The sequence below is a fragment of the Ictidomys tridecemlineatus genome, chromosome 1 (assembly GCF_052094955.1).
Source record: "Ictidomys tridecemlineatus isolate mIctTri1 chromosome 1, mIctTri1.hap1, whole genome shotgun sequence".
NCBI lineage: Eukaryota > Metazoa > Chordata > Mammalia > Rodentia > Sciuridae > Ictidomys > Ictidomys tridecemlineatus.
Window position 1 is genome coordinate 108,959,446 of NC_135477.1, and position 140,930 is coordinate 109,100,375.

The following is a 140,930-nucleotide window of genomic DNA, read 5'->3' on the forward strand; positions in this document are numbered from 1 at the left end:
GAAATTTACTAAATCTGGGACAGAAATCCAAGAGTCTGTGACACTTAAGTCACAATGCATTCCCTCCCTTTCGCATACCTAAGCTCTGTGTAATAGAAGCTCAAATCAAGGTAGTATGGCCAAGAAAATGGGACCTCTTCTCTCCTAAATTCACAGCCAAGGAATACCATATCTTGAGGGTTTGTGTGAACCAGGAACATTTCCTGCTGCCTCAGCTCCAAGTTGCAAAGCTCACACTGTTAGTGATTATAGCAAAGAGTCAAGGGCCCCCTTCCTCCACCCCGTCCTAATTCATAGAGGAATGGCAATAGATTGGTGGTTTAATCTATAAACATTTATTTTCACAATTCTGAAGGCTAGGACATCCAAGATTACAGGGCTGAGACTGTGGCTCAGTGGTAGAGCACTTGCCTAGCATGTTTGAGGCACTGGGCTCAAGCTTAGAACCACATAAAAATAAGGTATTATGTTCATCTATAACTAAAAAAAATAAAAATAAAGAATGTAGCACACTGAATTCCAACATAAAGTATACCCACAAGACACTATTTCAAAAAACTATAAATAAATTGCAGAAAGATCAGTAAAGAGACGAGAGTAGAGAGAGAGAAGAAGTGCTGGGGACTGAATTAGAGCAAATTATATTTCATGCTTTTGTGATTATGTCAAAATGTATCTTAATGTTTCATATAACTAAAAAGAATTAATAAATTTTAAAAATGCTTTTAAAAAAGAAGATTTGACTATAAATGCATTAAGAGATGAATGGTAACTCCTTAAAAACAATATGAGGGGCTGAGGTTGTGGCTCAGTAGTAGAGCGTTTGCCTCTACCACTGTGAGGCACTGGATTCAATCCTCAGCACCACATAAAAATAAACAAAATAAAGGTATTGTGTCCATCTACAACTAAAAAAAATTTTTAAAAATATGAATTCCAGGAAGCAAGTTTACTGGAGAGAACTGGGTAAAGAGACAGCTAAGAAGAGCCCTCAAAGTGTTATATCAAACCTTAAAATTTCATAAAAGTCCTAAAAAATTACCCCTTAAAGGAACACAAATGACTATAGAGCAATTAATGTCTGGAGCATTGTCAAAAATAGAGTGAGGTGCTGCCACTGAGTGGAGGCTGACAGCTGGATCTGAGATCCACAAAAAAGATTTCACTTTATGTATAGAGTGGTGAAAGATAAACTCAAATAGAAATTTGCTACAGCTATGATTAGGCCCATGCCCAATGCTGTCCGTCTAAAGGGCTGACGCAGAGGCTTCAACATGTGAGAGAAATAAAAATTCTTACTCTTCTCACATATATAAATGTTATGGATATAATTATATAAATACATCCATAGCATGAGTGTATCTCACTTACATCATAGTTACCCATAGTATTGTGAGAATTAAGCAAGACTATTCATATAAAATACCCACTCTAAAGTTTTAGCTAACATGGATTAGCATTGTCTTTGCATTTCCAAAACAGAACTTTGGGTAAAAAAAAATTATCTGTGGCTTTACAACAGAGCTAAAATAATTTGTTCCCATAAAAATTGTCAACGCAGTACCAACTATGAGCATGACACAAACAACAATAACAATATTTACAATGGCATTTGTTGTTGGTGTCTATGGGCCAAGGACTATACTAAATGTTTTACACAAATAATTTCCTTCATCTTTTCAAACTTTCTCTTCACTAGTTGCTTTATAAACATAAATTCTAGATAATAAGGAAGCAATCATGCCCTAGACTTATTAAAAAAATAAGCATACACCTGCATATTTCAAACTGCATTGGTCCTGAAACAGGCTAAACATTTTTGTATAATGAATTATTCTATCTTCTACAACACTGATGCAAGTACTAAGTAATAAAAGGTTTATAATGTAAAGTTAATCATACATTCACCCACTGAGTGAAACAATAAACTTTGAAGGAATTGTTAAATGACTTATCTGTAAACAAATAGGATTTATTGCCCTCTAAAATTCCTAACTTCTTGGTAGGAATTTACTCAGTCTATCTGTATGTCACAGGAAGAAAAATAAAATCAAAGTGTCTGCCTTTGTCCTCTAGTGCCAGTCAATGTCATTTGAAACCTTCTCATTACTGTGCAAAGGCAAAATTCAGAGACCTGCATCAACCATTGTACTGGAGCACTTCAGAGGAGAAAAGAAGGCAAGAAGTGAGGTTATATTTTGCCCCAGCCTGAATCACTCTGACGGGAGGTCACCCATCTCCTGAACCTCAACACAAATATTAATACATTGTGGGATACAGTTCCTTGTTCAGGTAAAGTATTTGCCTAAAGTGCATTGTTCCTTCTATAAGTCTTCTTAACTAAATAAAACAAAGCTTTCTAACCACTGATTTTATTCAAATTGTCACATTGCCATCTTGTGGCTGCATTTGGTAGGAGAGGAAACCAATAATCATTGTGAGGCCCACACACATTCTCTTCCTGCCCTCCACAATGTCATCTCAACGCCCTGACTAACTCACAGGAGGCTAAAAATGCTCTGCTGTTCTCATAGGCAGCTATGGAATCTCATGCAAGTAGAACTTCTATAAATTATAGGAGTGTGATTATTGCACAGGCAAAGATATCTTCTCAATAAAGTATAAAGTAAGAAACTAAGCTGAAATCTCAAAACATCATTTTATGAAGCACTACACAGAACTCTAAAGAAGAACCATGAGGCCAAAATTTGCTTATGAGCCTTTACCATTTTCTCTAACTCCAACACTGGCAGAATGAAGGTTTCCAGCAGTATCATAAATTTTCTGACCTCCAGCTCAGGTAGCTACATATCAAGCTGAAAGCTGTGGCCACTCTAAATAAGGCAAACTCTCCTTACTTGTCTATTACAGGGGTACACAAAGACCTGCCTCAAGACCAGTATAGTTGCCATGCCCACTTTGTTGCCTTAAATTCCAAGCCCTATGTCATTTTAAGATATTATTTCTATGAAATATTCATCTGACGCATAAATAGCATGCCTTAGTATAGCTTCATACTAACATCAACTTATATTTGCCTATGGAATCAACAATTCATCAAAATCGTCAGTTTTAGTATTGAGATCTAATCATGAAAGAATGAATTTTGTAAAGTGGAAGTGAGTTGGTGTTCCAGAATATTCCAGAGCAGGAAAATTTTCAAGAGAAAGATGGTATAGTTACAAAGAAAGTAAGTAACTCCTGTTAGGTTAGCTGGGGAGGAAGAAAGGGTAGTTAACAATTCAGGGAACCCAAGAGGAAGAAAGAGGGAACAATTGAGAGAGAAGGGCACTTAAGGAATAGTTACAAAGTTTGGAAGACTGCATCTTAGTGCTTTAATTTGAGACTGATTTATAATCTATTACCCATACTGGCTCTATGATATTCGGAGAAAAGAGGGTTGTAACAGCAAGCAACAGTTTCTAACGAAAACCTCAACAGCCCAACAGGCTGAAGAGACACAAGTACCTCCAGGTTATTTCGTGGAGCACTGCTGTGAGTTCTCCAACAAATAGACATGTCCACATTCATCATATTTATTTCAAAAACTCTGTTCATTGTGGGTGCTTTCAACTGAATAATAACCTCAAGAAATAGTTCTTGCTACTCTTCAACTTACCCCAGCTAGTCTTGAAGCTGTGGAAAAGACTTAAACTGCTTATTATGTTTAAAGTACCATTTTCCATTTCTTTTAAATCCCTAAATTTCCATTAATCTTAAAACGTTTTATGTTAGTAGTTATGTGGATTTTTATAAACAACAGAAACATATCTCTATGTCCATTTCACAAAATGTTTTATATTCCCTGTATTTATGCCCTACTGTTAATAGACACACAGTTAAGACTATACTTTGGGGAACCTCACGGTACTTGTACACAAGGATATTCACTTCAGAAGTTAACAGACCTAACACTCCACTTCAGATAATGACTCACAGTTTGATGGCAATGGCAATTTCTTAACAAGGGTCAATATAGTAGTAGTCACTGGAACCATTTACTAATAAAATTACAAAATTGTCGTGCTTTTGAAATTGAAGGAAGCAATGAAAAGAAATAATTTTAATAGAAACAGGCATTCTCATCTCAAATATCAATCTTTTGAAGAACATTTGTGCTAGATAATTCTTAAAAAGTATCATTACAGGAATTTCTGACTTAAGGAAAAGGAAAATAATCAATAATAATAAGCTAGTGTTCTGGCTCCACTCACTTCAATCTTAATTGACATCTTTATTTGAGTACAGTAGTTTGCCAAAGGAACAAACTGGAAAATAAGAACAGTGAATACTTCCATTGAAACATTTACAAAATACCAGCTTGAGCTAAACTTGGAGATGTACTTGTGCTTATATCTGTTATTGTGTACCAGAGGTCCCAGCTTGCACTTACGTCATGGTCTTACTGAAAATTAAAATTAGTCAGGCATGTCTGATATCTGCTGGAGGAGATGAACAAGAAAGTGGTTTTTTGTGGCCTGAACTGATCTTCATGAGGGGAGGTGGATGATTGAAGTCGCAGTCTGTTCCCAGAATGGAAATTGAGCCTAGTGGTAAGGGTGGCTGCAGACAAATGTAATTAAACTGTATTTATGACATATTAGACTTAGTTCTAATCCTTGCACAAGAAGATATAAGCTCAAGTCAGAAAAGCAACATTGTCTCCAATTCTACTAAATACACAGCAAAACTCTGAGGACTGTCCAATTAGCCACTTTGAATCTCAGCTTTATGAGTGCTAGAATCCTGGTTCTGACACTGATAGTGGCATTGCCAAATTAGTCATCAACAGTCATGACAGACATATAGTCATGGCTTTCACACCCAAGCCATCCTGGGGAGGTCTGGAGCTGCAGAGAAAGGATGTAGTAGGTATTTATAGGGTAGCTGTATTAACATGAACAGCACGATGAAAAGCAAGACTGCTGAGATAAAACAGCACAAAGGTGAAGAGCAGTATGGGTGCAGGTTACTCACATGCCTTGCCTTTCCAAAAAAAAAAAAGAGTTGGTATTGCAAAGCAAGACTAATTTTTTTGTTTTGTTTTGGTTTTTAATTTTCCTCATTTATCGAGATAATTGCAAATTTCAGATTTCAGGATTTTTATTGTTGGTGATATGCATTAATTTGAAAGCAGATAGCTTAATTTTATGATGATCAGTTGAGTTCACAGTGCTGGCTCTGAAAAATTATGAATTTGGTCTGATAATGTAACTGATATGAAAATCATCATTGGTTAATGAATATAGAACACTTGGATAACATTCATTATGCTGATTACTTTCATGTCTTTTCTTCAATTAGTTTCACCATTATCACATATTACTTTTTATTTTTAATTACCATTTTATCAAAATAGAAGAGATGACTACCAATCTGAATAAATCCTAGAACAGGAGTATATATATATCTGCTGCCCTAGCAACTGTGGGCGTGAGGCTGCTGGTGTTCTGGCTTCACTCCGAACCTTGGTAGTAAGATCTAATGCTCTTTTAAGCCATTAGAACTCTAGCTTGAAAATGATTTGTTTCTGATATTGGATTGATTTTTAACAATCAAATTGGAGACTTCCTTATAATTAAACAACAAAATTTGTACAACTACTCTCATTGCTATAATTATTATTTTAGGTTTGATTCCAGTTTTCCTATTTTCTGCTTTCACTTCCATGTTCGCTTGACACACTTAAAAAAAAAAATTCTTAATGCCAGGTGTGATGGTGCAGCCTATAATCCCAGCAGTTTAGGAGGCTGAGACAGGAGGACACCTAGTTTGAGGACATTTAGAGTCTCCAAACAACTTAGCAAGGTGCTGTCTCCCCCCCCAAAAAAAAAAAAAAACATCTGGGGATGTGTCTCAATGATTAAGCACCCCTGGTGATATCCCCAGTAACAATAAATAGATAGATAAACAAATAAGTAAATGAATAAATAAAAATTATCCTCGATGTATGCACTATATTTGTATTTGTCTTATTGTTATTTAGAAAGCAAGCATCCTGAATTTTTTTAACTAGAAATTATAATAAGACATAATTCATAGATATCCTTAATAAATTCTGTATTTGTGATTATCTAAACAAGACAAAAAAATTTAATTTACTTTAGTAGAAAGATACTTAATCCTTCTATTGAGTATTGTTACAAAGAATTAAATCATTTCATCACATATTACAAAAAAAAAAAAAAGATACCATGAGAAATACCATGTGGAATTCAATGTAAATTTAAGATTGTGCAGTTGGTCTTTATCCTTAAAAAATAATTTCATTGTGATAAAAGAGTATGAGCATTATCCATTGTAAAGAAATCCATCTTGTTTCTTTTCTTGTGTGTACCAGGGCTCTGATGTGCAAGTCCATTCATGAATCCATGATGTTGGACACAGATCTATTGCTTCATCTCAATTCCCCATTTACATTCTGTTTCTCTCTTGTAACAAAGAGTGTCATGTTCCCTTTACTGCTCTATCTCTATCTTGATTAGGCAGCTGTTGCTAAATTATTTAATTCTTACATTCATCATACACAAAGGAAATCAAACGTGCTTTGAGACTTTTTCAAACAGTTTATACCATTTTTAGTTTTATTATTTAGATCCCTACCTTTTCAAAAAATACAAAGAATCTTTTACTCTTCCAAAATTTGTGTTTTAAAAATATTATCATTAGGGTTCCACCTCTAGCTTTATAGGATTAAATTGCATCTGACAGAGAATGGGAATAGGAAAGACAGTAGAATGAATTGGACATCACTTTCCTGTGTTCATACACAAATACATGACCAGTGTAACTCCACATCATGCACAACCACAAGGATGGGACATTATACTCATGTATGAAAATATTCTACTGGGCTAGGATTGTAACTCAGTGGTATAAGTGCTTGCCTGGCATGTGTGAGACACTAGGTTTGATTCTCAGCACCGCATATAAATAAATAAAATAAAAGGTCCATTGAGAACTAAAAAAAATTAAAAAATACATTCTTCTGTCACATTTAACTAAAAAAAAATAAAATTTAAAAATAAGTAAATAAATTGCATCTGACATAACTTCCCATTAGGAAAAAATAGGATATAAATATGAACAAAATATTTGTAAAATATCCTTGACAATACAAATGGAATACAAAGACAGGCATGGTTGAAAATTTAAGAACTTACAGACAAATTTTTGAATGTCACCAGTTGCCCACCTTGGTCTTTTGTATCCACTGCCATTTCAATGCAGTTTTGTAGGTCTTGAAACTAAAAGATACACAGCACTTTTATGTGTAATAGTCACAAGTGAAAACAACCTAAAAGTCCTATGATTGGTGAATGGTTAAATAAAGGGTTGCAGAATACTACACATGGAGTATTGTTCAGCAGTAAAATGTAGTGAACTATTAATGTGCCCAACAACTTGTATGAATATCAAGGCAATTGGCTGAATGGAAAAAGTCAATCTCAAAAGGCCACATACTGCATGATTCCATTTGCATAAGACTCTTTAAATGACAAAAAAAAATATTGAAGATGAAGAACATATTGATTGGAAGGTTATGCACTGGTATGGGGATGAAAAGGGCCTGGTTCTAAAATGTAGACAAGATATTTTGTGTAGTAATGCAAAGTCTTGTATTAACACTGGTGGTAAATATTTAACTGTGTACATGTATTAAATGTCATGGAATTAAACACATGCACACACATACAAATAAACAAAGTAACAAAATTGGTGAAATCCTAGTAAGATTGGTGGATTATATCTATGTCAATATATTGATTGTGGTATTTTGTTAACACTGGGGGAGGCTAGGTAACAAGGGCACAGGATAATAGGATATATTTATACTATTTCATATAATATCATATGATTCTACAATTATCTTAAAAGAAAGTTTAATTTAAAATATCACATAAAAGTTTATATTTTCAGACAAAAAGAAGCTGAATATTTCTCCTTTATTAAATACTGAATGAGTTTTTCCAACTAAAGATAAATGATCCTAATTAAAGCAAAGTGCTTTCGGACAGAATAAACAATACAAGAAATAGCAAATAATTCTATAAAAATGTTGATTTTCTAAATTGACATTAATATCTATATATTAAATTCATAAATATGTGAAAATAAGATATATTACAACAAACACTACAAAGAGCAGGAAGAGAAAAATAAATTCCATTCTTCTAAGTTTCTTATATTGCTAAAAAGTGATAAAAATTCTAATTTGTCACCAAAGCAATATTGAAGGGCTTTTCTTTTATAATTCCTTCTAGTAGCTTTATAATTTTAGTTTCTACATTCAATCTTCGTCTGGTATAAAATAAGGGTCCAGTTTTAATATTTTGCACGTGGATATACAATTTTCCCAGTACCATTTAATGAGGACTCCTTTCACCATTATTTCTTCTTGGAGATCTTGGAAATAATTAGATCACTGTATATGTATAAATTACGTATAAATCCCCTGAGTTTACTTCTGAGAAGAGGAGAAAACGGGCAAGTGTAGCCTAAGGAGAAAAAAATTGCAATTATATAGAATGAATAAATCTAGAGATCTAATATACAACAGAACAATAGCTAATATTATTGTACACTGAAAATTTGCTGAGAGTAGATTTTATGTACTCTTACCACATAGTCACAAAAATAGAGAACTACAGAAGAAAATGAATATGTTAATTTGCTTCCTGTAGTAAACATTTTGCTATTTATATAGATATCAAAATAAATATCTTAAACCTAAACAATATTAAATAAACAAATTGCTAATATGAAAAGATTTTAATAAATGAGGGCTGCATATTTTAATCCATAAAACAAATACTTAAAACCCTAATAAAAGAAGGGCTAATGATTTAGCTCAGTGGTAGAGAGCTTGCCTAGCTTGTGCAACGCCCTGATTTAGGTCCTCTGCTTTGTCTCAAAGTAAAAATAAAAAAAGAGCTGAGAATGTATCTTAGTGGTTAAGCATCCCTGGGTTCAATCCCTGGTTCCCCAAAAACAAAAACTAATAGAATAGATAAGGGGGTAAAAAAAATCTGATCAGTCAAAAAGAAAAAACTAAATAAAAGTGAAATCAACAAGCAAAAAACAAATGTTATACATATAAAACAAATTTCCCAGGAATGGGATTGTGACTCAGCAGTAGAGCGCTCGCCTGGCACAGGTGGGACCAGGTTCCATTCTCAGCACCACATAAAAATAAAGGCATTGTGTTGTGTCCATCTATAAAAAAGATTCTCTCTCTCTCAAAAAAAAAAAAAAAATTCCCAAGAGTTCAACCAAATTCTATACCATTCTTAAGTAGCATTGTACTTAATGTGATTAGACTAAATGTTCCTAAAGAAGAAAAGTATTGTTATATTGCATTAAAAACATGATGAAATTCCATGGTTTTAAAGTTGCATATTAAGATTAAAAGTAAATGAAAGAGTGCAGTGGCACACATCTATAATCCGAGCAGTTCAGGAGGCTGAGGCAAGAGGATATCGAGTTCAAAGCCATGCTCAGCAAAGTTGAAGCACTAAGCAACTCAGTAAGACCCTGTCTCAAAATAAAATACACAATAAGGCTGGGGATGTGGGTCAGTGGTCAATCTTCAGTATACCCTGCCACCAAAAAAAAAGTAATTAAAAGAGAGAAATATACTATTTGAATTGCATTACTGAAAACTGTTGTGGTCACGATAATGCCAAAGGAGACTTTTTAAAAGATATATTCTAAGGGCTGGGGTTGTGGCCCAAGTGGTAGAGTGCTTGCCTAGCATGTGTGAGGCACTGGGTTTGTTCCTTAGTACAACATAAAAATAAAATACTGTGTCCATCTAAAACTAACTAAATAAATATTTTTTAAAAAGATATATTCTGTGGACAATGACAAAAGATTGTTCCCAGTAGGATAATATAACATTTCAAAGTGTATATATACCTTCTTTCTTGCTTCAAGACATTCAAAGCAAAAGGAAAAGAAATAAATGGAGATAGATATAAATCTTTAATCATAGTTAGAAATTTTAATGCAGCTTTCTTAACAGCTTTGATATAACCAGAAAATTAAAACAAAAATCAGCTAGGATATACAACATGGAACAAAATGTTATCATCTCTCTCACAAACATAACTAAAAAGATCTATAAAAATATGTTAAGAAAAGTCAGGTATGGTGGCACACACCTGTAATTCCAGCAACTCAGAAGGCTGAGGCAGGAGGATCTCAAGTTCAAAGCCAGCCTCAGCGAAGGCAACGTGCTAAGGAGCTCAGTGAGACCCTGTCTCTAAATAAAATACAAAATAGGGCTGGGGGTGTGGTTCCATGGTCGAGTGCCCCTGAGTTCAATCTCCAGTATCCCTCCCCCACAAAAAAATGTTAGGAAAGCACTGATCTAGCAATTTTACTCCTCGGTATATATCCAAAGGAAATGAGTTCATATGTCAAAGAAACATCTGAATTCACATGTGTTTTTTTTTTTTCTTGTTTGTTTTATGGAACTGGGGAAGGGCTTCAGAGGCATATTTACCACTGGGTTACATCTTCAGCCTTTTTTTATTTTTATTTATTTTATTTATGTATTTTTTTATTTAAATAGGGGCTGGCTGAGGCAGGCCTCAAACTTGCAATCCTCCTGCATCAATCTCCCTAATTGCTAGCATTGCAGGCATGCACACCACATACGATCACTCCAATGTTTATTGGAGTACTAGTCACAATAGCTTTGAAATTAGTGTATCAACTGATGAATAGATAGAGAAAACAGTGAGTACATACAATGGAAGACTACTTGGCCATAAAAAAGGTAAAATATTGTCATTTATGACAACACGAACTAACTTAGAGTAAATTACATTATAATGAAGTAATCCATAAAAGGAAAGACAAATACTGCATGATTTCATACATATATGGAATCTTGAAAAGTTAATCTCTTGACAACTGCCACTAGAAGAGTGGTTATCAAAGTCTAGGAAGAGTAGAGGTAGGAAAGGGATAGGATGGGGTTGATCAACAGGTACTAAGTTATAATTAGAGAAGAGAAATAAGTTGTGTATAAATGTACATTAGCATAACTATAAGTAATTATATTTGAATAAAGCTAGAAAAAAAAGCATTTTGAATATTTTCACCACAAAAGAATGATAGATGTCTAAGGAGAACCTAATTTAATTCTTGCAAAGCATGCACACGTATCAAAATATCACATGGCACTTCATAAATATGTATAATTTTTATGTGTTAATTAAAATAAATAAATACATGAAAGGTTAACAGAGCGAAACTAATGAATATCTCACCTTGTACTGAATATTATTCCAGTGTTGAGTAGTTCATAATTATAATGACAATTTGATTTACCACTTTTTAAAGTATACAAAAATAATTTCACAAACTGTTTTAGTCAGCTTTTTTGCCACTGCAACCAAAAGACCTAACAAGAATAATTAGAGAAAAAAAAAAGTCTATTTGGGGGGCTCATGATGTCAGAGAATGCAGTCATAGATAACCAGTTCCAAACCTCAGGGCTTGAGATGAGAAAGAACAGAGTGAGAGTGTGTGGTGAAGGAAAGCAGCTGGGGACATGGCACCAGGGAGAAGAGAGGAAGCTCCACTCAACAAGAAAATACATATCCCAAAGGCATAGCTCAAGGGTGCCACCTCCCCCAGCCACACCCTACTTGCCTGCAGTTATCAACCAGTTAATCCTATAAGGGGATTGACTGGGTTAAGGCTCTTTGAACCTAACCGTTTCACCTCTAAACCTTCTTGCATTGTCTCAACACAAGCTTTGGAGAGGCATCTAATATCTAAACCCTAACACAAACAATGTAAAAATATTTTATAAAATTCAATATCCATTCATGTTTTCATATTATTAACAAAAATATGGACAGGAATATACTCCCTTTATACGATAGGAAATATCTATGAAATCCTAGCGGTAGGTAACTTCATATTTGCTGATTTAATGATGAAATTTGAGAGCTTGCTTCTTGAAATTGTGAATGAGACAACTAAGAGCATCATTATCCCTTTAGCTCAACTCGACATTATGCTAGATGACATAACCTATATAATAATGTAGAAACCAAGCAAACAATACATTGTCATTGATTGTACACACCTAGAGTATCCAATACTCTATACTTAAAATTTTAAATGATATAACTTAACATGTTAATCAAAATATCAAATATCTAATATTAGGCAGCATACAAAATGTATGAAACCCAAGTAAAAGTAAGATGCAATCACTCCATTACTATAAACATAGCATGTCTCTCTTAATCAAATTGACTCAATGCCACTCAATCAATATCCAAGTAGATCGTTTCATGAAAATTGACATGATGATTGAAAAATTTCTACAAAAAGACTAGGATAGAGTATATTCATGGGAATACAGTGATTAAGACTAAGTGGTACCAGTTCACACACAGTAACAGAACAAAATATTGTCGGAGACCAGCTCCAACAGGGGGTCTCAGGAGACGAACGGATGGTGAGGAGTCGGCGAAAGAGGGGGTGGAGAAACAACACAGACACCAAAGTGAAGGTGTTGATCCCAATCTTTACTTGTGAAGTTGATCATATATACTTTTAATTTTGGCAGGCTTACAGTACTTTGTGGTTACAAAACAGGAATCATTATTCAAACAAAACAAAATATTACATAGCTACAATTAGAATAGAATAATGTATCTTGGCTTATGCATAAGCAAGCATGTGTACTTTCAGTTCGAGTTTTGCTTTGAGCAGTTTCTGCTTAGTTAACTTTTAATAATAGTTACAAATGTCCCAAACTATTGGCCTATACCTTGACTATTCTTTCTTGACTTACTGACTGGAACCGGTGCCATGGTTACGGCAAGGGGTTGACTTGTTATTACTTTTAATCAAACAGAAGTAAGAGCACAAACCATTGTGCACAGGAACAAGAACAAGTTGCCCAGTACTAAGCACTAATCTATCTTCTTAACATTAATTTTTCTTCTCTAGATTTTAATTTAATTTCTCCAAAACTTCCTTGACAGGAATACAGGGAGTTTTTCTTTAGACATTAACAATTTACACTCCACAGCTGAATCATTGCATTTAGAGCAAACAGATCTATGCTTTAGAAGTAGTTACACTAATTGGGAAAGTCATGATTTTTCCTTTATACTTAATGGTCATATGAGAAATCAAAACTATACTTATTAAAGGAATACAAAAACAAATCAGCCCATTCCCAGAAACATACTGCGCTCCTCCAGAGGATGGACGCCTTGCGCCATCCACCTCAGTAGGACCTTGCCATTGCCTGAGTCAGGGGAGGGGCGCAGCATTTCCCCCTTTTTTATTTTTTAATTTGAGATGTTCGATTTGGACGGAGATGCTTCTGATTGATTTCCAGACAAGTCTGAAGAGGACTGGAAGAATGAGACAAACAAGAACAATGAATAAAAAGCCAAAACCAATATTAATCATATATGACCACCAAGTACTATTGGAAATAGTTTTTTGTACATTTTTGTATAAGTCTGCAGCAAGGTCAGCTGTAGAGTCAGTAGATAAATAAGCCTTACTTATATATTTTACTTGTTGTTGTAAATCTTGTATATTGGGGCCTATTTCAGTTTTATTCCAAATCCCTAATAAATGAGTTTGTACTTGATTCCATCCATATTTAGTTTGATTATATTTTAAGGGAGTAACACAGATCCATTTGAAATTAGCATGACATTTGGTTGTCATTTGAGTTTTTATATTTTGAATCTGGTTTCCTACATATAATAAAGCTTCCTCTAAGGCATTAATTCGGGCCTCCAATTTCTTATCTATTTTTTCTTGAATAGCCAATGCTAATGAAACATTATGAGATAAATCATTAACATGATGAGCAGTATGAATTTCTTTAACTAAAGCTGTAGTAGATAAAGCTAAAGAAGTAATAATTCCTATTAATGCTGTAATTCCTAAAATTAATGTTGCAACAAATCGCTTAGGTCTAATTAATTCATTAAATTTTTTAAGAATTTGTGACCCTTCATCATCATACCAATCATCATTAAGAAGGACAGGAATCATTACATAGGAAGGCTGATGTATAATTATAAAAGTAGTATAGTTTTTTGGAAGATTAGCATGTATACAATTAGTTAACATACATTGATTACAGGAAATAGAATAAACACTATTGTTACGATTAATTGTCAAGGTGTTATTATTACCTACTAAAATAGCATGAGGAGCATTAATGCAAGCACGAATATTGAAAGGTTCTGGAGTTTTACCAGGTCTGGTTAAAAGAACCATATTAGTAGCTGCAATTAATCTAAAGAGATCTGGGAAGTATGAAACCTTTCCATTAGGGAGCTCACTCTGAAATATGGGAGTGACCCAACCAGGTGAGAACCACCTATGAATAGGAAAACTTGTATACATTCCTTCAGTATGATTAAATTTTTGAAACTTAGTCTTAAAATAATTTTTATAATCAAAATGAGGGGCAGAAGCAGACCAATCATAGATCTTAACATCTGAAGACTTAGGCTGAAAGACTTGTGCCCTTTGCATAAATCCACATTGAAACCAATGAGGAAACTCTTCCCAAGGATCAATCATATTATTCCAATAAAAATCTTTTTTGTTATTCTTTAATTCACATGGATCAATGGCTTCAGGTAATGTCTTATTAACATAGGTTTCATTAACTATATAATATCCTAAAGAAACCATTTCGAGGAGCCAAAGGCTCCTCTTTTTATTATCCATGTTTGGGAAGCCAGGAGGGCAATCAGTAAAATATTGCCTATAATTAATAGGCATACATCCTTGAGGGATGAATTTATTATCAGTAGCAAAGCAAATAGGAGTCTCTTCTATTAAACCCTTGAAATTAATATTATAGGACATCTTATGAGGAATAAGGGAATCAGAAATCCCTCCTAACAAATCAGGATTATCAGTAAACACCTTAATATTAAGTTTTCCCCAATCAGTAACTCTTAAAAGAGGAGGATCAGGAAAATAAGCCCAATAAGATTGATTAGCAGAAATCAGTGATACCTGACAGGATAAGAGTGCTAGCATAGCAAGAAACACTTTTTCAGGAGAGGCAGAGGCACCTTGGCTAACAACCAAGTTTTGTGCCTGACTGGTCAGATGTTTGATTTGACCCCAGGAAGGTAATTTTGATGTCAATGTTGTTCGTGCCTGTCGAGGGGAATGAAGGTGAAGATTAGTCATGTCCTCGGCAAGTTCTTCATCCTGGGTCGATGGCATCCTTGGGTATGGCTTGGGGAGGAACCTCCGCCTGCGATATGGGTGAGTCATAATGTCTGATGAGTCGATCTGGAATCCACAAAGGTGAAGTAGCGTCCTGTGGAAACACACAAGCATATCCTCTCCCCGATGTTAAGAGAATATCAGGTCCTTTCCACTGTCCAGTAAGAAGATCTTTCCATTTAACTAAAGGTTTTTGAGTTACTATTTGCTCAGACCAATGACGTTGCATTGGAGTTAATTTAGAATCATTTACATTTAAATGATTAATGACAAATAGAGCATGTTGAAGAATTTGATGAGGAGAGCTATAATGTAGTTCTCCCTCTTTTAATTTATTAATTTGAGATTTTAAGGTCTGATGAGCTCTTTCCACTATGGCTTGTCCTTGTGGGTTATAGGGGATGCCTGTGGAATGAACTATGTTAAGTGTCTGACACAGGTGTTTAAAGGATTTTGAAATATAAGCAGGAGCATTGTCTGTCTTAATATGAAGAGGTAATCCCATATATGCAAAGGAGGCAAAAAGATGTTGGGCAATATCCTTATAAGCTTCTCCAGTACGGGCTGTAGCAAAAATAACATGTGAGAAAGTATCCACACAAACATGAACAAATGATAACTTTCCAAACTCTTGAATATGAGTAACATCCATCTGCCACAATTTGTTGGGTAATAAACCCCTAGGGTTGACACCCATCTGTGGAGAAGGAAAGTGAGTAGGACAGATTTGACATTGTTTAACAATTTGTCTAGCTTGTTCTTTAGTTATATGAAACTGTGCTCTAAGAGCAGCAGAATTTTGATGATGTAATTGATGATCTTTAGTAGCTTGTTCAATAACGTTATAAACAGTCCTAGTTAATAAGTCAGCTTTAGCATTTCCTGCCACTAAAGGTCCAGGTAAGTTAGAATGTCCTCTAATATGTCCAATAAAAAATTTATAGGATCTCTGTAATATTAATTTTTATAACTTTTGTAATATATTAACAATTGATGAATGAGAGGACAAAGAAGATGTTTCTATGGCTGGAAAGAGATTAACTATATATTGGGAATCAGTATAAAGATTAAAAGGCTGTGTAACCTTTTCAAAAGCAGTTATAATAGCAATTAATTCTGTCCTTTGAGCAGAGGTTTCAGTTGTTTGTTGGACTATTGGCTCTTGGTCATCTATAATAGTAACAGCTATTCCATTAGAGGATCCATCTGTAAAAATTAGGGAAGCCTGATCGAGGGGCACATGAGAAAAGTTTTTAGGAAAAATAGTATTTACCTTAGTTATAAAATGTAGTAATGGGTGGTTAGGCAAATGAAACAATATTTCTCCATAGAATCCCTGTAATGCTATAGGCCATTCATCATTAACATTTAATAAGAAATCTAATTGTTCCTTTTTATATGGAATAATAATGGAGGATGGATCTCGTCCAAAGAGCTCTCTACTTCGAAGTCTACCTTTACAAATTAATGATGACACCTGGGTGGGATATGAAATATTAATCTTTTTTGGAGTAGAAGGCAAATGAATCCATTCTAAAGGATCATCTTGCCATAGGCATCCAGTAGGAGTGTGTGAAGTCTGTAAGATTATTAACATCCAGGGCTTATTATAGTCTATTTGTTGTAAATAATGATCTGAAATAGCCTTCTCCACATTAAATAAAGCCTTCTTTCCCTCAGGAGATAATTGTCTAGGTGAATTTGGATTTGAATCTCCCTGTAAAATTTCAAATAAAGGTTTAAGGTCAGCAGTGGTTAATTTTAAGTAAGGCCTTATCCAATTAATATCCCCAAGAAGTTTTTGAAAATCATTTAAAGTATGCAAAGAATCAACCCTAATCTGTATTTTTTGAGAAGTTATATTGTTGGAATTAATCAATCTTCCAAGGTAAGAAAAAGGAGCCTGAGTTTGAATTTTATCAGGAGCAATTTTTAATCCCCAGTCTTGTAAACTTGTAATCATAAAATTAAGCATTTGTTGGAGTATCAAATAATCAGCATGAGCTAATAAAATATCATCCATATAATGAATTATGTATCCAGATGGAAACTTATTTCTCGTGGAGACTAAGGCTGCATCAACAAACTTTTGACTTAAGGTGGGGCTATTTTTCATTCCCCGAGGCAAAACTTTCCATTGAAATCTTTGATAAGGTCTTTGTAAATTTGGGAAAGGCAGACTAAAAGCAAAACCTTTACAATCCTGTTTGGATAAAGGAACTGCAAGAAGCAATCTTATAAGTCTCACCACTATGTTACTATCTTTAGGTATAGCAGTAGGAGATGGGAGACCCAGTTGTAAGGCTCCCATAGTTTCCATAGTTTTATTTAAAGCTCTAAGGAGGCTCTGGAGACACAGAAACTAACAAATTGGGTGGCCAATCAGAGTTATGGTATCGAGCTGCAGCCTCCTCTAAGTCCTCCTGATCTTGAGGAGAAAGTTGTTTGTCCTCCTCTTCATCCCCTTGTTCATTATCAGATTGAGACTGTTTTTGAGGGGATGTAGTTTTATAAAATCTAGATGTAGCAGCAGCCTCAATTAAGGGGGTCTGTTCAGACTCAGTCACTTGACGAGCCAAACAAACTGCCTCATGGGTCGGATCCAAAGCATCTTTAAAAACATTCCATAATGCAAAAGCATCTACAGGAATCTTTTCTGGCCCATGATGATCATAATAAACCTTCATCTCTTTACCTAGTTTTTTCCATGTTTCTAAATTCAAGGTTCCTTCCTCAGGGAACCAAGGAGAGCATTCTTGAATAAAATTAAAAAAATGTCTTAACTGCTTAGAAGAAACTGAAATGCCCCGTTTATGGAGCATATGCTTAGCTATATCAATAAAGAGTCCTCTTTCTTTAGACTCTTTATGGCCCATGACTTCTCAAAATAAGTTCTCTGATTACTTACCCTTCACTTACTTAGCACCTTGCTAAGGGGTCTGCAGTACCCTAGGTAAGATCCTATCCTCACCCGAAAACTTCTTAATGAAATGAATGCATCAGACTTACGGATTACCGATCGTCCCTGTTCGGGGGGCGCCAGATGTCGGAGACCAGCTCCAACAGGGGGTCTCAGGAGACGAACGGATGGTGAGGAGTCGGCGAAAGAGGGGGTGGAGAAACAACACAGACACCAAAGTGAAGGTGTTGATCCCAATCTTTACTTGTGAAGTTGATCATATATACTTTTAATTTTGGCAGGCTTACAGTACTTTGTGGTTACAAAACAGGAATCATTATTCAAACAAAACAAAATATTACATAGCTACAATTAGAATAGAATAATGTATCTTGGCTTATGCATAAGCAAGCATGTGTACTTTCAGTTCGAGTTTTGCTTTGAGCAGTTTCTGCTTAGTTAACTTTTAATAATAGTTACAAATGTCCCAAACTATTGGCCTATACCTTGACTATTCTTTCTTGACTTACTGACTGGAACCGGTGCCATGGTTACGGCAAGGGGTTGACTTGTTATTACTTTTAATCAAACAGAAGTAAGAGCACAAACCATTGTGCACAGGAACAAGAACAAGTTGCCCAGTACTAAGCACTAATCTATCTTCTTAACATTAATTTTTCTTCTCTAGATTTTAATTTAATTTCTCCAAAACTTCCTTGACAGGAATACAGGGAGTTTTTCTTTAGACATTAACAATTTACACTCCACAGCTGAATCATTGCATTTAGAGCAAACAGATCTATGCTTTAGAAGTAGTTACACTAATTGGGAAAGTCATGATTTTTCCTTTATACTTAATGGTCATATGAGAAATCAAAACTATACTTATTAAAGGAATACAAAAACAAATCAGCCCATTCCCAGAAACATACTGCGCTCCTCCAGAGGATGGACGCCTTGCGCCATCCACCTCAGTAGGGCCTTGCCATTGCCTGAGTCAGGGGAGGGGCGCAGCAAAATATAGTGTGAGAAACAACCAATGATAGAACCCAATTTGTGGCATAGTTGATATAGGTAGCCGTAAAAAACAGACATCTTTCTATTTGGTGTGGAAAGATTTATTGATATAGGTTAAAAATAACTAGTTGATTGCTGCCCTCGCTCACATATATGAATGTTCAGCTTGGGGAAAAATTTTTGACATTCAGGATTTCACTCTTTTCTGCATGTACATTATGTAAATATGTAAATCTTTACATAAATATTTTAGTAGCAAATACTATATATTATGTAGTATATATTTAGTGTTGAATTATAAAATACACTAAAATATATTCTAAAAGAACCTTGCAGATTTCTTCTGTGGATCAGTGGCACTAATGTCCTGTCTATACCCATACCTTTTGCTCAGAACTTTTCCGAGACCCCCTGTAGTCTGTTAGGGCTGCCATAGCTAAGTGTTAGAGGCTGGGGGGCTTAAATAACAGAAATGTTTTTCTTAGTTATGGGGGCTATAAGCCCCAAATTAAGGTGTCAGCAAGATCTCCTGAGGTCTCTCTCTCTCTCTCTGACGTACAAATAATCATCTTATCACTGTGTTCTCACAAGATCTATTCTCTGCCTCTCTTTTTTTGGTGTCTTTCATCTTGCCCATACTGTATAAGGGGTCCACCCTTATGACTTCATTAAAGTGTAAATATCCTCTTAAAGTGTCCATTTGCAGAGAGCCATAGCCCAGTCAGAATGACACACATAAGCTATACCAGAGGAAATAGTAGGACTGCCACACACACACACAAAAAAAATTTAGCAAAAGGGAAACTAAATGAGCAAATAACTTCTTTTTCTACAATTCTTATTGGTTCATTATAATTTTACATAATAGTGAGATTTGTTGTTACATATTCACATATGCATACCATATAAGTATAATCTGGTCAATTGCATAGCTTCTGTCTCCTTCCCTCCTCCCTGCCTTTACCCAGTCTCCTTCCTTTTCAGGCCTCCCTGAGGAAAGAACTTCTTATCTACTTTTGGCTGTCATATACCCAAATCCTGCATTTTGTGAACCACAGATAAAATGTGCTGGCCATTTATTTTATAAAAATGTCAAGATTTTAGTAAGGATTTGATTTCAAGTAAATCTGAATTTTTTTTTAGACAAATGAGTATCTTTAGCTATTCTGTTCTGATATTTAAATTCAATTGTTCTTCTCCTGCCTGAGGTTAGACTCAAAGTAACCTTGAATTCAATTTTGTAGTGACCTTAGAAATAAGTCTCTTTGACCAATAGAGTAGAGGAAGTAGACAGAGGGAGATAGGAGAAGAAGGCATGGGAATTATTAGGGAATGAAACCTACCAGATTATGTGATATCTATGAATCAATATACTGCGATGAATCCTACTTGTATATATAATTGTAATCACTAATTAAAATAATAACAATAATAATTATGAAAGGGAGGTGATTAGAGTAGAGCATTTGAATGAGGGGATTGGGAGAGGTGGAAAGGGGAGATACTAGGAAGTGAGATTGATCAAATTATATTATGTGCATGTATGGATATGACATAATGAATCTCATTTTTATGTATAATTACAATGTGCCAATAAAAAATAAATAAAAGAAATAAGTCCCTTATATTGGGGAACAAAACAAACAAACAAACAAAAAAAGAATGACGCATGGCATTTTTGCCAGAATGGAGTGGTTGAGAGGTGACACCAGCAAGCCATTGAGCTGAAAATGGTTATGTTCAGCTGTGTATTCAGTTGTAATATTAGACCCCTGCTGTCTGCCTCTGCCTGCTACTTTGGAGTTCTCATGGGGATACCCGGAGAGTTCCCATTGGTTGGGGAAGTGCCGGAGGAGAGATTTTTGGTTGGTGGTTCCTGGAGGAGCCGCATGGCGTTCAGGGGAGTTCCGGGAAGCGCGTGTGGAGTGTGCTAGTGGAGTTCAGAAATAAAGTTTGTTCCTGATTCAGTGGCTCGTGATTTGTGCCCAGCCAGACTGCGGCACCTATCTCCAAATATGGTCACACTAAAGATCAGGACTTCAAAATATAAATTTGGAGAGGGAGGCACAGTTCAGTCTATACAGTTTTACCCGTTCTGATTTTAGGCCCAACCATGTGATTAGTTTTGCTAAATTGAATGTGAGATAACATGAAGCAGAGTCATAACCTGGATTCAGGATTAAAGAGACAACGATAAGGATGTATCAAGCCATGGTCCCATCTTTCCAAGAATATGATGAGAAGATTCAGTGATACAGACAGTTACAGAAAAAAAAAAAAACAGATATCACAAAATAAAGCCCTATTGCATTAAAAAAAAAAACACAACAGAAAGTGACAGACATATTCTTTCACTCTCCTTTAGTCTCACTCAGATTGGGCTCAGGGACAGTATGTTGGATAGTTTGAAAGAAAGCCAAAGACAGAGGATCTTAGGAATCTGAAAATTTAGAAAGAAATCCCACTGTAGGCCAACCTATCCCATCTTGTATTCAGCCATGTTAAAAAAATAAATAAATATGTATCAAGTACACATCCTATGCTTAGAACTGTGCAAGACTTTTTTTTGGGGGGGGGGGGGTATTAGGAATTGAATCCAGGGGTACTTAACTACTGAGCCACATTCCCAGCAGCCCTTTATTTACTTATTTATTTATTTATTTTTAAATTTTGAGACAAGATCTCACTAAGTTGCAGAGGTCCTCACTAAATTGCTGAGTCTATCTTTGAACTTGCAACCCTCCTGCCTCAGCCTCCAGAGCTGCTGGAATTTTAGGCGTGCACAACCCTACCTGGATCTGCAAGACATTTTAAAAGAATATGGAAGATAAACTATTCTCCCTGATCTCAAGAAATATACAATCACTATTGGAGAGAGAAGACTTCACCCATCACAGAGCAGTATTACAATAATGGGCACTCATCAGTCAGATTTAAATGATACAATCAGCCTTAGGGAAACAATACCTATGTTTTGCTGCAGATTATTATGATACACACCTTGTTTTAAGATAAATTTGATACTCAGAAAGGAAAGTCTTATGCATTATGTGTTTCAAAGTACATTTGTGCATAAATATTTCATATCACATTATATCAATAAAGCCAAATGCCACATGAATTCCCAATCTTCTATAAGATAACACATTTATATTTATGGAAGCTGAGTTTACATTAATCACCAAATAATCATGTGTCTACTCACTTCTTAAGGGAACCCACTGACAGGTGATAATGAAGTCAATTACATGATGTCTGATCTCAACCCCTTTGGGTAGTTCCATTGATTTCATAATTGATTTAAGTAAGAAAGATGAATGGTTTATGTGTTGTCATATGTCCTCATGGCCTTAGGCAAAGAATTCAGATCTTCAAGACAGTTCCTCCCCTTCCTATTTAGTTTTAAATCAGTGTATAAAATGTACTTGCTGCTTTGCTCTTCAGAACTAAGAGATGCACAGACTATGCTGACAGGATTGAGTTCGGAGCTCATTTTACTACACATTGTAAAACACTGATAAGATAATAACCATTTTCAATTATATCCAGTCAGGCAGCAACACTCAAAAGTGATTTTAGTAAAATCTTATTCCTACCCTCCCAAATAGGAATCCAAAGACATGGTTTTAAAAGCATAGTCAAAATGTTCCATGGACATACAAGATTTTGCCAAAGTGCAGAGCTCTGAGGCAGGATTATACCCTCCATTTGTTAACCATTCTTATTCTCTTTCTTTCTTTGCTGCCATCAAGACCCTCATTTAGTCTGATTCCTCCCTTTGCATTGCTTTACTGTGTCCAGTTTCTTTTTCTCTCTCCTTCATTAATTGGTGTAGACTGTCTTTTCTCTCTCCTGTTTTCTCCTTTTGTTTCTTTCTTCTTCCTGCATTTTTTTCACATATGACAACAAGCAATTTGTCTTCCCCTCTCTAGAACCACATTTTAAGTTTTTGCATCAGCCACATGGTATGAATTCAGGAGGTAGGTGGAAACTACTCATGAACAAATAATGACCCCCCCCCCGTGGAGGCAGTAGTTCCTATTAATCAGGCAATCTGTGATAGCTAGCTGACCAATAGCAGCACCTCATATTTCAGTCCACATGTACTTGCCAACTGAATGTATCAGGCTATATAGAATCCTTCTCTGATGAATTTTCTATTGCTATTGATAGAAAAGATCGTCTTCTCTCTTAGGATGTGTTCTAAAAGACATGTTTTCAGGAATGCTCAGAACCATGCCCCTTATCCAGGGACAAAGCTGAAGGTGACTCTCTGAGAGGCAAAAATGAGAAGCTGAGCAAATCTTTGCTACATAAATTGCCCAAGTCGACTCTCTGAAGACAAGGCTTCCCTCTACTCCACATTCACGCCTTCAAGCCTTCTCTACACTTTTCAAACAATTTTCTTTTGTTGACTTGAATATTGTGGTGTGTTCGTTAGAGTTCATTCTGTGTTTCAGTTACTTGAAAGTAAGTCCTAATAATTTTTCTTCGGTCTCATTCCTTGACAAGGCTTTCAGGGAACAATCTGTCAATATTCATAGAATGTAAACCTTCCCCAATCTTTGACTTGGAACTTCCACTTTTAGTAATTCCTCCTAAAGATATATACACTCTGAGCTGGAATAACACAGTATTATTTATACATAGTGAAATATTAAAATGGCCTAATCAAACTGAAATATTGGCACAAGAATGGATTGTATGACTTCGTTTTATCATTAGTGTGGAAAATAGCACAATATTTAAAAGCATAATGTATAGCATATATAAAGTGATATGGAATAATATCCAAAATAATAGGAATAAATTAATTAAAGACATAAGAGACCTGTATGACATGCACACAAAAAATATTGATGCAAAAAATTAAGAACCAAGTGGAAATTATTCATATTAATAATTAATTAATAGAGTAATTAATTAATAGAGTAATTAACTTGTTAAAATGTTCATGTTACCAAATAGATCTACAGATTCATTGAGTTCAACATTAAAGATCCAATGGAATTATTAACATAGAAAAATAATTCTAAAATTTATATGCAACCACAGATATCCTGAACAGAGAGGTTTTGACCAAGAAGAACAAAGCTGGAAATGTTATACTTCCTAATTTTGAAAATTAATTGCAAAGTTACAGTAATAAAAACAGTGGCATTGGCATAGGAACAGATAAATATATGAGGTGTTGGATAAACTTGATATTCAAAGGCAAAAGAATAAAATTGAATCCTTGTCATACCATGCACAAAAATCAACTAATAATGGACTAAATACTTATTTAAATGTAAAACCTGAAATATTAAACTCCTCAAAGAAAACAGAGGGCAACCCCTGTTGTTTATTATTGGTGTGAACAATGATTTCTTTGGGATAAGATATCAAAAGCAGTGACATTCAAAACAAAAATAAACAAATGAGATAGCATCAAACAAAAATTCTTCTTTACAGGAAAGAAGGATTCCTTTCAAAAATGAAAGGAATCTATGGAATAGAAGAAGATAACTGAAAACCTTATGCCCAATAAAGGATTAGTATCCAAAATATGTAAGGAATACACAGTGTCAACAACAACCAAATAGGTTTTTCATACTCCATTGATCTTATACCCTCCCAATGTCCTACCTCCTAATAACCTGACCTTGGGGTTAGGATTTCAACCTATGCTAAGGATGGAAGACAAGAAGATAGAGGGAGTCAGGACAACTGAAGGTCACACCAAGACCAAAACAGTTTCCTATAGACAAAAAAAAAAAAAAAAAAGAAAGAAAGAAAGAAAGAAATATATCTCTCTTTTGCTTAATCCACTTCAGCTGATTTCTTCTTCTGGCAGCTGAATGTCATTACTAACTGCTACTGGAGGGAGTTTCAAGGAACTTGAAGAAAAAAAAAATCATTGTGTGCTTTTAGGGATGGGGCATAAAAATAAACTGCTAAAACTCATTTTAAAATAGATAGCTGCTCAGGTCATTAAAAGCATAATGACCATTTTTTAAATGTTGAAGAATAGTGAACAATCGCAGGTTTTTGTATTTTTTTCATCATTTTGTGTAAAAATTGACCATTTTAAAAATGTTAAAGAATAGTGAACAATTTCAGGTTTTTGTATTTTATCATTTTGTTTTTTGAGTTGTGTACAAATTGAAATATCATATATGTGGTTATGATGCTCTTCATAATTCTCAATGAGGCCTTGATCTTACACAGTGCAAACAGGGAAATGTTAAGACTGAAAAACTACAAAAGAAATTGAGAGTGGCCCATATGAATTAATTGATAAAAACCATGAAAACCTTCAATAAAATAAAGAAAAAGACAACTATACGAAAATTAACATTATACTTTCATTTTACAGATGAGTTAATAATTGATATCCTTTCATGGTCTTTACCAATATATTAAAATCCAAATGATAAAATCTGAATTTTTCAAATAAACTCATTTATATTTTCTAAATACTTTCTAAAGACTTTTCAAGACAGATACCATTATTAGGATAATTAAATTTTCTTATGTTGAATGATGTTAAATGATAAGTATTCCAATGATGAATATATTTAAGTGAGACAAAATAATTTTTTTCTTTTCTTCCTTCCTTTCTTTCTTTCTTGGTGGTGATTGAACCCAAGGCCTTGCTCTTGCAAGGCAAGCTCTCTACCAACTGAGCTATATCCACAGCCCATAAGTTGTTTCTTAATGGGAAATAATATTTGCTGGTAGCAGGCCTTCCCTGGCCCCCGGGGCCCAGCCCCCAATTCCTTGTTCTGCATGTCAAAGTGGCCAGCTCACAAGGCCATGATGCAGACTTGCAGTTCTCCTGTTTATCCGCCTGAGACATATGTGCTCCATGGGAATCTTGACCTTTATCTAACAATGGCAGATGTCACAACCGAATTTCTCCCCTCTCCCTCCCTCTTTTGGGTAACTTTCCACTTCTGCTGCTTGGGGTATAAAAGGAGATGATGTGAGTAATAAAGTGCTGACTACGGCTGACTCCAGCTGACTCCTGGATGAAGAACCTTGGTGTCCTGTGATTTTTTTTTTTTTTTTTTTAACCTCGACGTCCTTCCCCAGACTCGGTTCCTGAGGCCGGACGCGGCAAATATTAATAGATGAGGGTAAAGATTTAGTTTCTTCTCATTACAGAGATAATAATGACCATTGACATGAACTATTTCAATAAAATTAAAAACTCCAGTTTTTATATTAAAATACGTCATTGTTTTTCACTATATTAGAGACATGATTATGTTACCTGAAATTCCAATTTTATCTCATAATTGATTTCTCAGTTTTGTGTCTTTTATTATTGCTTGTACCTCACTTTTTAGTTTAAGAAGTCAAGTAGAAACACATGAGAAATGAAGCACTTTTAAATGTGACACATCGTTTAAGATGACAGGAGGAAATAAAGTTAAGAAAGGAGGTCATAGTTATCTATGTGGGGCTCTCCTAGCAGAGCACACACCTAGAAGGAACTGAAAGCAATCAGGACATTTTCAGAAGCTCCCCTTCATTGACTTTGTCACCATTGCCTAGGGCCAGACTTCAGATTCACCTCACTAATCTGAAACTTCATCACAGCCTGCATGCAGTGGTGCACACCTGTAATCCTAGCTCAGGAGGCTGAGGCAGAAGAATTACAAATTAAAAATAAGTCTTTTAGTGGTACATATACACAATAGAATATTACTCAGCTACAAGGAATAATAAAATTATGACATTTTCAGGTAAATGAATAGAACTGGAGGCAACCATTGTAAGTAAAATAAGCCAATATCCCCCAAAACAAAGGCCGAATGAATATTTTCTCTCTGATATGCAGATGCTGGCCTGGGGGTAGCGACACAGGTGTAGGTTCAACAGATTATACAGAGGGGAATGAGGGAAGGGGGAATGGAAAAGACAGTAGAATGAATCGGACATAAATTTTTTATGTTCATACATGAATACATGACCAATGTAATCCCATATCATGCACAAACACAAGAATGGGAGGTTATACTCCATGTATGAATGATGGGTCAAAATATATTCTACTGCCATGTATGACTAAAAATTAAAAAAATAATAATAAATAAAAGTTTAAAAAAGTTAAAAAAAAAACAAGGTTGTATTTATTTTTATTATTTGGTACTGGGGATTGAACCCAGGGCACTTAACCATGAAGCCACATCTCCAGCCCTTTTTTATATTTTATTTAAAGACAAGGTCGTGTTGAGTTGTTTAGGGCCTGGCTAAATTGCTGAGGCTGGCTTTCAGGTTCCCAATCCACTGGGATTACAGGTGTGTACTACTGCACCCCACTAAATTGTAAATTTTTAAAGTGTTGATTCTACACAAGACTCCTAAGAGTCCCATTCTTATGGTTGATAGTGCTTAGCTGAAGAGGTTAATTTAGAAAACTCTGACTTGGACTGAAAACCTATAGATGTTAGTTGAGATGCTTACTGTGCCATAAATTTATAGTGAAAATTTAGTGCATTATTATAGTTACTAGAAGAACCTCATTCAGGTGTTTCATAGATGTTCAGACTCAAACAATATGAATAAAAATGTTTACTATCCTCTCAGTAATGAGATCTAATACAGCATTGCAAAATACCTAAATGCAATTGAATGTCCATTCCCAAATATACAATTTAGAACTAATAGAAATAAAGATAGAATAAACATGTATCTAGATACACCTGACCAGGTATGAAAGAAAGAAGTTGATTTGCCATGTGTGATTTACAAGAAGAACATTCCACATAGTTGCTGTGTCACAATGCTATTCTTTATTTTATTGGTTTATTTGTATGTGGTACCAGGGATCGAACCCAGTGCCTCACACATGCTAGGCAGGTGCTCTACCACTGAGCCACAACCCTGGCCCCACAATGTTATTCTTTTTGACTTGGTCTTCATTTACCTAGATATTCATAATCATGATTTTTACTTAATTTATTTCAGAAAAATAGAAAGATTTTATCTGGATATTTAGCATTACTTGACAAAACAAAATAATAATCTATTCCCTTTCACGAACTTATATATTGGCATTCAATCACACTAGTAGGAAATTTAAAATAGGTCATATGAAACAAGTACATTTGTTAAAATATTTCTGTTTGTATTCTAATGTTTTTATAAACTTGTTTCTCCCTCCATACTCCCCACCTGTCATTAGGATCTCAAGAAAGGACACAGGGTGAATACCATTCTACAAAAAAGACACTTATTAAAGGGAATTGCAGGCAGAAAATAACAGAGTGGCCAGATACTTTTGAGGCCTCATAGATGTTGAGGAAAAGAGTAAGGAAGGTGGTGAGAAAGGTTGGCCACATCCACATCTTTTTCCTTTGGGGGAAAAAGAAAAATCCTACTGGGAATGGTGGATCTTGAGAAGAGGTGTGGGAGACAAAAGGTAGTTATATTTACCCAGGATACACCACGAAGGCTGCAAGTCTTGAACATAGGTACAGTCAGTAAATGTCATCTATAAAGGTCTGGGTAATAAATATTTTAGGTTTTGTAGCCCATGTGGTTTCTATCACATCGACTCAATTCTTCCCTCAAGAACATGAAGACAGCCGGAAATAAGTTAATAAAGGGGCTGTATTCCAATAAAACATTCTTAGAACATCAGGTGGCAGGTGGATCTTGCTTACAAATTGCTGTTTGCATCCACTGGCCTAAGGGAAGCCATGCATGTGGCCTTGATCAATATAGCAAGTCAGGAATCACATAGTGCTGGCAAAGGAAAGCAGCTAGAGATACCCTAAGGTGATACTTTCCCCTTGCTTCCTCTCCAATTGTAGGGACCATACAGGGGAGTCAATGGTATTCACGTTCCTTTATAAAGATAATGCAATGGAAATTAAGAAGCACAAAGGACTATGATAAAGAGAATGCTCTGTGTAGGGACCTTATGACTAGTGATCAAAGATGAGAACCAAGCTTTCCATTAATAGATGTCATGATGTGTAACGGCCAAACATCCATTGATCAATGTGATCACTAATTCAAGAAATGCATGGGATGACTCACTCTACAGCACTGACCAGAGAAAATCACTTGATTCCACAGACTTTGCCTCTTGACACTACCATAAGATCCCTATGAGCTCCAGATCATATTATCAGAAAGGATACTGGCAAAAAGCTGAGAATGAGAGACACGATCTTGAGAATTCAAATCATCTCAAATAGAACAAGTTAACAAGTTACCCAGAGAAATTGCTTAAATTTCTGAATATGAATTAATTTACAGTATTTTAAATTAATGTATTGAGGTAAAAGTAGGACAATAGGGAGCTTTATTCTACCTTACAGAGTTGAAGCATTGTAAGGAAGAACAGATAAATCATAGGAAAGAGAGAAACATGTTCATTTTATTTATTTTCTAGGAATACTTATTCCTAGAAAATTCATTTTGTGAAGAAATGATGTTATTCCAGTGGCAATCATCACAATTCTGCATTCTTTCTACATATTGAGATAGAAAAAAAATCTCAATGCAGTTTTTCACCTTTAGATTAAGGCTTAGATTCACACAAGAAGATGAAACATCAAAAGGAATCACAACTAACATCTATAGATTTCAAGTCAAAGTCAGTGGGATAATGCACTCCCACTGAAAATAAAAAATAAATAAATGTTTTTTATGAAAAGTTAGAAATTTGCTTCACTTTTAACATGACCTTCTTCAACCTCAAAAATTTTAAATTATGAAATTATGACTATTTTGGAAAGGCTAAAAGAGGTTTTAGAATGTGACTTCTGTCCAAGCTAGATGATATGTTAAACTGAGACAGAAAGTTTGACTTGATTAAAATAGTTTTCCATCTTCAGTAGATTTGTCCTTGCCTTAGACCAAGAAATTTTGATGACCACCTATGCCAATATAATATGGTGTATCTCTGTAATATAGTGGTGATGATATATAGAGATATATCTATATATATGAGGCCAGGGACACTATACCACTTAGTTACATCCCTGGTCCTTTTTATTTTTAATTTTGAGACAGGGTCTCACCAAGTTGCCCATATGGCTTCAAACTTGTGATCCTCCTGCCCCAGCCTCCAGAGTAAGTGAAGGCAATCCAAATTATTTCAAAGGCAATCTTTCTCTAACTGTTCAATGCAGTCATATGCTAGTTTCTATAACTAAAATTAGAAATTAAGATCCATTTTCCCAGATGACTCTTAAAGAATATTAATAACAGAAATAAATACAAGAATTTGAAAATACAGCAGTTCTTTATAGCTAGAAATTTGTTTTTTTTAAATTTGCTCCAAACTTTTATATTATGATATTTCTTGAAAAGTCTGAGTCAATGATATAAAAACTTTCCAAAGGAAGTCCCAGAGCAAAATGGAGTCTGGTCATTGCCCATATAGTCTGGCCCATAACACTGCTAAATATAGTGTCTAATCATGACACTATATAAATGATTTAAAGATAAATCATCAGATATTTCATCTTATGTTTTTAATTTGAAATTTTCAAGCAACTTTTATTCTGAGATAAGAAAAGATGGGTCAATAATTTATCTTTTTCTAGTTTCATAGTGATAGCTAGATATTTAGTACTTCCTTGCTAAGAGAGATTTTTAGGGAAGGAAAACAAAATCTCCTTGAATCTTTTTCTGCCCTTTGAAAAGTGAAGTATAATGAGGACATTATTTGAAGTGAGATAAAAGGAAAGAGAAATAGGCAAATGTTTCAGAAGATTTTAACCCTTGCTATTAGGTAATAAACTATTGGAAAGTGAACTGAACAGAGATGGGGCATGAATGCAGCGTGAATAATGAATTTTTTTTTCTCTGAGAAGCTAACAACCCTTGCAAAGTGTCTTTAGCATTTTTTAAAATTCCCCAGCTCTTCAAATTTGGCAGCATGATGAAAAGCCAAAAGGATGGATTTGGAAGGTGGGGAAAATCAATTTGTGAATTACAAAAAGGTGGAGAGGCATCTAGCAGGGAAAGTAACATTCCCATTTCCACTCTGAATGGCTCAACAGTGGCAATGCTGGACTACACGTCTTCAATGCTAACACCACTTCATTTCTGACTTATTTTGTGAAGACAAGTTAAAGTAATAAAAAGTGAACAGTGATGATAATTAATGTATTTCATACTGTTGTTTCTTTCAGTATATTTATCCAACAAAAGTAAAAGTCAAGAACTGTTTTCAAATATTCCACATGATTTCTTATGGTTTTCTACATACCAAAGGTTTACAGAAAATTTGTCACAAATGCTATTATTTCTGAGTACTAAAATAATGTCCCCCAAATATCCTCATAGAGTTACTGAAAACAACTACTTTCTAGATTTAAGACAGACCTAAAGACTACCTTTTGTGTGTGTTAGGAGCTGGGAAGAGGAAATGAGGTCATGATGTAACGGTGCCAACACAGCTGTAAATTCTTTCATTCATTTTATAGGAATCAGCTTGAATACCAAACAGTAATTTAACCTTCTCAAACCATCATTTCCTCATCTGTCAATATACCACAAAAGTTTATGTAGACTAGCCAGGTGTGGTGGCACATGCCTGTAATCCTAGTGGCTCCAGAGGCAGGCAGCAGGATTGTGAGTTCAAAACCTGCCTCAGCAATTTAGTGAGGTCCTAAGCCACTTAGTGAAATCCTGACACAAAATAAAAAATAAAAAAGCCTGGGGATATGGCTCAGTGTTTAAGCACTCCTGGATTTAATCCCTGGTGTCCAGAAAGAAAGAAAGGAAGGAAGAAAAGAAGAGATAAGATTATGCAGATTAAAGTAGTTAGCATACATGAAGACATTTGTATTGATTTCAGGAAATGTAGGTTCTGAATCTATGTGACCTTTGTTGATTCATTAATTGCTCCATATGAGGGAGATGATTTGAATATATGCAAGGGTGTTAGGTAGTAGCTAGCAATGAGCAATGAAATGCAAGCAAGGTCACAAATATTCTTTAAATTACTTTAGGGTATTCTTTAATCTACTTCTAAAGTAGACAAGAAAACAAAGAGTGGAGTGGTTGTTAATTTGTAGAACATATACAGAAGCAAGGGAGATAGTTGGAAATCACGTCAAGCGAAAAGAATTAATAGGACTAACTCTTGCCTGGGTCAACTGAGGTTGATGTGAAGTTAGGAATTATGGCTAAAAGTGTCTCCAATTGTGTGGGAAGAAAGATTCCTTCAGTAGCACAGGTGACTAAGGTAATTTCTGACCAGTTACTGACTCTAGTGCCCACATTAACATGGAATTGACTTGTACAGGAAACCTCCCTCCAAAATATGATGACCACCATGACAGTTCCAGAGAGGGTCAACTAAAGTCAAAAATTCCGCCACCTGACGTGAAGGAGGAGTTAAACCCCTCATTGGCAAAGAGTACGGAAGGTGGTTCCTAGCTCTCCTGGTAAATATCAAACACTAATAAATTTGGAGACAGAGTTGTTTCCTTTGTCATTCTTTGCTTAGAGATGGCCCACTTTCTCTCTTGAGGATGCTCTCTGCTTGAGCCTCACTTTGCTTTTACTTTACTTTCACCTCATTTTCACTTATAATAAAGTTCTCTTGCCTGACTTTTGGTGTGTTTTAATTTTCTTGCATTGGAACACAACAACCAAGGTTTAGAGTTTCAGATGCCTGCTTTTCTGTGACAAGATTATAAATTGCATATTCCATATAGTCATTTTCTAAGGCACATTTGAGATTAGATCAATAGCAAAATTTGAAGCATGGCACAATAAACTTATTAAATACACAATAAACTTATTAAATACTAGAATTCTCTCCCTGAGAAGGGTTTGCCTTACATAATTTCTGCCTCAGCCTGGGGGGACCTTATAGCAGGAACTTGGAACTGATGAGCACTTAAGTCAGATACACCAGCATGTTTTACACTTATATAAAATCTCAAATTTACTTGGGCTTTCTCTACCATGGTTCTTTCCCTGTTGTGGTTTAGATAAGAAGTGTCCCCCAAAAGCTTATCTGTGAGACAATGGAAGAATACTGAGGAGTGAAATGATCAGATTATGAGAACTTTAGCCAAATCCGTGGATCAGTCCACTGATATGGACTAATGGGTGGTAACTGTAGGCAGATTGGGTATGACTGGAGGAAGTAGGTCACTGGGAGTGTGACTTTGAGGTTTATATTTTGTCCCTGGTGAGTACAGCTTGCTCTCTGCTTGCTGACTGCTTGAGTTGATTTCCTCTTCCATGCTCTTCTAACTACCTCACCTCAGGCCCAGAGCTCTGGAGTTGGCCATGAACTGAAACTCTGAAGCCATGAGCCAAAACAAACTTTTCCTCTTCTATGTTTTTTGTCTCGGGTCTTTTAGTCACTGCAAAAAACAAAAATAAACATATATATGCTATGGAACAAATGATCAACAGATACTTTACCTTAGGAGCCTGACAGATAGGGCACTCATTTGCTGTATTTGTGTGACAAAAAATATAAATTTTATGATTCATTTAATCATATAGATTTCCGCATCTTCTTTAATAGAATGGGTAATACAATAAAATAAATATATGTGTTATGCTAACACTGTGAGAACAACTTGATTTTTTTTTCTGACAGGTGTTTTATAAATTTCTCTGATGTTTCCATAAGTCATTAACTTATGATATAAAATTATGATTCTATGCCTTTGTAAAATCACACAAAAAAGGCCTTCTCTAGGTGATTAACTTTAATACTACCTATTTTAATATACTAACGATGTCAGTTTGAAATGTTAGTTTTAATTTTAATCAATTAACCTCCTTGCATTTCCATTCTGAGTAAAGCATGCTCCTATGAACAGGGAATTTCCTTGGCATGTCAAGGAGTATGGTAATTACATACCATACTCAGTTCCTGGGAGAGACTGAGTGGTATGACTGGGAATTGACAGCATCTTGGTGCTAAGAGCCACAGCCAAGTAATATGATACATGGCATTTTTGGTTGAAAGGTGACACAGGCAAGCCATTGAGATGATATGATTATGTTAAGATCTGCATTCATACAGATATTGGACTCCTGCTGTCCACCTTGGCCTGCTACAGACTCCTGGAGAGTTCCCATTGGTTGGGGAAGTGCGGTAGGAGGGAATTCCAGAGGAGGGACTTCCTGTGGGGGTCCGAGAGAATGCCATCGCGGGTCCGTTGGCAATCGTCCCCGGTGCGTACGGGGCATTGGCAGCAGTTTAAAAAATAAAGTTTGCTCCTGCTTGAGTGGCTTGTGATTTTGTGCCCAGCCAGACTGCGGCATCTTGGTATGGCTAGAATGCTAAAGAGCCAAAAGGATTTGACATTATTTGAATCTATGTGAATCAGAGGTATCACATTTTTACTTAAAATGTATTCCAAACTACAGTAATAAAAACTGTATGGCAATGACTTAAAACAGACATATAGACAAATGAAACAGAATAGAGAACCCAACAAACTTAATGATCTGAAACTGCTACAGCAATTATGGAAAACAGTTCAAAAATCAAAACTAGAGCTTCCATCGGATCCAGGAATCCAATCTCTCCTGTATATATCCAAACAAAATAAAATTAGTATGCTGAGGAGGTATTTGCACTCCATGTTCATTGCAGCACTATTCATGATTGCCAACACGTCTAACCATGTGTGCTTTTACCCCCACATCCTCACCAACACTAAGTTGCTTGTATTATTGATAACTGCCATTCTGATTGGAGCGAGATGAAATCTAAGAGTAGTTTAGATTTGCATTTCTCTAATTGCTAGAGATGTTGAACATTTTTTCACATATTTATTGGCCAAATGTATTTCTTCTTCTGAGAAGTGTCTGTTCAATTCCTTGATTGGATTATTTGTTTTGGGTGTTAAGTTTTTTTGACTTCTTCATATATCCTAGAGATTAGTGCTGTAGCTGATGTGTGGAGCAAATAATTCTTTAAGACACACTTGGATCTAAATATTCCCCATATGATTGAACCACAGAACATGTCTTTCTGACCAACTTCTGTTTATTCCCTTGCCACAAGCTACTAGTATTTTTAAATGAAATTAAAGTTGTGCTTCTGGGCATAAAAATAAAGTATTCTGCTACCTTTCTTAAAGGTAGCAGAATACAACAGTTACTAATATGGCATTATGTAAAAATGTGGATGTGTAACCGATGTGATTCTGCAATCTGTATTTGGGGTAAAAATGGGAGTTCATAACCCACTTGAATCGAATGTATGAAATATGATATGTCAAAAGTTTTGTAATGTTTTGAATAACCAATAAAAAAGTAAAAATAAATAAAAATAAATAAATAAAATAAAGTATTTTTTTGCACAAATTTCAATTTCTGTGGCTAAGAAAACTTTTAAAACATCTCAGAAATTTACTCCTATAGAAAAAAATTACTTATAGGTGTGTTTGTGTGCGCACACATATGTACACCCAGCCAAGACTGAAGTTATGTTTAGCCATTCCATAACCAATTTGTTTCCAAAACTTTCGTGTTGGTGCTGGAATGTACCAACTTTGGGTGTACAAGACATAAAAGAACCTGACAATGAGTGCAGACTTTGATTCTTCCCTTTGGAGCTGATTATTTGGCATCATGTGGAGAGTAGACAGTGTTAGTGTTAGTATCTATTCCAAAATTTCAGACAAATCATAAATCTCACATTGGCACTTGGGAAAAAGTCTTTAAATTGTGTGCTTCACTTTGAAATCCATCAATTTCTGAGCATCCTTTTCATAAGTACAAGGAAGAGGTAGAAAGAAAGAGGATACGCTTGTGCAAGGTACATCAAAGTGTGGAAAATCATAACTGAAAGAAAATTTTAGACATTCCTCTGAAAATGTTTCCCCCTAGAAATAATTTTCCTGTATGAATCAATAGGTTTCTAACTTTAATCTTTATATAAATATAATATTTGAAGAGTTCAAAATAAATATTTTTTGAAAGCTTGGCAAACACAAAAGAGTATCACCAATGCCTGCCTCTTCACCCCGCCCTCATACTCAATAGCCTACAGGGCAGAAGTAATTGTTTTCCTGTTAGTCATTTTTTTATATATTTACTTTCCATTACTCAATAAAGTTTTTTGTCAAATATTTGCTGTTATCTTTCCACTCCCTGTTGTAATAAATGAAAATATTAAGGCTCTTACAATCTAGCTTGCCCTACACTTTGTCCACCGACTATAATAAATTCTTTTCCAATCTCCATTTATTTATGATTTGTATTATCAAATATTTCTAAGCCATGGAATATATTACATTTCCATTACTTTTCCTGGCATTCTCTGTGGTGATGTTTTTCTGACAATTTTTCAAATTTGAACCTCATTTATTTTTTAACCTCAAGCTGTTATCCCTAAAACAGTCATCTTCTCAAAGCAAATATGAAAATAACTATTGGTGAAATGTTAATAAAAACAAAAATCTTCCCCCAACCCAAAAATATCACCACAAAGGGAGAAGGGAAAGAAAACAATTATATTATTGAATATTCATTAAAACCCGAGCCTTATGTGCATCAATTCACTAAAGAAGCAGCAAGAACAGAAGGAATCCCTACACTTCCATGTAGCCAAATAGATGCATCCTGTTATGTGCATATTCTCAAGATACAGAATAACTGATCCCCAGGTAAGAAGACCTGGCAGCGTCATTTGTCACATGTAGGATGAAGACTTGCTTTCTTAGGTTTACATGGCAACCAGAGAGACCATCTGAATTAGCTAATTGGCTTTATCCAAAAGATAAATATCTCATGTCATTATAATAGGAGGTAGTTTGGAGACAAGGAACCTGCCTGTGTTAGGCTTCCACCTTCCAAGAAATTGGGAGGTAAAGGCTGTCTTTCTTGTTCATTTCATTACAAAGGATGGTTCCAGGTCTTTGAGAAAGACATACATGGGTCACTAACTGGAAAAGGGGCCATTTGGCTTTTGAAAAGACTTACTTATCTTTCAAAGAGACAATTACATGTTTTGTGAAAGGGAAAAGGAGAAAAATCTGTTCTTATTTTTATCAGGAAAGAATGCTATTTTGTACTTTTAATTAATCCTGCTATTTTAAATTTGTATTTTTCCTTATGTACCCCAGAGTTCAGTAACAAACTCACAGGGGACCTGTGAGATATTGAAAATTGTTTGGAAAAGCACCAAACTACTTGATATCTGCCAGGCTCTGTTTAAACTGCTAGCTTGAGGAATTCAGAGACTTGATTGCTCAGTTCTTTTAGGTGATGCCATTTCTCTGCCAAAGCTGGGTCTTCAGCAATTGCTAAGATAAAGAGCAATTACTTGCAAAAGAATGTGAGATAGGAAAGGAAGGTGACAGCATTCCGTGAGACCAAGGTTTGAGAAGTTATACAGTATCTAACAGGTGCAAACATTACTAATTGGGCTTAAGAATAGAATACAAATTTTTTAAAAATTTCAATTTATGTTTTTTTCAAGTAACCATTAAACTTCAGGGAATAAATATTATTAATTTTGACCTATTAGGTTAATAAACATAATTGTTATCCCTTTGAGTCTATGTTTCATGAAAAAATGAATGAGACAAAAAAATTGCTGAAAACTGAGAAAATCTGGAATCCCCCGGACTAATACCTAATCTCTGCAAAAGTACTATACCAAGTAAAAGAAATACAGTAAACTCACCTCAGTCTGGGCCTCTTTTCCTCATAATTTCATTAATAAATATTTTCCCTTCCATCCTCTGAGACTTTATTAGATTAGGATGTGTCTTAGACAATGATTTTATCTAGGCAGAAAGAACACAGATCTGAGGTGGAGCCTAACTTAGGTTTCATTCCTTTTACCAGCTCCAGAGGCCACTGCTATATGGTCATAGGAATAATGAAGCTTACTATTCATAGTTATATATGGTGATAATTAATTAATGAATAAACATCTTTCGACCCAAACAGAAACATCCACCCAACCACGGAGCTCAAATCCTGGGTCAAAACATTCACTGCAAATTGATAAATTCTCTGACAATGCAGCACTCCATTAACTACACAGCTATTGATGTATAAATCTGGCAGTTTTGTGACTAGCAAAGAGGATATGACATTGGAAAATTCTTCAGGTAGGTAAGCACAGCCTGTTCAACTTCCACCGTTTGAGACTTCATGTGCACAATTGCATATCGTCAATGTAGCTAATTACCCAAGTCATAATAAAGGAGATAGAACAGAAAGGAAACAGGAAAAAAAAAAAACACAAAAAGAGTTAATCTGTATGTTATCATCAATGGATTCATGAACCATTGCCAGTGAAGGTCATTCACTTTAACTGGAATAAAACACAATAGCAATGTGAATTTATTAATCTCCCATAAGAATTTCCTTCCATGCATTACATTTCCATCCCTCATTTCTTTTGTCTCATTTCATGCCTTCTATTATATTGACCTTAATAAGCTTACTCCCCAATCTCTTATTGGCCTACATGCAAGCCACTTACTGTAGGTAATTAGCTTTAGTGTGCCTGGGCCTTGTTATCTCAACCTGTGCTGTTTGCAGCCACGTTTTATGATTACTCTTCTTATATCAGAATTTAAAAGCATAAAAATAGGATCAATGTCTGTTGAGGACACTGTGGCTAACTTTTTTCAGTCTCTAGTAACTAATTGCTTTGTCATACTCATACTCGTTTGCTTAAAACCATAAATCCAGACAGATGTGCTGTCTAATTAAAAAACAAGTCAGATTAAAATTTAAGAAGTGTTTTTGCATTACCAGGTCCCTAAGTTCAAAATCAAATACCAAACAACTACAGGTTATGCTGTATAAACTTGTTCAGAGAGACCATGGGCAATTTGAAACCAATTAAAATAATTTGCATTCTTCTGACCAAGACAACCTTGACATTTCCCTCAGAGGAATTTTTTTGTTGTTGTTGAACCCAGGGCCTTATGCATGCAAGGCAAACATGTAACCAAGTGAGTTATACCCCCATCCTAGAATTCAGTGTTCTTTATCAGCCCCATTGAGAGGTAAATATCCAAGAGTTATTGCTCAAGTCTTTCTCAAGGACCCAGAAGATATCCCATTGAAACTAATCATCCAGGAAGGTAGGGCTGGGATCTTCCAACATCCTTAAGACAACAAGAGTCTGACTTCAGCAAGCTCCTTGTTTCAATTCCTGCAACTGCTTGTCTTGAAGATGTGAGAAAGTTTACTTTTCCTTTGGTAAGGCCAGTGGCAAAAACAAATGGTCCATGATCCACCTTCAACCAATCTCATAGAAACTCTACCACTTTTTGTTTCACTGGAGTGGAGTTCAGACTGAGTTCTGATCTTTCTTCCCTATTGTAATAGCTTTGAACAAAGTTTACTTGCCTGTTTAACTCTGAGGCAGTTTTTGTTTGACACTCCAATGTCCAATAATTATAGAACATATTCAAAACTATCAGTTTCATTTCATAGCTTTTTCCCAGGACTGGCTCTGGTGTATCAACTGGGTGTTGTGTAGCTATAAGAGGATTCAAAAAAATAAAGCATTTACATGTCCACTTTATATCAGCAAAAACCTCATATTTCATATTATCAAATTATCATAACATTTATGAAATGATATTTGAAAATAAAAGTACATGAAGGAATGAAATTATTGTGTCATTCTGATTTTTCCATTAAATTGTTTCTCAATGATATATATATATATATATATAGAAAATGGATAAAAATATAAACATTCAGCTTATTCTGTTTTAACATAGTAAAATATAGAAACATTAATGTTTATTTATCATTCTTTCCTTGAAATTATCATCAGTATATACAATGTTTGATGCTAGTTTACAATCCATCAAAATGAAGAAATGGATGGCATCAGAAGGGAGGTAGTTGGTAAGTGCAGATCCTGACAGATTGAGTTTAGGATGCCTAAGATTTACCCCAAGGGAGATGCCCGAAAAAGCTTGCATGTGGGGAGACAGAGCAAGGATGAAGATGGGCATTTCGAAGGCATGAGAGGAGAGGAAGAATTTTCTATAGAAGGAAAAACTTTGAATTCTTTAAATGAACAAGAGATGGGAGAGAGGAGAAATTAATATTTCTAGAGACAGAAGTAGGTCTAACTAAACCAGTTTGGGGACAGAGCTGTGAAGTCATTTGTGATTAGGTATTGCCTTGTCACATTATGTTAATCCATCAATTTCTGTATCACTACCACAGCTGGCACTTTCCTGCATAAAAGTTTCAGATAGGGTTGGTGTCCCTCCCATTTGTGTTCTGGTGAAAATTTGAACATTCTTAACAAAAGACTTGGACTTGTCACTTTTGCCTGAAAACGTTCAGTATGTGGCTAAAAGCAGAATCAAAGACCTGGCCTCTCTGTATCCATTTTTGCATCCATCCCCTTTGCTCCCAGTCACCTTGGGTTCCAGAAACAAGATCTGATCTAGTGGAAGCTATCCTCTAGGCAACAGCAATTTTCTTACCTGGGACAAGACCCTGCCTGACCAGTCCTGAGATAGTAAACAACAGAATACATCTGATCAAGATCACCAGTTTGGCAGTTGTGAAATGTCCCTAACTGTGCAAACCTCCCAGCCCTTGTTTTTGTTCCCCTTTCTATAAAATCTCAAAGTCATCCTCAGACCCTGGAAGACAAGGATAAGGACATTGGTCCCATTGTCTTTCCAGTGTAGCTGCACTGATTGAAATGTGCACAATTGCATATGCTTCTCACCATTATGGTTGAGTAATTGGAATTAACTTGTTGATTCACAGAATCAGGCCTCTGGCCTAAGACTTCCATAACATCTTCACTGTTTTATCATAAACACTCTCTGGTGAGGAAGGGGTGCTGTATCTTTATGTATCTATATTACTTGTTCTAGTCTTGACTCTGAATGCCTACATAATAAAACTCCTGGTGAAATATTAAATTGTCTTTAATGTTTAATAGAATTGATTATTTATACTTCTATTTAAGCCCAGCACAGTGGAGCATGCCTTTGATCCCAGCAGCTCAGGAGGCTGAGGCTGGAAGATCACAAGTTCAAAGTCAGCCTCAGCAAAGGTGAGGCGTTAAGCAACTCAGTGAGACCCTGTCTTTAAATAAAATACAAAATAGGAAAATAGGGCTGGAGATGTGATTGAGTGTCCCTAAGCTCAATCCCTGGTACATACCCCAAAACAATTTTAATATATTTCTATTTTACATATATAATATACATTATATATATATTTCTATTATATATATATATATTATTTCTATTTAAAAAAATCCAAGAGTCTATAAATAATATGAACAGAGTTCTTCTTTCTCTCTCTTCTCTCTCTCACAAGTTTTTGAAGCTTAAAACATTCCTGGAATTAAGAAAAGGGCAAGTAAATGTTTCTAGAATATGAATGCATTTTCCTTGATTTTTTGTTTAAATCTTTGATTGTTTCACTTATTAATTTTCCACATACATACACACACTTCATTTTACCAGTTAGATTTTAGGTTTATGAGGAAGTAATTCTAGTCACAATGTTGCATTTTAAAGCTTCAGATAACTTGAAAAAAACTTTGGTAAAGGCTATTTTATATGAAAACCACATTGCATAATGTATAGATTACATGGCTATCCAAAATAACTTAAAATAATGAAACTTGCACCTATAAAAAAATTGTTGTTAGCTACTAGTTTATCTTCTAACTGGCAATATTTCAAAGGATCTGCAATGAGAAAGTAGTAGAATGAGAATAATACTGCTGAGAAAATGCAAATATAATTTTATAGAAGGGCCAGAAATACTACATCAGGAACAGAAACAGGTTCAGGAAAAAAGAAAAAAAAAAAAAATCCTTTGTTGAAGTAGTAAAAGCAACATTACCACCTTGTGGCCAAAATATAAATTGCATCCTGGAAAGAAGAAAATATAAATTTAACAATTTCTGTCCTTGAAATAATCCACATTTTTATGCCTACTGCCTCAAATTTTCTTATAGCCTTATAAAATATAAACATAGAATTTTAAAAATTTGGTTAATACCCATAAGAGTTACGCGTTTTTGTTTTTGTTTTGTTTTGTTTTAACCTGTCAACTTACTCTAGCGAAAAAGAAAAGCAGAGCTGGGTAGCCACAGATATCTGGATATCTTAAACTAACTTTATGGCCTTGGCAGACTAATTTCCTTGAGTTTTAATAGTCTCACATGTGAGTGCCAAAGGTGTAATTCATCTTTATACATGGTATATAAACAATAACTGATAACTACCTTATTTTCACGTGAATTATCTGAAATCTGCTAAACTTCTGTTGAAAGTGTTTTCATGGAAAATGTTGTACAAGTTTTTTCTGCTTATAATTTTCAGACTTTGAATCACCTCTCAAAGACATTTTGTGATTATCAGTGTATCATTTACTCAAGAAAAACCATATCCAATAATAGAGTAAGATCATCTAGCCACACACACATACACCACATACCACACCCCTATCCCCCCACCCATACAACCCACACCCCACATACACCCCACACCCTCCACACACCCCACACCCACCCACCACACACACACACACACACACACACACACACACACACACACACACACGGACGCACGAGATGTATAAAGGACAAGGAGTAGAGAGTTGAGAAGGAAAACAAATTCGGACACATTTGATAGTGATTTGCTCTTCCTGTCCTTAAGTAAACTTTGGGTTCTCTAACAACCAAATGACAAACACCTGTTTGTCATTTGGTAAACAGTTGGGTTGACTGGTTGGTTCTGTGTTGTTTGAAAGAGCTCAGGGATCCAGAGCCGCAGAGCACATTGCCAGGATGTTTTAAGTCTGTCAATACCTTTCTCACCTCCAACTTATTTATCCAAAACCTGTCCTTATTATTCTTATGGGATAATAGCATTAGCATCACATGGTTCCTGGTGCTTAATCCAACGACTCTTGGAGCTCTCCATGGAGGATCCTGAAGAGTTATGCCCATGTTAAGGAAGTTGCTCACCTGTTCTTGAAAATAAGGAGTTTACCAAGCAGGGTTCTCTAATTTTTATTGTCTCTGAATGGATGAGCCTTAGGCTAAATTTTACAAAGTGTCCATCTCTCTCCAATGCTTTCTAACTTTCTAGCACATTTTTTACCTAACTCCTCGCCCCACCACCCAGAGCTTCTGTATTTTCACAAGCTCCAGTTACCTCAAAATTACCCCTATTTCTTCCCTCTCTTTTACTTTTAAAGTACATTTATAGTCTCGCAATAATCAAAATTAGAAATAAGAGAACATGATTAAACCATTGACCACAAAATGTGAGCATGCCTACCCCCAATCTTCTACAATGCGTTAGTTTATATTTAGTAGTTTCCAACCTGGATTTATCTCAGAATCTCCTGGAAATATTTTTAGCAACTTATTTATTTATTTATTTATTATGTGGTGTTGAGGATCCAATGTAGTGTCTCACATATTAGGCAAGCGCTCCACCACTGAGCCACAAACAAACCCAGCCCCACCTGGGAAATGTCTAACAGGCAAATGTAATTAGTCCTGGGTAGAACTTGAGTACTCTTAGTTTTAAAAGTTCTCCTAAACTGTCATCATTATTGCCATCCACTCCACTTAATCTCTGCTTAATTAACGTTAAAAGTAAGAAACAGATTTTTTGCATTGGTCTGAGAGGAAGAAATGTAAGAGAATCTTAATGTTTATTTCCTCTGAATACGTATAATAGGGTACTCATATACCAAAGTAACTAATAAAGGTAAAACCCACAGGATGTAAACTATAAGAGCCTTGTTTCTGTCCCACTGTTGCCTTCAAATTCATCCTGCATGACTTACTTTCCACATCCTCATGGCAATATTGTTAGATTCCATAGCTATGCAGCCATTTTAGGAACTAAGGTCTCATGTCTCTTATTTCCCCCAAATTAGAACTGACTGTGTTCTTCTGCATCCAGAAATGCATGGAAGAAATGTTACCAAAAGCTTTGTCCTTGTCCCTGATGCCAACCCAATAATGAGGACTCAGTTTTGAGAAAAAGAAGTTTGTTTTGCTAGTAAGAGAGAAACACAGGAAACTCCTGTCCTAGAGGCTGTGACTCTGCCCATCAAGGGGAGCAGGGACTTTTAAACAGGTGATTCAAAGGCTATGTTCTACCATGTTCTCCGCCAGAGTTGTAATGCACTTTTTTAATTTGGGAGAGTCATTTCTGAGAATTTCTAGTACCATCCCCAAAGTCTGAATTATTTCATTCTTAAAGCCAGTATGTGTTCGAGGACTGATAACACTGCCTAGGATGGTGAAGAAAGGTAAACTGTTTCCCCTGGGATTAGAGAGAGGGAGAAACTAGAAAGGAGCAGGGAGAGAGGAAGGGAAAGAAACATATCTGTTTAAAAAATAAGTTTCAGTAGCAGAGCAGCAAAGGCTATATTCAAAGCATAAAGGGACCACTGCTACAGAAAAAGAGGAAGAAAGGCAAAAACATGACACTGTCAAGCCTACTTAGTCTGCTCTTGGATATCACTGACAGACCACTGTGTCCTCCATTGTGGCAGGCCTTCAAAGGCTGGTTCATTTATGGAATGCAATTGTAGGTCCAGGCTGAACTGAGGGTCCCAGGTATGTTGATGCTCACTTGACCTGACTTCTTACAGACATTACCCATTTTTGTTCTAGCTTCTGGTCTGAGCTCTTAGCAGGGAATGGTTGAGGACAAGTTCCAGGAGAACTGCACAAGTTACATACACAGTAACACATCAAAGCATGTTAACACATGGGAAGTTCTGATCCTCAGAAGTTGAAAATATGTCTATTCCTCTTTGATTATGGTCTAGAAAGGCTTTTCTGTGTTCCTTTAACCTTTCAACGTATTAGGGCACAAACTCCATTCTTCTGGTAGCATGGCAACTCAGCAAATATTAAACTAGGGAAGAAATATTAGCCTCAATTCTACACACATTTTCAATTTTCATCACTAGTATGATTCTCTTAGGGCCTTCTCTCCTTTGACTTGAGGGAAACCATCAATAGCTGTTTCCTTAAAAAATAAAGTATTTTAACCAATTTTATGGGGGTAAAATTATATAGAGTAAAATATCATTTTTAAGTTTAATTATTTTTAAAAAGACATTAACAGTCATTATTGTTGAGCCCTTTTTGCAGATGGGATAGATATTTTTCAGTACAGCAATAACTGTCTCTCCAGAGATTTCCAGTTCTTTTATAAAAAGTGTTTTTCAGAAAGGAAGGTCTGTTTGTTTCTCCCAGCATCTTGGCCTCAGGCAGGCTGCAAGACTGGCCATTTACACTGATAGTATCTGGGGAAATGCCTGGTGGCCTTTGGTTTTACTGTGTTCCACTCCAAATCAAGTTAGCCTCCTCCACCACCAAACTGCTAGTTTTTACTCTGCCTCCAACGCATAGTACTATAAAGACAAGGGAATGGGAGTAACCCCAGCTACCACACCCAGGCATTCCCATTGTTCTTATCAGAAATTTTAGTGGTTTATTGGTGAACACATATTTCCTAATTTATTATATGCCTTTGATTTTCTGAGTCATGAAATAGTTAAATAATTCTTCCTAATTATGTTACATCACCAAATTTTAGGAAAGCATCTGATAAGCTTCTCCTGCCACCAACCCAAATGTTTGTCTCAGTAAACCAGATCTTTACAGCATATGCGGCAGTGACAGACTTACTTATGTGTATATCAGGTATGGCAGATTAAATTCTAAAGATTCCCTTCCCTTGGCCTGCTCAATGAAAACTCATGCAAATGGTGTGGTAAAGAGAATTTGCAGATGAAATTTGCAGGCCCTAAAAATAGAGCTTTTATACTGGATTGTCTGAATTGGCCCAATCTAAATACACGAGCCCTTTAAAAGCAGATAATTTTATTATGCTAAGTGGAGAAAAATGCAGCAATACAGAGAGCAAGAAAGGTGTAAGAGAGAGGGAGGTCAGAGAGATTCAAATCTTAAGGACTGGCATGTCCTTGCTTGTTTGTAGATGAGGAAGTGAGGGCAGGTGCATGAGTCAAGAAATGTGGATGATCCCCAGGACCCAAGAACAGTAGCTTCCAGATATTAGCCCTCAAGGAAACAGAGACCTTACTGATAAAATGGTCTGGAGCTGAATTTACCCAACAGCCTGAATGAGCTTGCAAGTGTATCCTTCCCCAGACCTTCCACAAATGCACAACCTTACTTTGGCTTCAACTTGAGAAGAAAAAGATTGAAAACAAGCTAAACCAGTGTACCTGGACTTCCAACCAGCGCAAATGAAACTTATTAATGAATATTGTTTTATGACACTAAATTTGCAATAATCTGTCATGTTAGTAATAGAAAACCAATGCTGCAATATAGTACAAATGATTTGTAGATAATGAGAGCCAGGTTTCTCACTCTTAGAGAAAGGGTTTACAAGTAAAAAAAGGGAAAACTGAAATGAACTCAGTGGCACTAGATCTCAATTGGAGGTATTCAGTGCATATTCACATATAAAAAAAAAAGAAATAGATGTTGAGATTTGTGTTGACATGAAAATCTTGGTTTTTAAAAGCCATTCTTCAATACAAGGAACTAGGAATTCTGGTAGAAGGTAAAGTACAGGAGCAGAACAAGCAGGAACATTTATTTATTTATTTATTTATTTATTTATTTTTGGTACTGGGGATTGAATCCAGGAGTAATTTACCATTGTGCTACACCCTTAGTCTTTTTTTTTTTTTCTTGGCACCAAGGATTGAAGCCAGGGGGCCTTTACCACTGAGCTACATCCCCAGCTCTTTTGTGTTTTATTTTGAGACAGGGTCTTGCTAAGTTGCTTAGGGCCTCTCTAAGTTGCCATGGTTGAGTTTGAACTTGAGATCCTCCTGTCTCAGCCTCCCAAGTCACTGGGATTACAGGAGTGCAACTGGCTTTTTTAATGTTAAGACAGCTTCTTGCTGAGTTTCAGCGTTCTCACTAAATTGCTGCGCCTGGCATGGAATTTGCAGTCCTCCTCACTCAGCCTCCCGAGTCACTGATATTGCAGGCAACACTGTGCTCAGCTAGCCAGGAACATTTTATGGTGCTGAGCTATACAAATATGCTCAATAATGATGTGCATATGAAACAAACAAAGAAACAATTACCAACATGATAGTGCTCCCAACTACCGAATGTAAGACAATTTAATGAATAAAAATAACATTCCACAGAATAAAAAAAATCAATGTATACTTACACAATTGAGCAAACTTGTTTGGGATAGCTCTTTCTTAGAGTAGAATCCTAATTAATATAAACTTAAAGAAGTGATGGAAATAGAAAATCATTGTTGGCAAAAAACAGATTAGAGTGCATGTAAGAGTCATCAATAAATGTCAGACTTGGGTGAAAGCTTGCTGAGAAATAAATATTTGCATGGTCTCCAAGTATCTACACAAGAGATATTTCTTAAAAACAAAGAAGGAAATAAAGTTAGACCAGTCATTGCTGGCGAACACAAAACTTATCAAAATGATCAAAAATCTACCATATACAGTCATCATATTGATACAATGTGCTGGAAGATCAGGGGCACCATTTTTAGAATTTTTGCCAAAAAAATATATATCAGTATTAATCATTAGGAAACATCAGACAAACCCAAATTAAAGGATATTTTACAAAATCATTGGCCAATCCTTTTCCAAAACATGAGGATCTTGTATAGTAGCCAGCTTCTAGGATTACTCCAGTGACCCAGCCTTTTCATTTCTGTGGTTTCCTCCCACATTGTATCAGACGTGATAGGCAGACTTCTAAAGATGTCTCCCCCTCCCTGGTTGATTCAACCTATGAATTTTGGTGCTGTGGTGAAGCATCTTTGCATATGTGATTAGGCTTGCCATGGTTCTCTGAATGACAACAGAATGCAGCTTTTAGAAGGAATATGTCACTAATACTAGGTCCCACTAGATACTATAGTTTGAGTTGTGGTTGTTCTACCACTCTCCTTTCTATCCTTCACCCCTGCCATGTCTTCAGGCCCTATGAAGGGGACCACATGTTGGGGAATGGAGCTCTCTAACAGCCACATGAACACCCCTTCTTACAAGCAGATGATCCCATCCCAGGCAAGTCTTTCTATGATTATAGTCCTAATTAACATCTTTACTGAAAACCCAGCGGAACTGCTCCTGAATTGCTGACCCACAGACACCATAAGAAAATAAATATTTTAAGTCACTGAAGTTTGGAGTTAATAAATATTCAGCAATAGAAAAGAAGCACAATAAGACTAAGACACCATGAGAAATAAATTTAATGTGGGATTTTAGGAAAGAGCCAGATTAGGTAAAAACTATTAGAGTCCCATGTGATTTCTTCACAAGTATTTTAATGAGCATTTTGATAACCAAGATGAACTAAATATGTCCCTTATAAACCATATTACTTCTCTAAGTTTCAGATATTTTACAATAAACTATCTGCAACATGTAGCCTACTCATATAAATCTTATGTCACTCTGTCACACAGAAACTATCATGTGAAAGAATGTTTCTAGTATATATCTAATAACAAATGTTTTCTATTAAATACATCTGTTGAGTTACCAAAAATCATTGAAATCATTAAATTGTATTCACCAAGTTCAAATGTGCAACAAGGTCCCTTTCCCATCCATAAACGTGTTTATATTCACAAACAGAGACAAGCCAAAATTTCCAAAACTGTGTTATTTAATAAGCTCAAATGCTTAAAATAATCTAATACAAACATTCTGATTCAATAAAATAGACGTACATTTATTTTGTATAATTGTTCACAATAAAAATCCTGAAAGAAATTTATATCTATATATTCCTCTAATGTACATGGTAAAGTCAGATATATTCAGTTTTTCTATATATAACAGTTTTACATTTGCATTTTCTACAATTAAGACAAAAATGTCTTAAAAGTTTTAAGATATATATCCAATTATGTACAAAATCCCATATGTCAACGTATAAGTTCAAGCTTACTTTAAAATCATTACAAATTGTGAGAAACACATATTATGAAAAAATTTGTCCTAGAAGTAGCATATAACTTAGGTGGATACAAAAGTAAAAACCCATATAACCCATATAACCTAGGCAGATACAAAAGTAAAAACGATGATTATAAATTATAGTAGTGTCTGTATCACCTATTGTCAAAGGAGGTATTCTTTCTAAATATGTATATCATAAATAATGAATCCTTTTAAAGGCTAAAATTATTGGTTTATTCTATTTTCATTAAAATGTTTGTTAAAAATGTTATCATCTTACAAAACAGAGTATACTGAATACAATGTAGCCCTTGAGTACAAATGCCAATTATTTGATGACTTGTTCAAAGTGTTTCTATGCATGGGATGATTTTTTTTTTGTTCTTCTCCCTAAATTAAGTGGTCCTAGACTCACATGTTTGTATAATTACTTTCTCTAGTTTACTTTCTTATTCTCATTTCACATTTCTATCAGTAAGTGTCTCAGATTTACCATTAGTTTACTCGCTGTGAAATTTTCCCTTGCAGTTCTTTGTGTCCACACTAGCACTCATCAGCCTAACTTCTACTTTAGCCTTGGTCCCAACAGGTAGCAGCATCTGAATGTGTCTGGCTGGGTGAGAGGAAGAGTCTCACATGAGGTAATGACATACTTGTTCCCCTGACTCTCTCACATTTGATTGCTGAAATTTCCCACTTCCCAAATACCTGAATTTTTGGCTTTCCAGGTTTAATTTTTGGTGCTTAAATGTCCCAGTTTAAGCAGCTCTATCTATCCCTCTGCTTCCTGACCTTCTGCTTCCATCTAATAGCCAAGTGTGCTTGCTTCCTAACACCTCCATCCTTCTCCTTGAATTTCAGCTTATGAATGCTCCTAGGATCCTGAATACTCATCTATCACAGATTTCCACCAACCAATCTCTTAAATTCTGCAAATGTCTAGTCCTTCTGACCCTAGCTTCCCACTAGGTCTTTACTCTCTCTGTGATAACCTCATCACAGTATACTAAAACCCTGCTTGGAAAAAAAAAAAAAAACCCTAGGGGAAGGCTCTGATGGGGAAAATCTGATAACACTTTTCTAGTCAGTAAAATTTTTAACAATAGTAGAAGTTGCTTTGGTTGATTTGAACTAGTTCCTCTATATTCTGAGTAAATTTGACATAAATCTGACCTACATAAATGAAGTTTATTTATAATTTTATCAGGTTTATGGAATACTTCACCTTTATACTAAATGCAGCAAAGAACAGGGTTTAATGTTTTAATCAAATAACAATAATAGATGCCTTCTATGTGCAAAGCCATATTGTAGGTAGTCTAAGTAATGTGCTAGGTTATCAGGTTTAAAATTAAGAAAAATTATTCTGTATACAAGTAATATCACATTAAGGAATCTTTTTATGTCTAATTGGCACTTTTCATCGTGGAAGCTGGTTCTTTCTTCTGAAATATATATAATTGAATAATACTATCACAGAACAAAAAATAAGTATTAAAAATCAGCAACATAAAAAATCAGCTACTGGAAATCTTATGTTGAAATGAACTTGTATATTTGATGTTGAAATTTTTCATATACTGGGACACAAAGAAGGTAAGTAACCTACCTATATTCTAAATAGTTCAATAAAGTAACTTTAGTAAAATAAAGATCAGATTAATATATGTAATTTAAAAAACAAATTACATTGTAAAGCTGCCTTTAAATTCATGGACTTTCACAATTCCAAGAAACAATAACATAACAGTGATTAGTTTAAATTTTTACATTACAAGTTTCCCAAATACATTTAGATTATTAGAGACAAAAATGCAACAAGTTGTAAACAAAATAAAAACTTTTCATCATGGTGTTTTTTAAATATGGATTTTAAACTAATTTTTAGCTATTTTTCTTGTTATTGGTTGGAGATTTCATACCTAGACAGTGAAAAATAAGTGAGCCTGTGTGTGTTTTGAGGCTTTGGTTGGCTTTGAAGGCACAGGTCTGTTTCTTGTATGAAAATCAAGAGTCCATACATATACAACAAACACATGTGATTATAAACCATCAATGTTTAAAATACCATTGACTATACTCGGTAGATAATGCTGCTGTGGCACTGTGTGTTCTTAGAAATGGAGGTCAATTTTCCAACTGTCAAATAATCTTTTCCTCTTCACCCTTCATTTCCTGCTTTGTTGAGATCCCTTTCTACTGCAACCGTTGTCACAACTGCATTCTGATTTTGAAATGACACATCTGTGTTCAGTGGTGGTGGTTTATACAAAAAGATTGCAAGTCCATTGAAGAAAATGGTGATAACTTTACAAGTAACAGCTAAATAGAAAAATAAAAATTAATTATGTATTTGGCCCTTCAGTTAAATATACAGTAATTATTGTATCCATGGTCATGATTGCTTATTCTTGTCAATTAAGTGTTGTGTGGGATTAAGTAAATCCACATTCTATTTATAAATTTAACACACTATCATATCTTAAGAAATTCATAAGTAACCAAGTGACTGTGATAAAATAAAATAGCCTATATCATCCTTAAACTTGAATAAGTTGCAGGTGTTTTGTGTTCAAATGGAAAAAAAAAAAAAAAAACCTTCGGAGTTCTTAGGAGAACTCTTCTACATAAATATATCACATTTACTACTTAACCAAATTTACCCTGCTGTATTACCTAAAAATATGAAACATTAAGATTTACTTCACAAATTTTGATCTGTTTTCAAAGAACTCTGGTTTTGAAATCAATGAGGCAAAGAAAAACTAGCTCCAACCACAATACTAAGCATTTAATAAGTGCCAATAGAATAAATTAAATGTGATCTTGCCATGTAGTTTTTCTAGAAGCTGATTGTTTTTTACTAATCATTACTATTTTATTTAAAAATGTATAATTGAAAATCAGGAATGCTCATTGATACAACCATTACTATATTTGTGGAAAGAGGAGCTACATAGATATACAAATATATTAAACACTTCTCTATTTTTAAATATTCTAATTACTTGAGTTATTTTTGAAATTTAAATTTTAAATTTATCATACTACTATACATTACATGTGCTACTCTACTTCCTTAATCTTAACTTTCATTTGCTATTTAATCAAAATAGCACAGACCATAAAAGGTGAATAGGGTTAAGCATCAAGACTAACCTTATAAACTATAATATCGTGAGCTTTGTAATGTTTTGAACAACCAATAAAAAAATATTAAAAAAAAATAAAATGCTATAAACAGTAAAAAAAAATTATGAAAAATTTCTTACAACATGTCTCAGAACCAAAGGACACTTCCCTACAGCAGGTCTATGTTTTCCAAAGCCTGAACATCTAGATGACCATCATTCTCAGAATTTATCTTTAGCTTTTGGGTAAACTCCCATAAAAAGTGTGAAAAAAAATTAAAAAAGAAAATTATACGATGTGTGAAATAATGAAAGTTAAAATTATACTTTCTAGTGAAGACTGTCTTCAAAGATTCTCATTACATGGTGTAGCAAATTATTTCTGCTCAGGACTCCAGGATTGTCCATCAGTTTACACTGAACTTTCCATAACTCCTATGACTTACGGAACCAAAAATGAGATTGTTTTACTTCACATTTACTCTAAAGTTTTCAAGAAGTCACTTACCTATACCTACTAGCATATGAGCCATCTTTATGTTATCATAAATCCAGCAAGCACCTTTAATTCCACATTGATTAATATCCCAGAGAATACATGTGCTGTCGATTGTGACACCAAATATAATTGGTCCAGGTATTGTGCCTAGAAGAATTATAGGCAAAATACAAAAGGGTAAAGGTTACAGTTTGCAATCACAAGTTTTTAATATATATAGCTATACGTATATTTATATACATAAAAATGGGCACAAGACTGTCAATGAGAAAGTTAATCATTTCATGTACAAGGCAAAAAGACAGATAAAATACTTTAAAATAAATATTTTTAATTATATATTTGTAATCAGTTCAAAAATACTAACAGAAATCTTAAGCATATATTATATTAAAATTTAACTTAGTAAAGAGTTTAATTCATTGTTTTATAATTTAATGAATATGCCTTTGAAATTAGCTATTATAGATTTTAAAAATTAAAATGCTTACTCATAATATAAAAGTAAGTCTGTTGAACTATATAATATATATAATACATGTGTATACAAGTTAATATGAATTTATATGAGTACACACATGTATGTAACATGTTAGTAAACATGAGTATTTCATACACACACACACACACACACACACACATGCACACACACACATTATTGGAGCCAACCAACAATAGGTTTGAAATATTTTTTTAAAAATTCATCTATACTGAACACGTGCAGACTGTTTTTCTTTGTCACTATTCCTTAAACAATATAGTATAACAGTTGTATTGATACATAGCACTTACATTGTTTATGTGTTATAAGGAATTTAGAGATGATTGACCTATATGTATTTGTATATTTTTATGTGGTGCTAAGCATCTAAGCCAGTGCCTCACACATGCTAGGCAACTGCTTTGCCACTGAGCTATAGCCCCATCCCAGATTGACCTATATTGAAAAACAGGATATGCCTAAATTATATACAAATACTAAGCCATTTTACATTAGGGACTTGAGCATCCAGTGATTTTGGTACCTGCAGGGGTTTGGAACAAATCCTCCAGTGACACTCAGAGATGACTATAGTCAAGACATTTCCAATTGTTACAAGTCAAATGTCATATTTCCAGTAGTACTTCTTAGAATGAAACAGGCTATATCTGGTCTGTGCTTTCATGACATGTAGCATGATAGAGTCAAAAATACACTTGATTGGGGCTGGGGTTGTAACTCAGTGGTAGAGTGCATTCCTAGCATGTGTGAAGCACTGGGTTCAATTCTCCGCACCACATATAAAAATAAAAAATAAAAAAGTCTATCAACAACTGAAATTTTATATATATATGTGCAATTGACTGAAAAGGATCATTTTCCTGGTCTCATTTCCATTATCAATTGTGTAATTATGGACAAACCCCTGAATTCTTCAGAAACTTAATTTACTCATGAGAAAAATAAGAAATTTGTTTTAGGTAATCTCTAATGTTCTTTTTTATTTTTATTTTAATAAATTATCACAATATTATGTTTATTATATTTCCTTTTTATTCTTTCTACATCTGCAAATTCCCATATCTAAAAACTTAGAAAATTCTCTAGAATATATTATTTCTCCCATTGGTTCTTAGTTTGTAAAAATGTTTGCACCACTGTTGCTACTGACATATTTTAACTCATTAATTTTTACTGTTAATGCATCATAACAGTGTCACAAATAAAGATAAAAGCAGGGATAAATTAAATTGTGTATTAAAGATTTTGTTTTATATTCTAAGTAAATTTGATACACCTTATAAAGTTATATTTGCAACATGATTGGAAATAACCATAACAAATTGGGTAAGTGAAAAGTTGTCATGTTATCATGTGGTATATAATTAATGTTACATCCTGAGTATTGGAAAATAGCTTTCTTAAATGACAATTATATAGTTTTCCTCTTTATTTTAATTATTTTCTTGGCATATACCATATAGAAATATATTCATAAAATCAATGAACCAAAATAGCCAACAATTACCAATGAAATGACATACCTAATAATCGAAGTAACATGAACTGTATTCCTAATGCTAGAGATCGTTGATTTTGATTAACACACCTGGAAATATTAAATGCAAGTGAGACCAAAAAAGGTTATTTAGAATAATCACTCTTCGAACAAGTTCATATCTATATCAGTTTAGCATTTTGATAAAAAGTAAATGTGCATATAAATAAACAGGTTATTTAAAAGATCTTATAGTTTATTCATTCTGGGATTATAAAATAAGAAAAGTTTTATCAGAATTAAATAACACCAAAAAAACATCACCAGACCCTATGAATTTTAACAAAGGTAAAGGAGAAGAGTCATGTTTAAATGTTCCCTCTACACCTAATCTCTCAAATATTAGGTATAGAGGGAACAGTTTCATACATGAAAAACCTATAGCTAGCATCATAATTAATGGTGAGAAACTGGAAGCCTTTCCTTTGAGATAGGAATATAATACCACAATTTCTGTTTATCACAGTATTTGAATTCCTGACCAAAGTTCTTAGGTAAGAAAAAGAAATAAAAGGCATAAAAAACGGGAATAAAAAATTAAAACTGTCTTTTTACAGATGATTTATATTAACTATTTATATGTGTGTGAAAAAAATATATATATATATATTCTTAAAGACTCCACCAAAAATATTAGAATTAACAAATGAATTTAGTAAAATTCTGGGACTGATACAATAACAATAAACTATTCAAAAACTAAACTAGGTAAATCTAAGTAATCAATCCCATTTACAATTGCATAAAAATATGTAGGAATAATAGTAATCAAAGGAGTATAGTTTGTGCACTAAAAATATTTAAAAAATAATGAAAGAAATTGAGGAAGACAAAAATAAATGGAAAGGCATCCTATGCTCATGGATTAGAAAAATTAATATTGTTAAAATATATCTACTACTCAAAGTATTCTACAGTTTCAATATAATTCCTATCAAAATGCCAACAACATCTTTCACAAAAACAGAAAACATAATTCTAATATTCATATAGAAAGATTCAGAATAGTTAAATCAATCTTGAACAAAAAGAACAAAGCTTAAGGCATTATATCAACCTATTTCAAAGTATAGTACAAAGATATACAAATGAAAAAATATGATTCTGGCATACAAGATACACACACACACACACACACACACACACACACACACACCACCCACCAATAGAACAGAATAGGAAGCCACAAAGTAAATCTATATAATTGACCTTTGACAGAGGTATCAAGAACATACTATGGGTAATTAAGATTTTCTTCAATATATTGCATTGTGAAAACTAAATATTCCCATGAAAAAAGAATGAAATTGGATCCTTAACTTGTACTATAAGTAAAATCAATTCAAAATTGATTAAAGACTTAACCACAAGACTTGAATATTTAAAACTTAAGCAAAAAAGTAGCATATAACAGTACAGTTACTTAGCATTAGTCTAGTCAGTGATTTTTTAAATGTATAAAACCAAAAGCATAGACACAAAAACAAAAATAGATAAATGAGATTACATCAAACTAAAATGTTTCTACACTGCAAAGGACACAATCATCAAAGTGAAAAGATAACCTACAGAATTGAATAAAATATCTGCAAACCATACATTACATGAGGGGTTAGCATCCAAAGGAAATCAGATACTAAAACAACAAAATAGCTAGAAAAAGAATCCAATTCAAAAAATAACCAAAATATAGTTTTGCAAGGAATATATGCTAATGGTCAACAAGAATATGAAAAAAAAAGTCTCAACATAAGAAATCATCAGGGAAATGTACATCAAAATCAGAATTAAATAAACTCACACCTATTGATGTTAATATTATAAAAAATATATAATGGATAACGAATGTTGGCAAGGATTTAGAGAAAAGAGAAACATAGCATACTATTAGAAAGAATGAACACTGGTATGGTCATTATGAAAGGTAGTATACAGAGGGTCCTCAAAAATTAAAATTAGCATGTGATTCAGCAATCTCACATCTGATTGCATACAAAAGGGAATGAAATAAGTATGTCCAAGAGTGTTCATTGCAGTATTCCCAATAGCTAAGATATGGATTCAACCTAAGTAAATGGATAAATAAAATGTGACTGATGATTCTATTCAGCCTTATAAAGCAAAGGAAATCTTGCTATTTGTTACAATATGAAGAAACTTGATGATATGCTAATGGAAATAAATAAGATAAAGACAAAATACTACATGATATCATTCATATGTGGATTTTTTTTTAAAAAAAACAACTTCACATAAGTATAGGGAACAATTAATGATTGGCAGAAGCTGAGGGTGAGGAAATGGGGTGATGTTAGTCAAAGGGTAAAATGTTTCAATTACTCAGGGCAAGTTCTGGAGATGGGATGCACAGCATGGGGACTGCACTTAATAATATTGTGTTGTATGCTTGAAATATGTTAAGAGTAGATGACAGGGCTGGGATTGTAGCTCAGTGGTAGAGCACTGGCCTCAGTGAGGTAAGCGTGAGCCACTAGGTTTGATCCTCTGCAGCATATAAAAATAAATAAATAGATAGATAGATATTGTGTCCATCTACAGCAAAAAAAAATTCAAAAAAGTAGATGGCAAACGTTCTCACCACACACACAAATGATAATTATGTAAGATGATGTGTGTGTGTGTGTGTTTGATTGTGATAATCATTTCCGTGTATATATATTTTTAAATATTGTATTACACACCTTAAATATATTCAAATTTCATTTGCCAATTAAATCAAATAAATCTGGAATTTTTAAAAAAATAAACTAAAATTTAAACCAAAAAAATGCTGAGTTTTTACTATCATTTTTAAGTTGCAAACACGTAATTCTTATTCCTTTTCTAACTTTGATACAGAAATCATGCCTATGGAATAGGGTATATATCTGAGACAGATTCAGGTATGAATCTGAAGCTCCATTTGAATCAACAATAATTCTTCAAGTCATAAGTGTCAAACATTAAAGAGACACAATGTTGATCACAAAAAGAAAATCATATGAAAGGTAAAAGACAACCACCAGACTTTTAAAACAAGTAGTTGAAAGTAATTTCTATAATTTTTCAAAAAAAAAAATTAAAAGCATTTTCCTCTTCTCTAAATACTTCCAATTTTCATGTTGTGTAGTATTAACTACTTAATGTTTTCAGAATAGAATCCAGAAACATTTTTTCATCAAAAAATACATGAGGGAGCTGGAGTTGTGGCTCAGTGGTAGAGTGCCTGCCTGGCATGTGTGAGGCCCTGATTTCGACCCTCAGCACTGCATATAAATAAATAAAAGATCCACTGACAACAAAAAAAAAATATTTTTAAAAATACATGAAAAGGTAGCAAGTGACTATTATGAAACAAAATGTTGAAACGAGAAAATCTACAGCTTGCTAGGAAAAATACAGAAAGGCTGGTGAGTCCAAGGTAGGGCAGGTAGGAAATAGTTTTGTAAAGCTCAATATGGAAAAAAAAGGAACAATTGAAAGCACAAAAAACAAACAGCCAGGTGACAGCAGCTCCTTACCGAAGCCCTGTCTCCAGGAAGATTTACTTTCAGAGCACCTCACGTTTAAGGAAGAATGCATGTCATTTCTAATTCTGGCTTACAAGGAGTGCTCTTCATTTCCATGATGCCCAAATTGAATTGAATGTATCTTCAGCTCTCACAAAAAGAAGCTTTATAAAAACAGGCAGAGAAAAACCAAGTACATCCCAGGTAGTCAAAGTTAAGATGCTTTCGCACAATCTGATTTAAACTCCATAAATCTGGGGATCTGTGAGGTTACTTTTCCAATGCCACAGAATTAATGAGTTTGCAAGGGCTGAAGTTGCCACAGAATCTATTTTTCTTTTAACTCAACATGTTGCCTCAGAAAATGCAGATTCACAACTGATACATACCTTAATATGGACACAGTTATTGGAGTACCAGCCATAAAGGTAAAAATAATTGCAACAAAGAAAATGCCAAGAAATATCGGCAAGTTCGCACAGTGAGTTTCACATTTTCCTGCTTTAGCTTCAAAACCAAAATTATCTGCCATAGGTGTTATTTCTGCTTTCCTTTCAATACAGGAACAGTTGTAATATACCTGAAAGGGTTAGATATAAAACACTGTATTTATTCTGAAAATAGATTGTTATCATTGTAAATAAGCTGATCTCTTTAGACTTGGCAAAACTTTGCATACTATCTTAATCCATATACAATAAATAATGATGAGAAAGAGTAATTAACCCTAAAAATTAAGTAGAAACAAAGCATACATTTGCAGTAGAATCATCTGTAGTTTGACTTGTGTCATTACTTCAATTTGTAAATTACTATTGTCTCATGACTTACAAAACAAATTGATAGCAGTTATGTGATCTCACATACTTTAGGTTTTCATTAGACCATAATTGTTTAAATAGCTTTATTCTTTTCCACTACAGAAATCAAAGACTATAGTAACAATCTCATTATCTGCAATAGTTTAACAGCAAACACTAGAATTGTGACAAGTGCCATACTAATATTAATTAACAGATCCTAAGGATTTGGAAAAAACAACTTGCTTCTTTTAACTATAACATTCTAACTGTAATTTTTTGAATTTATTGGAATTACATTAGCGCAAGTAAACTATCCTTCCTAACACAGTAGGTTGATGACAACAAAACAATAGACATGACAATATCATCATCCTACAGACTATTTTACATATACACTTAGTATATATATAAATATACTTATGCATATAATGATAATATGAAATATTAAAAGCTAGCATGATCAAAAAAATCACATGGTTTTCCTTTGTAGAAAAAATAATTCAGATAAGTAAAAAGTTGGTTAGGCTATGCATGATGGTGCTCAGGACCATCTGTAGAAGGATCACAAGTAGAAGGATCACAAGTCTGAGGCCAGCCTCAGCAATTAACCAAGACACTGTCTCATAATAAAAAGGGCTGGGGATATAGCTCAGAGGTAAAGCATCACCAGCTCTAATCTCCAGGACCACAAAAGGCAACTTAAGAAATAGATAAACAAATAAAATAAAAACTAAAAAGTTGGTTAGCCACAATTTTTTCTTAAAAGCATTTTAAATCTGAACTGCATTCCTACTATAAATCTTTTAACACATTTTAAATCACAGCCACCATCAAAACAAAGTCAGGAAAGTTTTGATATTTATTGTTCCAATAACCAGAGACCTTTCTTCAGTGCTAAGAAAGCAGTTTTAAGACCACTGGCATGGATACAGGAAACCAAATATGAAGATGAGACCTCCAAAACTAATACATACTAAGCAATTAGATGTATCAAATAATAAAGTAATTCATTTAAAATTGTAAGAGGGTAAACTGAAAACAGGATTTTGTATTATGATAAAAACTTCACAGCTCTCTTACATAAAATACACATTTGCCCATGAAGTCTGTTTTTGTACTTGTTTTGTATACCTATAAAATATAAGATGAATATTGTTGTGAGAAAATGTGCATATGTATTTATTACTTTTTTATGCATTTTGCATATTTATTTTTTTTTATTTTGTCTTTTTTGCATTTTGCCTATTTAAGCTATTCCATAAGAACAAATGTCTTGTGAATCAATGGCTAGTGATGTGGACTTGCTGAACATAAAAATCCAAGACAAAGACAATATTTGGAAGTCAAAATAACTTGCTCTTACTATACAATATCCAGAAGGCAATTTTCTGTGTAAGGAGGTAATCATCTTATTACATGGTCAAAAATACAAATGCAAATTAACCATATCAAAATCATCAACAGTACTCCTAGTATGCTCTGGGTGTTAGATTTTTCATCAGCATTTCCTTAAGCAGGATGGTATTTTTGTCTGTACATTTTTAGTTATGCATTTAAAATCTTTCTAATAATTTAACTCTTTAATATTTATATGTAAGAAAATGCTACCTACTTATCCACCTCTCAAAGGAATAGCTACCTGCCAAGTAGTTCTGATTCTAAGGTATCCACCAAGGTCCCTGTGGAATTTGATTCTTTTTAACTGATACAAACACCTGGTTTTCTTAAGGTGTTTTGAAACTAAAGCAGTTCCAGATATCTACTTGATTTGAAGGAAAATAAACCTCTGGGGATTAAAAATTCTTTAAACTTCTTCTGAAGTCTTTTAAATTTTCTATAGCTACTTCTTACAAATGAACATATAGTGTACATGATTCACACACATACACTCACACATGTTGGTTTGGGAAGAAATTGGAAGTCTTTCTAACAACATAAGTGATGTTACAAAAATATATGTGAATAATTGCCAAATTGATATTTCAACAAGAACCACTTGAGTTATAAAGGAAGAAGGGTGTTTATCATCAGCAGGTTTGGGTTTTTTAAATGGAGGAGGGACAGAAAGATAAAGCAACTCCACTATAGGATCAAAAGAACTATCATAAATGCACATATTGCCTCATTAAAGATAAAGTAGCAGACACACTTACCTTTGTTTTCTTATCTGAAACAGAATTTGAACAACCTGCAAAGCATGGAGAAAAATACTGGACTCCATCTACTCCACAGAGTGGATAATAATAGGATCGTGAACAGCTACAATTGCTATTACAAGGGGCTGTCAATTTTCCCAGTTCTCCTGTTCTGTAAATAAGAAAAGACAAAAGATCAAATTCTCTATGTCATAACTTTTTTAAAATTTGTTTCATTTTAGTTACACATGACAGTACAATGATCTTGACATATCATACATTTGAATCATATGGGATATAATTTCTCATTTTTCTGAGTATGTCATAACTTTTTTGTGATACTAAGGTTTGAACCCAGGGCACTCTATCACTGAGGTACATTCTCAGCACCACCCCGCTTTATTATTATTTTTTTTGAGACACAGTTTCCCTAAGTTGCCCAGGTTGGTCTTGGCCTCTGAGGTCACTGGGATTTCAGTTGTGCACTACCACACTCAGCTCTAGGTCTTAACTTTTAAAGACAAGTTCAGACCATTGTCATATCTTCACATTCAGTCATTTATTCATTCACTGAGCACAGGATTACTGACCATATAACACAAAATTTCCACCTTTGCACATACGCTTACTTTCTTGTGATGCAGAAGTAGTAAAAATAATAGTTTTATAATGCCTGCCAGTGAAGAAGAAGAAGAACAAGAAGAACAAGAACAAGAAGAAGAAGAAGAAGAAGAAGAGAAGGAGGAGGAGGAGGAGGAGGAGGAGGCAGCAGCAAATCAGAATAAGCAAAGAAAGCAGATTTTCGTTCTGGTGATAGACAATGATTGTATAGACAGGTTCTGTGAATTGTGGGATGTTAAGCAGCATTCCCAAACTCCAGCTACTGTCAATAGTGTTTTCCTTAGTTTTGAAAGCCAAAAAGTCTCCAGACATTTGCCAAATGTCCCCAGGTATTATGTTCCCAGAATTTTTATCCAAAAAGGATGAATAAAATCATGTCATTCGATATATTCAATTTACCAATGGGAAAACTGAGGCCTTTAAAGATTAGGTTACTCTTCTGTATTTGCCAAATATACTTTTCCTGATCCCTAGGTCTAGTGTCATTTTAAAAAGGCTTACAGAAAGCAATATCTTTCATGATATAATGAGTTACTTTAATCAAAGATGCTTCCCCAATGCATCATTCATTCATTCAACCATACATATTGAACAAGTGTTAGGACCTATGCTAGGTAATGGGAATATAAAGCAGTATAAGATAGTCCCTGCCCTTAGAGACTTCAGGGTCTAGGAATACAGTAAAACATAAGACAATTGCATAGTAACATGTTGAGTATGGTTAGATATTTTCAAAGTGCATTCTAGAAGAACCAGGGACAGTCACCTAACACTAGCCAGAGTTTGGAGGAGAGATACTGGAGGAGCTACTGCCTGAGATGAGTCTTAAAGGATGAGTAAAATATAGCTGGGCAATGAGGTGGTGGGGGGGGTCAGAAAAAGCTGGCACAAAGGCATAGTAGTGAGAAACAGCAACCTGTGGGTGTGGAGAAATATAAATGGTGTCTGAAGTCAAGAGTGAGAGGAAATGTACTTGGAGAGGAATTAGAGACCAGATTAATTAGGCTCTTCATGGGCCTTGTTACAAATAATACACTTTAACCTACTGGCAAAAGATAATAAGTATTTTTGGGAGGTAGGGGTCCTGGGGATTGAACTCAGGGGCACTCAACCACTGAGCCACATCTCCAGCCCTATTTTGTATTTTCTTTAGAGACAGGGTCTCACTAAGTTGCTTAGCACCTCGTTTTTGCTAAGGCTGTCTTTGAACTCACAATCTTCCTGCCTCATCCTCCCAAGCTGCGGGGATTACAGGCATGTGCCACCACACCGGCCAATAAGAAGTATTTTTATAACAAAAATGACATTGCAGAAGTTCATTTTCAAAAAGTAATCCTAGAGGTTGTGCAGAGTAAGGACTTGAAGAAAGGAGATCAACTAGAAGACCCTAGACAACAGGTGATGACTATACAAAGTAGAACTGTTATTTTAGTAAAAAACATGATTACATATAACTATTATTTTGACTGTCTTCCCCCTAGAAAGAGATAATCCTATGTGCAAAGACAGATATCTCATTTTTTCATTCAGTGGTCATATGTTGAATGAAAAAATAAATGAATGGCAAGATATGGAAATGCTCTGATTTGTTCATTAAAAGTTTATAACTTTTAAATCAACCAAAAAATATTGAAAAAAATCACAACTTTTAATGAACATAGATAATTTGATCTTTTGTCTTATTTACAGTACAGGAAAACTGGGAAACAGCCCCTCGGAATGCCAATTATAACTGTGATTCTATTGTATTTTAAATACAAGAAAATGTGCAGGAAATAGGTTGGAGAAAAATTTTAGTTGTGCAGCCAATAAGATCTGATGATTTGTTAACTAATTGAAGATTGAAGGATGGAAAAGTCAAAGGCGACTCCCAGTGGTGCAATAGAAAAGGAGAATCAGTTTTAAAAAATAGGTAACAAGTATGGTTGTGTATGTACAGAGATTAAGAGTATCAAATTTGGTAAAGAACATAGCCAGAAGCTAGAAATCTTAAAATCTATTTGCATACAGATGTAGTTAAAACCAGGAGCCTTGATAAAAACCAGCCAAGTAGAGCCTTGTGAGAAGAGCTTAAGGTATAGGGGGCCCACCTGCTAATGACTGTGCAGTGAGCTCCAACTTTGCACTAAACTACCAAAGTGGTAGCAACACATCTAAAAGTGTTTCTAAAATGCACTTACAAGATATCTAACCAAAAAACCAGGGCCAGAGGTGAAAGGGAGAAAAACAGAAAGGGAGAATGATGAATCTGTGCCACCTTGAAGCTAAGCTAACTCTTTCACACTGGAAATCAAACAGTAAATGAATTAGCATATCCAAGTTCTAGCTGATAATATTGCTAAGCTGAAAAATGTCATTTTGATAAGTAGAGAATGAGAGGTTCATGAAGGAGATAGATTAAGGAGAAAGGTAGAAAACACACCATAAACAAGTGCATGGGAAGTGTGAAGGAAAGTGTTGTCAAAAGAGTAGATTATTATAAGTAATCTGTCACTCTGCCTGGAGTCTCTCCTTAGTCTAACCTATTCTACATGCTGTTGCCAGGTTTATGATTTTATTAACAAACACAAACATTACCACCTCAACTCACAAAAAATTTCCAGCACAAATATTGAGAGAGGACTACAGAGAAACTAACCCTTCACCTTCAAAAATAGCCTTAATACAATAATTTTCAAATTTAAATTTTCTAATATATAATTCTCATGTTATTTATAAATAATTACTGAGAATACACAAAGTATAAGATAGAATTATGAAAACTACAGTGCATAGAATGTACATTTTATTATGAAGAGTAGGTCACTTTAGCCTCCCTATTTTATAAAGATCTATTTTGTAAGGCAAGGGAGAAACTATTAGTAGAAAAATAGTAAGAGTTTGCCAAGTATATGGTTTATATGCATGTACCATTAGAATTACTTTTAAATATTTTACTTTAAATATTTTAATGTTTTAAAAATAGGCATGTTTATCACAAGTAGTAGAATTTAAACACTAAGTTTTTATTTAAATTCAAACTATCACTCTAAAATTATGCCTCTACAATAGGCAAGTAATTCCCTGAAACTATAGCAATAATAGTTATGCCTTTTTCAAGAGTTATTTCATAAGCAAAGAAAATATAGCTATGGATATATTCAGAAAAAATATTGTATGTACTTACTATGGAACATAATATTTTATAAGGTTTTAAATACAAAATGAAACACAAATCACCATCACCAGCACTAATTACCAAATTAAGACACAAGGATTTTATCAAATGTCAAGGCAATATAAAAATGTTAGAAAATTGTATGTGGCAGAGTAAAGATTCTCTGCACCTCTATACTAGAAACTGCATCCTCACAACCTTTCTCTTCCTCCCTGAAGTGGTACTTCTTGAGCTTCTTGATTTGCTCTTTCCTTTTTCTTATACTCATGTTTCTTGGATGAGGCTATTTTGACTAAGTGGTCATGACATAAACATTTTAATGTGCAGGTATAGAAGCTAAAATTAAGAATTGGGGGGAACAGGGAAAAATAATCAGACATTGTCACACCTACTTTGTGACATCAAGCCCTATCTCTATTTATAGCTCTCTATACACACATACATAAACATGGGTGAATGTGGGTTTGTGTATGACACTAACTTTCAGGGTTTTCTGCACCACTAAGAGATGTGCATATATATTAATCACTATCTTTATGTTCCAGATTTTGACATTCATATCTATCTTGTTACTTGGAATAATAAACTATTTAAAATTTTGTTTTTCTAAAAAGAATATGGAAAAAAGGTGCTTTGTTGTGATAAGTTTGTGTAAAGTTTATAAGGATGAAAGTCAGGTCTACACAACTTACTTCAACCTACTTTTCAACATTCCTAGATATTTTTCTAATATTTCTAGACATATAACATAAGAAGCCCCATTTAAACTGATCCTTGAATCTAACCTTCACTTTTTACAGCATTTACACCTCTATCTTCCCCTCTTCTCTAACCTATCAATCTCAAAATTCTTGTATCTCTGATTTAAACTCAGTTTTTTATATGGCCATGAACTCATTCTGAATCTAATCAAATCAAATAGAAAGCTCTCCTTTTGATTTACATAGCACTTTGTACATCCTCAATGAATTAAGTCATTGTTCATTCACTATTGTGCTTTCAAACCTCTCCTTTAGAATAAGAATATTTCAGAGCAAGCACTCAACAAGTGTTGTATACATGTTATGGAGCTTAACCAAACACTACTTTAGAACTGGACATCACAATGATGTGAAGGAATGATAGACATGTGAATAACAACTACAAATCATGATTATTGGTATTGACAAACTTTCCAAACAAATTACAATTCATTTTACCATCTGAAATGCTGAATAACACAGAATTATGGTGTCCTGGACCTGGAGTACCACCTCCCTCAACAGCCGCATGCACATCTAATGAAATAATTAAAGCACTACTGTGAACTACAAAATGCACTGCTGTGCAATGCCTCCTACCTGATCACCCTCTCCTGTTTTAGGATTTCAAAGCAAGATAAATAAGGCAAAGAAAGAAAGGCAAATAGTCAAACTGGTTAGAGGTAGAAACACATTTATAGCACAGATTAGCAAATTGCATATTTCTCTACAATACACATAGATTTCTAAGTAGACACAACAATGGTATACCTGGGACTAGCCTCATTTTAATCTTTTATTTTATTTTCAACCCAACTATTAAGAAAATTTAATAATATGGAATAATCTTAATTTTAAAAAATTAACGGGAAAATAAAATGTGAAATTCTACCCACATTGTTATCTTAGTTTGTTTTCTTGTTGCTATGACAAAATACCTTAGTCTGGGTAATTTACAAAGAATATAAATTTATTTGGCTCATAGTTCTGGAGGCCAAGAAGTCCAAGGACACAGTGCCAGTATCTGCTCAGTATTTGGTAAGGGCCTTCTTGCTATATCAGAGCATGGTAGAGGATATCATAAAGCAAGACAGAGAAAGAAAGCCAGCTTAAGGTCTCTCTTCCTCTTCTTATAAAGCCATTAACATCACCAGGGAGGTTGTACTCTAGATGCTTCCTCTTATTCTAAGTATCTTCTAAAGACCTTACCTCCAAATACTATTGACTGGCCTAGGGATATAGCTCAGTTGGTAAAGTGCTTGCTTTGTGTGCACAAGGCCCTCGATCTCCAGCACCACACACACACACACACAAAAAAAAAAAATATATATATATATATATATACACTATTGCCCTATAAAGATGGAAATTATTTCAACACATATACATTTGGGGAACACATTCACATGGTAGGTGTGAATCTCTTAATCAAATATTGTGTTGTATTAGTCTTTGTAACCCTGAGGCAGGTATAGTGCCCACCCAGTATATGGTACTTCCTTCTTAAAAGCTCTTTGAACAAACGCAATTTTTTTAAAGAAGATATCAATTATTCAGACTAAAAGTAAAACAAAAAATTCCACATGCTCTTTCATAGAAATAAAAAGCCTTCTAAGTAAAAAAAAATCAATTAATCATAATTTAAGAATGCGTATACTTGTAAATGCATACATAGTTTGCTACTCTGATAGTAATATAAAAAAGCATTGAAATATATTTACCCATTATATGATTCAGACACACCAGCAAATGGCTCATTTTCACATTTGGCATAAATAAATATAAGACTCAGCACAAGTGCAACTCCAGATGTGAACAATGCAAATTTCATTGTATTTTTACATGTCATTTTGAACTTTGAAACAAGAACACCTCCTAAAATCTGACCAAGAGCAGCTCCAGGAATCAAAACAGCTCCTAAGGAGAAAAAAGGCAAGAGAGAAAACACAGGAATACTGAGTAAATCAAACTGACAACTGGGAAAAAGTAAAAAGCAAGCTACAATATGGTTTAACATACAGAAATTTTCCGCCAACATAAAAATACTGCATAAATGAAAGTAGTTTTATTAAGTAAGGGTTTAGTAAAATTAACTGTTGAACATGAAGATATTCTCTTTAGCCTGATAGAATTGTCTATCTCAGGTTCATACAATGAATTGTCATAAAATCAGAAACTTTTATCCAAACAAGTATAAAGTGTAGAGGCTGGGATTGTGGTAGAGCGCTTGTCTCACATGTGTGAGGCACTGGGTTCAATCCTCAGCTCCACATAAAAATAAATAAACAAAATAAAAGTATTGTGTTCATTTACAACTAAAAAACAGAAAAAGAAATTGAAAAATTTTAAGTATAAAGTGTAAATTTCAAGGTGCAAGATATTCAAAATTATATATTATCCTACTGAAAATGTGCTGCTGTGGTAAAGTAAAATTATTAGATTAAGTTAGGACAAAGAAAAAGTTTTACCTCCAAGGGTAGCTGCAAAGCTGGATGACAGTCCAAATTGATTTTCTATAAATTTAGGTAAAAATGTTGCAAATCCAGTAGTAACTAAGGCTTCTGAAGAAGTTGATATAACTAAACACATAAAGACAGTATTCCTCATCAAATTCTAAAGAAAAAAATACAGTTCACCAAATGAATAACTAAGATTATACTGCAAAGTGCAGCATTAAAATGGTAGCATTGTGAAATATCAAAACTTTCAATAAACACAATATTAGCCTGTAAAATTACAGCATTCTCTCCAGTATCAAAATATAACTAAGGATAATGAATAGATTTACATATGTATTAATGAGAAAATGGGTAGGTGAAGCATCTAGAGAATTATAGAGACTTCATCAGTGCCATGATCATGCCTTTATTACACTCAACAGGCTAGAGACAGAAGGTAGAAGCTCACTTGGAAAGGTTTCCTTACCCACACTTATTATTATAGATGCATGTACTATAAATCCACTTATTTGATTTTTAATTGTGTTTTGATTTCATATGTCCACTAAACAAAAACCTTGAGACTATGAGCACAGATGAGATTGGTCTCTAAGGATCATAATGACACTCAAAGAATAAGGAGTCTGAAATTTAGAATAAAGTTGAACAACTAAATATCTTTATTGCTGGAATGCTTCTAATCTTTATGCTTAAGCATTAACTAGAAATCAGATACATGAAAATTTTTGCAAATTAACACATAGAAAATCAACATCATACTAACCTGGAACTTCAACTGCAATACATTTACATAGAAAAGAACAAACAGTACCCCAAAACTACTGGAATTCAAGTGGAATGACCCTCAAAATATTCATTTAGTCAGAAACATTATTCAGACATTCAAGGATATTAGGTGGTATCCCATCCAAGGAAAAGCAGCAATAAAACTCTGTTCTCATAGAGAACTGAATCAGTATAGGGATTTCTACACAGAAGGTATAAGGATAAAAAAAAAATATGGAAACCAATAATTCTTGAAAGTAGTGTAAATTATAATTTATAAAATAAGTTAAGTATATATAAAATAAGTTAAAATATATCAAACAGAACAGAGCTACTGTAAGAGAAAATAATAGTAGTTGGAATTAAGTTATGAACAAGCTTATAAGAATGTGCACATGTGGAGAGGAGACGAAAGGTGGCTGAGGGGAGATGAAAGGTGGCTGAGGGGAGAAGGAAAAGGCTTCAGTGACAAGTGATCAAGCACTGCATAAGGGAAATAAGAGGGGAAAATGGGCTAGTTAACAAAGGGGATCACAGATTTTGATATCACCAATAAAATAACTCATGCTTTTTCAGCTATTCTACTCTGGAATAGTTGTTCTCAAGGGGAAAAAAACTAAATCTGAAGAGATGTTGATAAAATGTAGAATTTCAGTAAATGAGCAAACAAAAATATACTACAAAAAGGTTTGTGTGTGTGTTTTACATATGCATTATGTACATGCAGATGAGGGATGGAAGGAAAGTAAGGGGAAAAAAGTGAAAGTGAAAACAGTTTATTTCACCTTCAGAGCAGCTGGGAAATCTTTAAAACTTTTTCCAAAATTCTCATCTGTGTGTTGCAAGGAACTACTCTTATTCTGATGAGTCTGGGAAATTTTTCCAGCTTGAATTTTTGCTGTACCTGGGGAAAAAATAGTAAACGTACTTGCTCTATCATCTCACTCACCATTTCAAAAAATACTTACTATTTAATTGACACAAACTTCCACAGCTATGTAAATTCTATAACGAAAGAGGACAGTTCCTCTCTGTCAATAAAATAGTACAAATATTTATGTCTGCGATGAGGCCGGCCCAAGAGCTAACTTTCATTACCACTACCTAAGAAAGTTCCAACAGTCTAAACATTAAAATGAGACAATTTTGCTCTCATCTCCTATGTATTTCCTTCATTTCAAGTCTCTTAACATGTTGTCTACATTTCAAATGTTTCTCTTTCTCATCCTTTATATATTAAAGTACATTATGGCTATTTTTCTTTCTTCTTTTTTTCTAAGATGCTTGGTAGATGAAAAATAATATTTACTATCACAATGTCCCTTTCATTTTTAATTTTATTATTTAATTTTGTACTGGAGATTGAAACCAAGGGCACTTCATCACTGAGTTATATCCCACAGTCTTTTAAGTAAAAGTCTCACTAAGTTGCTGAACATCTACGTTGGTGTGGCTGGTCTTGAATTTGCTTCCTCCTGCAAATTCCCAGCCTACCAAAGTAGCTGGTATTACAGACAAGTGCTACCAGGCCTGGCTTCATTTTTCAATAGTACTATGTGAATAAATCTGAGAAAATAGTCAACATATGAAATCATAAATTGGAGGACACCTGCAGTAAAAAGAAATCAATGAGTTCATCTACTTTTAATCTGTCAAGTTCTCTTTTGCCCTTTTCCAAAAATTAATCATCTATCTTTTTGCAAATAACAATGGGAATCACTAAATATTCCCAACCTAGAGAAGAGTACTTCTATATACTTATTTCAGATACAGAAGCAAGATCTCAGAGAGGACAATGAACATTATTTTCTATTAAATTTTTCCTTTTAAATAAATATCTAGTATTAAGATATGATAAAAATGAATGTATTACAATATGACTTCAATGATAATTGAAAAAATAAGCACTTGTAACCACAAATAATTAACATGAAGGATTTGAGGCAGAATGTTCCTTGAAATTAGTCATTAACAAAATACAAACTAAGAGTTTTAAAGATATTGTATCTTACAATATAATATAATAAAGCAGGACTACAAATAAAAGATAAAAAAACAAATTTAGTAAGTAGTAAGGAGATGAATATATATATATATATATATATACACATATATATTAATGAGAAATACATGCATATTAAAATTGCAAGTAAAAATTGTCTAAAATAAAGTTATGTATTCAAAAGTTTACATATGTACACAACTGAGATTCTATATAAAAGCAAAGTGGACAAATGTACAATCTTATTAGTCGTATAGAAAACAACATCTGGCTGGGCCCAGTGACTTTCACTTATAACCAGCAACTCTAGAGGTGGAGGTAGGAGGATAACAAGTTCAAAGCTAGCCTCAGCAATTTAGTGAGACCCTAAGAAACTTAGTGAGATCCTGCCTCAATACACAAAAGAAAAGGACTGGGGGTTTAGCTCAATGGACAGGGCCCTGCGTTCAATCTCCTTACCAAAAAAAGAAAACTACATCCTTGCTAGAATTGGAAAAAAAAACACTCTGGTTTTAAAGAAAACTTTTTTACCTGGTAAATGTTTGGGGAAGCAAGAGAAAGGTACTATCAAAGACCAAGCAATGAAGCAAGATATGAGAAATCCAATCCACCAAGCCCCCAACCATCGTGGATCATCCTCAGTGATACCAGAGCTAAACAAAAAAAAAAAAGAAAGTAAAAGCCAAGTCAATGTTGTTAATTAAAACTCAGTTATGATAAGCATAGACTCGAAAATTAAAGAGAATCAAGTATGATATTATCATAATAACCAAATTTTTATTGATGACTTGAAAATTAAAGAGAATCAAGTATGATATTATCATAATAACCAAATTTTTATTGATGCCTTTTCTGATAATCAGACAATGGTAGTAGACATTAATAAGTTAAATGAATAATTATTTACAAAGTTTTTTAAAACAATAAATGTGACATAAAATTTTAAAATATTTAACAGTTAATAAGTATGATGGATATTTGAAAACATATATATAGAATTTCTGAGGATTATTTACTAAACTATGGCTGTTTTTACCCTCTACTATGTTAAAATTACTTAAAATTATTATATAATTATTTAAAATTAATTAAATATATCTCACACAAAAAAATCACTGACCTATGTTGAAAACCCACATTCATGGCTTCACATTTGGCCTTTACTTAAGTATAAACTCTTCTAAAGTGATTTGGAGTCACCGATATTTCCACACATGCATACTGTGTACCTTGATCCTATCCATCCATCCATCTTACTCTTACTCCCCTTGTCCGCTGGCACTCATCCCAAGTCCCTAGAAATCACTGTTCTACTTTCAAGTTGATTTGTTTTTCAGTTTCCTCACATAAGAGAGAGCATGTGATAATTTTCTTCCAGTATCTGGCTTTTATTCTGTTACCATAATGTCATCCAATACCATTCATTTTGCTATAAGTGACAGAATTTTATTTTTCTTTATGGTTGAATAATGTTCATATATATGTATTTATTTCTGATATATATATGTGTACATATATTATATATGTATATATAAACACACACATACACATAAATATATATGTATATATATGTTTTCTTATTTAATCCTGTCATATATATGTGTGTATGTGTGTGTGTGTGTGTGTGTGTGTGTGTAAAATATTTTCACATGTCCATTTATCTGTACCTAGGTTGAATGCCTATCTTGGCTATTGAGAAGAGTGCAGTAACAAACGTGGGTATGCAGAAATCTCTAATTTATGCTACATTCACTTCCTTTGTATATACACCCAAAGTAGCATAGCTGAATCATTTGGAAGCTCCGTTTTTCATTTTTGAGGAACCTCCATACTATTATCCATAGTGGCTATACAAATTTACATTCTCACCACAGTGTATAAGAGTTTCCTTTTTTCTCCACATTCTTGCCAAATTATTTGTATAACAGCAGTTCTAACTCAGATCATTTGCCATTCTTTAATTGAATAACTTGTGTAAATTTTTTGTGTTCCTAAGAAAAATCTGGATATTAACAATCCTAAATCAAATGAGTAACTAGCAAACATTTTCTACCATTCTGTAAAGTTGTCTGTTGTTTCCTCTTCTGTGTAGAAGCTTTTTCATTTGATGTAATACAATTTGTCAATGTTTGCTTTTGTTCCTGAAATTTTGGGGTCCTACCCAAAAAAAATCATTTCTCAATCTGTATCCTGAAGTACTCTCCTTATATTTCCACTAGTAATTTCAGAATTCTAGGTATTGCATCAAAATCTTTAAACCATTTTGAGGGTTTTTTCTTTGTTTTGTTTTAACTTATCACAGTCTATAAAAGGGTATACTAAGACTAAAAACTCTAGGGGAAAAAATCACATACAAAGGACCACATTTCCTTATTCATTGCTTATAATCAAGCAAAGGATTGTGCAGTTATGATTCCCAATGGTAAAATGAAAAAACAGATTCTCAGCAAAGGTCATTAATTTGTCTATTCAGGAAAAGGTAAAGGCAGGTAATGTGGATTTTGCAATTAAAAGATCTACTTCAATAATGTTGTGGCTACTTACCAACCTGTAAGTATCAGCTGCTTTAAAGGATTATTGGGAAGATTAAGTAAGAAAACATGTAAGTTATGTTTATTGGAAACATTTGCTGTCTGGAATATAGTATAGGATAAATATTATATATCATTATTATTATATTGCCACGTTATTAAAATAGTGATTTCTATGACATTATAATTATAATTGTAATCTGTATGACATTATCAGAGCTACCAGAAAATTTATTCTGAGAATCAAAGCCCCATCAGTTACTTCAGGCTAGCTGTCCCCAACTAAATCTACAGAAAACATGACTACTTTATATTGAATTGTTGATTTTGAACAATGCATGAAATCTTAGAAAAAAAAATATATTTCTAAAAATTTAACCACATAAACCTATTAAATATCCTTATTTATGAATAAATACATTATTACACCAAGAGATGGTATGGTATTTGTTTATGAAGCAATGCAGCCAGAATAAGATATCATATAAAAGCTGTATATGGTCAGTTTTGTGGCTTAAAAATCCCACGACATATTGAATAAGTACAGTGAAAATGATCTATGATGTTAGTATATTGAAATCAAATAGACTCAAATGAAATAAAAAGAGATATTGCCTTGCCTTTCTCCAATAGCAACATCAATGTACATGGTTAACAGTTGTCCTCCCAAAACATAGCCAATGGCTGGGCCTAAGATTGACATAGAATAGCCGATTCCTAGAAAGAAAGAAAAAAAAAACAAACAGACATTGGAAAGAGCCAAATATACAACTTTGTTTACATCTCTAACAACAGTGAAAAAAGACAAATGTTTTGCTATAGAAAAATATAACTAAGGAAGTCTACTTCAAAATTACAAAAAAAAATTCAATAAATATACCATTTGAATGGTATCATTTTATCAATAATTATCTTAAGGAATCTAAAATGTATGTCAGTAGAAAATCTGTCTAACTATAATAATTACAACAAGCCAAAATAATTGCAACTCCATGGAAAGTTAAATAACGTTCACTGGTGGCATGAGTAGCACATCTACTATTATTCTGTACTATGAATGATAACTAGTGTTTACAATCTCAGGAAATAAAACAATATGAAACAAGAAGTCTCTTTACTTTGCACCCACTCGAAGAGTATTTAAATTGCCACACAAAAGGATTTTGAAATTTCTATCTGCTATTAATTCCATTTCTTTTTTTTTTCTTTTTTTTTTAATTTTTTATTTTTTTATTGGCTGTTCACAACATTACAAAGCTCTTGACATATCATATTTCATACATTAGATTGAAGTGGGTTATGAACTCCCAATTTTACCCCAAATGCAGATTGCAGAATCACGTCGGTTACACATCCACAATTTTACATAATGCCCTATTAGTAATTGTTGTATTCTGCTACCTTTCCTATCCCCTACTATCCTCTCTCCCCTCCCCTCCCATCTTCTCTCTCTACCCCATCTACTGTATTTCATTACTCTCCTTGTTTATTTTCCCATTCCCCTCACAACCTCTTATATGTAATTTTGTATAGCAATGAGGGTCTCCCTTCATTTCCATGCAATTTCCCTTTTCTCTCCCTTTCTCTCCCATCTCATGACTCTGTTAAATGTTAGTCTTTTCTTCCTGGCTCTTCCTCCTTGCTCTGTTCATAGTTGTTCCCATTATATCAAAGAAGACATTTGGTATTTGTTTTTTAGGGATTGACTAGCTTCACTAAGCATAATCTGCTCTAGTGCCATCCATTTCCCTGCAAATTCTATGATTTTGTCATTTTTTATTGCTGCATAGTGCTCCATTGTGTATAGACGCCACATTTTTTTTATCCATTCATCTATTGAAGGACATCTGGGTTGGTTCCACAGTCTAGCTATTGTGAATTGTGCTGCTGTGAACATCGATATGGCAGCATCCCTGTAGCATGCTCTTTTAAGGTCTTCAGGGAATAGTCCGAGAAGGGCAATAGCAGGATCAAATGGTGGTTCCATTCCCAGCTTTCCCAGGAATCTCCAAACTGCTTTCCAAATTGGCTGCACCAATTTGCAGTCCCACCAGCAATGTACAAGAGTACCCTTTTCTCCACATCCTTGCCATCACTTGTTCTTGTTTGACTTCATAGTGGCTGCCAATCTTACTGGAGTAAGATGGTATCTTAGGGTGGTTTTGATTTGCATTTCTCTGACTGCTAGAGATGGTGAGCATTTTTTCATGTACTTGTTGATTGATTGATAGTCCTCCTCCGAGAAGTGTCTGTTCAGATCCTTGGCCCATTTGTTGATTGGGTTATTTGTTATCTTATTGTCTAATTTTTTGAGTTCTTTGTATACTCTGGATATTAGGGCTCTATCTGAAGTGTGAGGAGTAAAAATTTGTTCCCAGGATGTAGGCTCCCTATTTACCTCTCTTATTGTTTCTCTTGCTGAGAAAAAACTTTTTAGTTTAAGTAAGTCCCATTTGTTGATTCTTGTTATTAACTCTTGTGCTATGGGTGTCCTATTAAGGAATTTGGAGCCCGACCCCACAATATGTAGATCAGAGCCAACTTTTTCTTCTATCAGATGCAGAGTCTCTGATTTGATATAAAATCAACACGCATAAATCAAAGGCATTTCTGTATATCAGCGACAAAACTTCTGAAACGGAAATGAGGAAAAACACTCCATTCACAATATCCTCCAAAAAAAATAAAATACTTGGGAATCAACCTAACAAAAGAGGTGAAAGATTTATACAATGAAAACTACAGAACCCTAAAAAGAGAAGTAGAAGAAGATCTTAGAAGATGGAAAAATATACCCTGTTCATGGATAGGCAGAACTAACATTATCAAAATGGCGATATTACCAAAAGTTCTCTATAGGTTTAATGCAATGCCAATCAAAATCCCAATGGCATTTCTTGTAGAAATAGATAAAGCAATCATGAAATTCATATGGAAAAATAAAAGACCCAGAATAGCAAAAGCAATTTTAAGCAGGAAGTGTGAATCAGGCCATATAGCGATACCAGATTTCAAACTATATTACAGAGCAATAGTTACAAAAACAGCATGGTACTGGTACCAAAACAGGCGAGTGGACCAATGGTATAGAATAGAGGACACAGAGACTAATCCACAAAGTTACAACTATCTTATATTTGATAAAGGGGCTAAAAGCATGCAATGGAGGAAGGATAGCATCTTCAACAAATGGTGTTGGGAAAACTGGAAATCCATATGCAAAAAAATGAAACTGAATCCCTTCCTCTCACCATGCACAAAAGTTAACTCTAAATGGATCAAGGAGCTTGATATCTAATTCCATTTCTTAATAGACATTCATTAAACCTCTTGTTTTTAGACATTCTCCATTTTTAACTAGAGGCAAGATTTAATTGAACTTATTTGTGTGTATTATATATTTAACATTTTCCTGTGTATAAAAAAATTAACTGTATTACCAACTTACAGACTACTGCTGGGTTTTTCATTCTTATACAAAAAAGAAGAGGAAACTTAGTTTTTACCTAAACTAAGTACATCTCAATGGCAAAAATGACTAATGTACTAAATCAAGTCTCCAAAATGAAGCTCATGGAAGATGATTTGAAAACATAACTTTTATCTATCTGCCAACTTCCTTAATTTATAATACAGCTGTATTTTAAAAAGTAAAAAATACTTTAGTAGAAAAATTAAACTATATAATTCATAAGTAGTTGTATATATATAAAGAATTCATACTTAAAAATACTTTATGAATAAAAGGGCATCTTAAAAATGCTAGAAATCAGTAATTTATAAATTCTTTTTGGTGATGATCTTGTTTGTTTGTTTGTTTTGGTACCAGGGATTGAACTCAGGGGCACTCAACCATTGACTCACATCCCCAGCCTTATTTTGTATTTTATTTAGAGACAGGGTCTCACTGAGTTGCTTAGTGCCTCACCTTTGCTGAGGCTGGCTTTGAACTCATGATCATCCTATCTCAGCCTCCCAAGCTGCTGGAATTACAGGCATGCACCACTATGCCTAGCTTAGTGGTGATCTTTTAAAGAAATGATTACCAATTCAGTTAAACCAACAATTTTGTAAGGACATCTTAAAACTTTTGTAAAGCACACAGTTGCTATAGAAGTTTCCATATTACAGATGTACCTAGATCTGGGCATATGGATCAGTGATAAAATGGTTGTCTAACTGTACAAAGCCCCCAGGTTCAACTGCCAGCACTGGAGGCAAAAAAAAAAAAAATATATTAAAGGATGTGCCCAGGTAGAAGTTAGTAGTCTGTCAGGGCCACACCGAACCCACTGACTTTCAGTACTACAGCAATGAGTTTCTTATGATAGAATAAAAAACAATAAAGAGAAAACTCATATAAAAATTAATCAGGCAATAATTAGATGAAGCACCTTGCATAGTCTGGTTAGCTCTAGACTTCAGAGAAGGAATTTTACCTAGAATTAGTTCACAAACAGGAAAAAAAAGGACTCATATAAAAGTGTTAATCTAAAATGAAAATTTAAGAGTTTCTACACATCCTCTGGTTTTTGTTTTTTTTTTGTTTTTTGTGGAGTCTATTCAAGTTAACGCAGATGTAACCAGTCACAATTACCACACCCTGTGTAAGTTCCCCAGGATTTAGGCAACCCAGACAAAAGGCTTCTCCAGTGGTTCTTTCCATCCAGGAAGGTTAGCATGCCCAGAGGAGGATAAGCAAAAATCATTATGCATTTTATTAATCATCTGGTTATAGCAGTAAATAGTTAAATAAAGGAAATACTGCATTTACCTAATGGAAATGCCTATGACATTACAAATAACTTTTTACCAAGCCTGTTTTGCTTTACTTGTAAAATGAGAACCAAATTTCTTTACCTTTTGACAAAGATCAAGTATACTCATAAAGTAAACAATAGGACAAAATGATCCTGGGATGATTATATTAGAGGTTAAACTTACCTATGTAGAGAGAAGACTTGTGAGTGGGCACAGAATCATCAATAAAGGCTGTTCCCAGGGTGTAGAGAGGGGTTCCTCCAGTCCCCAGCAACAGTTGCCCCAAGATGAAGACATACAAGTAGTTAGAAAGCGAAGAGTTGGATGAGGTACAACTGGTGCTATTCCTTGTTGTTGAGCAAGTGTCTTTAGTTTAAAAAAAAAAAAAAAGTGAATCTACAGAAATTCATCAAGTAAATATCTAGCTTACAAATGATTTTTGCTTAACATAGTCCTTACTTTTTTTTTCAATCACTTCACTTTGATTATATTTTGACTTTCTAAAGTTGGATGGCATCAGTCTCTTTGCTGGTTGCAACCCATTTTACAGCCCCAAATGAAAGTTTCTGTTAAGTAATGAAACCTACTGCAAACATCTTACAAAGAGCTGGTTAGTGAATAATTCACCTCATTGAAAGATAAATAACAACCAAAAAAGAAAAGCAAATTGTATGACAGAATTCTCCATAAAAATATCATAAGAATGCAGTTTCTAAATTATCACATCATGAACCTCCATACTGCTTTCCAGACTGGTTGCGCCAATTTGAAGTCCTACCAGAAATGTAAAAGTGTGCCTTTTATCCAACATCCTCACCAACATTTATTGTTGCTTGTATTCTTAATAACTGATATTTTGACTGGAGCAAGATGAAATTTTGAGTAGTTTTGATTTCCATTTCTCTAATTGTTAGAGATGTTGAACATTTTTTCATATATTTGTTGCCTGATCGTGTATCTTCTTCTGAGAAGTGTCTGTTCAGTTCCTTAGCCCATTTATTGACTGGGTTATTTGTTTTTTGGTTATTTGGTTATTTGTTTCTTTGACCCAGTATCCCATGCGTCGGTTTATACCCAAAGGATTTTAAAACATCATACTACAGTGATGCAGCCACATCAATGTTTATAGCAGCACAATTTATAATAGCTAAAAATCGTGGAACCAACATAGATGCCCTTCAGTAGATGAATGGATAAAGAAACTGTGGCATATATACACAATGAAATATAACTCATCATTAAAAGAGAATAAAATCATGGCATCTGCAGGTAAATGAATGAAACTAGAGAATAGCTTGCTAAGTGAAATAAGCCAATTCCAAAAAAAAAAAAAAAAAAAAAAAAAACAAAGACCGAATGTTTTCTCTGATAAATGGATGCTGATCCATAAGGGGGGTAGGGAGAGAGAACATGGGAGGAATAGAGGAACTTTGGATAGTGCAAAGGGTAGGAAAGGGAATAAAGGGGAGATGGGGGTAGGAAAAATGGTGGAATGAAATGGACATCATTACCCTAGGTACATATATGAAGTCTAGTTTGTGTACAACCAGAGAAAAGAAAAATTGTGCTCCATTTGTGTACTATGAATCGAAATGTATTCTGCTCTCATGTATAACAATTTAGAATAATAAATAAATTTTTAAAAAATAAAAATAAAATAAATAAAATCACATTATGATACTTAATGTTGATTTATAAATTCATGGAAGCATGCTGATATGGAAAGAATATATATGGGCTGATAAAATTCAGAAAAGACATGAAAATAAAACAACAAAACTATCAGAAATGAGGATCACACTAGAATGATCAAAAGGAAATAAAGATTAAGAGAATTATAAGGAGAGAAGATGCAAACATGAAGAATATTAAAGAAAAATTAAAATACCATAATTTATAAATGTGAGAGAATATTATATATAAGGATTCAAAAAATGCAAAGAAATACCTAATCATCTAGAAATAAATATATATATATACACACACACATACACACACACACACACACACACACACACACACACACACACACGCATGTATACATACTCCAAGGTAAAATAAGAAAACTTCCCCTAAATAAATGAAGACTAATCTATAATTTAAAAAGACATAGAATGTCTGAGTGAAATGTGATGCAGGATTTTTGAAACCAAGATATTCTCTTGCAAATTCACTGGATTTTAGAAGGTAAAGAAATTTGGGGCTGGGGATGTGGCTCAAGCGGTAGCGCGCTCGCCTAGCATGCGTGCAGCCAGGGTTCGATCCTCAGCAGTACCACATACCAACAAAGATGTTGTGTCCGCTGAGAACACAACTGAGAACTAAGAAAAAATAAATAAATGTTAAAATTCTCTCGCTCTGTCCCCCTCTCTCTCTCACTCTCAAAAAAAAATAGCATTTTGAAAAACAAGACACAAAGGTAAAGTTATTTATGCAGAGAGAGATAAAAATTAGTATGTTTGGCACACCTGATGGTGTATGCCTAAAAATCCCAGAAATTTGGAAGGCTGAGGTTAGCCTCAGGCTAGCCTCAAGAACTCAGTGAGACCTGTCACAAGGTAAAAAGGACTGGGTATGTGGCTCAGTGGAAAAGTGCCACTATATCAAAACAAATAAAAACCCAGTAAGTGTGTACTTAATCCAACAAAAGAATGAAGGAATGCCAAAAATGTATTAAATGAAAGATAATATGATGCCCAAACTTTATACTCAAACTCTTTCAGATATAAAGACAAAAACAAGTGTTTAAACACATCTTAAACCTCATAGAATAAATCTTGTTTGAAAAAAAAAATTGCTAGAGTACCCTCAATCTACCAAGGAATCCTCAGAAGCAAATATAAAATACTTTATTAAATTGGACTGTTATAATATCATTTTATAAAATAGATTCAACTACTCTGAGTATACTGTTGAGGAAACTATTTGAACCTACGATTTTGACTTTCAATTGAAAATCAGTTTTGAAAACACTCTCAACATTGCTTAATAGGGAGGAATTGGATAATGGCTACCGAAATACAGTTAGATAAAAGAATAAATTCTGGTGTTTCACAGAACAGTAGTATAACAAAGGACCACTTTATGTTTTGTATATAACCTTTACTGCTCTTCCACTGCAACTTATTTTTTTTTAAAGAGAGAGTGAGAGAGGAGAGAGAGAGAGAGAGAGAGAGAGAGAGAGAGAGAGAGAGAATTTTTAATATTTATTTCTTAGTTCTCGGAGGACACAACATCTTTGTTGGTATGTGGTGCTGAGGATCGAACAGGGTCGCATGCATGCCAGAGGAGCTCGCTACCTCCTGAGCCACATTCCCAGCCCGGCAACTTATTTTTTTATATGGGCATTTTTCTTTTTTTTTTTCTCTGCCCCTCTTCAATCTCTCTTCCTCCCTAGCCTCAGGGGAAACAGGATTACCCTTCTTCCCCATCCTAGGCAGATTTACCTGCCCTTGACCACACACCTACCAAAGGAACAAAGTAAACCAGACTTTGAGGATGGAACCAGAAGATCTCAGAAATGACTATCGCCCAAATTAGCAAGTCAATCACAACTCCAACAGAGAACACTTAGAATGTAGCCTTTGAATCACCTCAGTTCCTGCAGAAGAATCACAGCCTCTGAGACAGGTGTCCCCCTGTGTTTCTCCTTTGATACCAAATCAATAAACTTCCTTTTCCTTTTTCTCAAAGCTGTATTCTCATTGGATGAACATCAGGATCAAGAACTAAGCTTTCTGTTACAGTAGGGAGATTATTAGTTTACGACAACAACCTACTATAAAGGTTATAAAGACCCTCAAGAAAGGAGTTTAAAGGCTCCAAATAAAAAGAAATGACAAATGTGGAAGTACATAGAAATACTAATCGCAAAGTTTTGAAATGGTTAACATAACCTAGAAATATTAATGTATTGACTTTATCATGACACACTGTCTGCATGTGAATTATAACACTGTCCCCCATACTTATGTAAAGCACTATGTAAATTTTTAAAAATCTAAATTGAAACAAACCAAAAAAGAGGCATGTTATTTGACAACACACCACAAGGTGGAGCCCCTATGTTGTTTATGAATTCCGAATAGGGTTGCCATTAAAATCACAGATTAGAATTTCACTTAGAGAATCCAGTGGCAGGTCCTTCCTATAATATTTGCAGAGTCTGCAGCAAAAGAACAAAATCCACATACCATATGTCAGAATATTTATAAGTTAAATATCAAGCTCAGCCCAACTCTTAATCCCACCCAGACCCAGAGACCCACAGCCTTGTTCCCAAGCATTTGCCCTAGAAACCTGGAAGCTGAAGAAATCTCTTTCCCTTTGGCCCATCCTGTAGCCAGGGGTAGGGAAGGATGGATGCTGCGTCAGGGCAGTGGAATTCCATTCCACCAGTCCCTTTTCTGAGAGAATTTCTAGGAGCTGCCTGAGTCTCCCAGGTTGGATTGAAGAGGCAAGGTTTTACAGAGAACCAACTCTCCTTAATTACCTGCATTAGGCAGATTGAGCTGGCAAACTTTCCTGCAGCCTCACTTTCTCTCTTCCAGGAAAGTGTAATTTTCGTCTACTGTCCCCACTCTCTATTTCCCAGACAAGGCCCTACAGGGTAGAAAAACCTGCTGGATTGTTATATTTGGTCATCCCCCCTCCCCTAGTCACAAGAGCACCTTCCTACCTGGGGAGCTCAGCTCATTTCTGTATCTCCCTTACAGCCTTTTTCACTAACCCTTTTACCAGTCTTTCAAACCTTTCTTATAAAATTTGAAAAATAAAAGATCTTTGAATGTCAATGTTTGCAAGGTGTGGGGCCCTCTGAGCACTGGGCTCAGGGAAAGGTCCTTCTTCCACAGGACAAAGATGGCTGGTGGCATCTAAAACAACAGAAAGGAAAATGTTCTTCCTGCAGGTGAGGATCAGCAATACTCCCAAGTCCAAATTCATATCCTTTGTCTATAATAGGAAATGAGCCAGGGAGCAGCAAAGCAGTTTTGATTCATTAAGTAGGGTGAGTGGGAGGAGTTTACACAAAGACTCTCACAGGCAGCTCTGCTCTCTTTGTGGGAATTGAAAAGCAGGTAGCCTTTACCAGCACAGCCCACCTGCCTGGGATGACAGCCTGATTACTCACCATCTCTGGGGGCCTAACAGGAACTGAGTCAAAGAAATAATTTTCAAAAAACAGCTACTGCAGCCTCTTAGAAAGATGTTATAAGAAAAACCAGCAGCATAATTACATTAAATTAACATTAGGCCAAAAGAAATGTCTTTCTAGTTTCTGTTAGCCATTTCAAAACTTTGTAAATGTAATGACCAATTCATTAGAAAGAAACATCTGAGAAGAAAAATAATAAAAGAATTAAAACTAAATTAAATTAATGTTAGGGCATTAGCCCAAAAATATTTTCATGAAGCAGAGGAAAATTTTTAAATATAAATTTCATACTGAAACAAAACAATTGTTTATGTTGAAAGAAGAAAGCAAAGCAGAAACAAAATTTAAAAAAAAGATGAAACATGCATTGGCAGGAAATCTAAAAAAAATTAAAACTCCATAGAAATGAAGATACAATGTAAAGAGATCCCAATGTAAAGAGACTAAAAAAATAGAGCAATGGACATACTGAATAGAAATGAGAAAAATAAATAAAAGAGTGATTAAAAAAATTAACACATAAGCTAGTCAATGGGGATCATGTATACATATAATTGAAGTATCTGAGAAAGAGAACTAAAGCTGTGGAACAAAATATGCAAATATAAGATTGAGGAAATGATAATAAAATCTAAAAATATGAATGTAAATTAATTTTTCATAACTGGGTACCCAGGAAATATGACCTAATGAGTCATCCCCAAGATACAGCATAGGCAAGACTTTGAAGAGACTCCAAACCATAGGCACTGGGGCTTGAGATACTTTGCAGATAATATCAGCAGTACACAGTATGTCACACATTAGAAGGACTTCTAAATGATTTCAGAGCTGACAATGGTGAATGAGTAGTTTGTGTGCTCCCTCCTAGAAACTAATAAGGGGTATAGCGTGCATCGAAACAATCAATGTGTACGGATGAATGAATCCACGATCTAAGAGTTTGAATAGATGGCATTGTATTTCTTACCTTTTCTTTTCAGCATTTTTTTGTTGTTCTTTTAATATCAAGTTAGTCAAAGGTTCTGTATTTTAGATAAGCAGATTGACTGTTAATAATTATCTCAAAAATGTTTGTCATTTTATCTTGATAGAAATTATTATAGAAATGTTTTTAATATCCATCTCAAGTTATTTAAGTAAATATCAAGCACATACACACACCCCTTCCTTTTTCTTGCATGACACACATGCACAGGCCAGGGTAGCCTCTGGCATGTCCAAGGAAGAAAGGAAAGATTGGGGGTTTTACAAAGACAGAGAAATCTTCTGAAGTTAGTATGAAATTTATGGGTACTTTTGGTGCCCAAGAGAGCTTGTAAGCACTGCTTGGTGAGCAATAGCAGTCACTATGTGAAAGCCAGATTTTTTAAGTTATAGTTTTCAATTATTTGTCAATTGCTAAAATAATCTTAAAGGTAGGGCCTTCTTTCCCTTTATCTAAGTGAATTTGTGTTTATCATTGCCTTGTAGAACATGACTGGGCTGTTATTCACAGCTACTAGTATTGGGTGCCAGGAAGCTTGCAAACTCTGTAAAGCAAGCTACACTTCCTCCTCTGCCTGCCAGTCATGGGGAAATCTCTGTGAGGTCCTTACAGTGAGGACATCTAAGTTTTCGTAGGAAGGCTTGGTTAATTTCTGTAATGATGACCTTTCTCCATTTTTGAATGGGAAATGCAAGACACTAAAAGCAAATAGGATAATTTTATGTGAGCTGCTTGCTCACATAGATGCTTATGATTTCCATAACTACTTCTGTCATTTCATTTAACAATGGATGCTACTTCGTGCATCTAATTTTATGCTTTGTTTGACAAAAAGCACGTACTTCATAATGGGAAGTACAGGTCACATGGTTAAGGTAAGCATATTTAAGTCTGACCTACTAGTATCTAGGCAGAATTCAAGATCTGCTTTTCAAATGAAGAACAGTTGTAGGCAGGAGACACTATAGTCTTACTATAAAAACTTGATATCCCTATGATTTCCCTATGGAGACTCTCCAGAAGCTTCCTATATCCTCTCTGCTATAAACACTGCCTGTACCTGGTGCAGAACTTGCTTTTGCTTCACTTCCAACTAAACTTTGGCAGCCTCATGCATTATCTAGTAAATGGGCAGATGTATGTGCACAAACGAGGTCATGGATGCCTCCAATACTCCAAAAGGTGAACCAAGTACTATGTTTCCTTATGTGCAAGAAGCACAACAGGTAATATGACATGGCCCAGGCTGCCAAACTACTAGAAATTTATCTGCTACGGTAGGCCTCTAAAGGATTTGTGGTTTATCTCCTTTCCTCTGGCATGCATATGTTTTTCTAAGGCATCTAAAATACTTTTCAGTTCTTCATATCTAACAAGCTTCATTCCATCAATGTAAAACCCAGCATGGTGTTCTGTGGAATGACAAAATGATCATGGTACCTCTAGACCATAGTTATAGCCTTAGCACTACTGCCATTTGAGACCACCTCATTCTTTGTGGTGGTGAATTCTCCTGTGGTATGGGGTTTATGAATGTCTCTGGTCTCTTCCTACTAGATGCCAGAAGCATCCTCCTTCTCAGCCATAATAATCAAAAATATTTCCTGACATGGAAAATTGCCTAAGTTGAGAACCACTTCTCCAGATAGAGATCAAGATGATTCTTCTAGTACTGAGATAAGATAATAATAATATAATCTAACTCTTTGAGTGAAAGTGGGCCACCCTAATATTCTTTGCAGTAGTCAAAGAAAACATCTATAATGTAAATAGCTACATATTAAGTATCTAAAACTGTTTTAGTTTCCTTCGGAGATAGCACCAACTGTGGTTAGTGTCACCAGACTATGTTGACAATGATCTACGTCATGCTCCATTACTTTATCTTTCATTTGCACTAGAAAATTGTGTAGAAAAAAAAGGGGAAATATTGTTAGAACTCACTACTTCTAAGTCTTTCAGATCTTTTTTTTTTAAACCTTCATTTTATTTATTTATTTGTTTGTTTGTTTTTGTGTGGTGCTGAGGATCGAACCCAGCGTCTTGCACATGCTAGGCAAGCACTCTACCACTGTTTCAGATCTTTGATGGTGTCACAAAACTCTTTAATTCCCTTAAGGATAAGCTACTACTTCAGGCTTAACATCTTATTTGGGGACTGGTACTTAGCCCTTCTAACCATAACAGCTCTTAGTTCACAAATTCTGCCAGCTGATGGATCAGTACTTCCCTTCCCTGTCAACATTCTGCTGAAAGGCTTCAAGCCCATCCAAGACGGATTTAGAACAGACATATTACATACTCCTGGCCCTGTTGTAAAGTCCTCCAAACAGATCTGTTTTCCCATGAATAATGAATTCTGAGTCCATGGACTGACTTAGACTTGAGAATCTGACAGAGGGTTGTGAAACTCCATTATGTAGATTCAGATCAGGTTTTTGTTCATAGGACTTAGAATTATTATATTTATATTTTAATAATTGGACCAACTTTGCCTCTAATGCATAGTGTGGTCACTTAGTTTCTCTCTCTCTCCAGGCTCTAAATGAACAAAATAAGAATATCCATTACAAGGTCCATACTATAGGTCTTAAATTAATTTTTGAAAAGGAAGAGTTACTATGAAAATATAAGATTAAGTTGGATTTCATAGCAAAAAAGCCCTGGGTGCTAATTCTAATTATTAAACATTTACAGAATAGCTAATATGAGCCACAGCTATTTCAGTTATTGGAAAGATGAACAAACTATGACTCCTATACCCCCAAAAAACTAAGTTTGTATAGTAGCAGTGGTAGTTTATAATATATAAATTAAAGCCTGAAAATCTCAGAATTTATATGATCTAAATACTACAGTAACATTTTTTTAAATTATACAGAAATGCAAAATAAAATTGAAATTGTCAGAATACAACAGATCAAACTGAAAACAAATATGTAGAAATCATAAACTAAACAATGTACTAGTGAAATTGAAGTGATACATTAGATCTAGAGAATAAACTTCATTTTGAACCAGAGATTTATCACAAAAAAAATATCCTGAATATGGGTTCATTTAGCAAAAACAAAAGCAATAGTATTTTATGGTGTTTCAGATCACAATATTATAGCACTTAAACTACACCCATAAAACAAAAATTTAGAAATGTCCAATCATATTGTTACATAATATTTTAGTAACACCAAGTCCATAAAACATCAAAAAAAAAAAAAACTCTAAAATACTTCTGTTAAAGATGTATTGTTTGTATGAAATTCAACCTGGAAACCTGACTAGATTGATAATAACATTGAAATGATAGAAAATATCATCTACAAAAATAAAGTGGTGATGATATAGATAATTTTCCTACTTATTCAAAATAAAAATACTCCACATATTATTCCTAGTGACTCCACAAGCATTTTAGTAATATTAAGTATCCTTAGACTTCTTTCAATAAATATGTGATTTAACTTTGTTCCTTACGTTTTTGAAGCACTCCTTTATTTCTTCTTTCCTCCATCCCTTAAATTAACAAATACCTGTTCTCCATAATATGTGGGATAATATACTGGAAAATGGTGAAATCTGGTGTGCTGGAACCCTTTTACGAGCTATATATTTTAACATTCTACACAAACGTGGTACATTTCTTTTCTGACTCGATCCTATAACAAATAACAAGCAACAACAAAATTTGTGGTAGACATTGGATCTTTGCCAAATATTCTAGGTAAAAATGAAAGGAAATAGAAAGACTAAGACTTAGGAGAAGGGAAGACCAATTGCTTCTCTCATCTTGATCCTATAAAAGATCAAAGATGGTCCTATTCATTACTTATAGGACTGAAAGGATTAAAGTGAAACAAATAATTTTAATTGGAAAATATGGGTCAAAGTAAAATTATGATTTCAGTGAGACTGACAGGATTATTAAACTCTAGAGAAAGACATGATGTTCGGAAAGATAAGAAAGGTGAAATATCTGGGCACAACAGCACACACCTGAGATACCAGTGACTCAGGAGGTCAAGGCAGGAGGATTATAAGTTTGAGGCCAGTCTCAGAATTTAGCAAGCTCTAAAAAACTTAGCAAGAACCTGTCTCAAAATAAAAAATTAAAAGAACTGGAAATGCATCTCAGTGGCAAAGTGGTATTGCCCCTGGATTCAATCTCTAGTATCACCATCTTCCCTTCCCACAAAAAAGTTAAGCATATACTAAATCTAAAAGGAATATGATTTAAAAATCAACCAAGTAAGTGTGGAATTGATATTAGAAATCAGTTAAGTAAGAAATGTTTTCTTAAAAAATTGTAGTGCCAAAATTACCCCCAACATCTAAGAGAAATTATGACTGATAAGTGTTTACATAACCTTGAGTTCCCAACTCCATACAGGCAGGAAACAGTCTGAAAGGACTCCTCCTTGGCATTCAAGGCGGATGATCTCCATGTGCTCTCCTCAAATGTAGCCAAAGATGGTAAAAAAAAAAAAAAAAAAAAGACCCAGAGAAGAATGATGAAGCTGTTAACTGGAGGAATACTCATAACACCTTGAATTCACAACCAGAAGGAAACAGAGCGCTAATTGTAAATAAAAAAAAGAGTCAAAAAGGATGTTTTGTTTTCTTTTTAATGCATATTGCTAAAGGAATATAGCTAGGAGAAAAGTGGGTTAAAGATACTTGAGAGACAGTAGTTGAGGTGTACACCAAATCCAATTTAGAATAAAGAAAGTGGTAGCATACAATGGGAAAATGCTAAAAATGTCCCTTGTTTTGCTACATGAGATAAAGAAACAAAGATGAAGAGAATAAAATCAGAGAGTTTTATGTCCAATGGCCATTATTATCTCATCAATTTGTTCAATAACCTTCTTGAACTATGTAGCTTTCCTGTGAAAATTTACTGATGCATTCATGAAAGTTGTCAAAATCTGAAAACACATTCCATTTTTTAGCAATACATAACTGTCATCTTTTAAAATATCAACTACAATTTCTTTTAGAGTGACCAAATATTGATACTTACTTTATTTCATTTATAACTATACATACTATATTAGATAGAAAATAAACAAAGCGATAACTAACTCTTTCTTCCAGTCTAGTGGAGGTGGAAGCAAAAGGTTTCAAGAGAAATTATGATTTTTTTTGGGGGGGGGGGGTGCTGGGGATGTGGCTCAAGCTGTAGTGCGCTCGCCTGGCATGCGTGTGGCCCGGGTTCGTTCCTCAGCACCACATACAAACAAAGATGCTGTGTCCGCCAATAACTAACTAACTAAAGAAAGAAAGAAATTATGATTTTCTCTAGCAATGAAAAGTTCACAGTTTTTATCTAAAGGGTATCTAAGTATTTTTTGGACCTCTAATATATTCATTTCAATATATTTATTTAGTACCTACTTTATATACCATCCCAATGCATGGGAAATATAGCAATGAACAAGACCAATCTACTTTCTGGTCCCACTGAACTCATTGTTTCATAAAGGTAGTTTAAATTTTAGGCAGATGGAATGCTCCAGAGACACTATATTTGTTTTCTAACATAGGAAAGTAGCACTGCACAGCTCCAAAAAACAGCAGGCACTTAGACCAGAGAATGCAAACTATGACCCATGGATCTATTCCAGCTCACTGAATCTTTTGTAAATAAGAATTAATTGAAACACAACTGTGCCCATTTATTTCTGGGTTGCTATGTCTGCTTTCATACTATAAAACAAAACAGTAAATTGCAATGAGACCGTATCATTGTAAACCAAAAATATTTACTACCTTGCACTTTACAGAAATTTTTTCTGATCTCTTAGACTACAATATAATTGTTCAGATATTATCAATTTTCTCATAAAATTCTTTGTTTTACTCCTCAGTCTCCATATGTACTAATTTTTGTTTTATTACTGTATAAAGACTGAAACAAATACAATGGAGAAGAGTATAATGAACTCCCTTGAAGCCAACCATCAACTTCAACAACTATCAATCCATGATGCATCTTTTTTTTAATCTTTTGCCCCAATTTCATTTCCTTACATGTTGGTATATAATTTTGCAATAAACCTAAACATCATATTATTCACCCTTAAAACTTTATTATGTGATAGGCTGCATTATTATCCAAAAGTTGTTTTCTGTTCGTCTAGGAAAAAGATTAGACTCCGCTGCCCCACTGGCATTAGAATTCCTTCACCTAGCTAGCATTTAAAATATGAGTTGCTTTACCCACTGACAGGTGAGTGCCAGGAAAGTACTTCAATCCAGGACAATTGCTTCGACAACCTGAAACTGTTTAGTCATCTTTTTTCCCCCACAACCTGCAGTATGTAAATAGTGGCTGCTCAACTTACCTGAATCTTCAGAAGATGGCTTAGAGATTAGCTGTGGCTGACTTGTAAAAAACACAATTAATGCAAGATCCACAAGACTTCTATAAGCTCTTGAGATCTTGGTGTTATTTGTTACTAACACATAACCAAATCTATCTAGACTATAGGTCAAATGTCCCTCACTTAGCCACTCAACAAGTATATTCTTAGTGATGATATTTTCCCCAAAATTATGCAGAATGCTAGCAATGCAATGATAAATAGAACAGACAGAGAGGATTTCTCTGAGAAGAGGGCATAGATGTGTTTTTCTTTATTCCTACTCTAAGTACAACTAAAAGTCCAGAACAATATGCACTTGTGTTGGTATATGTGTGTGCATGTGTGTGTGTTTGTGTGTGTGTTTATATGTGACTGAAGCTGAAGAGAAGACAGACCAGCTTGTGATGATTGGTTACTCAAGAAACAACACTACAGTGAGTTCCTGAGGTTTTATTTTTGCCTCATGTATGCCACTGTTGGAGCTAAATGTCAAAAGGTGAAGACAGGAAAAAAAAAAAAAAGGCCACAAAAATACCTGATTATTCTAACAAAAGATAAGGAAAGACATAGTCTGCTGTGAAAGAAATCTCTGGACAATAACCACTCTAGTCAAATACCACAGCAAAAAAGCTATAGTTGCATGCACACCCACACCAGCAATACACAAAAAGAAGGTACAACAAAGTGCCCAGATCACCCCTCCAAGCTGGTGCCAGAAAGCTGAGAACAGATATAGGGTTTGATCTCCACTGAGAGGTAATAAGCTCCACCCTGGCCAGTGAGTCTTCAGCAGTAGCCTGCATTTCCTTCTTCATGTATCAATAAGGCACTCCTTTCCCTTTCTGATTAGGTGATGTAAGAAGAAGACTAGTGAAGCCAGGACTTTTAGAAGAGGCCAGGGGAATTAGGCTATATGTCTCCTCCATGGTGTCAAACACATCATGAGGACAAGTATAGGGAGTCACTCATCTCCCTCTCCGACAGAATGGAATCATTGATGTTCTGGTGGAGATCCAGAACTGCCACTACTACTCGACAACAACAAGGAGGCTGTTTCCATCTTGGGTACTACTTGAGGCTAACAGTAGAACTTTGACTTCTTTGCAATCTGGGCTCACCCACCTCCACCTCCAAGCCATTAGGGAGCACAGCTATTGCAGAAGTTTTAAATAAGGTCCTGAGCTGAATAATATCAAGTAAGGCTATGATAACTTATGTACATAGAATCCTTACCTAGAGCAAACACTCAAGAAGCTAAACAAAGAAAGGTACTTAAAACATAGATAAACAAAATAGAATTCTAATAATTATTCAAGTATCCCACAGGAAGGCAGGAAGCATAAAATAGAGAAATAAAGACGAGAGAGAACCAAACACTTTGTGTTTACAAAGTGAAATATAAAAGTGTAGACTTAAATATTAATACTTATATTGCACCTAACTGGTCTGAATATAATTGAAAGGCAGACTTTGGCAGGGTAGCAGAAAAAAATAACCCAAACAGGTGCTATCTCCAAGAATTTCACTTCAAGATGATGTGGATAGGTTCAAATTTATCCAAATGTTATTCAAACATTAATCAAAATAAATTCAGAATAGCTATATTAATATTAGAACAAAACTGACTTCAAAGCAAAGAAATTTACCAGACATACAGAAAAACTGAATGAGAAAACAGTCAATCTACCAGGAAGACATACGAATCCTGAATACATAATTCACCAACAAAAGAGCTATAAAACATGAAGCGTAAACAGATGAAATGAAAGGATAAACAGCAAAACCCACAATTATACTTATTAATTATTATATTATATACTTATTATTATGTTATATATCAATATAATATACTACTATACTAATATCAGTAATATAATATATCATATATTATTATATATTATAACTGTTATATTATTAATAATGTTAATAATATTAATTAGTTAATATTAATATTGATATTAATAATGATGTTATGATTATAATATTTATTATATAATCTAATATTATATTAGTATATATACAAATTAATTATTATTTATACTTATTAATTTTTATGCTTATTAATTATTTCAACACCTCTAAAAACAATTCATAGATCAACTATTTAGAAAATTAGCAAGGATATAGGATGACTTAACAACTTCAATTACCAAAAGCATCTAATTGACATTTATAAAATATTCCACCAAACAAAGAATATACTTTCTTATGTAGTGCCTAGAGAACACACAGCAAGATAAACCATACTTTGGACCATAAGGCAAACCTCACTAAAATTAAAAGAACTAATATCTTAGGTAATATGCATTCTGACTTCAACAAATACCAATTAAAAGAAGACAGAAAAATCTCCAAATTTTGAAAACTATTAAACAACAAACTTTCAAACAATCCATGAACCAAAGAGGAAATATACAGCATTAAGTACATTAAATAGAATGAAAATGAAAATGTAATACATCACAATGATAGGAAAAAGCTAAAGCAATGCTTAGAGGAATATTCATAGTAATAGAATGCACACATTAAGGCAAATGCAGTTGTAAACACTTGCAATCCCAGAGACTTGGGAGGCTGAGGCAGGAGATAGCAAATTCAAGGCCAGTCTCAGCAACTTATGACATCCTAAGCAACTTAGCAAGATACTGTCACAAAATAAAAAATAAAAAGTGATGAGGGCTGAGCTCAGTGTTAATGTGCCCCTGGGTTCCATCCGTAATACAAAAACTAAAATAAATGTGTGCATTAGAAAAAAGGAAAACTCTCAAATTGATAGTCAAAGCTTCCATATCAGCCAACTAAAGAAGTCTCAGGAAAAAAAAAAAAAAGTGTGTGTGTGTGTAGGGGGAGCCTTAAACAAGTAGAAGAAAAAAAATAGCAAATCAATGAATTGAAAACAGTAATGAAAACTAAATTTGTTCTTTGAAAACTGAATTAAATTGAGTACATCTAACAAGAGACTGACAAAGAATAAAACTGAGTAGACAAAAAAAAAAAAAAAAGGATTCACAATAGACACTACAGCCAAAAAAGGGGATGCTAGGAAGAGCTATATTTGAATATCCCCATAACCAATAGGGAAATTGAAAATTTAGGGCAGAGGGGATTGAAATTTTAATTGAAAAATTTTCAAAACTGAAATTGATGGCCCAAATGGTTTCACTTGGGGAATTCTAACAAACATATACAGAATAATTAAAGTTAATTCTAGATAATTTATTCCCAAATAAAGGGACACTTCTCAATTCATCATATGAAGCCAGTAATAACCTGAAATAAAAATCAAATAATGACAGGACTAAAAAGACATACTAATATAATTTATAAGTGCAAATACAAAAATTCTTAACAAAATATCACCAAATAGAATGAACTAATGTCAGAAGTATAAACCATTGAAAAGTGAGGTTTATTCTGGAATGCAGGGCTGTCAATAATCAAAAATTTCACATACACACACAAAAAAATTGTACTCCATTACCTCCGAAGATAAAAAAGTAATAATCATGTGATCATATCAATTGATGCCAAAGAATTTGTAAAATTCAACAATGATTTATGATTAACAATTCTCTGAGAAAAAAATAATAGAGTGCAATTATATCAGCTTGATAAAATTGACTTATTAAAAGAAGTGCAGCAAAAGTTAAAAGTTTTTCCCCCTAAGATAAAGAACAAGGTAAGAATGTTCACTTTTTCTACCCTTATTCAAAATAATACTGGAAGTTCTATTGTGTTTAATGAAGAAAAAAATAAAATTAATGGTATAGAGAATGTAAAGGAAGAAATAAAATTTCCAGTTTGCATAAAATATGATATACTCAATATTATTTTAAAATTTGCCTGGAAATAAAAAAAATTAAGTAGTGAAGTAATTTTGAAAAACATGAATAAATTTAGAAGAATAAATTCATTTTGAGAATTATTATATGGCCATGTCAATAAAGACTGTGATATTGGTGGAACACAGATCAACAGAACAGCATAGAGATCCTAGAAATAGATTCTTAGAAATAGGCCCAACTGATTTTTTATAAAACTAAAAGTCAATTCAACATTGGAAGAATTTCATATTTTAAATATGGTACTGGAGCAATTGGGACACTATAGGCAAAAAAAAAATGAAACTTGATCTAAACCTCACATCTTGTATACAAATTAGCTCAAAATGTTTCATAGAATTAACATAAATGTAACAGACTAGGAAAAAAAATTTAAAGCAGTAGGACATAATCTTTGGAATCTAGGGCTAGGCAAATGGCTCTTGGGCTTGACAACAAAGCATAACCCATAAAAGGAAAAATAGATAAAGAGGATGTCTTCAGATTTAAAACTTTGCTCTGTGAAAGACCCTTTTATGGGAATTAAATGACAGGCCATAAAACTGATGAAAATATTTGCAAAGATATAGTACTTAGAATACATACATAACACTCAAAATTAAACAGGAAAAGAAGAAGAAGAAAAATCTGGTTAGAAAATGGAAAAAATATATGAACAGATATTTCACCAGATAGCAAATTCACACAGGCAAAAATGCTCAGTATCCTTAGCCACTAGGGAAATGTAAATTAAAACACAAGAGATTTCAGTATACACCTATTAAAACAGCTAAAATAAAAGCAAAACAATGACAACACCAAAAAAGGGCGGCAAGGATGCAGATAAACCTGACCACTCACACATGTTGCTGAGAGAAACATAAATGGTACAGCCATTCTGGAAATCAGTTTGGCAATTTTCCAAAAAACTAAGCATAACTATCATACAACCCAGCAATTTTACTTCTGGTTTTCTATTCCAGAAAAATGAAAACTATTTTCATACAAAAGTTTATACACAAATGTCCATGGCTTTATTTGTAATAACTAAAATCTGGAAATGGTTTAGATAACAAGTGGTGAGACAAATCATGGAATATCCATGCCCTATAACACTAATCAAGAATAGGAAAGAATGAACACTTGATAAACACAGCAACCCAATAAATATTCAGAGAATTATTCTGAACAGAAAAGGCAAACTCTAATAAAAGGCTGCATACTGTTCAATTACAAAATGGAGAAAAAAAATCTTTAAACATAAAATGTTTATCAAGTATGTATCATGTTTATCACATACTATTAATAAAAAGTGTCAAATGTAAATATTCAAGAATACTTAAAAAGCAAAACAAAATGCTATATAGGAATAAAAATGCTAACAATTTGCTAAATATTATATTAACCTAATCCCCAAATAGTTTTCCCTAAGAATAACAATGTATAGATTTTTTTCTCTTTCTACTTCTTAATATTATTCAAATTATCATCAATGACCCATAGAACATCTTTAACCACAAATACATAATGTACTAAAAAAAGTAGATTCAACTAAATAAAGTATCTAAAAATGAAATAATATAAAAGCATGAAAAAACTTATCTCCATCTTAATACAAAATGATGTCTAACATACTAGAAGTAAAAAAGTAGATTTCCATATGTTCTTTGCTTCCTTAAAAATGAATTTTAAATGTATGTGTAAATGTGATGTAAAGATGTTTGAATATGCATAAATATTAAACTGTGTGGATGTGAGGGTATGCATGTTTGTTAATTATTATGTAATTAAATTTCATTGTGACTATTAGCGAAAATACATGTATACATGTATGCATTTTAAAAAGGAACAGTGTTAACAGTGGGTAATCCAGGTTGTATTATCTGAGAAACACTTATTCCCTTTCTTACTATATTTTTGTTTGTGTTTTTCTATTTTCTGAGTTTTCTTTTTCTTTTTCTTTTTTGTACCAGGGATTGAACTCAGTGGCACTTAAGCACTAAGCCACATCCCCAGCCCTTTTTGCATTTTATTTAGAGACAGATGTCACTGAGTTGCTTAGGGCCTCCCTAAATTGCTGAGCCTGGCTTTAAAGTAGCCATCATCCTGCCTCAGCCTCCTGAGCTGCTGGGATTACAGGCATGCGCCACCAAGCCCAGCTATCTTCTGAGTATTTTACAAGGTATGTATCATGATTAAAATAAAAAATAAAAATAAAATTTAAAAAATATATTTATAGCTTCATATCTCATGAGAATAAAATCCTGGAAATAAATATAATTAAAATTCTTTCTCCTGGCTTACTTTGAAAGTGTTTGGCTAGACTTTTAAAATACATCAAGACCAAGTGGCACCTACAAAAAAACAAATATACTCTATGGAAAGATTTGCTTATTTATATTACTTTGAAACTAACACTGATAGTTACTGAAAAGGAAACAAAATAATTTAATTTTCAGGATCATCATTATTATTCATTGCTACAATGTACTGAGAACTTTCCAGACAATGGGCATGTCCTTTACAAAACATATGTCTAATTTCCATAAGGCAGGATCACATAGTTCTATCACACAAACTCATTTCTACCTGACCCTAATATAAGTGCTATATTGTTTATTTTCATTAAATATAATGTGTAATACTAGCATTAAAATAAAATAGAAAAAATACATTAAAACTTGCAATGGCTAATTTGTGCATTTTTAAGAACAATGACTAAGAAAATAGAATTTCCTTTTTTTTTTTTTGCCACAAACCACATTTTTACCAATCTTTTTGAGGAAGCTACAAGAAAAAAAAAATGTTTCATCATTCTCCTATACATTTTTTCTAACTGACACAACTATGCCTATGGCCCATTTAAATATTCTGTCAGAAAGTTTTAGTTTATATGTGAGATAATTATGGGCCATCAAAAATCCCACATTTTTGCATTACCTTAAAGCACTTTTAGAGAAATCGATTTTTTAGCAAGTAATTATGACAAAAACCAAAAGCAGAAAATCAAAGTGCTTTGCTCTTTCAAAATATGCTTCTAATTTTAGGGTTTTTTACACATTGCAAATTTTTCAGATCCCAAATCTCACCTATAATGGTCATTTTTAGCCACTAATTCTTGCCTCTTTGATCACTAAACACAAATTGTAATTCAATGGTGAGAGAGAGACAGAAAGACAGACAGAGATAGAAAACAAAGAAATGTCTCATTATTCTTTGGCCAAGTTTTAGAAAATGTGGGCCGGTATCAAAACTGTCTTTCCCTGACATTGTATTCTTCTTGTATATTCTTATATACAAGAATATATATTTGTATTAAAGTATATTCTTGTCTTCTGTGGAAGAGCAAGTCATTAGGCTCCTAATATGTCTCTATCGAAGGGATCCACTCATTTATTTTATATTTGATAACTCAACATTTTCCTTTTGGGGGGGTGGAAGGGGGGTGTTTACCAGAGATCAATCTCAAGGGCACTCGACCACTGGGCCACATCCCAGACCATTTTTGTATTTTATTTTTATTTTTATTTAGAGACAGGGTCTCACTGAAATCCTCCTGCCTCAGCCTCCCAAGTCACTGGGAGGTATGCACCACCACACCCATCTCAACAAACATTTCTTGAACACCTCCTCTACCTCACATGCTGTTCTAGATGCTGGCTGTGAAGAAGATTCTAAATTCAACAGGGCAACTTTCACAAACACATATTTGACATAAAACAGCATAGAGCAGATTTTCCCAAAGCATGTTCACTGAAACACCTGGAAGAGCAAAGTTAACAATAAAGGATAGAAAGCAGGACACAGGGGGCAATCATTGTAATAGAGTCCCTTGCTCAGTAAGTTCTGAACTCTACATAGCAAACTGCATTATACAGTGATGCAGCAAAGACACCTGAATAACTTTCTTTACTTCCCAAACTCTTCAACCATGGAACATATTTTTAACACACATTTAATATCTCTAGAAACTACTGTGCACATCATAGCTTGGGAAACATTGGGACGTTTTTCTCTTGTTGAAGGCCATGCATTTTTTAAACCTCTACCTGCCAGCAAATTATAGTTTATGAGCAGAAGTAGTTCTGAGTTTGTATTAACATCTCAATGACAAGTCAGACTTATTTTTCTCTGCAGGCTTCTTCTCCTTCAGAAGTTTGGTCATTTGAATTTCAACAAAACTGGCAATGTTAGAGCACCTAGTATTTCATGATGGTTGTGAAACTCCTATTTTAAAGGAAGATATAAAGCAATAATCTTGAGATGAAAAGAAACCTTTCTCTCTGTGTCTACAATTGAAAGTGTCATAAAATATTCAGACCTAAATTGGAATGTATTTCCCACATTGAACTAAGATAAACTGGGTATTTTTTTTTTTTTTTTAAGATCAAGTCCTGAGTCTTACTATAGACTTACTGAATCAGGATCTCCAAAAGGCAGCATTAAGCATGCATAGAAATCATCTAGGGTAATTCAGATCATCTAAGAAGTTAGGGGAAGTCGGGAGATGCTCTTCTATGAAAAATAATGGTAGCTTCATCCTGAACATCAACTATTTCTAAAAAAGTTACTTTAATCCTTTTATTTTATGTATTAAAGTTAAATTTGAATAATTTGTTTTATTAATAAATCACTTCTCCTTTTTCCTTTATTCATTTTCATTATAATACAATTGAAATAAGAAAAATAAAAGTGATTTACATAAAGGAAGAAATAGTAAAAGAGGGAAGAATACTCCAAGACCAACCAAAATTAAAGCATGCTGTATTGAATTAGTGATTGAGAAATTCTAAGGTTCTTTGCTCTAGGTCTTCTCCAATCTGGGCAGGCATTCCATATTTAAATATAAACAAATTAGGAAAAAAAACTTTTTTTGAGAATACAAGACAAAAGAGAAAGTATATAGAAATTAAGTTCAATTCTGAGTTTCACTTGAATAAAAATTTTTCTAGCACAACTTTTGAAGTAGTTATTCAGCATAACCAAAGTCCTTTATACAGAACTCTCTCAAAAAACGCCAGTTATAAAGATTTAGCATTTTACTTCTGTAACAAATTGAAACTTTTATCATTAAAGCTTACATTTTGCAGGGAGAGAAGGGAAGGCAATGGAAAATAGAAACAATGCAACTTAGGAAAAAAATTGATCAAGAAGCACTTTTTTGGGTTTAGTAATCACTTTTCACAAATTCCTTGCTATTGAAAAATGACCTCTCTCCCTGAGTCGAAAAGAGACAAAAAGATTATTTTTCTTAGCATTATAAAAACACTGATCCAAAAGGAATTAAAGTGTACTTCAATGAAAAAAAATGTTATGTTACAAAGATTTATTTGTTGCATGTTAAATATGTAAAAATTATAATACTGTTATTTTAAAAGTGAATGTCAATACCCATTGGAAGTAAAAAGATTTTTTTTAAAAAGCATCAAATATGACATGTGAAAATGTTTTGACACTACTTATTTTCAGGTTAACATGTACAAAAGTTAGCCCTAGAAATATTTGTTCCTTTTAATTTTAATACTTCCTCTTTTTGTATCCAATACCAACCAAAACTTCCCTTTGATAAATTTTATCATCTCAACTCAAAGTTAGACAATTATCTCTAAACCTTATGTCTCCATAAAAGCTTCCCTTATAAAACTTTCCCCCAAACCCACTTTAGTTTTTTACAAAACAATAAAACATTCATGCTGTTTTCAAATACACCTTTCTACCTTTTGCTAACTCTTAACCTCCTTTTGTTATTTTCACACCTGTAGAAATTATACATGCTTATCAAATTTCATACTTTGTTTTCTTCCTCTAACTACAGTGCATTACTTTAATCTCCTCTTATAGAGATCATCTTGTCCAAAGCAAACCCTGACTTTTATTTCCTTCAAGTTCAAAAAAACATTAGCTACAAAAAAATGCACACAAGCATATGTTAATTTCCTCAGGGTTTGTTTCTAATTAAACTACATATATGATTTCAATTGAAAAATTTATTTCTTAATAGTATGCTCTATTTTTATATTACAGGTCATTATGTTTTGTTATGCTACTTAAAAAGGTTGTACATTCCCTTCCTTCTAATTCATTTACAGGAAGCTTTCAATTCATTTGTTTTCCTCTTCACACTTAAGTACCCAGTTTTCTACTCTACTCTCCTTACAGTTACAAAAATAATTCAGATTTTTGGTTACAGCTTCCCATAGTTGCGAAAGTGTATTAATTTACTTGAGAAGACAAGTTATGATGCTTTAGAAAAATGTAGACCATCATACTTGAATTTAGACACTAGATTATTTAAATTCATGAAAATATTGAGTTTATTCAATATAGCTAATAACCTACCATAGTAATAAGTACAAAAATTTGAAAAATATTGAACAAAACATAATTAGAGTGCTTGTCTAGTATGTGCAAGCCTCTGGGTTCCATCTACAGAACTGGAGAGAAAAAAGAAAAACAAAAAACATAAGTACTAGAATTAGTTTTATCTGATATTAACCAGGCATAAAATCACTATGAAGTAACTTTTTCATGAAAGTCCTAAAATATGTCCTACATTTCTACATTGTAAAAAAAGAGATTTATTATTTTTAATATTCCTTCCATTTCTAAGTATCTGGGTTCTTTTAGATGTGCAATGTAATCTTAGTCCTGAATTCTATATCTACTATAGTGTAAACACCTACACCTACACCTACAAACACACACGTATACACCCACCATGATAATATTTGTGTTAAGGAGAAACTTCAAGAAAAAAAATTAAAGTGGGTGCAGTGGTGCAAGCCTGTAATACCAGCACCTGGGGAGGCTGAGACAGGAGGATTGAAAATTCAAAGCCAGCCTCAGCAACAGCAAGGCACTAGTTACTCAGTGAGACCCTGTGTCTAAATAAAATACAAAATGGGGCTGGAGATGTGACTTAGTGGTTGAGTACCTCTGAGTTCAATCCCTCTCTGATACCAGAAAAAAAAAAAATAGCAGATAGGCATATTCATATGTTGATAGTTGAAAAAGGAACTGACATCCCTTCCCAAACATCATCTATCAAAATTAGAATGAAGAAGCCCTTCAGATTCAATGTTTGCACTTCTAGGAACTAAGGCTAATGAATAACTTGCATATTTAGATTAATATGTTGAGAAAATGTATTACAACACTGGATATATAATATACAGTTCATACTTAACAAGTCCAGACCCAAATTCTTTTTCTTTTGTTTTTGTGCAATGCTAGGGATTGAACTGAGGGCCTTCGGCATGCAAGGCAAGCACTCTACCAACTGAGCTATATCCCCAGTTGGCCAAACCCAAATTCTTTATTTCCACTCCCCACTCTTTTGCCCCTAGTCTTCAACATTCTGCTATTTTGTCCCAATTGGTCACGCCAAATATAAAGGAGTCAGTATTCATTCTTCCTTCATAATAAATCCTTTTCCTCTAAAATATACTGTCAGTCATCCAGTGATCTTTACCACTACCACCCTTTACTGCAGAAAAAAAACTCTCAAAGTGATTTCAAAGAAGATCAATGTGCTTCCCTCTGTAAACCTCATCCATGACTTTGCACTGCATTTCAAGAAAAATTTAAACGCCACCCTGGTATCTATCTGCCTCTTCAAGTTCATCTCATGCTACATTCTTCCCTGCTACTCTCAGGTCAGCCCAAACTGACAATTCCTAAAATCAGCCAGTCTTAGAGCTTTTCTCCAATATGGAAAGCATTTTTCAAGCTGGCCCTCCTTATCCAGTTATTATTACAATAGCCTTCTCTGTCCACCTATTTACCTGTTTGTATACTATGATGTCATACCATGTGTCCCCTCTGTCTCTAACTTCAGTCTCCAAATACCTTGCTTATTCATTGTATATTTCTTCCCACTAGTACATAAAATCCAGATGTCATGGAACTGTTTTACTGCTGTTATCTCAGCACCATGTACAGCCCATATCAACTAGTATGTGTTGTATGATGGCAGAACAACATAAGGCCAACCTGAATTTTTCTATTTCAATGATCTACTAAATCTGATCTACTATGATAATGAAAAATGCCCACGTGGTCAACAAGAATTTGGTGAAAACCTGATTAGTGCACAATAATGTACTAAAAATTTATGATCTGGGGGCTGGGGACGTGGCTCAAGCGGTAGCGCACTCCCCTGGCATGCGTGCGGCCCGGGTTCGATCCTCAGCACCACATACCAACAAAGATGTTGTGTCTGCCAACTAAAAAATAAATATTAGAAATTCTCTCTCCCCTCTCTCACTCTCTCTTTAAAAAAAAAAAATTTATGATCTGACTTCAGTAATCTTCTTAGCTTCATCTCCCAACCCCACCCCACCCCCACCCCCACCCCCACCCCCACCACACACCTTAACTTGTTGCCATTTCCCTTCAAGAAACATAAATTGTCCAGATTGGCTGTAATTCCAGGTGTGTGTGTGTCAAGAGACAATACTGAGACTGCTGAAGACAGATCAAGCTTTGTACGGGAAGAAGTTTTTATGTTTAGTTTAGAAAATCAGAGACTTTGTGCAAAGTTTACTTTAAGAACTGGAAGGGAGCTGATTAACTAGAAGAGGTAACCACCTAAATGCCATAAACACAAAAACACTTTGCTATCATGCAATCAGTATCATGTGTTCCTGTGTGGCAGATCAAGCTTTAGATATTTCCTTACCATTGAGATTTTGAAAAGTGTTATACTACAGCCTGTGCTACAATGCGGGCCCAGTTCCTGAAACTGCCCCCAGTGAAGTTATGTCAAATTTGCCTAATGAAATTTGGTCCCATCTTAGATAATGACTAGAATCTACATAAGTACTTTTTCCACTGATAACACATTCTCCTTATCTTTCTTATTCATTTTAAAACACTCCCTATTCATCTGCTTGTATATTCTATTTTTACTTTAAAATGAAGTCTGCTTACCTATTAAGTGCACTTTTTAAATCATAGCATATTTTATACTTTGTTATGGAGAACATGTTGCTATTTGTTATCATAATTGGGAAATGTGTCTTGGGAGCAATTAACATTTTTAATTTTTTAATTCTAATAAGCAAACATAAATATTTTAACTTTCAAAAATAACACCTATAGTTCAGCAGTTTCCAATTCTCCTTGTATTCTAAGACTTGTCCTCACTTACCTAATCCCTGAAGGTCTCTAAATTTGTAACCATCTGATTTTATTCCTCATAATTTTAATGTTTGCTATTAAATGTCCCAGAAAGGACATAAAAATGCTAACTTGAAGTTTCATTAGCACATTCCTCCAGTTCTACCATAATTGTTTTTCCATTAAAAAAAAAATGATTCTTTGGGAAAAAAAATTGAAATAATTAAATTTCCTTTCTGTGCCTATGAAGAATGTATATCACCTAACTGAAGCAACCCTGTAGGTTGCCTGGAAGTTATGTCTCTAAACTGGAGCACAAAGAGCTAGTTTCAGTTCTTAGGAAAAGTCCTGCTCCTGTTAATGTTACCTCTCTTTGTCTCAAATCAGGAATCAACATGTTCCAGGCACAGAGCTGTAAGCACTGCAAATAATAGCAGAGAAGGAAAAACTAGAGATTACAGAACCCCAGTGAGATCACAACACCTGCAGACAAACAGAACACTTTTTTTGAGGAGGATTGCATGTATATAGGTAATGAGAATCAAAGGATTAAAAACTCAGAGAACTACTGAAATGACAAGTAATGTACAGTCTGTCTCTGTAATTTTCTACCTTATACAATTCACATGATGAAGTATGCAGTAAGCTCTGGAAAAGACTTAACCTTTTCCCCTCCGTAGAAGTGAATTACAAGAGTCAATGATCTGGTGTTGTACTACTTTCTGAAATCAAAACAAACAAAAACACAACAGAAACTTACCTTCATAAATGGACCCCAGTTGATATCTACCACTAAAAAACTGTGGCAAGGAAAATACAAGTGCCCCCAGTCCTATCATAAAGGATGCAAATGCAAGCCATCTGGGCTTGTGTCCTCTTTCACCAAAGAATGATACAAATAATGACAATAAACAGAAGGCAATATCGTAGCTTGATGATATCAGGCCAGTCAGGGAACTTTTCATCTCATAGCGCTTCTCAATAGTGGATATGCTGATATTTACTAGGCCATTTACAACAACACCTAAAAAAGAGAAAAGGAAATTTAAATGGATTACTCTAAATTTACTACATAGGATATGATTATTAACACAATCTACTAAAAAGTTTGGCTTTTTTGTTGTTTTTAAAAGTGTCAATTTTAAAGTTCTCAAAGTTTCAAAGAGAAGCAACCTGAACATACTTCCTTGAAAATCAGTTTGCCTTTTAAATTGTTTACTTGCGAATTTTCAGGTGCCCAACAAAACTGATGCTTGCCACATGCTAAACTGCAGTTAATTGGCCTTAATTCATTTTCCTTTAAGTGATAAATAAAAGTCAGACTGATAGAGTCCCATGAAGTTGGTTTGCCAGTTGTCAAGTGTTCTGTACTTAAAAAGACCTAAGAGTACAGAGTGTACAAGTGACCCTAAAGGCCTTAAAGTAATGCTCAATTGCTTCCGGAGCCCTAACATACTTATCTATCACAACAGATCACCTTGAGTTTTAAGAAGAGGAAATCAAGCTCTCAAACCTCTTTTAATTTTTTTCTAAAACTTATATGGATATTGAAGATATCATTTAAAAGGTTGTAGCAAAAAAAAAATGAGTTGAGTTTTATTTCAACCACTAGCATTCTAAATCATATGCACTGTAGAAAAAGAAAAAAAGAATTTCCTCTGCTTATTATAAATATAATGAAGGACTACAAGATAAACAAAGATTGGAAAACCCAACTTTGACTGATTTAAGTGTCCTGCCCAGGTATAGATGAAATTTTCAAGAGTTTAAACATTAGCATAAATTGAAAATTTTGACTAGTTATGTATTTTAGTTAAGTATCAAGAACTGTTTTCATTATTAATTAATACAATGAGTTTACACATGGCAAAATCTTTAGCATCTCTTTAAATGTTTCTGTATCAAGACTTTAATCAAAAATTATTTCAAGAAAATTGAAATTGCAGCTTTCAAATGTGTTAATATGGTTTTTACTCTTATGCCAGTTTAATAAGACTTTAACAATTTCTGAGATTTCAAGATAAAATATCTGAAGTACCTAGGAAAGGACATTTTATAAGAAAATATCTGATAATTTGAAAATTCCCCCACCTAAAAATCAACTTCCCACACCTCTCATATTGATTAAATATCTGTCATTAGAAATCATTAGGGAACAACTTCTCTTTGAAAATAAATTGGAATTTCCTCTGGAAGGACTACACTTTAATCCTATGAATCCCTAAGTGAACTCTATGCTATACAAATTCCAAGAACACTGCTTTTAAAAACACTTCCATGAAATACCACACACATTTCTTGCTATTGTAAATGCATGGAGATAGGAAGCACATTAGGAAGTTAAGTGCTAAGAGAAATCCTGTTTGTCTTTGAGAAATGCAGAGTTAAATAATTTCTTCAAATTTTGTTTTCCCTCCCAATTAAACATCTATTAATATTTGATGGAAATGGTCTTCCCAAGGATTATGGCAAGGATGTTTTCCGTCATTGAAACTTAGACTGAAACATGAATTAATTTATTGGATCACATTCATCCCAGATTATGCTTCTTAAATTGGTGATTTCTCGGTACATGAATTTTCAGGCTAAAACAAACATTTTTCTAAGTGCACCAATTATATTTTATAATAATTTAAAACAAGATTATATATTAAGTATAAATGACATATTCTAGAATAATTTAGAAATTTTACAATAAATTTTAAGGAAAAAAACAAGGTAAGTTTCGAGTTTTTGAATTTTACATTCCTTTGACACAAAGACATTTCACAATCACTGACTCTTGACAAGTAAGTTGAGTCAATAACGGAAGGAGACCTGAGGGGAGGACAAGAAACTAAGCTTCAATGTGTCCTTCAGTCTACTCCACTTTACACACCCATACACTGCTCCCCAGGAGTCACCTTAGGATAAAGTCCCACTTAGATCATTCCTTGCATTATGAGCTACACCTACTCCTCTCACCTTTACTATGCTTTCTTTCAAGGAACTCATTCACCTTCCACCATCTCTCTCTCTTCTCTTCTAAACTCGCTGAGATTGCATATTCCTGAGGACCTAAATCTGGACTTAATCTGTAACTCCCAAGAAAACCAAACTGGGGGAATAAAACAGATCCTGGATAATTCCTGTGCCTGAATGGCTAGGAAAGCTTCACCCTTCCACAAGGCCTGAAGCCTTTGCTAATGGACTCACCGGAATGCAATTGTGCCCACAGCCCCTATCTATATATACTCACAAAATGTGAATGCTTATATCTAATCTATACTACAGATTTTAAATTTATTTCCTTTTCGAAGGGACCTATTTTCATTTACAAATTTATTAATCCAGATGGAGAAATAATGGGAAATAATCCCTTTAATAAAGAACTCTGAAAAAATAGGCTTTTTAAAGTAGAATGGATTACCCCCGGGGTTATATCATTCCCAGAGGTCCTCCTAATCTTCCCTGGAGGGATCCAATCAGCTTACCCAAGGAAAAGCACAAAATAGTAAAATCTTGTATAGCAAGTTTTTAAATGTTGCAATAAAGTAGAAGCTAAAACGTGGAAGGCTGAACCTGGTAGGCTGTCGTCGGTGATGGCTCCAACAAATTCCAAGCCCACCTCGCCTCGCACAGCGCGTCAGCGGCGCGGGGATCCCTGCACCTGCCCTCTTCTCCCTGAAACCTCGCCGCGTCTCGCTAGCTCTCCACCGGACTGACGCCCCCTTGAGAGAACTCTTGACTTTACCTTGAGTGAGGGCCAACAGGCAGTAGTGAATCAGAAACCCTTGTGGCGTGTTGCAGCGCTGGAGACACTGGGGATGCAAGTTGCTCCATCCGCAAGGCCCCTCCTCAAACTCCGACTGTGGTCCGGGGCGCTCTTCGGAAGCCGGGACAGTTGCTGAAGGCAGAGGAGGTTCCCGTGACTTGTGGGACTCTGGAGACTCCTGTGGCTGAGAACCCTCCCTCTGGGTGTCGGAGGATAAAGCAGAGACTTCCACCTGGGAGGGCGACGCCGACAAGCGGTGCGGGGTGTCTGGGCTGGAGGGAATGAAAGCCGGGTTCTCAATGCCTTTGGTGCCCTTCATTGTCGTGAACTGTTCTCCCGACTCCAGTGCCTCGGAGCAGCAAAACGCTAGGTTCCTTTCTGGCTCCTCCCCTGGACAGGTGACAGCGCCCCCGTGCGGAAAAGCGTCCCACCTCCCGGCCCTCCCACCTCTGACTGTCTCGCAGCCACAGTCATGCGGACCCTCCCCCAGAAGCTCACCGCTGCCTGGAGCTTGGAAGGCAGTCACCAGACTGCACGATAAGTGGGTGGCGCTAGGCTGCGCCATACCTGTCATCTCTGGTGTCAGGATAGGGCTTATAGGAAACCGTAGCGTAGGCACGCGATCCCGCCCGCTCCAGGTGAGAAGTGCGAGCCGCCCTACCCTAAGTCCCAGTCCCTTGGGGTTCTTTCTTGGTGCCCAGGGACAGGGAACAAATAGGGTTTCTGAGAGTCTGTGGCCAAAAACTCCCCCTGGGTGCTGATATGAAAGCTGTAAACAGAGTTGCATCAGGAGATCTTTCAAGAAAATATCTTGCGGTTTTCTTCCTTTGCTACTTAGCAAAGCAAGAATCCTGGACTCCAAGAACCAAACAGCCACACGTATAATTTTGGATTCCATGAACATGGTGATAAAACTTTTACCTGTCATCTTCCTCAGAAAGCATACTAGCTTCCCATAACAACCACTTTATTGGCAACATAACCACTTCTTAGTTTTTATTTCCTCCAAACTAAAAGAGTAGAAATCATGAAACTGAAAACTTATATTTAACCTTCTCTGGACAGTATGTTGCATGTCTAAGATCAACAATGCTGATAATCATGTAAATAATTATCATGTATGTAATTTTTACCCATGAAATTATAAGCAGAGACTTTAAAGACCTTTAACACTATCTGTGATAGGAGTTGCAATTTGTTCATTCTTTCATCATTAAAAAAAAAAAAAATCCTAGGTTGTAGACACTCTTAGGGTATACCAGCAAACAAAAACTGAGAAATAGGGTTGGGGTTGTGGTTCAGCAGTAGAGCACTCGCCTAGCATGTCTGAGGCCTTAGGTTTGATCCTCAGCACCACATAAAAATAAATAAATTAAGTATTAAAAAAAAACCTGAGAAGTATTCAGACCCTTATGTACTTAACATTCCAATAGGAGAGAGCCAGTAAATAATAATACATAGTGGGTGATACATAATATGATAAATGATTTGTAAAATATTTGTATTAATTACTTATATTATAGTTTCTGAGTTGAGGGATTGAGTTATAAAATATACACTTACTTTGAAAAGACATTCTGTTCCCTGTTCCCTAACAGTTAAAAAAAAAAAAAAAAAAAAGTCTAGTCTAGAATATGGGGAAGGAGTAGCAATAAAAACTAACATTTTTAAATGTCTACTATATGCCACATTATTATTCCTTGCATGATTATAACTATTATTACCTACATTTTACACATTGAAGAAATCATATACCAGCAAGGATCAGTAACTCTCAGAGCAATGAGTGTCCTGCCACTTGTTAAGGATTTGTTCTCAGTTCTCTCAGCCTGGACATTTTTATTTTCTGTTTTTAAATAATCAGTCAGAATTATCACATTCTGAGATATCAGAACACATATTTCACCTATATTTGTGAGGTTTGGGAAACTTATACTGAATTGAATACTTCAATTTTGGAGGTGTCCAAATGAAATATGGTATGTAACCCTCTTAATCTCCCCACTCCATCTTTTTTTTTTTCTGTTTTCTTTTTTTCATTGTACTGGGATTGAATCCAGGGCATTCTACCCTGAGCTATATCCCTAACCTGTTTTTATTTTTATTTTGAGACAGGATCTGGCCCAGGCTGGCCATGAATTTGTAATAATCTTGCCTTTCCTTCCAAATATCTGGAACTTTGGCACTCACCACTCTGCCTGTTTAGCCTTCCTTTTGACAGAAATAGACTTAAATTTGGCATCTATAAGTATAAGGAGAGATCACCATTTTAGCTATAGAATATAAATAATTCACTCATAGTTTTATTTGAGAAAATGTGGACCTGAAAATATAGCTTAAGACTATTCTGCAGCTTTTAATTAACAAATCCAAACTATCCAGTCAAAATCAGAGTATTATAATCATCATACGCTTAAATTCACACTACCAAGAAATCACTTTTACAGTGTTAAAGTGTAGGATTTTGTTGAAAGACTGGCAAAAGTTCTATTGCTTCATACTAAGCACCTCTTGCTCTTACTGAAAGTATTACCAACACCACTTTCCTATTACCTTACATTCTTGATGCTGCAATGATAGAAGTAAAGGGACTCAGGTTTATAACAAAGATTTTCAAACACTTAACAGTTTTCACATCTGATAATTCAGTGGAAAATTGTCACATTTTAAGTTAATATGTTGATTAATTTATGATAAATATGTCTCTAATGAGAATAGTAAATGTACTTGACAAATTGCTATAATTTTGAAGTGGATCTCATTTGCTATATTTTAAAGGAGAGAGAATGGGGGCGAAAACAGTGTCTAAATTTTATGGTAAGCTATAACACTGTACATAAAGCAGATATCTCTGCTATCCTCTGCATTGTGCAATATATCTTCCCTATCAGTAATTGAATTAACTAAGGTAAAGTGGCATAATGAGAGAAGCCATTGAGATTAGTCCCCTAACTCCCTTTTCTCTGATTCCATGATTGAGAACACTTTATGATTACATTTTGGCCTTTCAGGTTGATTGGTCTACTGGATAAAAATGTACTGATATGCCTATTTTGAGTACTATAATTTCCCCTTCTGTGTACTCTATTAATTCCCTTCCAGTTGCAGACCAAATGTAAAAATTTTTTAGCATTATAATACTAAAAGGCTCATAGAATACTAACCTTGAGGATTGCTGAGGGCCATTACCAAGTAGGAATGAAGCATCGAAATTTCCTTGCCAAGCGTACCCCATGCTGCTTAGAAGACATTCGATGGGACATTGCATGCATGCTTTAATAAGGTGACCTTGCTCAAGGACCAAGGCGGATCCGGGTTTAGAGCTGATCAGGTTTGAGGAAGTAACCGGCTCCTTGAGTTTAAGGCGTTGCTAGTTTAAGATAATGGGTTTTAGGGAAGTTGGAGGTTGAAGATTATTGCTGGGATTAGGGTGTTCCTGCTGCTTGTTCCCGTTGAGTTCTTGTGAGATTAAAATGGGATTTGGAGATAGCCTAGTGGAGTGGGTGAATTGTGCAGGAGACGGCAGAACAAGATTGCCCCTGGACCTGTGTGGAGGCGGTGTGAGAGCGGATATAAAGAATTGCTGTTTGAACCTACAAAGCTGTGTGGTGGCTCGTGATTCTGGTGCCAAGCCGAGACATTGGCTTTGGCAGAGGATCTTGACAGTACCTCAATACAAACATGATACTGATATTAATGAAGCCTTAAAAATCCCAGAGTTAACATTTTACTAATACAGAGGATTTATTTAACTAATTCAAAGCAATAAATCCATCTAAATAAATTAGTATTCTTTATTTTTCCCATTTAAATGTTTCACTGAATATATAATGAAAAATAAGAAAAATTTAAGGCTAAATTATGTATTTTAATGCTGTTTTGAACTACAATTGCACATAAACATATTTATATTGAAATGAAATGCAGCTATACTTTCCTTTTATTCTAATCATAAATTATTGAGATATATAGCATAAACATGACAGATCACAATTTTTGAAATACTTGTGTCAACACAACAGTTAATGCAATAATCTCTTAAGAAAGCTAACCTTGTAGATACAAAAAATTTCCTACAATGTAAAAAATAATACACAATGTCAATTTAAACTTTTTATTGATATATTATTGCAGTTTACTCAAAACACCATTGAGCTTCCTAAAGTATACTTATGATACAAATATTATTGCAAAAAATCATAGTGAATTTATACATATCAAGAAGTGTTTTTAACTAAAAGAATTCATTGTAAATTAATAATGAGGATATTATACCTAAAATGTATTTCTTTGCTACTCAACATCTGATTTCGATGCCTAATAGAACCTTCAATGTGCTAGGAAGATATGGAAGATATGTAATCACAATAGCATAATCATGACAAAATGTCATCATCATTGATTAGAAAAACAGCCAAACTTCAGCTCTTGATAGTTCTGTAATTTAATTTAGTCATTACTTTTCTCTCAGCAAAAGGAACTAGTACAATGATAAAAGTTGTTAAAATTTAGATTTGTAGAACCACAAAGAACATTAAGATACCATTTGTTCCAGAAGCCTACCTCCAGGAATTTTGAAGTCAAATGTACCCACAAGCTCAATGCACTCAGAACCAAAAAAGAGACCAATAATAAGTAAAGAGAGAGAGGTAACTAAGGGGATTTTCATATATTCTTTCATATGAATCTTTTCTTAATTTACTGGGAGTTGGAAATAGTGTGAGGTTGAGGGAGCTAGAAAGGTATTATTTAAAAGCAAAACAAAACACAAATACAAGTAAGAACTCTAGTGAACTGTGTTCAAGGTAGTGGACAAACTTTTTTTTTTAATTTACATTTTGTTCCCTGAATGGTACAGGTTGCTCCATCATAGTCAACTTTGAGAAAAAGGAAATTGAACTCAGGAAAGTCACTGCAACACTAGCCTATTTCATAATCCCCTAGGTCTGCCTTGTCTACTCACTTGCCATTTGTCACTGTGGACCTCTGGACTGCTCTAATGCTCAAAATCCTTAACTGTCAGGACTCCACCTGATAGAAAATAAGGACTTTGGGTTACTTCCCCAACTTTTCCCTGTTTCAGTAGGAAGCATCTTGGAGATATCGTCGCCCATTTTTCCCTAGAAATGGAATGTAGAAATTGACAGTGGGGAAATGTAACCATGGTCCCCTTTAGGCTTTGAATACAGCCCTTGCTGCTCTGTCTCTGCAACTTATTTTTAAATGGACATGTTTCTTTCTCTTCCTCTCTCCCTTCTCTACCTAATCTCTCCCACTTCCTCATGTCAGGGGGGAAATGATTACCTTTCTTCCCCATTTTAGGCAGATGTATCTGTCCTTGAAAACCCACCCACCACAGGAATGAAGTAATCCGGGAGATTAGGGAGGAGAGATCAGGAAGGAGAAGATCAGGGAGGAGAAGTTTAGGGAAAAGAAAGAAGATTAGAGAAGATCAGGGAAAAGAAGATCAGGGAGAAGTTTGGGGAAAAAGAAAAAAACACTTTAAGTTTCAAGGCCACAATGTATATAGTCAAAGCATCAAGTGAACCCCTGTTACAAAAGATCTTTATATTCCATTTTATCAGAACACATGAGAATTTACTAGACCAAAGGATTATAGAACCTAAGCTCTTCTAAGGCAAAGTGAAATCAAGACAAATTTTTTAAAAAATTTGATATTGATATTAAAAGTATAGCCAACACACTCTACTGTCATGTTTATCTAACAAGAAGAAATTTTTAAAAATGTATAGCCAGGACTGGGGTTGTGGCTCAGCATAGAGCGCTTGCCTGCTACGTGTGAGGCCCTGGGTTTGATCCTCAGTACCACATAAAAATAAATAAATAAAAATAAAGGCATTGTGTACAACTAAAAGAAATAAATATTTTAAAAAAGTATAGCCAATGGAAGGACTTTGCTTCCGTCAGAAATGAAGTAACAGGGACCAGATTTAACCTGAAATATGTAAAAGAAGAAAAAGAAGACACTATAAGATGCTGATAAAGAGTAACCCTTAAGAGACAAGGAGGAAGGCAAGCAGTTTATATCTTGAGAATGTTTTCACGTGACTGAGGGGAGGGCGGAGGTGGGAAAGGACACAGCTCTGTCAAGTACGCAGCCAAGGAGACAGATCTGATGTCTGAGGAGACCCGTGGTTAGAATACTTAGAGCATAGTACTAGAGAGGGAAAAGCCACATGGAGGAGAGGTGCAGAGTGTGCTCTACGCAGCAAAGTGTGCATAGCACATAGGAGAGAAGAAACTATTCTAGTGATAGGAAAGAATCATCTGAAGGGTCAGAGGGATGAGCCAGTAGTCACACAGGGCCTAATAAAGGTGAAATAAAGTTTTCAGGCATAAAAATCATAAATAAATAAACAAACAAATAAATAAAAAAAAATCCATCACCCAGACACCTGCATATAAGAAATGTTGAAAGAAGGCCTTCAGAAAAAGAGAAAAGAAAATGATGATATATAAAATTTTCTTATTATTTTGATCTCTGTAAAAAATAAGTTAGTATTTAAAGAAAAATAACAATGTGGGGTTCATAAGATATGGGAAGGTGAAAAGTATGACAATATTAGTATAAAGATTAGGAAAACAAAAATGGAAGCTATTGTGAGTATTTGACTTCCCAGTCAGTGTTTTCAAAATAGGATGAAATGATTAAGTCACAACTCTCTAATCACTTTACCTCTGAATATTCCTGCCTTAACAGGAGCTTTTGGGGTACACCCAAAACAAAACTATAACAGTAATTACACTATAATCATAAAAGAGAATACTCATATTCTCCTACTCACTCTCCATATAATTTTAAAGAATATGAAGTTGTAAATATGGCAAAACATAAGTCATTGAAAAGTCTGAGTAAAGAATATATGTACTGGGCTGGGGCTTAAGCTTAGTGGTAGAATGCTTGCTTAGCATGTGTGAGGCATTGAGTTCTATCCTCGGCACAGCAAAAAATAAAGCAAAATAAAATAAAGAAATAAAATGAAGGCATTTTTGTCCATCTACAACTACAAAAAAAATCTTTAAAGGAGTATATTTAATAATATTGCTACTCCTATAATTTTTTTTGATAATTTTACAATTAGCACAAAATTTGAGATGTAAGGTTTGAAAAACAAATATCTTTCATAAAACCTTTTAAAAGTTTCCAATTATACTCAGAATACAATAAAATGCCATTTCATGACCTACAGGGTCTTGTATATTTTAGCCCTTGGTTATATCTCAGTCCCTATGGAATACTGCTTTTACTCCTTGCTCAATACATTTATCATTAGGATCTCTTTCTTTTTCCATCAATACAACAAATCTTCTCAGCCTCGAATCCTTTAAACTTGCTATTCTCTCTACCCAGAATATTGTTCTTTAGGATCTTGTAAAGCTGACATTTTCTCAAATTCAATCTCAGCATAAATGTCATCTTAAGGAGGCTTTCTCTGGTTTGATTGAAATAGTCACACAAACACACACACACACACACACACACACAGAGAGAGAGAGAGAGAGAGAGAGAGAGAGAGAGAGAAACATATTCTCTATATTATATCACCTGTCCTGTTTACTTTCCTTATATCTTTTGTCACAATTCACAGATATTTTGCTCTCCTGTATTATCATCTTTCCAAAACCAAAATAGGTTTGTATTTCTAATTTTAGCATGATAAACATTTATTTATGAAATCCGACACCTAGCATGACAAACACTTATTGAATGTAATGAATCGATCTGAAAGTAATCCACAAAATTGTAAACATTATAATAACCATCATGATACCTGTCATTTATATTGACAGTAACATGCGAAATTCTTTACAATTAGTATGTTAACCTTCCCAATCTTACTTGGTATGATAGGCAGCTTCTGCAAGGACTTCCAATGACCCCAACCTTGTGGTTCTCACAACTCTTGGTCATTCCCTTCTTTTGTAAGTGCTGGCTAGAACTATTAACTTGCTTCTTACAAATCAAATATGGCAAAAGTTGTGAGATGACAAAAAAATAGCAAACATACTAAAATGAAATTTGGTAGATATGACCTTGGTTACATTATCAAAGTTAAATAATATTAGTAATACATATTGACAACAAGTACCCTATGGGATGCAATGGAAAGGGCTAATCACTCCTGCATTCTTATAATGCAAAATCTCAATCTATTCATGAAAAAAATATAAAGCAAATCCAAATTAAAGAGTAATTTACAAAGTGACTACTAGTCATAAAAGTTTGTAGATTACGAGATAAAATAAAAACCTGAGGAACAATCCCAGATCAAAGAGGATAAAGAGCTATGACAACAGAAGACACTGTCATGTCTGAGATGAGATCCTGAAATGGAAGAAAAAATATTGGCTAAAATGCTGGTGGCATGTGAATGAAGTTGTAATTTAGCTTAACAAAAGTAATGGAATGTTTGTTCTGAGAGTAGGCTGTCAACAACAGTGACTCATCTTTCACTCTCTCTTTCTGCCTCTAATGAAGTAACTTGCAGAGGAGCTGACCTATCAAGAAGTCTGCATAGCCAGGAACTGTAAGTGGTCTCTGGTCAATTTCCAGGAGGGGCTGAGGCCCTTGGTCCAACAGCCCTTTAGGAACTGAATACTACCACAACTATAGTAGTGAGCTCAGAATCAGAAGCAGAAACATGGAGATGACTGCAGCCAACACTGATTTCAGCCCCTTGAGATGCTAAGCCACAGAACCCAGGTAAACTTCATTCAGATTCCAGGCCCACAGAAACTGGTATGATAAGTACTCACTGTATTAAGCCAATACATTCTGGATTAATTTGTTATTTGATAAAAAATTACTGAGTTACATACTGTCTTGGTTACTTAGTAACCTAGATAGATTATTCTGTACAATTACACCTATTTTGACAATGAGGAGAGTGGCTTTAAAATGTTTGTAACTAGAGGCTGAAATCATGGCTCTGTGGTAGAGCACTTGCATAGCATGTGTGAGGCACTGCGCTCAATCCTCAGCACCACATAAAAATACATAAATAAAATTAAGATATTTTTAAAATGTTATATAACTTGCTCAAAGGCACACAATTAAGTGACAAAACTGAAATTCAAATCTTATTTTTTTTTCAGAGACAAAATCTATTGTCTTAGTCATTGAATTATAATGTAAGAAAAGGTCCTGTATGATAGTAGATTTATGTATATATAAATATATATATGTGTGTGTGTGTGTGTGTGTGTGTGTGTGTGTGTGTGTAACAAAAATGATCATGTAATGGCCAGATTGCAATAAATCACCAAGTCAACCTAAAAATATAGAATTCTTCATGAATTCGAGTATCATCCCTGCACAGGGGCCATGCTAATCTTCTCTTTATGGTTTCAGTTTTAGCATATGTGCAGCCTAAGTGAACACAGTAGTTACATTTTTTGCTAATGAAATTGTTTTAAGCCAGAATTTTTTACAAAATGCTGGAATCTATTTTCAAATAAATTTATGAACATAATACTCTTTAACATGTAATTCTGTTCAAGTAAAACTGTTTTTTTTCCTTTGATGGGGTGGCATTATTATCATCACACTCCAAATGGATGATAACAAGCACTAACACTGAACTAGCAAATTCTCTTAGTTACTTGGAGGTACTCTCAAAGCAATCAGTAGCCCAATAATAACAGAAAATATCAGAATTCCAAAAGATTCTTTATAGTTACATTGAGGGATTTCAGAACTGCTCAAGGAGAAATATATGAAATGAGCTTTATTTGGGAAACACTTGAACAGGATTGCATGTGAGGAAAGTCTCTCACAGCATACCATGTAGAGGCTACAGCTCTTGGGTAAGCAGTATCCAGAAAGGAAGGAGAGCAAGAGAACTCAGAGGGGAAAAGAGGAACATGGAGGAGACTTTCATGACTACTTGATGTTCCGAGCGCTCCAGCCAAGAATCAGGATCAAATAGCTGCAAAAGGAGGCAGCAGTGTGTAGGGCTTATCTGATCTGTGGTTAATGCCTGTTGAGCAATTTCCCATAAAATGGAAAGCACATAGACTAAAAATGAGTAAGAATCTGTTTATCTGGGCTATCTTGGAAACACCGGAAGTGTAAAAATTTAAATTTGGCACTAGTAAGCGTAAAGAGTTAAGCTCAGGAGTTGCAGACTACCAGGAATTAATAAACCAACCCAGGGGTTATCTCTGGTTCATTCATATAACAGATCCACACTAGAGTTCTACAAATTGACTTGACCCAACAAGCAACAACTTGCTTTAAAAACCTTTAGGCTAAAATAAGATCATAACTTTTGTTACTTGGCAGGCAAATGTGAAGTGTCAAAGAAGTGTTTGTGCATATGGGAGCCTCAAAACACTTTGAGAAAAATATTGGCCCCTCCCCGGGCATTGATGTATTCTCTGCCCTGTCACTTGCGAGAGGAACTGGGGCTAACTCTAGGCAAAACAAAACAAGATTTTTAATGTATAGTTACATTTTACTCTGGTTTTTTACTATCTTGTATTTTTTAAAAAGATGACTTTTAAATGAGATACACATTCTTCACTGCAATCACTAACCACAATTTAGAATTGCAAATCTGTGTGCCAGAGAGCAGATGAAATACAAGGGTTGAAGGAGAATATTAATTATGAGGTATAAAATTTTAAAGCTCTAGTGTCAAACCAGAACTCTATGAATAAGAAAAAAATGTGTGCCTTATAGAAATATCTACACAGAGCTATAATTTGGTAAATGTATTTTTAGTATAAACTATGTCAAGACATATTGCAGTAAAAAAGTCACTCTTCAAATTGTGGCATGTTAACATAGTAAAGACTTTATTTCTAGCTCCATACATGTTTAACAAGCATTTGGGGGATGTTTGCTATATAATATACATTCACTCAGGAGCCCAGGTTAACTGAGCATCTACCATCCTGCAGATGTACTATCTGAACCATTATAGACACAGTAGCCCAAAAGAGAATCTCCGAAGTGATCCATTTCATTTCTGTTCACATTTCACTGAACAGAATTAGTAACAGCAAAATTTAAAGGAGACCAAAAAAATGTAAGTGGGAGATGTGAATAGAATATTGGATGAATATTATCTCTGGGACAGTGCCACTCCTACAAGTTTTGGGAAACTAGTATGGTAGCTACACTAGTTCCCTATTGCTTTTTTCACAAATGACCAAAAAAATAGTCACTTAAAAAAAAAAAGACATTTGTGATCTTATAGTACTAGAGAATGCAAAATGGGTCTCATGTGATGGTATTCCTAGACTTTGGGTTCCTTCTATTTACTGCAGAACAATTCACAATAGCTAAACTGTGGAACCAACCTAGATGCCCTTCAGTAGATGAGTGGATAAATAAAATGTGGTATATATACACAATGGAATATTACTCAGGATTAAAAGAGAATGAAATCATGGCATTTGCATATAAATGAATGGAGTTGCAGAATATAATGCTGCAACTCCAGTGAAGTGAAGTAAGCCAACCCCCCAAAACCAAATGTGGAATGTTTTCTCTGACATAAGGAGGCTGATTCATTGTGGGGTTGGGAGGGGGAGCATGGGAGGATGAGAGGAACTCTAGATAGGGCAAAGAGATGGGAGAGGAAGGGAGGAGGCATGGGGTTAGAAAAGACAGTGGAATGAGATGGATATCATTACCCTAAGTACATGTATGAAGAGATGAGTGGTGTGAATATACTTTATATACAACCAGAGATATGAAAAATTGTGTTCCATATGTGTAATATGAATTGTAATATATTCTGCTGTCGTATATAACAAATTAGAATGAAAAATTTATACATGTAAAAAAAAAACCAAAAATATTCAAGGTAGTCTTTCTCACATCCTGTTACTGACATTGGCTCTCTGTGTTCTTCTCTGACACTTAAAAAACCTTGTGGTTACATTCAACCTGGATAATGCAGGACATTTTCCCAGTTTTAAGGGTCAGGTGATTCAAACTTTAATTTCATCTGTTATCTTACTTCTACTTTGTCATGTAACATACCTGATTTATGGCTCTGGGTATTAGAACAGGGAAATCTTTGAGTGGCCATTTTTCTGCCAACCTCAATAATATAGGAAAAACATTCCTACAGTTTCTTCATACCTGCTAATAATACTTAGTATTTTGTGTAATGCCTTTACATAAAATTCATATTTAAAAACTGTAAGTATGGACTGATAGACTTCCTTGTATCAATTTATAGGAATGAAGCAATTCAATACATTTTCTTTTTGTCTTAGAGGCAAGGAAGAATAATGAATTTGGTAGTACTTGCCATAGACATTTCTTTTTTAAAGAAAAAGAAAATTTGTAGTTGTAGATGGACACAATACCTTTATTTTATTTATTTATTTTAATGTGGTGCTGAGGATCAAACCCAGGTCCTCACATGTGCTAGGGAAGCACTCTACCACTGTACTCTAGCCCCAGTCCCTGCTATAGGCATTTTACAACATCAGTTTCTGGAATAAATATGTCCTGTTTTCCTGGGTTGCCTTATAATTTCTTTCCTTTGAAAAATGTTCCCTGCTACTTCCAATGATTTTAGAAGCAAAACTGTTTTATTAAATGCATTTATAGAAAAACAAAATAATGTTAGCTTTGCTCAATCAATAACAATTATAGAATATTGGATGCAAGATGAAAGGAAAAATAAATATTTGCCACCATTGTGTAGAACAAACTTATTTTTGTATATTATGTACAACCATGTAGAAAGCACAGCAGGAAAGAATATTCAAAGCAATAAAATAGTGTCCTTTCCCTCAGAAGCATAACATTTATTTGGAATGACAAAACAATGTAAATGAAGACACAAGTATGTCCAGCAGGAGATAAACAGACTGTGGCTTATGAAAACTGCTGAGTTAAATCAGGAGGAAAAATGATCAATAGTATGTGAAGTCTAATGGGCCAAGAATCAATGTCAGAAATATTTTTAATTAAAAAGCAACAGAAGTGTTTGTGTCAGATGATTTATTCTTTTAATAAATTTTATGATGGAAGAATTTTTTTGTAGTTGGACACAATAAGTTAACTTTATTTATTTATATGTGGTGCTGAGGATCAAATCCAGGGCCTTGCATGTGCAAGGTGATTGCTCTACCACTGAGCCATGACCCAGCTCCATTGAAGAATTATTTCATTTGGTAAATGCAGCCTTGATATCAAAACAAAAAAAAATGTTACTTCCTGAAAATCAAAGTTATAGAACAATTCTACTTAGAAGTATATATGCCATGATTTTATCCTCTTTTAATTCTCAGTAATATTCCATTGTGTATATATGCCAGATTTTTTATCCTTCATTATTGAAGGACATCTAGGTTGGTTCCATAATTTAGCTATTGTGAATTGGGCTGCTATAAACATTGATGTGGTTGTGTCCCTATAGTATGCTGTTTTTAAATCTTTTGGGTATAGACCAAGGAGAGGGATTGCTGGGTCAAATGGTGGTTCCATTCTCAATTTTCTAAGAAATCTCCATACTGCTTTCCATATTGGCTGCACCAATTTGCAGTCCCACCATCAGTCTCTGAGTGTACCTTTTCCCCCACATCTTCATCAATACTTATTGTTGTTGGTATGGAGTTATAGAAGATAATGCTAAGTGAAGTTAGCCAATCCCCAAAAAACAAATGCCAAATGTTTTCTTTGATATAAGGAAGCTGATTCAGAGTGGGACAGGGGGAAGCATGGGAAGAATAGATGAATTCTAGATAGGGCAGAGGGGTGGGAGGAAAAGGGAGAAGGCATGGGGTAATTAATGATGGTTGAATGGGATGATCATTATTATCCAATGTACATGTATGAGGACACAAATTGGTGTGAGTATATTATGTATACAACCATTGAGCTCTATATATGTAATGAGTTGTAATGCATTCTGCTGTTATATATAAATAAAAAAAGAAAAAATCCACAATTAGAACAGAAAATATAAGTCTTTGTGAGTATGGGATAAAAGCTGCTAGACAGTTTTATGTTTGTCATTTCAAATGAATTCAGAATTATGCATCTGGTCAAAATAAATTCAATCGATTGAGTTTTCAAGCAAAGTCATGTTTAAGCACAAAGTATATTAAGAAAACACAAAATTCATAAAATGAAATTTTAGTTTTTTAATTTAAAAAAAGTATATATGCAAAATTCTCAAAAAAATGAGTAAGCCAAGTTGTCAATATATTAAACTTTTTATGGCCAAGTAGGATTTATTCCAGAATTATAAGAATATCTTAATTTTTAAAAACATCAATATGGCTCACATTGATAGATTGAAAGAGAAATATAGAATGTTTATCTCAATAGTTGTTATGAATTCTAATAATAATTAACACATATTTAAAGTAAAAAACACTTTAGGGGCTGGGGATGTGGCTCAAGTGGTAGCGCACTCGCCTGACCTGCGTGCAGCCCGGGTTTGATCCTCAGCACCACATACAAACAAAGATGTTGTGCCTGCCAAAAAATAAAAAATAAATATTAAAAAATATTCTCTCTCTCTCGCTCTTAAAAAAAATTAAAGTAAAAAACACTTTAAAAAGATTAAGGCAATTTCTAGAACTGATAGATTTCTACCTAAAACCTATAGCAATAAGATTTAGGGGGAAAGCTGTATAGGACTTTGTTTTATATTCAAAAGCAGAGTACGAATCCCCATCACCACTGATTCCATTATATTAGTAATATAATAAAGGTACAAAAATTGTAAAGAATTAAATTAAACACTCATTATTAACAGACATATGATTATACACATAAAAAATCTGAGAATATCTACAAATAAGAAAAATAACCAATAGACAGATCCAAGTTCAAAAACTAAACAAAATTAAACCACAATTAGGTCATCATATTGAAATTCCTGAAAACAATAAATAAATAAAATCATTTCTTTCAAATGAAAGAATAAAATCATAAAATGGAATAAGAAAAATTTCTTTAAACTTTCTTCAGAAATAATGCAAGCAATAAGAAAATGAAAAGGTTCTCTTCAAAGCTTACTCCTTTGAATTCTACATCCAGTGCAAATAATCTTTAAAAAGAAAGGAAATGCTAAGGCAAGTTTGGATAAACGAAATTTAAGGACTTTCTTCACCAACACACCTGCACTGTAAGAAACATTATAGGTTTTTTTCACATAGAAGGGGAAAAAACCAAGCTCTACAGAATGAAGAGATTCTGAAATAGTAAATCTGCAGGTACATGTAGAAGACATGTTTAATGTTGAGTTTTCTTCAAAGACAAGTGGTTGTTAAAGGCAGATAGAATAACAGTACCTTGTGGGGTTGATGTAAAATGAAATGCCAAAGGATAAATAGAAATGTTTTATGGTTAAGTTCTGAGATATATTAGTTGTGTGAAATTAATTCAAGGAAAACTAATATGTCATAGTTGTGTTGAAATCCCAAGATTAACAACTAAAAGACAAAACAAACATAAAAGATATACCATTAAAAAGATATAGATGAGAAGCAAACAGAGATAAACATGTAACAACAAGGGTGTAGCTCAGTGGTAGAACACTTGCTTAGCAGGCACAATACCTGGATTCCATGCCCAGTAACCACAAAAATAAAAACAAAATCAAATGGACAAACAGACAAACAACACACAAAGCCAAGATGGTAAATTTAAAGGTTACCACATAAATTACTTTGAATTTAAATGAAAAAAATAATCTAGTTAAAAGAGCTTTTCAGAGCAGGAGAAGCATAACTCAATGAAGATACAGTTATCTCAAAATATGCTATATGTTATAGTTGAGATGTGAGGTGTCTCCCAAAAGCTCATGTATGAGACAATGAAAAAAGATTAAGAGGAGAAATGATTGGGTTATGAAAGCCTTAGCCTTAGCCCAATCACTGAATTAATCACCTGTTGGGATTAAATGAGTGGCAACCGAAGGCAGGTAGGGAGTGGCTGGAGAAGGTAGGGATATTGAGGGTATGTCTTCAGGGTACATATTTGTATCTGGCAAGTGGAGATGTCTCTCTTTCTGGTACCTGATCATCATCTGAACTGCTTCCCTCCACCACACTCTTCTACCATGATGTTCAGTCTAACCTCAAGCCCTGAGAAATAGAGCCCACTGCCTATGGACCATGACCTCTGAAACCATGAGTGCCCAAATAAACTTTTCCTCCTCTATAATTGTTTTGATTGGGTTTTTTAGACACAGCAGCAAAAAGGATGATTAAAACACTGTATAATACCATAGTAGTGCCACCTTATCCATGGGAGAACTGTTCTAAGATGTATGAAATCAGACAGTACCAAAATTTCAGTGAATGTTTCACAGGCAATTGAAAAGAGTGTGTGCTATATAGTTGTTGGATGTAGTGTTTCATAAATATCAATAACAGATTAATAATGATAACTAAAAATAAAATAGAACAATTATAACACTATGCTGGAATAAAACTGCCAGTGTTGCTACTCTTGTGCTTTGGGGCCATTATTAAGTAAAATAAGAGTTACTAAAACTCAAGCATTACAACCCATGGCCATCAGTCTGATAACTGAGATATTTCTTAAGTGACTAACAGGCAGGTAGTGAATATAGCATGGATGGGTAAAAGGGATATTTCACGTGGAACAGAATGGGATGGTAGAAAAGTGTATTGTGCTACTCAAAACAGCACACAATTTTAAATTGATGAATTATTTATTTCTGAACTTCTCTATTTTCAAGCCATGATTTCTTACAGGCAACTAAAACAGTAGAAGGTGAAAACATGGGTAAGAGTTGGGGTGCTGTACTAATGATAAAGCTTGTCAATACTAATAATAGACAAAGCTGACTTCTTAACAAGGATTATTATTAGTTGTAAGGATCTTTTTCATAATTACAAAAGTGATAGTTCTTTAAAAAATAATAATTTCAACATGTATGCATCGATCACCGCTTAGAAATCCAGAAAGCCAAAAATTTCAGAAATATTGGGAGAAATAAACAAATCCATAACTGCAGTTGAGGACTTTGATATGTTTAAAAATGAATTTATGAAACAGTAAAGTTATTGAAGATTTGATCAACATTGTCAGTCAACTTACTCTAATTGATATTTATGAAACACTACATCCAATGACTATATAGCTCACATTCTTTTCAATTGCCTGTGAAACATTCACTGAGTTTCACTCTATCCTATGTCAGAAAACATGATCCAACACATTTCAAAAGATTGAAATGGTAACAAAATGCATTCTCTGACTATCATGAATTTATATTAGAAATCCATATTATAAGTCAAGAAAATATTAAGATATTTGAAAGTTAAGCAACAAATGTCCAAATAACTCATAAGTAAAATAAATTTACAAGAGATTTTTGTAAATGTTGTGATACTTAAAACAAAACATATTAATATCTATAAATGCATATAATGCCTAGAAGATATTTACCACTTTAAATTATACATTAGAAATATATTTAAGCAGTGGTTATCTATGTTTTTCATCCAAACAGATAGATAAATTAGAGAAATAATGCAAAGCATGCACAAAGGTAAGGAAGGATTTCTTAGATCATATTCATTCATAAAATATGAACCATAAAATTTATATTTTTTGCTTTATGTTATAAAATTGTTACATTTTCTTAATCAAAATACACATTCCATGGAGACTGCATGCAGTACATAAGCTCTTAAAGATTTGGGGTCATGTAATAAAAGAAGCATGACCCAATAGAAGAGAGAGTATGAACAGTTTAGATAACTCACAGAAATAGAAGCTTAAGAAATTAGAAGTTTTTTAAAAAGGCTCTCAACTTTATAAATAATCAGAGATAATTATATCTATATCATTGGAAACTGCAACCCTGCTTCAAAATGAAGCAATTAGATCAATTTTATACTGCCAATGGAGATAACTTGATAGCTTAGTCCCTGCTTCAAAATGAAGCAATTAGATCGATTATGTACTGCCAATGGAGATAACTTGATAGCTTAGTTTTGAAGAACACTTGGGCAATAGCTGGTAACACTCAAGAGATGCATATTTTACAACACAGGTAGGAATGCCTGTATATATAACTGTATTTGTCCCTGACTCTCTTTCTGTCTTCTGGTTTTCACCCATGAAAGAGTTTCACTATAAAAAGTGTTATAGAAGAAAATTATAGCATGATTATTTGCTATAGCAAGAATTTTTTAAACCATTTAAAAGTGCAACAACAAAATATGCACAAAACAAAATATGGTAAATTTGCAAAATGGAATACTATACAATACTCAAAATTAATAAACTAGAGCTATATTAAAGAAATGTTCACTGGAAAATTCCCAAAATACAACTGCTCTGATATCACCTATGAAATATTTAAGAGTATGTAACATTCCACATGCTACTTGGGGGAACAGACATATGTGGTAAAAATTTAAAGCCATAAACCAGACAGTATTCTCAACAAATTTAGAGCAGCAGGTACTTCTGATCTGGGGAGAAACAGTGTCAGTAAACTATAATTTCTTAAACTAGTGAATAAATGGTTACTTTGTGTGGACTTAATTTTTAAAGATTTTTATGTTTTAAATTTTGGAAAATTAATTGTTATTTTTAGTATCCTGACTATATAGGGACTCCCAAAACTGTAAACTTGTTTGAAATTTAGATATTAATATTCATAAATCCTGAACATTTTCTGCTTGTTTGGCACCAGAAATTGAACTCAGGAGCACTCAACCTCTGAGCCACATCCCCATCCCTATTTTGTATTTTATTTAGAGACAGGGTCTCACTGGGTTGCTTAGCACCTCGCCTTGCTGAGGCTGGCTTTGAACTTGCGATCCTCCTGTGTCAGCCTCCTGAGCCTCTGGGATTACAGGAGTGCGCCACCACACCCAGCTGATCCTGAACTTTTTTACATGAGAACTATTATAATAGATTCTGCTATTGATATTTATGGAGAAAATTCATAGTCAATATGGACCTGAATTAATTCAACTTTAAAAAATATTCTTTATTTGATTAATCAAAATTGTACTCACTTGAGTTATTGATCTTTTACAATTGGGGAAGCCAAATTAAAATATTAAGTTTCTCAAGCCTCGACACTATCTAGATGTCCTCTACTTCTCCCTTGTTCCCCCTCCCTACCCCACCATGAATCAGCCTCCTTATATCAGAGGAAACATTCGGCATTTGGTTTTGGGGGATTGGCTAACTTCATTTAGCATTATCTTCTCCAACTCCATCCATTTACCTGCAAATGCCATAATTTTATTCTCTTTTATTGCTGAGTAATATTCCATTGTGTATATATGCCATATTTTTTTTTTGTTGTTGTTGTTGTCCATTCATCTAATGAAGGGCTTCTAGGTTGGTTCCACAGTTTAGTTATTGTGAATTGTGCTCCTATAAACTTTGATGTCGCTGTGTCTCTGACGTGAATAGACAGCCTACTTCTTGGGAGCAAATCTTTACCCCTCACACATCAAATAGAGCACTAATTTCTAGGATATATAAAGAACTCAAGAAGCTAAGCACCAAAAAAATAATAATAATAATAATAATAACCCAATCAATACATGGGCCAAGGACCTGAACAGACACTTCTCAGAAGAGCATATATAATCAATAAACAAATATATGAAAAAATACTCATTATCTCTAGCAATTAGAGAAATGCAAATAAAAACTACTCTAAGATTTCATGTCACTCCAGTCAGAATGGCAGCTATTATGAATAAAACAACAATAAGTGTTGGCGAGGATGTGGGGAAAAACGTACAGTGGGACTGCAAATTGGTGCAGCCAATATGGAAAGCAGTTTGGAAATTCCTTGGAAAACTGGGAGTGGAGCCATCATTTGATCCTGCTAACTTGAATATTTATGATGGCAACGTGTGAACTTAAAAGATAACTCCCCAGTATCCTTATAACGGGATGTTCAATTGACCGTTCTGGATTATGAGTTTAAGCAGGTAAACAAAGTCATTGTTTTTTTTTTTTTTTGAACTTCATTTTATTTATTTTTATGTGATGCTGAGGATCTAACCCAGTGCCTCACATATCTTTCTCATGTTTGTCTTTGGATCTTCTCTTTTCTCCCTTTTTTATTTTTTTATTTTTTTATTTTTTCTGCCCAGTATGAGAACACACAGGCTGGAGTATTTATCTTTAGGCCATGACAAAGGAGTGAAATATTTGGGATGGCAGGGCAGGAAGATAGAAGGAACCAGAGTACTTATTTCTGTGCGTCTTTATGTCACCCAAAGCTGTCTACTCAACACATTCTGCTTGTGAGGAAAATGAATCCCATTTTACATGTTCCTCTCGGACTTTTTTTGTTCTATGATCATATACAACCTATTTATCTTTAGTGAAATTGCATTTATACAAAATTGACTCCTGCCTTAGCTCCCAGCTGGGTCAATTAGTTTATAGAATAGCCAGTTTGTGTTTAGAAGTTGTTCCAAGAGTCACAGTTCACAAATTCTTGTCTTAGACTGATATACCAAGGACATTCATAATGCTTAAGAGAAGCTGAGAAGATTTAGGAACTCTGTAGTAGACCGCTGCCCATTCTCATATCTACTCTTTTCCAGTTAGAACCCTCCCCTTCCCCTCTTAATTCAGACATGTGGAGATTAAGTTGTAGTTAATATAATGACACCTTGCTGGACATGGTGGCTCACAGCTGAAATCCCAGCAGCTGGGGAGGCTGTGGCAAGAGGATTATGAGTTCAAAACCAGCCTCAGCAAAAGCAAGAGACTAAGCAACTCAGTGAGACCCTGTATATAAATAAAATACAAAATAGGGCTGGGAATTTGGCTCAGTGGTTGAATGCTCTAGAGTTCAATCCCTGGTGTCCCCCTCCAAAAAAAAAAAAAATGACACCTTGAATTGACCATCAAATTCTGACTTCTGTTTGCTCCTTGGACATTTGTACTTCCATTGAACTTCAGTTTTTTGTTCATGGTGCATGACATAATTGTCCTGTGGATTGCAGAATTTTTGAATTATTTACTGTGTTTATTCTCTAATCAGACTGAGTATTTGAAAACTCCCTTTTGAACATATGTACTTATTAATGTAAAGGATGAGAATCACATCAGTTTCTCATGAGTGGATGACAATAAGAGAAGAAAATTCTTGTCAAGTTCTGTGGAGACAGTTGAACTTCTAGGAGTTGGCCTAATCAGTTGAGACAAAGTTAAATTGAAGTAACTGTCAAGATTTGAATGAATTACTATGATAGTATAAGCTAGAGAGGAGAAAGCGGTGGATGTTCTCATCTTCAAAGAATCAGGTTAGATCAGCGCAGATTGGGAACTGTCTCACTGCTTCAAGATCCCTGCCACGTTATGGATTGGATGACGTTCAAGAAGATATAGAAAGTATCAGTAAAGTTCTGAATACTGAGCTGGAAGAGAGAAAAATATCTTCAAGAAAAAATATCTTCTGATAATGCAATTTCAGCAGAGGCACCTTAGAGAGGCCTTTGGACCTCTGATATGAAGGCCTCTAATATGAAGGTATCTAAAGTATTTGGACTAGGAATGCAAGTATGCATAAGAGTCAGAGGCTAGCTGGGTACCAGACTAAATCCTGGTCTGCAACTCTTCTGGTTTGCACACCGCATCTGGTGTGGGAAAAGCAGATTTCTCCTGTCTTTTAATCTATAAAGATATTTTCTCAATCAGTTTTTTTATTACTCTAGCAAAATTCTTGAGCTCCGCAAACTTCAAAAAGTAAAGAGGTTTTATTTAGCTCATGGCTTTGGTGGCTCAAGGAAGTGATGTCAATATGAGCTCAGCTTTGGGAGAGGACTTCATGGTAGATGGGGCACATCTTGTAATAAAAAATCAGAGAGATTTAGGAATCAGGGTTTGATAAGAACTTGCTCTGAAAAGAACTTACCTCAAAAGATCAGCATTCCCTTCTGAGGGCAGCACCCACAGTGACTGATCAACCTCTCACTAGGTCATACCTCCTGAAGATTCTATCACCTGCCACCTCACCTTATTGAGTATCAAGCCTCCAGTACATGAATAATTGTGGAAAACAAAAAAGCACGTCCAAAAAATGGCAACTGTCTTTAATAACTATCTATATAATTACAAATTTACCATTATTCTCTTTCTTCAAGTGAACTAAAGTTTCTGCCTACTGTCACTTGCTTTCAAATTAAAGAACTTTGATCAGTATTTCTCATAAGGTTTGTCTGATGCAGTAAGTTATCCCAGTCCTTGTTTTTGAAAATGTCATTATTTTGCTTTCATTCCTATCCTCTGAAGCTATTCACATAATAGCTTTTCTGGAAATAAATGTCTTGAATGGCAGTTTTTCTCTCTGCTTAAATATGAAATGACATGGGGAATGAGATTGGCCAAATTATATTGTTATATTGTACGCATGTATGAATATGTAACAATAAATCCCACCATTATGTATAACTATAATGCACCAATAAAAAATGAATAGCACAAAAAGGAAAACCAATAATCCTATAAAAATCATTTTAAATTTGAACATTAACTGAGTATTAGAATATATTAAGTCATCATTACTTTTTTAAAGTTGCTGAATGTGCTTACACCAAAAAGGGAATACTCTCCTTATTAGATATATATGCAAAAACATTTATGTAGGATATATGATATGATAATGTGGGAGAATGGATGCAAATGTAGATAGGGCAGGATTGGTCACGAACTGATTTTGGCAAGTAACACAAAGGCATATAAAAACATTATAATCTGTACATTTTTTGTACGCTAACATTCCCTCTAATAAAATGCTAAAGAAAAGCTGCCTAAAATTAAAAATGAAATAATAGAAAACACACTGTAGCAAATCTGGATTCTGATTCCACCACTCTTTTATTGTTGCTGATTAGGAATTTGCCTTAAATCTTTGGACTCTGTATGCTTTGCACTGTGTGGCGTCTGATAACAACACTTGTCTTTATTTTTAAGCCTCCCTTTCTAAAGATTCTCCTTAGTATAGCTTAATGATCAGTCAGTGATTGATGGAGTATTGTGCTTATACCTCTGGAGGCACTAATGTTTCCACACTTTGCTGATGGATCTGTGTGTGGATTGGGAGTACTTTCAAAGTTCAGAGAGTTTATAAGTTTATAAATCTGTGACAGTAATTACTGTCTGCAGCCACGAGTCTTCATGTTTAGTAAGGCTTTTGTTTTCTAATGAGCCTTGTATATTAGAGCAGTCTCCCAAACAACCAGAGGAAGCATATTAGTAAGACCCTCTTTAGCTACCTAATTCTCTAAAAACTCCTTTTAATTTTCTTGAGGATGTATTGTTTTGTTGCTGGCCCCAACCATATCTGCAACTTTAGATTATTGCTAATATTATCCTTCCCTGAGATCACAACTGCTTTACTGTTTTTTTCTTTTCTTCCTGTTTGTTTGTTTGTTTGTTTGTTTATTTGTTTGTTTGTTTATTTATTTATTTATTTATTTATTTTAGCAGGGATTGAGCTCAGGGGCACTTATCCACTGAGCTACATCCCCAGATCATTTTATGTTTTATTTAGAGACAGGATTTCACTAAATTGCTTAGGGCCTTGCTAAATTGCTGAGTCTGACTTTGAACTTGGAATCCTCCTGCCCCAGCCCCCAAAGCCACTGGGATTACAGGAGTGTGGGATGGTATCAGGCTCACAACTGCTTTTGACAATGCCTCTGAAATTTTTTCTTTTTTTTCTGTGCTCTTCAATTAATCTACCAGTAAGGTAGAAGAGATATTAGTCTTCATTGCACTCCTGCTCTGCTTAGGTTGAAATTCTACACCATAATCTGGGAGGTAGCATGGAATCACCTCTTGAATAAAATCACACAGACTTCCACTATTCTTGTCAAGTTTCACGTTTTCTTGAATAAATTTATCTGTTTGTTATCTGTCTTTGGTCAGTTTCCAGTCTGTATGTGGTCATTTTCAATAACTCTATCTGCTTTTATTCATATGCCAACCTCCTCAGTCACTTATTCCCAAAGTTTCCTAACTTTATTTTTTTTACAAATATTTTCATAATCTTAAATTTATAACTATATTTAATTGAACATCTGTCCTCAGATTCTGGCTATAACTTTTATTTTCTTAAGAACATATTAAATATACCAATTGAGTATGTGCATATATTTGATGTTATCAAACTATTTTCGAAGACATAGTGAATAATTTGTGCAAAATATGAAGTTACATATTTACTTAGAAATTGTGATAATAGTAAAAATAATCTCAAATTATTTCTTTACTAAAATATATATTTCTTCCCTTTAATTTCCTAGGCTTAAATCATGGGATTTTGTTTTTGTTGACTCTGTTCTTTGTTTGCATCCCATGGTTTACCCACCTACAAATTCTTTTGTCTCTACCTTCAAAGTTCATGCAGAATATGATCAATGCCTTTCCCTATACAGCTACCACCCAGGTTCCCATCATGATCTGGTTTTGCCTAGATTTCAAAAACTTCCCAAGTGATCTCTATTGGGCCATCCTTGCTTCACTTTGTTCTCTTCTCAATGAAGGCTCAGTGAGTCTGTTAAGACACAAGCCTGATCATGACACTGCTCAAAACCTTCCAGATGTTTGCATCTTACTACAAGTTAAAAGTTAAAATCTTGACAAAAGGTTGACAAGGTGTTACTTTTCAGTTATCTCATGACGTTTGCTGTTTCACAAGAACTCTCTTGATGCTGGGCCTTTGCAGTTGTTCCTCTTATTTAAATGTTCTTTCATTGAACATAATACACTTCCTTATGTTCTTCAGGAGGTGAGGACTTTGCTGGTCTTTCTGTAAAGCAGCACTAACCCTTATCTTATTTTTCTCCAACACACTAATTATTATTTGACATATTATATACATTACTTGTATATTTTTTCATCAACTGCTTCCCCCTAGGATGTAGATTACTTGAAAGCTGGTGTTTTTATTTTTTATTTTTTGCTGTTTTCTCAATACCTACAGCAGTACCTGTCATAACATGAGTTCAGCAAACAGTTGTTAAATGTCTTAATGAATGTGCACATATTGAAAACCAAACTCTGTTTGTTCCTGCACAGAACTTCCTCAAACTTATTTAAGTTTCTTCTGTTCTAGTGTTTATTTTTAGACTCTAGTCTAAATGATATCTCATCTTTCAGTTCTGTATCTTTTGCTTATAGCTTTCCCATAACTTAACTATTTATTTAAGCTTATAATTTATAGTGTTTTAGATATTGCTGGGGGAAATGTAACTTAGAACTGTTAATGTCTAAATGAAGAGTAAATATTCTCTGCAATATCCAAAGTATGGGGCTGGGGTTGTGGCTTAGTGGTAGAACACTTGCCTCACACATATGAGGCACTGGGTTCGATTCTCAACACCACATATAAGTAAATGAATAAAATAAAGGTTCATCAACAACTAAAAAATATATTTAAAAAATTCCAAAGTATCTATTCTAAACAAATTTTAAAGTTATACTAGTGGAACTTAGTATAACTTTAAAATTTCAAAATATCTAATCTACCCACTACTAGCTATTTTTACAGAGAGCAAATTAAGTATGCTCCATGATGGCCTATAAATAAGTACAAAATCACTACATGTTATTGACAATGTGGGTTGTTACTATTATTTGTAAACTATCCTTTCAGTTGCAAAGTGTCATAGGAAAATTAAAATATTTGATGACTTAAAAAATTGTCATTTTTTTAAAATGTCATCTGGCTAAGACAACAAACAAATGGTGACATCACTAAATGTTAAAGCTGGTATAATTTTACCCACCAACCAAACGAATAAGCATTTTTTACAAGTTGGGACTCAAAAAATTTTAAGTGAATTGTCCAAACTCACTCAAACTACATTAAACCAAGTGATTTCCCTGTCCACTTGTTATTCCACTCTATCAGTCTCTTTACTGTACCTCAATTCTCTTTAGTAGCATTCTAAACTTAGTTGGCTATAGCCAGCTTGTCCTTGGAAACCATTCACAAGAAGAAAAGCAAAATCTTAGTGTTCCAAATAAAGCTTAGGTAATATTTAATTGTAGGTGTCAATTTGAATACGCAGGATTAAGAATACACAGTAGGGGGTAAAACATTATCACCAGGCGTGTCCTTGAGGACGTTTCTGAATGGACTGTAAGGAAGATCTGCCCTGCATGTTGTTGGGCCCCATCCAATTGGCTGAGTGCTTGGCAAGAACAAAAGTTCAGAGGAAAGGTAAATTTGCTTTCTCCCTGGAGCGCAGTGCACTTCTCCTACTTTTGAACATCAGTACTTGAAGTTCCTGGCCTTTCGACTTTACTACTTTCATAAGTGGTTCCCCTGTTTCTCAGGCCTTTGGACTTCCATTGAGCCATGGTACCAGCCAGATTAAGTGTGCTCCATAAGTGTGCTCCACAATTCTCCAGCTTGCAACTATCATATTATGGGACTTCCCAGCCACTGTAGTTGCATCAGACAATTCTGTATCTCCTATTGGTTCTGTCTTTCTGGAGAGGCTTCAATACGGCAGCTTATAACTCACTTTATTTCTACATATTAGTTAAATCATTTCTGCAAAGAAAATACTTATAAATGGGAAAATTATGCTATTTATAATGAATCAACATTATACTTATATATTTTATCTAACAGTATAGTTTTAATTTTTTAAAATTTCCTTTTTATCTATGGAAATCTGTCTCAATTACTGAGTAACCTATTTGTTAATTATCTTCTTGGAGAATAGATTTAATGGAAATTTTATAACCTGTAGTTATAAAAAATGTCAAATGTTATAAAGGCCTATCAATGAGTAGGATATTTGATTTATCACAAAACCAATGTTCTTTAGTTCCCCAACTATCAGTATGTCAAAAAGCACAATAAGTATCTATTGCAAAGTAAAAAATAATTGATCCAGAAATAGTTCTTAAGAAAAATACATTTCAATGCTAGTTGCCAATTCTTTGTACACAAATTGAGATAATATTTTGTTCAATTTAAATATAGATGTGTGTCATCAGCTTCATTCAACCAAATATGCCATTTTATTTTATTTTTTTAAATATTTATTTTTTAGTTTTTTAGGTGGACACAATATATATATATATTTTTTTTTAATGTGGTGCTGAGGATCGAACCCAGTGTCCTGCGCATGCCAAGCGAGCACGCTACCACTTGAGCCACATCCCCAGCCCAATGCTATTTTAAATCATAACATTAGAACATAAACATGAGGGCAAGAATGTTTGACACATAGTGGGCATTTCATTCATGTTATAAAAACAAATAATAGATTTCTAGCAACAGGAGTTACTACTAAGCAATGGAAAAGATTATTATGAGTGGCAGGAAAAATCAGCTCCCCTGGAGGCTCATGTAGGATAATGGTTATTTGAAGAAATAATGCTATTGAACACTTACTAGACTACAGTATACTGTAAATATAACATTTATATATACTAGGAATACAAAAATTTTATGAGTTTTCTTTTACTGCAATATTCACTTTATTTCAATGGGCTGGAACCAAATACATAATATCTGCAAGTGTGCTTGTACTAAAATTCCATCCCTGCTTATTTACCAAGATAAATATTGTTTCTAAAAGTAAATACATTTAATGTCTAATCTAGGATTCCAAAAATATACATCTCATTCTTTACAGAGGAAAGCAAGGATTCTTTCCATAGTTGCCCCAGGGTGGGTTTCCTGTTCATTAAGCTAGGAAAGGCACATTTCGTGTGTGTAAGAAAATATGTATTTATGTACTTATGAGGTTAGGGAGAAAAGTGATGCTTTAGGTCAGTAGTACTGCATCTGGGAACTTCACAGGCAATAAGGGGAACACCAAAGCCATTTATAGAATTTTAGAAAGACAATAAAAGTACTCCCAACAAAACTATAAAATATTTTCTTTCATAAATACAATTTTTTTTTTAGGACACAAGCCATTGAAAATCATAGGTCATGAGGAGAGGAAGAGAAAATTTTATAATAGACTTGTTGGTGAAATATTTTGGAAGTATCATAATCAGTACATGAATACTCTAGGAAAGGGACCATTAAAAATTCCATTTCTATAAACAATTAATAATCATAATCTGTCTTGTCAAATTTATCACCAGCCAATAACTTATATTTGTAGATTATCTTAAGATATATTTTCTTTACAATGTGGGAAAACTATATTATATATTTTCTTCTAAGACGATTTTTTTCAAAACAGCTACTTCCTAAATATACATCTTTTTTGAATTTACATTCTTATTATTTATTTCTAAGCATACATATAGTTAAATAGAGATGTTAAAAATAATAATAGTCACTGAAGCACCATACCCAATAATCAAATAAAAATCGTATGCCCAGGGGCTGTGGCTGTGGCTCAATGGTAGCACACTTGCCTGGCGTATGAGAGGCACTGGGTTCCATTTTCTGCAATGCATGTAATAAAAATAACGGTCTAACAACAACTGAAAAAAAAATTGCATGCCCAGCGCTAGAGAATGTTTCAGATATGCACCTGTAAGCAAAGAACCAGGATGTAGCAGATGCCTTGGCAATAGGTAAAACATTTCTAGCTGTTTTTCCTGATGGCAGATGACCAATAATTTAGACCACACAAATTTAAGGTCATAACCCATGCCTTTCCTCTTCTTCCCTCCCACATCTTCCCAAGACACAAATTGCCCTATGATTTACGTGTGTGTGTGTGGGGGTGGGGGTGGAATGTATGGACAGAAGTGACTCCTGTAGTCTTCTGCTTTTCCACAAGAAATTAACCACTAGCATTTTCTCTCTCATTATCCCTGAGCTAAAGGAAACAAAAAGTTATTTTCCCAAAATAATACTGAAAATCCCGGGTTGACCTTGTTTAAGCAAAGCAGAATCACATATTAAACATAGTAAAATAACAACCAAGATGTTAGGTAATTTAGCACCATGTAGTGAATCAACCACATATAAAAAGAAAAAGAAATCAATTTGTTATATTTAATATTAAAAGAAAAAATAGACTATGTCTCAAATGTATTAACCTTGATATCTTGAATTCATATTAAATGACCAATTAAATATTAATATCATCTGTCAGCTCATGACACAAACATTCTATTTAGAAACACTCTTTTGAAATAATTTTCCATATATTGAGATTAATGTGCCATTGCAATCTATTAAAAACTATATTTACTCTAATACCATTCTAATGTTTGCTACTGGAAATATCCATATTTTTACCAGATTTAAGATGATAAAAAATGTTTTAAAGAAAAGAGATCTTGACTTTATTGTTGTCTCCATGTTCAACATGTATGGAAAGAGGTGTAAGCTCTCTTTTTGAAAAGAGTGAGGCAAGCTTAGATTTAAGTTTTTATATGTTTTTGAGATCTTTCTGAAATAATTTAGTGTGGAGATTTTTTCCCCTGTGAAATTTCTTCTGTGTAGTCCTTAACTGGTGCCAAATCTTTTCTACCACTTAACGTAGTTATTGTTGTCTTCTAAGTATTACTCATAGAAACCTAAACATATTAACGTCATTTAGAATCTTTCTTCTTCATCAAACAGCAACAAGGAAGTGAAAAAGAAAAACAAAATGTCATAGAGGAAATAAAAACAAAACAAAACAAAAACCAAAGCTATGGGATAAGTGAAGTTTTGTTCTAAAGGTCATAATCAAAGTTAGGATAAGGTGGTGTAATCACACATGGTAATTAAAAAGCAATTTCCTGGATGAGTAAAAGTGAAAACATTTTAAGTAAAACATTTTAAAGTAAAACTTTAAAGAAATGAGTTTGTCTAGTTGTAAGTTTGATAATATTCTTGGAATCAGTCTAAGCAAGCAAACAACACACACACACACACACACACACACACACACACACATTTCCTAGAGCTGTCAACAAAATACCATTAACTGTCTTATTTGTAACAAATCCAAGTAGTTCTCTCACAGTTCTGGAGGCTAACAGTCTTAAATTAAGGTACTAGCAGGGCCAAGTTTCCTCTGAAGGCTACTTGAAAACCCTCCCTTTTCCGTTCTTAGCTTCTGGTAGTTGCCTACAATCCTTGGTGCTTCTTCCTTGGTTGAGAGTCGCATTCATACTGTGTTCTCCTCTGTTGGTCTGTGTCCAGGTTCACTTCTTTTTATAAGTATTCTAGTTAGTGAAGCAGGATCCACCCTAATCCCAAATTATCTTATCTTTATTTGATTACACATTCACTGTTTCCCAGACATAAATCCTACCAAAATTGAATCCTTAAAAAATACCAAATATTTCAAAACCAAGAATGAAATGAATTGGTAATAAAAAACTTTAAACAAAGAAAAGTCCAAGGCCAGATGACTTCACTGCTGAATTCAACTAAATGTTCAAAAATAAATAATACAAATTATTTTATAATTGTTCCAAAAGATTGAAGACAAATTAGGTACCCCAAAATCATTTTATGAGGCAAGCATTATACTGATGCCAAACTCAGATAAGGACACTACAAAAATAAAAAGCTATAGAAAAATATGTTTAAAAATAAGGATAAAAAAACATATGCAATAGCACATTATGAATACTTTTTACATGATCAAGTGAAATTCATCTGAGTGATACAAAAATGGTTGGACATATACAAATCGATAATTGTGATACAGCTCATCACCACAATGAAGGAAAGAAACAATATGATCATCTCAACAGATAAATGAAAGGTATTTAACAGAATTCAACATTCTTTCATGATAAAACTCTGAACATATTTGATGCATAAGTAGTGTTTTTTCCATTTAATAAAGGTCATATATGATAAGTCATTCATTGACATAATACTGAATGTGAAAAAGCTGAAATCTTTTTCTCTACAATCTATAATATAAAATTACATCCTATAATAAGACAAGGATGCTCATTTTTAGCAATTTTATTCAACAAACACTGAAGATCCTAACCAAAACAATCAGGCAAGAGAAAAAATAAAGATCATCCACACAGAAAAAGGGAAGTGAAATTTTCACTATTTGCAAATGACATTATCTTACATGTAGAAGACACCAGAGACCCCACTCCCCCCAAAAAACTATTAGAAGTAATAAATTCAGCAAAGTTTCAGAATGCAAAATGAAAATGTAAAAATCAGTAGCATTGCTATACATTAATATCAAATTATCTGAAAAAGATATAAGAAAGCAGTCACATTACAATAACTAAAATAATACTTAGGGATAAAAGTAACCAAGAATATGAAATATTTCTACAATTAAAATTATAAAATATTGATTAACCAAATTAAACACACATACACAAATGGAAAGATATGCAATTTTCATGGATTAAAAGAATCAATATTGCAAAAATGTGCACACTATCAAAAGTGATCTACAGGTTCAATATTATCATTCAAAATGTCAATGACATTTTTCATAGTATTCTTCACAGAACTGAAAAGGCAGTCCCAAAATTCATACAGAATCATAAAAGACCCCAAATTGCCAAAGCCATCTTAAATAAAGAGAATAAAGCAGAAAGCATTATACTATCTGACCTAAAAATATAGTACTAAAGTGCGCTAGTAATCAAAATAGCATGGTATTGGCACAAAACAGACACATAGACAAAACGAACATATCAGAGCGACCAAAAGTAAATCCACATATCTGTGACAAATTAATCTTCCACAAAAGTGCTAAGAACAGCATTGAAGAAAGGAAATGAATGGTGTTAGGAAAACTGAGTGTCCACATTAGAGAAATAAACTATATCCCTGTTATAAAAAGTCAACTCAAAATGGATTTTGGAGACTTAAATCTAAGACAGTAAAAATAAGTACCACCTAAAACTATGATTTATTAACACTCCACAACCAAAACCAAGAATCTGCTTTAGATTAAAACTACTGGACATTCCAAAAGAATATGTAAGTACAAGACTTTATCACACTTTTCTGAGGTTGCATCTCTCTAAAAGCAGAACCAAGGTCAAGGATTTGAGTACAGTGCTTGATTAGGGAAGATGAACCAGAGGAGAAATTAACATGGACATAAAGAATGATAGGAAACTAAAAGATGGTGCATTAATGAACAAATAATTATTGAAAGTACATGGGGATTGAATGTTCTGAGAAGTTCTAGACTATTATATAGAACATGCTTTAGAGTTTTCCACTTTCATAAGCCCTAAGTATAATTATAGAGTCAATAATTCTAGAACAACTTTCACACAACTTCTAGAACTGTTCTACTATATAGTATCTCTGCTCTGATCAGCAACTGTCTCTTCTGATAAAAGAGACATTTTTAGTATTTTTCCTTTCATTGGCATATTATAAATAAATATAAGGCTCATTTTAATTTTTTCAACTACTCTATCTCCCAGTTTAATTTTGTGCAAGACAAGAAATCTCTGTCTTCTACCTTTGAAACAGACACATGTACACATTGAAAATCACACACTTTCTGTTTTCACTCTTCTTGTTTCTCTGAGAACCAGTGACTAGAAATTAAAAGGCAATTCAGTACATAAATATAAATATTTAAGATTTATTTCATCATAAACTTTACTTTCAAATAGCAGTGTTAATAGTTACTTCAATTAACAGATAAATATTGTGACTACAGGTTTTCATAATAAGAAGATTGTAATATCCTCCTGTGAGTTTACTCTCATATAAGTAATTTCTCTGTGTGTTAAAAAAAGATGGAAAGTGTTATCTGAGCACAAGTAAAAAGGAAAAAAGAACACAAGGTTCTACTAGGTACTGTTATGTTTTAAGAATAGAATAGTTTATAGAGAAAAAAAAGTTAGTTTACCCCTATTACAAATATGAAATACAGAAGTTTTAATTTCAAATGCTTACTTAAATACAACATTTTGTGTGATATGTGCCTTTGCTTTCCGATAAAAACAGGGATACATTCTCCATTGTTTTCTTAACTAGATCTTTCAAGTTTAAATAATAGGTAAACATTTATAAGTTAGCATGGTTATTAAACTGGTAAACTGGTATTTTATAGAAAAGTGCTATAATCAATGGTATATAGAAAACCTTTTATGCAAGGCACTATTTAGTGAAACTTCCTTGTCAATAATCAGTAATAGATCTACACAATAATTATCAGAGTTTTCAACAGCAGATCTTCAGACCCTCAATAAGTATTCTTAGATTTAAGATATTAAAACCAATATTGTACTATATGCAAATTAATGATTATAATAGAGAATATTAAAAACATAAGGAGTGCTTTTATATTTTGTATTTTTAGTTATACATATTTGTACATACATGGAGTATAACTTATTCTAATTAGGATCCCAGTCTGTGGTTGTACATGATATAGAGTTTCACTGTGGAATTCATATATGAACATCGGAAAGTTGTGTCAGATTCATTCCACTGTTTTTCCTATTCTCGTCTACCTTCTCTTTCTCTCCTTCCCCTTTGTCTAATCCACTGAACTTTTATTCTACCTCCTCACCCTTATTGTGTGTTAGCATCCACATATCAGAAAAAAAC

At 34.2% G+C, this 140,930-nt stretch overlaps 1 protein-coding gene and 1 non-coding gene across 2 annotated transcripts; both read right to left on the bottom strand.

Annotated features, from left to right (window-relative positions):
* Window positions 1-50,130: 50,130 nt before the first annotated feature.
* On the bottom strand, window positions 50,131-107,876 carry Slco4c1 (solute carrier organic anion transporter family member 4C1). Its single transcript, XM_005326131.4, has 13 exons — window positions 107,443-107,876; window positions 104,470-104,733; window positions 78,444-78,626; window positions 74,120-74,216; window positions 71,500-71,621; window positions 69,752-69,870; window positions 68,211-68,355; window positions 67,464-67,659; window positions 61,243-61,396; window positions 58,676-58,866; window positions 54,764-54,828; window positions 52,748-52,885; window positions 50,131-51,430 (listed from the first exon to the last, which is right to left on the bottom strand). The coding sequence occupies exons 1-13, from the start codon at window positions 107,780-107,782 to the stop codon at window positions 51,270-51,272; spliced, it is 2,175 nt and encodes a 724-aa protein (XP_005326188.2). The 5' UTR covers window positions 107,783-107,876; the 3' UTR covers window positions 50,131-51,269.
* An 8,883-nt stretch (window positions 107,877-116,759) lies between these two features.
* LOC120886062 (U6 spliceosomal RNA) lies at window positions 116,760-116,864 on the bottom strand. The gene has a single exon (XR_005728835.1). It is a non-coding gene; the product is annotated as a U6 spliceosomal RNA (small nuclear RNA).
* Window positions 116,865-140,930: the final 24,066 nt, after the last annotated feature.

Excerpts from the sequence above, each read along its gene's own strand:
- Slco4c1 (XM_005326131.4), bottom strand. The coding sequence starts at position 107,782 with ATGAAGGGCACCAAAGGCATTGAGAACCCGGCTTTCATTCCCTCCAGC. Across the intron at positions 78,627-104,469 it reads ACTGGGGTCCATTTATGAAG|ACACTTGCTCAACAACAAGG; the intron begins GTAAGTTTCTGT and ends TTTAAACTAAAG. Across the intron at positions 74,217-78,443 it reads CAAGTCTTCTCTCTACATAG|GAATCGGCTATTCTATGTCA; the intron begins GTAAGTTTAACC and ends CTTTCTTTCTAG.